General features: G+C 38.6%; 1 protein-coding gene across 1 annotated transcript; it reads left to right on the top strand.

The window, feature by feature from the left end:
- Nucleotides 1–8,029: 8,029 nt before the first annotated feature.
- Nucleotides 8,030–90,022, top strand: CD2AP (CD2 associated protein). The gene is made up of 18 exons (XM_087716730.1): nt 8,030–8,374; nt 27,628–27,788; nt 32,489–32,636; nt 35,596–35,696; nt 40,291–40,411; nt 43,922–44,103; nt 45,342–45,450; nt 46,437–46,531; nt 49,856–49,960; nt 51,751–51,787; nt 52,809–52,871; nt 54,289–54,448; nt 54,983–55,125; nt 80,030–80,145; nt 81,927–82,016; nt 83,117–83,298; nt 84,069–84,132; nt 86,909–90,022. Exons 1-18 carry the CDS (start codon nt 8,371–8,373, stop codon nt 86,948–86,950), a joined length of 1,923 nt encoding a protein of 640 aa, XP_087572856.1. The 5' UTR covers nt 8,030–8,370; the 3' UTR covers nt 86,951–90,022.
- Nucleotides 90,023–114,533: the final 24,511 nt, after the last annotated feature.

The raw sequence follows: 114,533 nt of genomic DNA, 5'->3' as shown, positions 1-114,533 counted from the left end.
GGAGAAAGTTGATGGGAAGCTCTAGTTTAAAAAAATGACATCAGGCAAATGAACATTTGCCTGATCTGTGACTGTTGAGCAATTGTCTCATGGCACCATAACTGCTGCACTAAGTAATGCGCCAGGATTTCCTTTTCTTTCATTTTTGTGACTAGAATTCTCTAAATGTGGAGCATCTCTTAAGATAAGAAGAGTGCAGTGTTATCAGATTTCACAGAAAGAATTACAGTGTCTCCCACAATATCAGGATTCCTCAACTTACGACCAGTTTCTTAACACCATTTGAAATTATGGTGCATCTGTCCCCCAAAAGCTACTTATGAGCCAGTACCGAAGGTACAACCAGTGCAACACATCCGTGATTGTTTGCTGTTATGAATGAAAGAAGAGACACTACAGTGCCATCTATCTCACCCCCATTTCCCCCTACTAGGTTACAATAGGCTTTTCCCTGTCACAGAGCCCATTTTCTCCCACACCAGGCTCACACCAGGTATGGGCCATTAGGACCCATACCTTCTTCACCTTTTTTTTGAAAAGTTTTTATTTTTAGACAAACATAAACAAACGAAACAAAAAACATAAAACCATCTTCCATTACAAACAGTGTGTCAATTGGTTACAAGGTTTCTGTGCATCCCTTCCATAGTCATCACTTACAATTCATATAAAATCACATATTATCAAATCATATATATATATATATATATATATATATATATATATATATATATATATATATATATGTGTGTGTGTGTGTGTGTGTGTGTGTGTGTGTGTGTGTGTGTGTGTGTGTGTGTGTGTGTGTGTGTGTGTGTGTTGTATTTGTGCTGATAAATAAATAAAGGGAGACTAGTATAGATCTATTTCAAGCTATTTAGCTCTCATCAGCTAGCCATACCCTTACTGGGATTCGAACCTGTGTAAGGGTATGGCTAGCTGATGAGAGCTAAATAGCTTGAAATAGATCTATACTAGTCTCCCTTTATTTATTTATCAGCACAAATACAACACAAAATGTAACAAAGGCAACAGTAAAAATATTGGGTTTCTGTCTGGATGGTCTCTTGTGACGAGCCGATGGACAGAGAATGGAAGTAGTGAACTTCCTCCCATATTTGGGCATACCGAGGGTTGTATCTCTCTCTCTCTCTCCCTTTCTCTCTCTCCCCCTCCCTCCCTCCCTCCCTATCTATCTATCTATCTATCTATCTATCTAGCTATCTAGCTATCTAGCTATCTAGCTATCTAGCTATCTAGCTATCTAGCTATCTAGCTATCTAGCTATCTAGCTATCTAGCTATCTAGCTATCTAGCTATCTAGCTATCTAGCTATCTAGCTATAGCTACAGCTACAGCTACAGCTACAGCTACAGCTACAGCTATCTATCTATCTATCTATCTATCTATCTATCTATCTATCTATCTATCTATCTATCATCTATCTATCTATATGTTGCATTTGTGCTGATAAATAAATAAATATACATACATACATACTATCACCCTTATTCTTCATTTTCCACAAGCCTTCATTTACACTATAGCAGTTCATTACAACAAATATCAAATATCTCTAATAGTAAAATATTTTTATGTTACATTTATATCATTCACTTGTTCTTATATTTACAACATTCTCTGGTAGCTTTCATTTCCATATTTTTTATCTAACCACAGATAAAATAAATCCCATATCCTATAAAATTGTTTATCTTCTTGTTCTCTAATTTTAAATGTCAATTTACTCATTTCAGCATATTCCATTATTTTATGAATAATTTCCTCCTGCATTGGTATTTTCTCATTTCTCCAATTTTTAGCAAATACAATTCTAGCTGCTTTTTGCACATTTACAATCAAATATTTCAGTTCTCTATTGTATGTTTCCAGTATGATTCCCAATAAAAAAATCTCTGATTTAAAGTCTATGTGTTTTTATCTCATTTTCTCCAACCAAGTATGGATTTTAGTCCAATATCTTTTAGCTTCTATGCAAGTCCACCACATACGGTAATATGAACCCGGTATCTGATGACATTTCCAACACTTTTCCAATTTGTTCTTGAACATTCTTGCTATTCTCGTCGGGGATAAATGCCACCTATAAAACATCTTATATAAATTTTCTTTATATGCTGTTGACATTGTCATTTTATAATTTTGAGACCACAATTTCTCCCAGTTCTCTAATTCAATCCCATGTCCAAAGTTTTCCCCCCAAGCTTTCATAGGTTCTTTAACTTGTTCTTCTAGCTTAACCTCTAATAAGTATCCATATAGTTTTTTAATTACCTTTTCATCAGTACTTGTCAAAATTTTGTCTAACTCAGTCATTTTATCATGGAAACCTTCCGCTTTATCATATCTAGACTGTATTTGCACATATGAAAACCAGTTCATCTTTATTCCTTCCTGTTTCAACTCTTGCATAGATTTAAGTTCACCTTCTGCATTCAATATTTCACCATGTCTAGCTGTTTGTTCCTTTTTATATATTATTGAATATGAAAATGCTTCAATAGTTGATAACCAGACTGGATTTTTAAAGTAATGTTGCCTTTTAATTTTCTCCCAATTTAATAGCAAAGCCTCCCATATATAATGTCTTCTGAAATACCCCTGCGTTTTAGTTCCCTTGTACCATAAGAAAGCGTGCCATCCCAACAACAAATCATGTCCTTCTACAGTCAATAATCTACAATTTTTTAATGTTATCCACTCCTTGACCCACATTAAGCTTGTTGCCTGATAGTATAATTCCCAGTTAGGCAGACCAAATCCTCCTCTTATTCTAGCATCTTGTAACAATTTTAATTTTATTCTTGCTTTCTTTGCCTACCAAATATATTTCAACACTATTTTATTTAAGTCGTCAAAGTAATTTTTCCCTAATCTGATTGAAATTGTCTGGAACATATATAAAATTCTGGGCAATATATTCATTTCAATTGTGGATATTCTCCCTATCATTGATAATTGTAAATTTTGCCATTTGTCAAGTTTGTCGCAATCTGTTTATGTTTATGGTAGTTGTTCTCTTTGAGTGCACTGCATCTTGTGGTTAAATATAACCCCAAATATTTAACCTTATTCGTGACTTGAATCTCCAAGGCTTCCGTCAATTCTTCCTTTTGTCTTGATGCTATATTCTTTGTCAAAATCTTCGTTTTATCTTTGTTTATTTTCAAACCTGCTACTTTTCCATATTCCTCTATTTTTTCTATCAATTTAGGTGCAGTTTCTAATGAATCCTCTAATGAATCCTCTAATGAAGACCAGGTCATCTGCAAATGCTTGCAATTTGTATTCTTCCTTTTAAATTTTCATTCCTTATATGTCTTTTTCTTCTCTAATATTTCTGTTTAAAACTTCTAATGTTAAGATGAATAACAAAGGGGATAGTACCTTCTTCACCTTTTGAAGAGCGGGCCTGCACTAGGCCGCCCAGGGTCTCCCCCATACAAAGCATCCCTTGTTCCACTTAATGGCCCACACATTCGTTCAAGGGCCACATCAGGGAGATCAGAGAGTAGAGATAGTAAAGCTAGGCCAACTTGTTTAACAGCTGTCATGACACATGACCATAATAGTCAGACTTCATTATGGTCATATGATAAGAATTATCTGTATGGCTTGGCTGGTAATTATTCTAATGAGATGATTTGCCATTTAGTTATCTAGCCAGGTGATATGGGACAAGCAATGTTTATTTAATATACCTTTCTAACCTGCTCTCTCATACAAGAGTTGGCAGCACCATCCTACAAAAGACTACCCTATCTCCCTGGATGCTGCCAGGCATCTCTACTGCCCCGGGTACAGAGATAAATGACCACTGGTCAAAACTTACTAAAAGTTTGTGTTTACAACTGCTAGTGGTCATCTGTACCTATTGAATTAAGTTTGGGTTGAGATTAATCACAAAACAAAAAATGGTGAGTAATGGAGTTTAAAATGGAATAGACATTGCACCAGTGGTGGGTTGCAGGTGGTACGCCCCGGTACGGGCGTACCAGAGCCATCCCGGAGCACCAGATACCGTTCCAGTACGGTGCTCCAGAGGGCCCGCCCGCCCGAGTCCTTACCTGTGTTTAAAGGCTTCTGCGCTTCTGGGCAGGCGCATGGTGCATACAGCACCTGCGCGATGCTCCGTGGAGCAGCTGGAGCATCACAGAGTGTTGTGGAGGCGCTATGACGCATGTGTGTGTTGCATTGTGCTGCACGCATCTATGAGGACGCCACCAGCCCCATTCCAACCATACTGTTTGGAATGGGATTTGCAACCCACCACTGCATTGCACAATCCCATTCTCTTGGCAGAAGAGATTTTAATCCAGTGGCATGAACAGATGTTATGGCTAGAGACCTCTTCTCTTTCAGTAGATGACCAGGATGTCTTCTGTTTTTCGCATTTCACAACATGTACTCAACTTGCCTTCTTGATGGTTGAACTGTTGATTGGTCTCCTCTGCTCAATCTATCTGGATAAATTTCACATTCTGGGACAGACAACCCCATAACTCCTTAAGCATCAAAATCCTGTCAGCTATCTTCACCTAGTTTGGCCTGTGTAGTAAGATGGTTTACTGGGGTGTGGCCACAGGTGAGAGCTAAGCACCAGATGGGGACCAAAGGTGATGAAGCAATGCTAAAAAGAAGATAGCAGGCCCACTCCACCAGAGGCACTACCTTTCCATGGACACACCATACATTCCAATATTCTATGAAACTGTTATAAATAATGTACTCCCAAAATATCAAATGTAGTATAAGAAAGTCCCAGATTTACAATGTATAATTAAATGTTTAGTCATGAGGATTTTTCTCCCAGAAAAGTCTTCAGAGTATTCATCCATCCATCCACATATGTACAATAGATATTTTTAAAATCCAATGAGCATGTTTTTAAAATATGTACAATACAGTAATGAGAGAAGTATTAATAATATAAAACCAAGGGCCAACAAATTAAGCTAATTAATTAAGAATAACCTATAACATGGATCTGTAAAGGTTCCCAGAGAAAGGGGGTTTCACAGCGCAATTGATGTTTCCAATGGCCAAGGAGATGTTTGACAGTGGCAGGATGACAGACAAAGCTGGGCACGTTCTACTATTTCCTCTGTACCTGAGCTCCAACATTTTCATTTAGCTTGAAAAGTGAGCAAGGAAGAGATTGGCTGAGCAAGAGAAGCTTAGGGATTTGCAAAAACCAGTTTGTTATCTATACATTTTGGAAAAATAAATGGTTCTTAATTTTTATTTAATAGGCATAAAAACACGCCTTATTCAGTTGGTTTGGGGAGCCCACAGAAAAGGCTAGGACTGCCCTAGAACTAGTGAAACTGGTTTTTTGCAGCCTTTATCTGCTAATCAAGTCATGGTTTGATTTACTGATTGTTTTTCTTTGGGTGTATCATGCTGGGCATGGCTCTTCTGCCAGCCTCATGATGAAATGGTTGTTTTTCCTTCACTGAAAGAGCTAGTCATTTACGTAATTGAATTTTTAGAATAGAATTCTTTATTGGCCAAGTGTGATTGGACACACAAGGAATTTGTCTTTGGTGCATATGCTATCAGTGTACACAAGAATAAAATACATTCATTAAAAATAAAAGATACAACACTCAGTGATAATCAGGGTTGCTAGAGGCCCCACAAATTGCTTTGCACCTGCCTCTTCATGACCACCTGAAGATTGTGAAGAGAAACACCTGAAGAACAGTGAGCAATGGCAAAACCTACTGTTTCTCTGCTTATTCCTTGAGATGTATGGGGGAGGGGAGAGCAATTTTATAGTTGTGAATATAGGTAGGATGGGCAGAAAAGGCCAAGAAAGTGAATTAGTGATGAAGTGATCATTTCTTCCCTCTCTCTGCCCTCCCAACAATTCTCTTGATCCTATGCAAATTGGAGAGTTCAACATTGGGGGGAAGGGTGCAATGACTAAGCTCATTTGTGCACATTTAAATATCTAAATAATTGCCAGTTTAACTGTAGAGAGAAATAGTGGGGTCAGTGATGCTCATCAAACAAGGTGAGGATTAGAACAAAGACACTTTTTGCTAATTAAAAGAAAGTAACTTTGCTAAAGGCACTCCAGGGACTAATCTGTTTGAGGAATTTTGGTTTAACCTCCATTATTTCTATACACTGCATATTTAGCCAGTGCCATGGTTTATGCACCATGCTAAAGATGATTTATTGATAGGATTTTCACACTAAACTCTAAATCATGGTTTACAATCCAAAATGACTCACGAAATATCTCTTTATGGTGTGAACCAGGATTTTGCATGTAATATATGATATTGGGGCATAAAGCAGTTAAATTTCATATTTTGAAAACTTACAAGAAAAATTACCGATCTCTCACTTTCATCCAAATAAATATTATATGCAAATCAAACTTTTATTAGAGCCATGGTGTTGCAGTAGTCAGAATGCAGTACTGCAGGCTAACTCACTGCTCATTCCAGAAGTTCAATTCTGAACGGTTCAAGGTTGACTTGGCCTTCCATCTTTCCTGTTGGTAAGATGAGAACCCAGATTGTTGGGGGCATTAAGCTGATTCTGTAAAACACTTAGGGCTCTAAAGCGCTATGAAGCTGCATATAAGTCTTATTGCTATTGCTATTAAGTGAAAATATGAGTGACATCAGATCTTATTCAGCTTGTTTCTTTGCAAAGAAGTCACTGAAATTTGATGGCATTTCTGTAATATAAACTATGTATGCAAATCATATACCTATACAGGCTGAGCACAAGGATTGGCAATTTTAACATTCTAGTGGTTTCTGGTTCTGTATCTCCTTTTTTTAGTCATTAACCTCATAAGATTTGCTGTAAAGGCAGCTCACTGTCTGCTTTCAGTCTCAGTTCCTCTATAGGTTGTTTTTAAAATTACAGAAAAGGCTGGCCTAATGCTTGGTTCCATACTTTTTCATTTGGGGCAAACGAGAGGGAGTCACAGTCCCAGGACATTTTGACCCCTACAGCAAAAGACAAAGGCTTCCTTGTATTCAATTTAGAAAAAGTGCCTGGATTGGCACATGCATTTCAGTTCAACACCTAAGCATTAGGATGAATTTCTTTATTCTTGTTAGGAAATAAAGGGTTTTTGAATAGAACATCTGGTGTATAGTATGTGCTTTCTTCTTAAATGGCTGGTTGTCACTTCCTGCTCTATGCCTGCTCCTGCCTTACTTTGCGTAATGATAGGCCCTACCTAGTCTTCTTGTTAATTCTTAAAATGGATGGCCTCGAAAAATCACAAACTGAAGAATGACAAGAGTAGGCAGGGATCCTGTTATTTATATGCCTGCCCAAAACAGTAACTTCCTGTATCTATCAATCCACAATAAAAGAACTCATAAGAGGGTTAATCCATTTTGTCTACTAAGCAAGCTTTAGTGCTGTTTTCTAAGCAAACAGGAAAGAGTTTGACGATAGGTTGGAGTTTTAGTTCCAACCAGCCCACCTTGGTTTTCAAAGAGACACTTCTTTCCCACCTCGGGCTACATCTTCCTTTTAACAGGAGAGGCTCCAGACTGTCTCTAGAATCTTTGCCCTGCAAATGATGTTACATCCCTTAGCCCTCATCCTCCCATGCAGGCGAGCCTATCTCATAAAACCCCTATGGAGGCTCTACCCCGTTTCCCATGCTGACGTTTCACTGGAGGATGTCTGTAGCAGCCTCTCAAAACAGACTCCTTTTGCCAGGCAGGGCTACGCTTTCCAAAGTTATGTTGAAGTTAATGTGCTGAAAGGCTGGGTACAAAATTAGGTTCAGCGGCGAATGGCCCTTGCACGTGCACTTCCTCCTCTTGCTCTCCATTTAATACCGAACGGGCTCCCGTGGAAAGGCCGGGACGCATCAAGCGCGCCAAGAACGGCCTCCTGTCCCTCCTCGCGGAGGCGGCACGGACTCACGGGCGGGAGGAGCAGCCGGCACAGCCCGCACCTGGCAACCGCAGGCAGCTGGCAGCGCTGCCCGCCGCTACGGGAGGGACAGGGAAGCGAGTCCGCCGAGGTCTCGCGGGATTTGTCGACCCCAGCCCGGCCCCCATTCCCGTATCTGGCGGGCGGGACGCAAGGAAGAGGAAGCACGAGCAGACCCCAAACAGACCGCCAGCCAGCGCTGCGGACGGCGCAGATTTGGCGGGCTGCTGTTGCTGCCGTCGCCGCCGCCGCCGCCACCACCACCACGGAGCGAGCCCGACTCCTCCTGCCCGAGTCGCGCCGTGCGAGTGCCGATGGGGAGCTGCCAAGTCCGGCCTGAGCTTGGCGGCTGCTAGAGCGCGAGGCCCGGGAGGCTGAGGAAGGAGCGGCGACGGCGGGGTTGCAGCCCAGTCGGGCTCGCACAGCATGGGTAAGGCGGGAGAGGAGGGAGCCTTCGCTGCATTACTCCGATGGAATGACCTTTAATTTCTGGCGTCTGGCGCCCCAGACGTCCGCCTCGTTTCCTCCTAGGAGCGGAGAACAAACGCCCCGCAAAGCGGTTCGCCCCTCCGTTCCTTCACCTCCGCAGCCCTTGCTCAGGACTGACCGGGGAGGGGGGTGGCGACGACTCACTACAGGAACCGTAAAATGTTACGCTGGTCTCTCCCCCCCCCCCCGCGTTGAGCGTTCTTGGCTGGTTTCGCCCTCTTCCTCCAAGCCAGACCCAAATAGGATGGGGATAGTGGCCTTTTTTGCGGTTCACCCCTCCTCCAGCATCAAAGGTTTCCACTAGTCCCTGAGCTCTAACGCTGGCGGAGTCGCATATTTTCTCATCCTGGAAGACTCCAGAGTATCAATTAGTCATAATTACGCGAACAGGTAGGATGCGGGACAGGAAGTTTGAATGGGCTTCCTCCCAAATTAAGGCTAGAAAACTGTGCTTGACTTCCTGGTTCTTCTAAACTTTTTCCTATATTTAGAAAGTTTGTAGGAACTTTTATATCCTACTGACTGCTATTGATTTTACTTACATTGGAAAGTGATGGGGAAGGAAACTCTCATTTACTCAGGTGAGCATGCTTTAATATTATGGCCTGGTTTTTGTTTTAGGTGAAGCATGTTTGGACTAGTGAAAATCTGTTGCTGTTTTGCAAGGCACTATGGTTTAGAGTCTCTAGATTTTTGTTGGATTACAGTTCAGACATTATGTACCTTTGCCTTACTTCTGTGCTGCACAGATCAGTGTTAATGATAAGTTGTGTGCCTGAGTATATTAAAAGACTGAAATGCTTTTATGTATTGGTTTTTTTTTGTATCTGTTTCTTTAAAATAAAGTGAAAGAGGATTGCTAAAATATTTCTGCAAGTCATATACAGCCTGAAATATGTGCTTCTCCAAAAACACTGTATAATCTAATTTATCCAGTGTGACTATTCCTGAGTATATGGTGTGTTGATTGTGAAAATAAATCTATTGCCAGAAATATAGCATCTGCCCTCTCTATACACTGTGTAAGTTGCTAAGTAATGCATACATTTCAAAATTGATAAAAACAAAAAGGATACACAATTGATACAAGAATATTAGATCTCTGGGAAGATCTGCAACAGACCAGATGGATTTGTAACTTTATTTTTATTTGTGGGAAATAAAATTATATGTAGATATTTTTTTCTGATGAAGAATGAAAGATACAATACATTTAAAGGAGAATCTGGATATTTTTTGAAAACAAAGTACTTGATTTATTGCTATATAACAAAAACCTTCAGTGTTATAATTGGAGGAAGTGGCAGTGGCTGCTAAAACCTAAATCCTGTTTTGGTTGTTAATTAGCAATTGCTTCAGGTCTACTTTAAAAGTTGTTTTCTCTGGAAAAATTGTGTAATGTTGCTTGATAATATTTCCTGAAGGGTTTTTTTTTACCAGTTAGGAATGACATATGGTTGGATATGGACTTTACTTTAAACGTGACTGTTTATAAATTGATATTGGTGAAGCAAAACCTAAAATTTTTATGATAAATGCTATAGATATTTGTTTAGTGCAACAGTAGTAGTATTAAATGCGTAAATGCTTCATAGTTACATGCTGTTTCTTGAAGTTTTTTCTTTGCATGCGAATGTACTCTTTTCTGTTTAATAATGCACACACATATTTTAGCTAATTTCTCATATATTCAGTATATTTATTGACAATTTATTGTATGTATTGTTTGCAAAGACAGCCGTTCCAATCCAAAAGTATTCATATGTAGGGCTGCCTAATGTTACAATGCATTTATGGCTAAGATACTTGGTTCAGCCAGATCCTCCATTGTGATCATTCTTGTAGAATGTCCTGTATAATTAGACGGAGTTGAATATATACAGTATGCTTCAGTACACCGAAAGGAAAACATTCTGTAAATACATACTGATGTGGAAGTGCTTTCAAAATGCACTTAAGCTTGTTTGGTCTCAAAATTAACTTATCCTGCCTTATTTGAAATTGAGTAACGCCTGGCTCTTACACTTTCTTCAGTATCTTAAATAGGATCATTATTTTGATAGAACACAAAATGAAAAACACTATTCATTTTACATAATATCTTGAAAGCCCTCCTGCTTACTCGTAGTGGCATGAATTGATGAATTTGATAAGAAAGATATCAGTACACTTAAACATAAAAGTTGAGGGAACAACAAGGTAAATCCTTTACCCTCCATGGCAAAGACTAGGGTAGATGGTTTGGGATAGTGGTGACCTATTTTTCTTTCAAGTATTAAGTATATTTATGTTTTACAATTATTGGTTTTAAGGAAGGAAGATGTGTTCACTGTAAGGTTACTTTATGTCATGGATCTTATCCAAAGCCACTCCTACAAAATTAACCCTAGTAGAATACATGTCTACTATTTTCATGAATTTTAACTGGAACCTTTCAGATGGCCATTCAACTCACTCTTTTCCAATGCTAGAACCAGGGTGGATAAAAATTGATGATTAAAAAAAATTAAAAAATGGATTTTTAAAAATTTAAATCAGATTTATTTTTATTTTTATCAAATTTATTTTAATAAAATGCTTTTGGAGTAAAAATCTATCTAAAGATAATTTTCTATTTAAGATACATTAATAATTTAATTTATTCAGCATGAAATGGAGCTTAGTTATGTAGCATGAGGCTGTATATTCTGCAATTTTGGGATTTTGGTGAGTTCACAACAGGTCAGAGAAGGAGCTGCTGTGGGACAGAGATGACTGTTGCTCTTTAAAAAATATGATTTAAATCAAGTCGATTTAAATCAAATCCATCCTTGCTAGAAACTCCTTAATGTTCATCAAATAATGATAAATTCCAGTCTACTGAATTCAACCTACTACTTAAGCCTGTCTAAATCTTTCTCTCTTCTCCCAGTTTTGAGTTTAGGGGTATTTTAAGAGCATGTTAATTTTTTTAGAGTTTTTACTAATTCAAACCTCTAAATGTATGCTAAGTAATGCTGATTTTTACTTTTTATAAAATCATTGAAATTTGATTTGGGTTTCTATGGGAAACTTTCACTTACAAAGGAAATTGGACCTATGAGCCGAGGTGGCGCAGTGGTTAGGGTGCAGTACTGCAGGCCAGTTAAGCTGACTGCTATCTGCAGTTCAGTGGTTCAAATCTCACCGGCTCAAGGTTAACTCAACCTTCCATCCTTCCGAGGTGGGTGAAATGAGGACCCAGACTGTGGGGGCAATATGCCGACTCTGTAAACCGCTTAGAGAGGGCTGAAAGCCCTATGAAGCGGTATATAAGTCTAACTGCTATTGCTATTGGTCCCCAATTGTTCCAAATGGTTTTTGCCCACTTTCACACTCCAGCTGCTACCACAATGAAGGGGTTGACTAGTGATTTTCTGAAGAAAAAGTTCCTCTCCTTTATTTACCTGTATGTCCTCCAGATTCCTGGAAATTCCAAACTTTAATTAGAAGACATAGGGAACAATAGTAGTCCTATGTTTTTCATATTTAAAAGGCATCAAACCCTGTTTTATTTCTATCAGAAGGGTGGACTACAGTATTTTACTATTGTAAATGACCCAGTAGTATTTCCCCTGTGGGGTTGTGGATTGGCAATCCTGTCATGAGAGTATGGCTAGCAGACTACATTATCAGTGCTAATAACTATCTTATTTATTAACATGTATACCAAAGTTCAGTCATATATGTATATATTAAATCAGTGTTTTTCAACCTTGGCAACTTGAAGATGTCCGGACTACAACTCCCAGAATTCCCCAGCCAGCATTCTCTGGCTGGGGACTTCTGGGAGTTGACGTCCGAACATCTTCAAGTTACCAAGGTTGAGAAACACTGTATTAAATATAAGATACAGTGATCGTGAAATAGAAGTTTAGAACACAAGGAGACAAAACACTGGATTTGCCAAATAGGTTAACTTCCTCTGAAAATGTCAAAAGGGGAGCCTGAAGAAAGGTATCCAGGAGAATGTTCGACAACTGTGGTATCACCAGTGTTTAGACTTGTTTTTTGCTATCTTCACAGAGAATGTCAGATTGGGTTTCTGATCTCAAAAATACAGACTAGTGCATATAGGCATCGGCTTAATAGGACATTATAGACAGTCCCAATTCAGTGTAGGCCACAAATAGGTTAACTACAGTTCCTGAACTATCTTTACAATTAGTTTCATTTATCATCATTAGCATTGAACAATTCCAGTGCTCAATTATGAATAATCATCAGAATTATTTCTGGGATTTTTTTTTAATCTAGCAAGTTCTGCAACCATGGTTATACTTTACAATGTTATAAAGTTCTGGTGATAGATAATTATTTAATTTTAATGAATTTTTGTCCCTAATCTTTCAGGTTTTCATGAAACCTTAGTATTCCATAGAACACTGTTTGAAAAAAATGGGTAAGGCCATGCCAGTTTCAGATTTCAGAGATGCGTTTATATTAGATAACATCGGTCACCCATTTAATGTTCATTGGCAGTGAAACTTGAAACTTAACATTATTATATTCAAATACAGCGTACAACAATGCAATTAAAAAAACCCTTCACATAGTAAGAAGGGGGAAGTGTACAAAACCAAGCACAATTATAGCCAAAATTCCCATAATAAATACTAAAAACCAGAAAAATAAAAATATGTACTAGTTGGGATATAAAATCCATATTGCTACTGTGCAGTTATTTTCCTTCTCCATCTGAGCAATATTTGGTGTTTGGCCTAAGTGGGATCCAGTTTCCACTGCCTGGATCAAGAGGATGAACAACATTGCAGCTCAGAAACAGCAAAAGGGTCAGAAGTAGAGTAAGAACTTCAGTATTTGGCTAATAATGGCTAATAATCCGATGTCAGGATTTTTCCTATAGTCTAAGCTTGTTGGGATCTTGTCATACACTTCCCTGCCATCTTATAGTTCAGAGGAATGTTTGTAAAACTTTAAAAAAAAATTTCTTCCCTATGTACATTCATTTCCTGCTTTTCCTGTTTCTGTGCATGTTTTTTATCTACTATTCTCCCATGTTTCTTTATCAGGGTAAAGCTCCCCTTTTAAGCTACCAAGTTAAGCATTCAGTTATGTGGTGTCTTCATCAGGAAACACAAAATAGAATAATATAAATTAGTAATAGTGAAAATAAGAATAGAATAGTGAGATGCCAGAATTTTAGAGCCTTATTTTAAATATTCTCATTCAAAGTTTTGAAGATTTTAATGTTTTTAAAAACATAAATAGTATCACAAAAGTAGTATCAGAAACTACCCTTGATATTTATTTAGTTTCTGAAGTTTGTAGAGAGTTGATCTAAAACAAGATCTTTAGGCATTACTACCTTTGCAATAATAATAACTGGCTTCCAAAAAAACATTAGCATGTACTTAATAACTGTATTTTGTGGGGAGAAAATTAGTATAAAAATGAATGGGTTCATTGATTTCAGTTGGAAAACAAGAAAGAGGAAAGTGTGATTTGGATTTGGCCATTTTTAGTATTAAATCAGGCTTTATCTGGGAAATATCCAAATGGAAAATGATTGACTTGAAACCAGAACCTTCGTTAGCTTTATTAGAAAATCAGGAAAAAAGAGCACTATTTCTGTTCCTATTCTTCTTGCATGCTTAGATTTTGGTTATATAGAGAAATGAAAATTCCATAAATTGGATGTAAATAAAGTTCTGGACAATATGCTTCTGGAAATATTAATATGGGCTGTGTTGGTCTTAGTCCTTGATACGTTCAAACAAATAGGTTAGGTTTAAATTATCCAGGAATTACTACCACAATTATTCCTTCTCTTTATGTGATATAGTATAAAATAGATGACATTTTTGTTCAGGTGTGGATGAGGATTTTACTTTAGGACCACTGTTGGATGATAATGATACAATTTTCTGTGTTTATGAAAAGTATCTTTTGTTGCAACCCAGTGATAATACTCTACTGTATTTTAACGTTGAATTGTAGTAGTTCAATTTTGACCAGTGACGTTTTCAACTTTAGAAACATCTAAGTGACCACTTCTTGATATAAAAAAGAGCAGATTTTATATTTGTTGTTATTATTTATAGTTGTACATTGCCCAAAATGGTTTTTTGACTGACTGACTGACAGACAGACAATATACATTAATTTGATAAATTTTAAAGAATGGAATAGGGAGCAGGAAGTGCCATTTATTTTAAACGGTAGGAAACTCTTAATAGCTTAACAAAAATTTCAGCAGATCTTAGGGCCATCATATTTATATAAAAGAGGAATGAGTAAATCATGTCTTTGGAGATGCAATGAGAATAATTCTTTATTAAAACATAAATTTTTGTTTTGTTCTAAGGATATAGTGTGTGAAAAGGTCCTGCATATTTTACAGTTTACAGTTTATGGTTTACAGTTTATGACATTTTTTGGATAGGCCATTGATTTTATGATATTTTATGCTAACTGCTATGCAAATATTGTTATATTTAAATAAATACTGGTGTTTTAAAGTGAAAAGCATAAGCTTTTTGCAATTTGGTGCTGTTTGGATGGGGATTGTGGATTTTCTTGCATGCTTACAATGTCTATAAAAACAGATTAACTGATGCATACCCAGTGGCAATTACTAAGGCCGATGCTAGTGTTTTGTTAACATTTTTATTGTTTGTGTCCCTGAAAAGGACTGTTTAGATAACCAAACATGGTTACTAATATGAAATTGGCCAGCCCTTATTGCTTACCACTAGGCAGCATCACTTCGGCATAGACTGTATAAGCCTTTGCACGTGATCTTTGGTGACAATGTGGTGCCAGGCTGCAATAATGGATTCAATCAGCTCCTGCTTGGTCTTCGGATGCTTCTTGCTTATTTCGTAACCAATCTTGGCCCACAAGTTCTCAATTGGGTTCAAATCTGGGCTCTGAGCTGACCAATTCAGGAGTCGAACACTATGCTTTTCATCCACTGCGGGATGGACTTGCTCGATGACAAGGAGCATTGTCATCCTGGAAGTAAAAGTCCTTCCCTACAAGTTGCTGAGCTGAAGGAAGCATGGTCTTTTCCAGGACTTCAACATACTGCTTGGAATCCATGATTCCCTGGACGATTTGTATTCGATCATACCAGAAGCAGCAATACAGTTCCAGATCATCACATGCAATGGATGCTTCACAGATAGATTCAGGCAGTATGGCCTAAATTCTTCAGCTGGAAATCTTCTGACATATTTATTGCACTGATTCCCAATCAAGTAGAAATTGCTCTCGTCACTGAAGATGACCTTGGCCCACTGTTCGTTGGTCCACTTGGCATATTTCTTGGCCCATGCACGTCAACGAGAGTGGTGAGCATCTGTGAGCCCTGCAGCCTTTGAGCCCTCTGGCAAGCAGTCTGCGACGCACTGTGCTGGTACACACTTTTACATCACATGTTTCACCCCAAATTCTTGTAATCTGAGGTGAGGTGAGCTTCCTGTCAGCCATCGAAATGTATTGCAGAGCCTAATCTTGCCGTTTTGTTGACTATCTTAGTCTTTCAGAGCGGAGCCTGTCATCAACTGAACCAGTTATTTGGTATTTTTCAACCACTCTGTTCACTGTGGTGCGATGGCATTTCACTCTCTTGGCTATTTCTGTACAGGAGTAACCCTCTTCATGAAGCACAATGATGCGATGCCACTGCTCAATACTGGTGAAAGCAAAGGCCTTCATCCTTTCCCGCAGGCAGAGCTAAATTAAATTTCTCGATGCTTTTCATGCCTATTTACAGTCGGAGAGTATGACAACATTGATTGGCTCATAGATTTAGCCTCTGTGCATTTTGATTGGTCAGCCAAAGCTCGCTGCTGATTGGCTACTTTCGATCCTAACATTCTCGAAAATTCAAGTTGTGTTTGTTTTAGTATATAAACTCACTCAAAACCTTAAAAGACTTTGGTTATATTAATAAAAAATATGCATCTCAATCCGACTACAGAAATTTTCATCAAAGTACTAATTTTGTATGGTTTCTATGAGTGAAAAATTGATTAAACGTGTAAATATAGCTTAAAACTGAAAGTGTGCAGGACTTTTTCACACAGCTGATGTTGACGGTTAAATATGTAGAGATGTCCAGACTTTTTTTTAACTATGTACTTATTACATGGAAATTAATGACTGGACAATGGAAATGGATTCTATGTTCTCTTCTTATTGTTAAGAAACTAGTCCTTCAAAATAGAAAATGTATGGCTTCAGTTACTGAATAAATAGAATACAACATGTTACTTGCCATTACTGCAAGGGTCTAAAATATAAACTCCTGGATAATATCTGTAGCATTCCAACATTAAATATATGAACATTAACTTTTTAATGGCAAAAATCTCAGATGTTTATAGTTTCATATATAAGGATGAAGAAATCACAATATTTTCATATTCTTTCACAAGATCTTATGCTATTTCAGGCATTTTATTATTTTTTGGATACCTAAGAGGAGTGATCTATGCACTGAAATCCTGCTAGATTCTGTGGTATTTGAAACATTGCATGTACATTTTCAAGCTCAACTTTGCATCCCCAAAGGGTAGAATATTAAGTTGTCACATAAATTTTATACCCAAGCAGAATAAATCATATACGGTCTTGTCTGTAGTCAATTGATTGACCATTGTTTCAAACTATAAACTACATCTCCTTTTTCAATATACTGCTGGATCTTATATATTACTAAATGTAGTCATCTCTTTGTCAGGCCTGCAGTCATATTCCTTTTCAGATATTTGGCCTGTCACACACACTATTATTTTACTATGTTGTTTCATTAGTGTATTAATTGGGAGGGGTAATAGTAAGGAGTAGAATCTGTTTTCAAAATAAAAAAATTCCTTCCTAGAAATCAAGGTCATTCTTTGTCTCTACACCTCTGCACTTGACTGGAACCAGATGGGTGGAAATGCCAGCGTGGCAGAGGAAGATTGGACCATGTGATGGATTTGTGGGTGTGGGGACAAGATCATGAACTTTCAACTGGGTGGAAACCCAGAAAACTTTCAGATTTGGGTTTCCACAGATGTACCAACATGTCTGTCTTATTAAATTGGAACTTTGATGAAAGTTATGTCTTGAGCTCTGATTTAATTCTGGATGATATTTGGAACACCGACACTCTTATTTATAATAAGTATTGATGTTTTTGTACAGTGATAAATCTTAAAAATAAAAAAAAGTTTGAACTGTTTTTTATTTGGGGGGGGGGGATTATTACTTTACTCCAGGAAAACTAAGTACAGTTTTGTTCCCTGGATGTAGCAAAAGTCATTTCCTTGTTGTCCTAGTATTGATAATTGGATCCATGTCTTAATTCTTTTTCTGGAGAAATCTGACATGCTAGATTGTAGGTAAGGTCTTGAAAAATTGGTGATAATTTTGCTTATAATGAATGCTGCTGTCATTCTAAGCAGGATTAGCCTTCCTGGCCAAACATAGCCAAATTGTGTTGTTGTGGGTGCTACAAATGTTTAATATGTTTAAGTAGCAATGAGTCTGGAATAATTTTGGGAGTAGTAGGGTAAGCACATGCCACCCTCGAGTGTTACTTGGCTATCTTACGATGCATATTTCAGGCTATTAATAATTTCAACAAGCAAATTATATACTTCAATTTATGTTGTGGAAATTTACTAGCTGATTCATAATTAAATAAACATATCAGCCTTAGGATACACATTAGAAGTATAAAAGGCTCACATATTATCTAGAGAGCAGTTCACACAGGGAACAGTGGAAATTGCTTCTGAGTAAATACAAATACTATGCATTACAGTATTAACAGTAATTTTGGAATAGGGTGGAGTGCAGTTTGAAAAAAAGAGATTGCCAGGCACTTTGTCAAGCAAGTTTCTTGGGCAATATTATTTCATATAATCTCAAAGGTGGCACTAACTGTTATGACAGAAATACCTTCACATTGTTGTATTACTGCCCATGAGAAAATAATCACTTCAATTAATGTAATTGAGAGGAATTTCCTTGCATCAAACTTTTATTTGTATACTTTTCTCTCTTTCAAGGATCATGGATTTGTTCTGGTTCTTGGTTTTAAATTATTATTAATGGTATCACTTCACATCTGTACCCATGCTGTTGCTTCCTACCCATGATTTCCGGACTTTGACTTAATCTAGATTGTTCCAATGGCATAATTTTATGAAAAATTCAAATTCAGTGTAATGGGACTTCAGCTCTATGAGATGGCTTTTCTACTAGATAATTCAAGTGAGTTTTATTTTGACATTTTACAAAATAGTATAACATAGTGCATATTAATTAAGTAAGAACACTTGAATACCAGTATTCCAGTGCATATTAATTAATATACCAGTGCATATTAATTAAGTAAGAACACTTGAATGCCAGTATTTAGATGCTTGACCATCTTTATGCCTATAACCAGATGTTGACTACTTTAGCATTAGTACTCTGTGTTACCATTCACGTTTTAGCAATAAACTTCGGTTGCTTTTTTAAAATTGCGTTTCTGTCTTAAGTATGAAAAATCCATATTTATATAAAATTCCTGGAATCTTCCCTTTTTCCTTTTTAACATTGCTTATTACTTGAACAGGAAACAGTGGCCTATGCAGTAAATGTTTATGGCCTTTTTTGTGGTAGAAAAATGGCAGATGCTCAAAGACAACTAAAATTAACTCTTTTGCTTATTGACTTCTATAGGCAGGATAGTTCTAAGGCTATGATTTGGAACAGAAGTACCTGCCGATGATAACTTTTGTTTTACTGCTGTACAAAGTTTATCTATAGAATTCAGTAGTGAAGTCTCATGTATATATGATAGAGTTGTAGTTTGCTTTCTTCCTGGCCTTTCTCTGTAAGCACAGGGTTGGGCTCTAAACTTGCACAGGGCAATATTTTGAAACCTTTTCCTACTGGCAAAAGTTACGTCAATAAGCCCACACCAGTGCTGTGGCTTTTTTCATTTCCTAAGACTTATATGCAATATACCTCATAACTAATATTTATATATAGGTTTTCTGTGCACTGATAGATTTTGAGCACATTCAAAAAAGCAGTACTAGAAAGACGGAGATCAGGGGCTAGAATAGATAACTTTAGGATCATTTGGAGGTGTTACAGCACAGGAGTTAATATTAAAAGATATTTTGTGATGTGATATTCAGCACCAGTATCATATAAAGGAAGCAATCATAGCATATCTTTCAGAACCTTTCCAACATTCAGAATACGGCTTTTAAAATAATATGGCAAATCAGTGACATGTGGTGAGCTTCATGGCTGGTGAGGCAAGCGCGAAAGCCCCGCGAAAGCCCTGGCGCCGCATCTGTCATAGACCGGGACATTAAAGTCCTGCCGCCGGGGCCCTGCCTCCACTTTAAAGCCATGCCTCAGCCGCCCGAGCAGCCTGGCTTCGCCGCCAGGCAGAGAGAAAGAAAAAAATGCAGCTCTTCTTTCCCTCCCTCCCTCACCCCACCCCATCCCCTTCCCAAAGACTGCAACTTTGCCCCTCGCACCACACAAAACCTTTCCTGCTCCAGATCTGGCCAAAACACCCCTCGCCCCTCCCCACTTGGTCGGAGAGCCAGGGAGAATTTGGAGAGACCCGCTCCAAAGTTTTCTAACGGGGAGTCTTTGGAAGATTTTTAAAGCAGAATTGGCGACCCTCGGGACTCTTCACTGAACGGGGAGCCACCAAACTGGCTTCTTCTGCCCATTGCTGCGCCTCATCCAAAGGCCATTAATAAACAGCCCATCTTCCGCACCTTGTCTTTTCTCCCGTCAAAAGCTGAGGAGGGGGGGGGAGCAGCAGCGGGACCCGGGACGCACGAGAAAAGCAGGCTGAGGGAGAGCAGTTGTTGGGCTGCAGCCATACCTTTAGAGTGAGAAAGCCGGGGTTATTCTGGAAGGCTTCCCAAGAGCGGTCCCGATCTGAGCTCCCGTAGAACCCTTTGAACAGGGGGCCATCTGGGGCCTTGGCTTAAGGTCCCGTCTTCATCCGCGCGCCCGGGTTAAAAAACAACAACAACACACACATAATAAAAACAAATTACAATTACTTACATTACGAATAATATTGAATTCCTCCCCCCTGCCCCCTCCCTCTGACCCACATACCTTCACCTGCGTGAAAAATGCAAGAATACAACATGTTAGCCAGGGCCAGGCAGGCTAGGATAGTTGCTGCTAGAGTCACCACGTGGATGACTCTGCTTAAATGTTTTAAAATGCCCTCTGCAGGAGGAGGTGAGAGAATCACGTGCCTCATTTGCATAAGGAATTTTTTGCTTTTTAACCCTTGCTTAACTCTTAAAAGGCGAAAAATTCCTTATGCAAAGGAGGCCCATAGTTCTCTTGCCTCCCCCTACAGTTACCACTAAGCAGACTCAGAGTCACTGTGACTTGGAGTCTGGCAGCAACTACCTTGACCTTTTTAATTATTTTAAAAATTCTTTCCTTTTCCTCATGAGACTGGTGAGGCCCCGCCTCCCTTGCCTCCAGTGACTGCATGTCCCTGTGTCAAATTCCTTCTAGATATATTATAATGCAGTGAAAGCTATTACAATAGTACACCTTTTTCTCAGTTAAAAAAAGTTTCCTAGAGCAATTCATAAACTTCAGAAATAAGATGGATAGAAAAAGATTTTATACAATAATTTACCTTTAACATATTTCCATAAAGCTAGGAATGTGCACAAATTATTAAGAACCAATGCTTTTTTCCCCTTGCATGACTTCTTCAATAGCAGATAGTGAATGGAGAGAGAGGCTTGATTTTTCAAGTATTTGTTAATACAATGGGAAGGATTTTAGCAGGGATTAGCAAGCTTTTCAAGCAGGAGCCTTTAATAATTTTGAAATAACTCAAAATACTTTGTTTAAAATACTATTTTTTAAAACATATTATTTTAGACAAAGAACTAATTTGGCCGAAATCTTAGAAGTAGTCACACAACAGAAACATTGCAAAATTTTGGCATTAAAAAATCTGTTTTCAAAAATTAGGTCAATGATTACTAGTGCCATCTAGTGATATTTCTAGCGAAATGTTTATGGCTTACAAAACTTGTTCATAGCGTTTGTAAATATAGCTAGTATTGGTTTGCTAATAAAGTTGAAGCAATTGAAATATAGTGATTGTTAGTGATGTCCAACACAAAAGAGAATATTTGAACTTTTTCCACTGACAAAAGAATCTCGGAAAGAAAGTTGAGAAAAAATATACAATTAAATTATTATTTAAATTGATGTCTTTTGTTGTACATGAAAAATATTTTTTTCCTATTCCCATGTTTATCTTAATTTAACAAGAAATTGCTTTCTTTAGATATTTGCAGAATAATGCTATTAATTTAGAACTTAATTATCAAGAAATAAAATCCATGCTGTTTTCAGAGATGCATCCCTAAATACGTAAAAGAATCTCAGGTTCCAGCTTGGCCCAAAGAGTTTAGGCCTGTGATATAAGTTCTTGAAGAGAATTGCCACACAATTTTAGTTTGGCATATTCACAATGAAAAAAGCTGATTTGTATTAAAGATTCAATTGGTGAAAATAACAAGTTTAACTAGGTCTCCCCCAATACTATAATCAGGGATCTACAAGTTATAATTCAATTTGATAGCAGTGTTCAGCAAATCAAGGGATTTTGGAATCCCATGATGATTATGCTACAGTGTTATATGTATTTATCAAATTGAAAACTCTGTAATTAAATTATTATGATAAATCAGGATTTTAGATATTTTTCTTTCATTTTCAGTCCATTTCACTATACAGGTAGTCCTCAACTTACCACCACTATTGAGCCCAAAATTTATGTTGCCAAGTAAGACTTTTTTAAAGTGAGTTTTTTTGCCCCATTTTATGACCTTTCTTTACCTGTCACATGATCTACTGCAACAGGCATAAACTTGAGTTTATGAAAAGTGGTCATGAATCATTTTTTCAAGTGCCACTGTAACTTTGAACTGTCACTAAATAAACTGTTGTAAGTTGAGGACTATCTGTGGTTCTTGGCTTACTAATTACAGTAGAGACCAGCAATTCCTCTATGCCAGGGGTAGTCATCCTTTTTATACGTACTGCCCACTTTTGTATTTCTGTTAGTAGTAAAATTTTCTAACCGCCCACCGGTTCCACAGTAATGGTGATTTTATGAAAACCCAATGAAAATATTTTAAAATAATGCTATGATTTTTTTTAAAAAGTCAATTAAATAAAAAAAAAAAGGAAAGTGCTTCAGTGTCAGACAAAACCCCTACCGCCCACCATGAAAGCTGGAACACCCACTAGTGGGCGGTAGGGACCAGGTTGACTACCACTGCTCTAGGCAATGCAGCCATAAGTAAAAATCACCTGAGCACCCTGATGTGTTCCATCAGTTCCAGCTGCTGTCATGAAGCAAATTGCCCATGGTATTAAGAATTAAACAATGTGACTAAAACTTCCTGTCAACTTCCCTATTGACGATGATTGTTGGAAGCAGGTTGCGAAGGTTACAGTAGCCAATCACTTAATATTTATAATTGTATATGCGCACTGGTTGTTCAGTGACTAAATTGCAGTGATGTGACCACAAGGATGCTTGCAATAACTGCAACTTCGAGGAAAGGTTGTAAGTCTTCCTTTTCAATGCCAGCATAACTTCAAACAGTTGCTATCTATATTCTAACCATAAAAGATTGGTTCTTTTGTTACTGTGAATTATTTCTGATTTTGATTCTTCTAATAGTGCAATGCTATGCATACATACCAAGGAGGAAATTTCACTCAATTCAGTGATTAGCTTCAATCTACGAGGAACGTTAAATTTGTTCAGCTATTTGAAATAGGAATTTTAAATTTTAGATTGGAATGTAGATACTGTTGTAGAGGAGTTTTGCTGGTGTGTATCTGTGAGTCCTTGTTGGCTCATGGCAACTGCCTGGAGAACTCCCTGCAGTTTTCTTGGCAAGATTTTTGAAAGTAGTTTGCCATTGCCTCTTTCCTAGGGATGAAAGAGAGAGTGACTGGACCTGATGTCACTTTGATGGTTTTGTGCCTAAGATGAGACCTGAACCGATGGTCTCCGGGTTTTTAGTTTGATGCCTTAACTACAACAAAGATGCTTTTTTCATAGACTCCAACTACAACACCAAATTGGCTCTCTTTAAACTGTTTATAATTCACCCTTTAGAGTATCCAGATAATTGAGGAAAGTAATCAAACATTGCTGAATTGTTTTCCTAACCTCTTGTTTCTGATATGTAAACAGTATGAATTTAGTCATTTTGAATGTTAAAACTGAAATTGGATTTATTTATTTAGTATATTTATAGGGCCGCCCAACTCACATAACATGATTTTGATTTTCCTTTCAAAGTTGCCAGGCCAGGATATATTATTAAGAAAGTCAAGATCGGCCTTTTATTTCTTCCTTCTTGGGGTTGTCCTTATAAAATTATTTATACTATACATTCTCTTGTAAAGTGATTGGTTTGGTCAGTTTGAACTTGAGTTATTCTGTTATAAATGAAATGAATACGCTCAAAGAAGCTTTAATGAGTTATCACTTCATTCATTCTTCATATCAGGAGGGCCTGCCTACATTGTAAACATCATGGTGATTGGTGTTTTTTCACTCAAAAATAACAAGATTAGATGCTCTTTAATACAAGTGTTTTATGATGAAGCATCTTAGAAAAGTGTGTTGGGTTTTGGCAATGGCTATCTTGATAAACAAATGATAAAAAGATGAAAAGCCAATATTTTCTTTTAAATATATACCTTTCCCTAAAATTAAAATTTCTTAAAATAGATGACAGAAAATGTCCCCTTTTTAGTATATTCAGTAAAAAAATCCAGTGAATAGTTGGGGTTGTTGAGTTGCTTGTGATCCCTGATGACTATATAAGAAAATTCCACTGTCAGTCTATAGCTCTTCCAAGAATATTTGTGTCCAAAAAACTATTTATCGTGTTTCCCTTCTTTTACTCCCAACAACATTGACAACCATAGTCATTTTTTCCAATCCATCTTTTTTTCTCACCACTTTGTAAAATTATATGGATTTCTGCTCATCACTTCAATGGAACAGTCAGCCATGGTCAAGGAAGGAATGATGGTTCCACCAAATCTATCAGAGTTCTATATCCTTTCTCTCATTTTTTCTCAGTGCTACTGTTTACAGATGTACATTAGCCCAGGTAAACCATTACATTAATTATCCTGAACTTCGTTGTTATTGAAGTATCCTTTCAAGGAAAGAGAAGTATCTCTGTATCCAGTGGTGGGTTTCAAATTTTTTTAGAACCTCCTGTAGGTGTGGCCTGTTTTGTGGGAGTGGCTTGGCAGTCATGTGACTGGGTGGGTGTGGCTTGGTCATATGACTGGGTGGGAGTGGCTTGGTGGGTCTTGTGACCGGGTTGGAGTGGCTTGACAGCCATGTGACCGGGTGGGAGTCGCCAACTTGCAAAATGTGGTGAAACTCACTTAACAACGCTCTTGCTTAACAACCAAAATGTTGGCTCAGAAACTGGCATTTGAAGCACGCAAGACTTAAAGCTGTCAAGTTACAAGACCCTTGCACCCCTAACCCTTTAGAAAAAAAACCCAGGGGTGTGTAAACTTGACAGCTTTAAGACTTGTGGACTTCAACTCCCAGAATTCCTACATACATACATACATGCATGCATGCATGCATACATGCATATGTATATGTATACGTATATGTATATATGCAATTTTTATGACTCACCAGCATCTGCATCTATAAATAAAAGTATGCCAATAAAATGTACATTCATTTCACTGCCTCCCATCTATGATCCAGCTAGAAGTATTCATCCATCTACGATTTTTTCCACATTTAAAATGACCTTCATTTTGACAATATTCATGTTACATTTAGCATAAAAGATAGGTAGTGGATATTGCATATCAAACATTTTGTATATCATTCCTCCTCCTCCTTCCTGCCCCCGTGCTTTGTTGGCAGCCACGCCTCCTAGGCAAGTTCAGGGAGGTCCTAGGAGGCTGGCCGCACCACACAAGCTACTGCCCGCGAGCGGCGATGAAACGGTTGGGGGAAGCGAGCGGGGGGGGGCAGGTGCTCCGTGATGAACCTCTTCTAATCGATTCGGTAGATTTGTAGAACCTCTTCTACCAAAGAGGTTAGAACTGGCAGAAACCCACCCCTGTCTGTATCTCTATACACTCCATCTCAATCTCTTTTATACGCCTGTAGCAGCATATTGCCAATTTTTATACTCCAGTCCAAGAAAAAAAACTATATTCATTTCTTTGCCTTAAACTTAATATTTAACATGTTACTTTTAATATATCAATGTTAATTTTAATAATGCTAAATGTTAATTTTAATTTTTGGATTTGAAATATTAACTTTTCTTTTTCACTTTTATTTTTATTTCCATAATGAACTCTTTTAGGACTTTTCTATTTTAACTAACAAAGTTGTCTATAAAAGTTTCAACCTCCAGGGTTTTTTTCAGTCCTTCAAATTTTATATTTGCTCTGTAATTTACAGATATGAGGACAATATTTATCTTTGTTTCGTTCTCAATCTCTAGATTTCATAGTTTTGTTCCATATTTGTTCACACAGAACTGTTAATGTCTAACTGTCTTCCCTTCTGCAGATTTAAGTAGATGAAGGGGCATTTTACCTGCACCTGGTGCTTTGGTATTTGATAAATGGTCTGTTATTTCCATTACAAGGTGCTTTGGTATCTTTCTTAACTTCATTTACCACCATGAGAATTCTTTCTTGACTACTCTTATGTAGCAAATGGTAATTTTTCTGGTAATTTCTCCCATCTTCTTAAAAGACCTCATTTTCTTTTTGTTTTGTTTTGTTACTTTTTTCTGTTAATTGATATTTTTGATTGAGGTACAGTAGCTTCCCCTATTCCTTATATAATTTTGAAAATTACTGTTCCGTCATTGTACATCCATCTTGCTATTGAAAGCATTTATCCTCCATCTTTCCTAAGGTATCATGATAACTTGCTATAAAAATCACATTAACCTTTTTTTTGATTTGGGGATTTTTTTCTCTCTTCAAACTTCATAGTGTTTCCTATGCCTCCCCTTGTTCCACAAATTCTCTTTCACATAAATTAAAAGTACCAAATCTGTTCCTCATGTCTGACTATATACCCTCTCTAAGTCAAATCTTCCAGGCATGTTTAGATTTTGAATTTTCTAAGTTATTTGACACCAATAAATTGTGGTCTGCTCTGCAATCTACACTGGACAGCATCTGGCTGACTTGATCAAATTTTTCTATTTTCTGTTTCCAATTACTTGATCCAACCGTGTCCATATAAGTAGTACCCAGTTCCAAAATAAGTAGAGCACCATATAAACACTGTTGGCATTAACAAAATCACAATAAATTAATTGTAAAAGGTAGCTTTACTTGGAACACTTCCATCCTGCAATAACACCTTTAACACCATCAGGTAACAACCTACTCAGGTCCTTAGGAAGGACTTGATAGGTGGGATAAAAATGCCAAATCCAGTCTAAACACTTGGCTGACTGTGTAACAAACCATAACAATAATAATAACTTGTTTCTGACAGCCAGACAATATTTACAGATTGTACCTATCTTCTGCTGCTTTGCCAGCTAATTAACAAGCAGTTTATGTGGGAATATATTAAAAAATTGATACAGTAACATTTTTAAATATTATGAATTTTAAAAAGCTATGATAGGGCTGAGATGAAATTTTACAGTCATTAAAAAAATCAAAAGGACTTCAAATGACTGAACTTATTTTGCTTATACCTGCTTGATTGCAATAGCATAAATTAAAGAATCCCTTCTTGAAATGTTAGGGTAACCAAGTTCTTTGGGAGGTTTTCAGCTGTCCCCAGGTTGTTCTATGTGTACACATAGCCACTTCATTTTATGGATGATCTTCGTATACCTGGTACCTGTATATGCACATGCAGTTTCAAAGCAGTCACGTGACTGCCAGAAGATAAGATTGTTTTAACATCAAGGAGTGCTTTACTGTGCTAATATACTTTGCAAAGTAACCTTACTGAATGCTTTGTGTAGCTCTTCTGAAAGCCCTGTATTCATTTTCACTTTATATTTTTTTTAAATGTAAATTAATTTTTTTTACATTGTTATAGGTTTTATTCAACTAAACTTACTTTTTCTTTCCTTTCCCCAGTTGAATATGTTGTGGAATATAATTATGATGCTGTACATGATGATGAGCTAACCATTCGAGTTGGGGAAACCATAAGGAATGTGAAAAAGCTTGAAGAGGAAGGATGGCTAGAAGGAGAACTAAATGGGAAAAGGGGCATGTTCCCTGATAACTTTGTTAAGGTAAGCATTCATTCTTCATTAAAGTTATTGATTAAGTTTATTTATTATATCTAAATTAAGAGCCATGGTGGTGCAATGGGTGCAATGCAGTACTGCAGGCTACTTCTGCTTACTGCCGGCAGCCAGCAGTTCAGCAGTTCGATTCTGAATGACTCAAAGTTGACTCAGCCTTCCATCCTTCTGAGGTCGGTAAAATGAGGACCCAGATTGTTGGGAACAATATGCTTACTCTGTAAACCACTTAGAGAGGGCTGTAAAGCACTGTGAAACGGTATATAAGTCTAAGTGCTATTGCTGTACTGGTGAGAATTTAGCTTGGAGATCAGAAATAATCAGAAAAGGGTTTTCGAAGAGTGGTGTAACATAGCACATTTACATAAGATATTTCAATGTGCTTTTTTTTTTTATCCTGCCTTTATTATTTTTATAAATAACTCAAGGCTGAACATACCTAATACTCCTTTCTCCTCCTATTTTCCATGGAGCAACAACCTTGTGAGGTGGGTTGGGCTGAGAAGTGAGTAACTGACCCAAAGTCATCTAGCTGGCTTTCATGCCTAAGGCAGGACTGATGGCATTTCCTTTTGTTAATATTTCTGTAGTGAGTAATCACTATATCCTTTCTAAATGTAGATGCTAGCTGTGCATTGAACTGAAAGTAGAATAGTAGGTATTCAATTCATGCTAATTTGATCACGATTAAAATAATGTCCTTGCCTTCAGTGGCCTTGTCTAGTCATGACCTTCCCATCCAAAATACTTAATGGAGTGCAGGAAATTGTGACATCAATATGTCCTGATGGGTAATAAAGAAAAGTAATAGGTTTTACTAGTGGATACTATTCCACTGATAGGCAAAAATCATTTTCAAAATTGATTTTCTGGAGCAAAACTAGAAATCTACCGAGATAGTTCCAAATGTTATTTATTTATCTTTTTGTAAAAATTCAAAAGTGTGGTGCTTCCATAATTTTAAGCCACGAAACATCACATGATTCAGGCTTCTTTGCACATATAGCATTCAAAATATGAACACAGTCACCCTGTTCACTAAAATATTGAAAGAGGAGTAACCAGGAGCAAACTACTCTATAATAATGTAATTATTCATTACATTACCTAAAAGTAATGGGATGAATAATTTAAAAACCAGTGATATTACAGCAAAAAAACCTCATATGCAAAATGATGATCATTTGTAGCTGGGGAGGGCTCAATTCTTAGTCATGCCTAAAAAACTTCTGAAGAAAGCCATGTCAGAATGCTGTTCCCTAGCAGAGAAGTGGCAGCAGAAAAGACCCTTGTTTTTCAGAGTGGGGACCAAACCTGAGCCCTCAGTTCTTAATCTCATTAGATGGGCAGAGTTGGTTCATCCCCAAATTGTCCTAATACATCCTTGATGAAACCAAGTAATTTAACCAAAATAGAACGTTGCAACCCCTTCCAAATTTCTAGCTGAAGAAATGTGAAGTTGGCATGCATTTGTGAATATGGATTTATGCTATTGCAGTACAACCTCTATTAACTGAGAAGGCAGATCCTCAGAGCTGCACAGAAACCCTTTTTTGTCCTTTTCCATCCTTGAGACAATAGAATGCATTTGTAGCACATGGCAAAACTGTGTCCGGAGCACTTGATCACGATGTATAGGAAGGTGCCCTTAGCATCCTCTGCAAGCCCCAACCTTGCCTATGTTTGCACATAATGGAAGCCATGATTTAGCAACTGCAGTGAATGGGTTACACAACACCTATAGGAAGGGTGGCAAATATAACTCCTTTTTTACTAATACGCGTTAAATAGCAGCACCAAAGAAGACTAAGCAAGCATTTTGGTTGAATTAACTTTAAAAAATATTTTAATACTTCTTTAATAATCCTTTTATATTCACAGATCCTAAACTCATAGGCATAAAAAATAAGAAATAGAAAGCATACCTCTAGGCTTCACAGGAAAAGAGATGTGAAAAGATCTGAGAAATATAAATAGCAGGTTCCTCACTGAGGATGGATGTTATTAATTTTGTAAAGTATTTTTGGAAAAGGATAATGGCCAGTACCATAAAGCTGCAGACAGATATTTTTCTTGGCGATTTGTACCACTGAGTACAAAGGGATAATAACTTTTGTGTGGCATGGAGGATTGTTGATCTTCCTTTACAGGTATAAATAGGTATCGCTACAAGCGTAGGCGAACCAGGAAATGTTTGCTTAGTTAATATTTGAACTTTGGCCACTGCAACAAGTAGGTAAAAAATTCTGCAACACATACACCTGGGTGTGTTGAAGCAAATATGTCTTTAGAGCCAGTAAGTTCTTTAAAAAAAAATCTTGCTAGAAGTTACTACCTAAACCTAGTTAAATCATGATGTTTTTATGTTTTAAACGATTTAGGGGATTATGTAATGTCACAGCATTGTCTAAAGGACTGCTTGTAAAAAATATATTATTTCAAGCTCAGACAGCTGTTTATTTTTCATAAACTTTATTTATTTGGATTTAGATAATGTCTTAATTGGGATATGGATTTAGACATTGCTTCCATTTTATGGGCTTTAATGAATTTAGCAAGGTAAAGTTAAGCTGCAGAATTTACTTATTGATTTCATTGTGCATTTCTTTTTTAACCTTGCTGAAAGGAGAAAACAAAGCAGGCAATTTTTAAGACGTTTTCAAATAAAAGTCAGGTCTTTTGGAAAAAACCCTGACCAACTCTTTAACTGTTGTTAAGGCTGAAACAAACAGAATGATTTATTTTCTATTGTATCCAGTTATTTAAATCAGCTTCCTTGTGGTAACTATGCTGGGAAACTCTTATTTTGGGTGAGGAATTTTTTATTGTATTGTTGGTAACTGAAATAATAATGTTATAATTTTTAAATTATTTTTATTCCTATAGTAGAGATTTTTTATCTCTTCCTGAGCTCTAATGGAGAAAGACATTGATGATGGGTTTGCTAGTATCCAATGCCAGCAAACCCAATTATCCAAAGTAATATAATCCATACTGTGAATAAGTGTTTTATATAGGTGATACTGGCAATTATGATGCAGTCCATAGATAACTGTATTAATTTACATTAATTTAAAATAACGTAGAGGAAATACTCAAATGTTTTCTGCTATCTGCACCAGGATAACCTTAAATTGTTACTAACCTGCTGTTCGCTATTTGCCAATGTAATGGTAGCTTCAATTTTTATAATCTGACTTGGATGTCATGTAAGGATATAAATAGTATACAGAAATGTATAGCTTGAGATGGGGGAAGCATTTCCTGTCAGGAAACCCAGATTGTATTATATAGCCAAAAGAGTAATGCAAAAATATTTGGAAAAGTACTTGCAAATGCTACAATCAGAACTGAGCATGTATTATTCAGTGACTAAGGAATATTGAATGAATAGTCCAAAAATGGAAAATTAGGAGGAAGTGGAACGGAATGCATTGGAAAGGAGTAGACTGGATTCATGCTCCTCCTGGCTAGTTAAGGATTCCAAGGAGATGCCATGTGAATGGTTCCAAGCAGTAGTCTCATTATGGGTGGGGGGTATTCTCCCTGCTTGAATGGGGGTAGTGGTGCACCCTTTTCTTAAGAGTCCATCCTTGAACCCAAGATCAGCGGATATTTTTTGTCCTCTCTCCAGTGTTTCATTTTGTGGAAAACCAGCAGGAAGTTTACTTGCCTAACAACTAGGACTCAGTTAATGGTGGCAACTGAGACTGAAAGCATTGCCATCATTAAGCGATGTAGTCAAACTTATGACTGCATCTCTTAATGATGGGAATTCCAGTGCCAATGCCAAGGACTGTTCTGTAATCACAATTCACGCCAAGCTGAGATAGCATTGGTGGTGTGTGCAGATGACTTCTGGAAAGGTTAGACTTGGGTTGGTACATCCATCCTGGCCTTTCTGGATCTCTCAGCATCACTATTTTCTAAGGTAAGGTTGGAGCCCAGCAAATATATGGGAGAGTGCTTTGGGTGGGGCAGGGCAAGGTTTAGTTTTTGCTGATAATATTATTGCCCCTTTTTGAGTGGTGCTATGGCCTAGAGGTGAAGATGCTCACCTTCCACTTGGAAGGTTGTATGTTCAATCCTAGGCAGTAACAGATGTTTTTCTATCAGAGCTCAAAGAGAAAATATCTGCTGCAAACTCCATGTAGACTTTGGGAAGGGCATCTGGCCAGTAAACATTCAGCATCTTTCAGTCGCTGTGACATCACCCTGATAAAAGGGATTACAAGGGTTGTAAAAGAAAATATTGTCCCTTTTTGTGCTTTATTGTTGTGAACTGCCTGGGGTTGTTGTTTAAAAGTCATGAAGCCATAATGGCATTTTAAACAAATAAAATAAAACATGTTCATAAACAAAACATTAATCCTTTTTTCGGGGGGATGTTAAAATAATATTCTAAGGTATATTATGCAAAAACAACACTCCTTTCAAAGAGGATGGTCTTTATGGATAAGTATTGTATAAGGGAATCTGAATGATTTTGGAATGTAGAGATATGTGAACTTAAAATCCTTGGCTAAATTGCTTCTGCTCAACCTTTCCAGGTGTGTGCCTGTCAAATGTGCTCATTTTTGCAATTTATATTTGTATGGCAGGAAAATGACACTAAACATATTACATTTATTTTCCTATGAACCAGACAGTTAACATGGGCAATTAATTTCCCATTATATATTTACCAGGAAATTAAAAGAGAAACTGACTCTAAAGAAGATGCTTTGCCAGTCAAAAGAGAGAGGCATGGAAATGTGGCCAACCTTGTTCAGCGTATGAGTACTTACGGGCTTCCAACTGGAGCATTCCAGCCTCAGGGTAAAGGCTTCAGAAGAAGTATGTATTGTAGTTGATTTCTCCAGTACGGTACTTTTTAAATTTTATCTCTCTCTCTCTCTCTCTCTCTCTCTATCTCTCTCTCTCTCTATCTCTATCTCTATCTCTATCTATCTATCTATCATCTATCTATCTCTATCTATCTATCTATCTCTATATATCTTATCTATCTATCTATATCTATCTATCTATATATATATATATTGTATTTTTGAATTGATCTCTTTATTCATAAAGTGGGAAATTTGAAAGCTCTATTTAGAGAAACCCTTTAAGTATGCATTAGTTGCAAAAAGAAACAAGTCAGAGTGACCTATCTATTCCTTTCCTGCTTTCTAGGGAAAAAACAAATGGGATGTCCTTTCTTACAGGGTACTCTGAACATTATCCTTTGCTAAGGGTAGGTTCTGGGTAGCAATAGCTGGAATATTAAACATTCCAGTCATCTGTATCTCTAATCCATTGGAATGATTTTTTAAAGAAATATAGTCTTTGGTGCTCTCTGAGCTTGGTTGTTGCTTGCAAAAATTTTATTATCCAGCTAGGTAACATCATCAGTACAAATGAGTGTGGATTTTGCTCCGTGTTAACTGTAATAGCTTGCTCTGTGTCAGCCCAAACCAAAAGATTATGCAGCGAGATCCAGTTGAGTCAAAACCTTCATTTGCTTAGATCTAATGGGCAGAATCTTGCCAAACTAAAACTATAATCTTTTAATCTACTAGACATATCTTGAGAGATTCTAGGAAGTGGTTACCTTCATTCCCTTCTCCCCTTCCTGCCTCATCCACCATAGGACTGTCGTAGTCATAGTCTCTTAATCTGGGTCTCTCTCGGATAAAGCTCTGTGTTTACTAAAACTCTTAATCTATTGATTCTCCAGTGCTCATTCCATCACACCTGCCAGTTTTGTTGGGAGTATGGTTTTCTTCTTGGTACTTCCTTGCTTCAAGTATTTTCTACTTGATTATTTGTCTATTGTTAATCCCTGTTTATTTATCAGGGTGTTGGCCACTGGAGAGGATATGTTCTGGGATATTTTTTGTTAGTTTTTTTTGGGGGGGGGGGTTAATTGCTCTTTTGAATAGTTTATCTCTACAGTATTAGGTAGATATTGATGGCTCATTTATCCGAGCTTCCAATAATTCCCTAGCATTTAGGGATTTAGCTTGGTCCAAAACACCTGCAGTTTCTGAGCTGTGGGTGTATCTATCCATGTATTGTGAGATTCAGCAGTTTTGATTGTGTCTTTTGATTGCTAGTTGATATTCATGGATTCACACTGCTAGTCTTCTGTCTGTCTGTCCTATACACAAGTAGTCCTTGTACTACCACAATTGGGATCAGAATTTTGGTCACTAAACTATGCAATCATTAAGTGAGTCATCACATGACTGGACCTGATTCTATGACATTTTATATGGTTGTTAAACAAATCACCATGGTTATTAAGTGAATTACGTGGTATTTAAAGAAATCACATTGTTATGTGACTCTGGCTTCCTCATTTGACTTGACTTGTTGGAAGCTGGCTAGGGAGGCTGCTAATTGCAGTCACGTGACTTTCCCCAGACACTGCAACTGTCATAAATACACAATGATTGCTGTGCACCCAAATTGCAATCACATCGTTGCAGGGGTGGTGTAAAAGTTGCAACTTTGAGGATGGAATGCCAGTCACGTTTTCCAAAGCTGTTATAATTCTGAACTATGTGAGGACTAACTATAGTAGCTCTTACAGCCCTTCTATGTATGTTGCAGATGACTCCCTGTTTCTTTTCTGAGGCTACTTTCTAAAAAAGGAACAAATATAAGAGGAAAAATATTCCAAAATTCATTTCCTGCGAGGCTCTCTTTAAGCTAAAATAAATTCATGAAATAGAGTTACTTCATGCATATCTAGTAATAAAGCAGACTGAGAGTTCAAATGAAATTACTTTGATAGACCTTAAATCACGATACAAGTTGATAGCTATACATTAGAAGATGGATTAAAGGTTTTTTTTTTGTCAGGACCAGTTTTATATTCTTAATTTTCTTGCATGTTAGATTCAAAATATTGTAGTTGTTAGTACAGAATGCAGTGCACTTTTAAGTTGGAGAAGTAGTATTGGAGTTTGGAACTAAAAGGCCCAGATACGAAAGAAAATTAGATCTAATAATTCAAATTAATTAACCACGATTTTCAAAATTTGTATTCATGTTGAATAATCCTAACTAATTTTTTTAAAAAGAAGAAAACCACATTTTCCAGCACTTTGTACCCAGTTTGCTGGCAAAGATTCTAAATTCCTGTGTTAAATTTGGGAGGATAGTGTGCTACAAATTTTGATTGATTGATTGATTGATTGATTGATTGCTTTTATTTATAGGCCGCCCTTTTCCCTGAGGGGACTCAGGGCGGCTTACAACCTATAGGGAGGGGATACACGTAATGACATGTACAGACAATACACAATTAAAAATAGAAGCAACATTCATTCATCATTCGGGTGGGGACGGATCCCAATCTTTAACCCCAGGCCTGGCAAGATAGCCAGATCTTAAGGGCTGTGTGGAAGGTCTGGAGGGTGGTGAGGGTACGACTCTCCACGGGGAGGTCGTTCCAAAGGGTCGGAGCTACTACTGAAAAGGCTCTCCTCCGTGTAGTTGCCAGTCGGCACTGGCTGGCAGATGGAACTCGGAGGAGGCCTAATCTGTGTGATCTAATCGGTCGCTGAGGAGGTAATTGGCAGGAGGCGGTCTCTCAAGTACCCAGATCCACTACCGTGAATTTTTTGGAATTTTATGCCAAAATATATGTATAATTTTAAAGGAATTACAAATCAATTTATTTCTTTTATAGAGCAATGAACGTTTTACATCTACTCTTATCATTTAAGTATCCTTAATAATAAACAATAGAATCTTGATGTTTTAATGAAACTTTATTTTGAATAACTTTTCTTATTATCAACAGGGTCCAAAAAGCGACCATGTAAAGTTCTGTTTGCATATACTCCTCAGAATGAGGATGAGTTAGAACTGAAAGTAGGTGACATTGTAGACGTGAATGAAGAGGTAAGCTATTTTAAAGAATTTTTGTGAAAAATTAAATCTGAAAGTCATAATTGAATTGAACTCTAGCAATGTCTGTTTGCTATTACAATTCCAAACTATCAAAAAGACAATGACTGAAGATTTCTATCTTACAGTTAAATAGACAATGATTATAGTCCTTATTTATGACATTGTATATGCTTGAAGGACTCTGAAAAATTGAAATAGGAAAGTTAGGTCTGATGGTGTTACTATACAGAGATTTACTGTAGTAATTAAAATACTGGAAATGAGAGGCTCATTAAAACTTATGCTTTTTAATAAAAAATGTATTACTCTAAAAAAGTGCCAATCACACTTCTGATTTTTGTCTGCCATTGACTAATATAGCTCTCCTTCTACAATTCTATTAAGATAGGGAGATCCAAATATCTATTTTGACCTGAACGGGGGTGTCAAATGGCACGGCAGTGTCACATGACATAACATGTTCCCCCCCCCTTCGCTAAATCAGGTGTGGGCGTGACCAGCGCATGAAGCATCCGGCCCACGGGCTGTGAGTTTGACATCCCTGATCTAGAAGTATCTCAGTTTAATTTAAAGAACCACATAAACCAAATTCAAGTTCATGCAGTAGTATAGAGTAAAAAAATAATTGTTTTAGCTATTTTCATTTCTGGCTTGCTTTCACTGTGAAAAAGATAAAGACTACAATCGACTCTATATAAATAGCTTGTTTACCAGCTGCTTGTGTGACTTCAGAATTACAGTGGAGCTGAAAAAAATAACTTTGTGACTAACCATCTTCAATGTGTTTGTCTTGGTCACGTATTTGCCATTATAGTTAGTATGCATTGTCCTGTGCCTGACCCATTTTGTTTTCTTTTTTCCCCCTCTGGCAGAGGGAAGAGATTGTTTAAAACAATTGATCTCTTCCTGAGCTGTTTTCCTCTGCAGTGCTTTTCCAAAAGGTGCTAACTGCAATTTAACAAGCTCTGCTTTGTTACCTTAATTATCTGGCTGCCAGCTGCTGCCTATAACTGACAATACATTAATAATTTTCACACCTTGGGCTTTTGTTTTCCTCCTAACCATGGGTACTTGAAGTCACAAATGCATTAGGCAGATAGCTGCTGCTAGCACATTCCTTTCCATGTGTATTCCCCATTGTGTGCCTGTTTACTCTCTTGTAATCCCTTCCTCTCCAGTAATATAAATACCAACATTAATTCCCTTCTTGCTAATTATCCCAGTGCTGATTTGAGCATTCCAAAGGGCAGGGAAGTAAGAAAAAAGAATGTAAGAAAGTAAGGAAAAAGGAAGTAAAATCATAAACACGGAAGCAGTCACATAATTTCTTCCTAATGACTGCATCACTTAGCCACTGAGTACCAGTGCCAATTGTGGTGACTAAATGAGGAGTACTTGTGTTGCAGATTTTTCAAAAGGACCATCCTCAGGAAAAACAAATGTGCTACATATCTTACAAACCATTGAAACAGTTCTCAGCCTTCTAAGAGTCAAAAAAATCATTCCCCAGCAGGGGGTTTCTCCTTCAGGCCCACTTAATGAGGATTTTGGGTTTTCCCCCAATCCATCCAGGGCCTCTATGGGATCCTCAGTCCACTCCATGGCTGAGGATTCCTTTGAGGATATGGATTCTGGAGCTGAGGAAGAGTCCTTGGCTCCTTCTGAGTTAGAACCTCCCCCTCCCCAGGGTCAGGAGGTACTGTTATCCAAGGCCATAGAGGATGTAATGGCTCGTGTCGTATCTTGTGGCATATCTGATGGCATGCAACAGCTGGCAGCCAAACTGCCAGTGGTAGCACCCGCCCCTACGGTCAGTGGCACAGCCAAGCCTAAGGCCCCTGTGGCTAGGGAAGCCTCTCCAATACCCACAGGAATCAGTGAAGTCTCTGACTTAGAGGAGGCCGAAATAGAGGCTCCAGTTCTCTCTGATGATGAGAACCCCATCACTGAGCAGGCCATTGGTCCAGGCTCTTCAATCCCGCCATGTTTAGGGCCATTCTCACCAAGGCTCGGGCAGCGGGGCCCCAGATGGGTCTTCCAGCCCTGGCAGCCAAAGCTCCTTCAGATCAGGGCACCAGCGAGACAGTTGGACCCCAGGACCTGGGCGCAGGCTTGTTTAAGGAGGTGCCTCCGCCTCTGGACTTAGTCCCAGCCCCCAGCTCTTCCTTGACATTATCCAACGGTAATGGGCCCAACCGGGATCCATGTCGAATCTCAGTGGGATGGACAGAAAGCTCTATACTATGGAGGTTTCCATGGAGGAGCTACTGAAGCTCCCCCAGGTGGATGACCCTATTGTGTCCCTTACCGCTCTGTCTTCCCTTCCTGCCGATCTGTTGGAAGGCCTTAAAGCTGAAGACAAGAGGGCAGAGTCAGCAGCTCACAAGACCCACCAGGCTACTGTCTGGGCCATGCAGGCTTTTTCGTCCTCTTCCTATTTTGGCAGGACAGCCCTGTTCTGGCTTCGGAAGTTGCTGGCAGGGCTTCTAGCGGGAGACACTAGAACCAGGCAGGACGTCAATAAGATCATTGCGGCTGTGGAGTACTCTGCTGACGCCTCACTAGCGGCCACAAGGTTTTTCTCTAGGGCCCTGGCCTCCAATGTCACCTCGAGGCTTCAACACTGGCAGGCTGATGTGAAGGCGAAGTGGAAGGTGGCTTCCGCTCCCTTCAAAGGGGGGAAACTCTTTGGGGAGGCCTTGGACCCATTCCTAATAGAGTCCAAGGATAAACGCAAGGTACTCCCCACGATTACCAAGAAGCAGGAGCGTAAGGGTCAGTCCTTTCGTAAGAATTCCTTTCGGAATACCGAGCCCTCTACCTCCTCCAGTGGCCTCAGTCGTTCACATGTTCCACCCCAGGACTGTTCCCAAGACAGGTCTTCCTTTAGGGATAGGGGCAGGCAACAAGGGAACAGCAAGCAATTCCGAGGGCGTTATTCTCACAGATCCTTTCGGAAGTCTAAGTGACCGTCACAGAGCTCCCCCCCATAGGCGGCCGTCTCCAACTCTATGCCGCCCAGTGGGAGGAGACCACGACGGACAGTTGGATCCGAAACACAGTCCGTCATAGGTTGACCCTGGAGTTCCTGTCCCTTCCCCAGAGAACCTTTATCCGCTGTCCCACCTGAGTGGCAGTCAGAGGCCCTTCTGAAGGGCAGTTGCTTCAGGGAACCAGAGCGCCTGATCATAACTACAGACACCAGCCTCTTTGGCTGGGGTGCTCACCTACGGACTCTGGTGGTTCAGGGCCGATGGTCGCAGGCGGAGCTCACCCACATCAATTGGCTAGAGCTTCGGGCGCCATTGCGCCATTTCCACAATCAGGTCAGGGACCACGATGTACTGATTTTGACCGACAACATCGCCGCCAAAGCCTACATCAATCATCAGGGCAGCATGCGGTCCTTGGCTCTTATGTCGGAAGCGGAGACTCTGGGTCGCTGGGCGGAGAGACATCTGGCCTCGATACAGGCGGATCACATTTCCAGCATGAACAACGTGACACCGGACTGGTTAAGCAGAACCACCATCCAAAAGTTGGAGTGGCGACTCCACACGAGGCTATTTCTCCAGCTGCCCCAGAAGTTCGGCCGCCCAGTCGTTGACCTGTTCGCCTCACCGACCAACGCGCACCTTCCCCGGTATTTCACCAAGTTCCACTGCCCCGGGGTGGAGGGCACAGACGCTCTTCGGTCCCGCTGGCCTCCAGGTTGACTGTATGCCTTCCCTCCTCTTCCCCTGATTCCTCCTGGAGGAGAGAGCGGAGGTGTTGCTTGTGGCTCCTCACTGGCCGAGGAGGACTTGGTTTGCCGACTGGTCAGCTTGTCGGTGTCCCGACCGTGGCGCATATCTCAGGAGCAGATCTCCCTCAGCCAGGGGGCTGTTCAACATCCGGAGCCTCAGTGGCTACAGTTGGCCGTCTGGCACTTGAGGGGGACCTCCTGAGGCTTCACAGTTCATCCGGACTATTCAGGCATTTAGGTGGCCTTCCACCATCAGAATTTATGAAGCGACTTGGTCGTCCTTTTCGCAATGGTGCCTGGGCCACGAGATCACTGCTTCCTCCGCTACCATACCACAATTTCTGGACTTTTTGCAGGACAGTTTGGACAAGGGTCTTGTGCCCAACACTCTCAGACGACAGGTGACCGTCTTGAGCACCATTCTGTCCACAGACTCTCAGCTACCACTTTCTAGACACCCCCAAGTTCGGGGCTCTCTAAAAGGGGCTTCCAACATCTGTCTGCCCACAGTCCACAGATACCCCACCTGGGACTTGACTATTGTTCTGCAGTCGCTTTCCGCAGCCTCCTTTGAGCCGTTGCGGATGGTGGATCTGCACCACCTGACCCTGAAGACTGCCTTTCTAGTTGCCATCACCTCGGCAATGATTTGTTCCTTGTCCAACATCACTATTCCTTGCCTCATATGGTCTGACCATTTATATATATGTACTAGTCCTACATATTCAATGTACTCCTGAATTCCTACATATCTCTGATGGTATTTTTGCTCTAATGGTGAGAACAGTGAGCATCTTTACTTTTCATGTTAGAGGTAATCAATATCATTTTTCTCCACAGGTGGAAGAAGGCTGGTGGAGTGGGACTTTAAATGGCAAGATGGGCCTTTTTCCTTCTAACTTTGTAAAAGAACTAGAGATAACAGATGATGGAGAAATACAAGAAAGCTTAGAAGACACAGGTAATAAAATGCAGGTGGATTAATTATCTGAATTTCTTTTTTGTCAATTTCAGGCTGGGGTTCAATACAAAGACCGCATTGGTCATATTTGCTGATGACCTGATGGAGTATTGGATGCATCCTTGCTCTCCTTGATCTTCTCAGTATCTTTTTATACTGTTGATCATAGTGTCCTTATGGACCAACTGCAGGGCTTAGAAGGTGAAGGCACTGTAATGTGGTGCTTCTCCTCCCTTTCTCAGCAGTCAGTTCCAGTTAATATTGATAGGAATAATAGAATCATAGGGCTGAAAGGCACCGTGGTGGCCTTCTAGTCCAACCAAGATGTTGCCCTCTGCCCCTCAACTATGGGATACCTTAAGAATCAATACTTTCTCCTTCTGTTTACCATTTACATGAAACTGCAGGGAGAGGTCATCTATTGTTGGAATGTGGTGCGTGTAATACTTTACTGGTTAGCCATTAGGTCATTAGGCAATACAAGATACAGAATAGTAATAAGATCATGTGTTAAAAAATAGAGTATAAGAGATAAGTAAAATGGAGTACTGCAGTGTGTTTCAAGGGGCTGCCCTTGAAGACCACTCAAAAGGTTCAACTTGTCCTGAATGCAGAAGTGCACACAGTATTGAGTGTTGGTAGGTTTGCCCACATTGCACCTCTATTGCATGAACTGCATTGATTTCCAGCTTCTTCCCGGGTACAATACAACATGATGGATATCACTTTTAAATAGCATGGAATCTGACTATTTGCAGGACAACTCTCTCTAAGAATATCTGCCAATATCTCCATATTAGATAGGAAAGGTACCCTCTAGGTTCCTTCTCTGAAATCCTGCCACTTAGTGGTATCTCAGAAATGTGCTTTTTCAATGGCTGCCCCGACTTTACGAACACATCCCCCCTCCATGATTTGACAGCCCCCACCTTTTTAATTTTTGGAAAACTATCAAAATATGGCCTTTTACCCAGGTGCTGAAGTAGAATAGAATACATAGACGAGATTAGAATAAAGCTAATTGGAATTGGCTGGAGGGCATCCTAAGGGTATGATTAAGGTTGTCGCTATTATTTTGACCATTTTATGGTTTTATGGTTATGTTTTATAGTAATTGAATATTATGTCTGTTGTGACTGGCCCAGATTTGTTTAAGATGAACAGCCATACAAATCCTTTATATAAATAAAAGAAAATGCAAATCATACTTCAATGCACCCATATAATTTAGCCCATTCACATCCGTCATCAATATGTGAAAGATATTTAGGTATATTTCTAGCTAGGCAAGTGAGTTTCAGTGTCCTGTCCCTGTACCTGACTGTCTGGATGGGGAAGAAGAAATCCAGGCTTCCTCATGCCAAGACTGAGTAGTTGTGAATTTTTCATTTTCCCAGATCTGGAGTCTTTCCTTCTTCAGACTTAAATAGACTTGCACTAGTGAACAACTTGGAGGGGTGTGTGTCTTGGACTCACATGTTTTTCTCAGAAAGCCAAGTTATTTGTGGGACTACCTATTTTCCACAGTTTTCTCAGTCTGGTTGAATTGATCTGCTCGGTCAGTTCTGTCTATTAGGACCCATACCTTCTTCATTGAAGCACCTGTCTTCTAAAATGCTATCCCCCACGTCCCAGCAATCCACATAGTTCCCATTTGGATGATGTTCTGGATGTGTTTAAAAACATGACCTTGGAGTAGGGTGCTTGTGGAGCCCCTGCTGGTTGTATTTCTTGGCTATAGAATATGGCTTGTTCAATGCATATAATTTTTTTAAAAAAATTCTATTTTTTAAGAGTACACTTCACAGAGTCATTCTGAAATTGGACAGTTCCAAACTACTATTAATCTAAATCAGTAATATGTAGTATCATTTATATGGAGTGCAGTTAAAGATTAGTTTTAGTTAATTGCATGTGGTGCTTAATTTCAAGCACATTTATTACTCCATCTAGAGATAGTTTGCTGAAAGCTAAACATATGTAAGTATTTGAAGAATTCGAATTTATATGAGGTTCCTCATTGTTTAGAAGCAAACTTGCACATTTTACTGTATAGTCCTACTGAGATCCAACTTTGTTTTGATCAACAGCCTCTCATGATAGTGTAATTGTCATTACATATTGCTACATTTGATTAAATATGTCAAGGATAGACTCATCTGTGTTTAGGCTATTCCTAGATTGTCTCCAAGCCACATTCCCGAAAAGGTTAATTGCTGTAATTAATATTTCCTCCATATCACATATAGCCTTGGGAAGGGAGAATCACATTTGGAGAAGAGAATCACATTGAAGTAAGGGCTATAACTTTATTCCCTTTGGGCTCTGGCTGTACCGACATATAAAATATGATCTGTCACCAGATTTAACTATGAAAATGAGATTTTAATTAACTTGTGTACCCCTTATTGAATGGCCTTAATGAAATGTATATGTATGATGTATTATAGTTATTGCCAAATAAGTATGTTTGTGTCATAATGTTAAGAATGTATGTATATGCTCATAGAAATATAGAAATATTTTAATGCTTCCATATCTTTAACCATATGATATTTGAATAGTATCTCTAATAGTATATTTTGTCTTAATTGATGTATACTATTAATACTCAGATTGAAGACATATCCAACCAAAGAGCAGAAAAATTCAAGTTATGGTGAAATTTTCTCTTCCTGTAATCTTTATCTGTTCACCCCAATCTAATGTTTCATTTCTTTACAGAAGTAAAAGGAGAAAGGTTACAGTCGTAAAAACATCATGCAATGGAACCTCAACAGTTAGATCTGTTGCAGTGCTGGAGATTAAGGGCATCCTTGTGAAAACACCCCCCCCCCCATTGTCTCAGAATAGATAATTTTTCATTCTCGTGCCTTGTGGAAGCTTTGGTTTCAAACATCAGGCCTCCCTGCACTTGCATGATGCTGCACCCTCTTCCCACCCTGTGGTTCTGCACGGCCTGCACTGGGCCTCCCTAGCTTCCATACCTCCTTCCCATTTAACAACCTGCACTTCTTGAGCTTTTACAATGAAAACTGGCACTGCCAGGATTGCTACTAAGGGATGTTGTCACCTGATGTGCTTTACAATCACATCATTTAGCAAAACAATCCCAGTCCTTATTGCCATCATACTACTATATACAACACAAAAGTAAAATCAAATGATTGAGGTAAAATATGAACATAACAAAGTCTCCATAATAATAATAAACTACAATAATGACACCCGTAAATGAGTTTGGTGAGGTGGTTAATACCCTGGGCTAGAAACTGGGAGACCAAAAATAAGAAGTTAAAGGTTTCAAATCTTCTAAAAAATAATTCATTTAGAATTCACCGACTTTCTTTGGAATGTACATATTATTAAGGTCAGAGTGTAAATGGACCTAATATTCCTGTAGAATTTACAAAATGATCCTGCATTGAAAATTCCAATGCTAACACATAGTTGGTCCTGTGTGGATGCTTAACATAAACATAAGTGCTAACCTAATTTTTCCATTTTTAGAATCTGTTTTTCATGGACCACAGTCTCCTGCAACCTCACCTGGGAATGGTAGTGAGTCTCCACTGATAGCACAACCAAAGAAAGTCAGAGGAGTTGGGTTTGGAGATATTTTCAAAGAAGGCTCAGTAAAACTTAAGCCAAGATTGTCTAGTAATGATTCAGAAGAAAAAAAGCAAGATAAGGTAATAGGCCTAAATGATACACAATTCAAAATGTAGAAATTGTATATGTTGTGATAAAAAGCTTGGTACTTTGTGCACTTATAAAAACAAGATTGTTTATTTTTTGAAGAATTTTATTCTGCCTCTTCTTAAGAGTTGCTGTTTCACAGGTAACATTATTCTGCAGGCATCAATCATCCCATTGATGCCTTTTACATTAAGCAGTTTACTGTATTCTTCAGATCTTTAAAATTCTATTCTTAAGTATAATTTGGGAAAATCTGAGAGTCAGTATGGTCTGTTTGACCAGTCCATCCTCAGCCACAGAAGCTCACTAACTTTGTCGCAGTCACTCTTAGCCCAAACCCTCTTGTAAATTGATATGGGATAAAGTCGGAGGTCACTGTGGATACCTACTTTTTCCCTGAGTTAATGGTGGGATACAATAAAAACAACAACCAGCTGCATAAAGTATCATTTGAAAACTTTATCCTAATTAAAAAGAGAAGGTTTCAAGAATATGGCAAGCTGCAGCAAAGAACACATCGGGAGTCAGGCAGCATACAAAAGCTTCCAAATGTTTGCTCATGTGTATACCAATGAAATAGCACATGAGCATGGCAGTAGAATTGGCAGGGGGGTGGGTAGGAGTCTTCCATAGTTTGCCAGGAGTAATTGTGGCTTTTAGTATAAGAATATTTGTAAAACAGACTTTAGAAGTCTTTCACAGGTAGTAGAGGTATTGTCCTATGTAATTTCCTTCCAGTTACATAAAGGGCTGTCCTGTCTTGTCTATTTTGTACGATTGCTTATATTTAACATTGCCCTCTTGTCATTAGATGAAGTTGTTGTTATTCTAGTAGTGTTGAAACTGTAATACGCATTAATAACACCTAATGAAAAAAACATGGAATGCTAATAAAGTTGAAACACATTAATGTGCTAAATTTGGAAAAGATGAGCTGATATCCAGAGAAATCTGAAGGCTGGCTCAGAAAATTGATTATATCTAGATAAAATATGCTTTGACTTGCAGCCTATTATTAGTCTTCCCAATAGATAATATTTTGATTTAGAAGCAGTATATATTTCATTGCAATTAAATGCATTGAAGATAAAAGAAATGTATTTTATTAACTTGTTGTTCTGTAAGATTTATAACTTGCAATTTATTTTTCCAAGATGATTCAGAGATCACAAATTAAAATACATTTGGCAATTGCCTAATTCTTGATTTTATCTCCTGTGTTCTCATGTAGCCATTACCTAATCTTCCATCTGGACCAAAAGTAACCTTACATCATGGCACAACAAAATCAGAAATGGCAACAGAAATAGCAAAAGCAGAAATGGAAAGCAAACAAAAACGTATGATTTTATATCTACTTCCTTTTAATTTTAAAATATTTAATATACAATATTTGATAAAAATTGATTTCTCAAAAGGCATATAATTTATTCCTGTCTTTATGATGAAAATATTCTTACAAGCTGAGTGAGGAATATGTATCCTAATATAATTTCCATTTGACTTTGCTATGTTTGATTAATGTAATCCTGCCACATTTCACCTTCACAGCTAAAATACCTTAAGCATGACAAGGCATGAAAGCAACTTCATTTTAGCGATGGTGAAGATGGTTGATAGCAATTTATTTCTATACTGCTTGTAAATATATAACATTCTGCTGCATAAGACTCCCAAGACTATTCTATTAGCTTGTGTAGCAAAAGTATAATCATAATTTTCCATTATAAATCTTGGTTAATCTGGTAGAATGTTAGATTCCCTTGACTTTGCTCTCCTTTTGTCTTTTCTGAACTGAGGACTTTAATAAATCATTTCAATAACTTAATTGCTGTTGCTCCTCAGCCGCTTCCTTGTCTTATTTCAGTTGCTCATGAAACGAGGGGAAGGTCAAATGCATACTCTTCCTATCTCTTCCTAATGATTTTGTGGAGTGATTCTTTATCTTTTACTAGCATAGCTTTTAAATAATTAATAGTAATGTGCCATATTTCATGGTAATGTAATACAAATTAAATACATAAAATATAGTAAATCCTTGACTAAAGTGATCATGAGTTGACTATGAATGCAGTGGGCAGAATCTTTCTGTGAATATCCATTACCATAATCTTATCAGTGATGTGTAAAATATGCATCCATAAAATCCATATACATAACATTCAATTCCCATATGCATATGGAAGCTCCCATTCAGCTTTAATCGACATTCCCTTTAAGTGTCACCTGAGCTCCACATTACTTATTATGAAATTTAGACATTTGTATTCAAGCAACAAACATTGGAATGTGCTCAATGTTCACAACTTTTATTCCTTCCTTTAAGCTAAAGAATACTGCAAAACTGTGTTTGCCTATGAAGGTACCCATGAAGATGAACTTAATTTTAAAGAAGGTGATATTATCCAAATAATAAGTAAGGTAAGTTATACTGGTTTACAAGCAGAAAGCCTCAGAAATAAAAGTAGCTTAATTTTACCAGCTTAATTGGGTCACTAATAAAGAGAAATTAAGTCCTGAGTATTAATTGGCTCCAATTTCTAAGAAACAGCTTCAGGTCAAAATTGCAGCAAAATAATTCAAAATATCGAGGTTCCATAACTTTTCTGCAAAATGTGATATAACAATGAGAATGGTGCGACACCTATTATTATAAATTTATCTTTTTATTGATACCAGTAACATAACTTTTCATTCATTTATTGGTTTTCCATGTAACATCTTCATGGTTTTTGTATGAAAAACTGGCAAGCTGTAACATCGGTTAAGCGACAAGGTTCCATCTTTATTCCATATCTAAACTGCACTTTTTGGCTTTTCTCCCTGGGGATATTCCACCAGTAATTGGCAAGGATGGACGGACTCCATTTTCCTTGGTATCTTTTCTCCATGCCTGTGATATCCTGAATCTCTCCCAATGCTCATCACTCACTGCCCCACAGTTCAAAGGGAAATAGTCTTAATGCGAGAGTAAGAAGGGAATTTTCAGTGACACGTTTGCATCAAGTGCTTTATAGGAAATTTTCCACATGTTTTTCATAGTCATCTGCCTTGCTGTTCTCAAAATGAAACCACTTCCATGTGGTACCATTTTCATTGTTCTACCATGCTTTGTTGAGAAGTTACGAGGTATCATGAACATTAGACACACCCTCCCTTGTAGGCAAATATACTCACCTGTGTATATAAATCTTTATTGTGAAATATCTTGAAAGCTTTAGCCAACCAGCACCTTTATCACCTGTTTTCTAATTCATTTTAATCAAAATATATTAAATTAACACATTTTATCTCACAGGTTGATAATTTTCCAAAATTTGTATAGTGTTATTTATATTTAAATATTAGTCCTCGACTTACAACCACAATTGGGTCCAGAATTTCTGTAGGAAGTCAGGGTAGTCATAAAAATGAGTCATGATATGTCAGACCCATTTTATGACCAGTTTACCATGGTTGTTAAGTGAATCTAGCCTCCCTAATGCATATTTTTTAATACAGGCAAGTACACTTGCCAGAAACTAGCTAAACAGGTTGCAGATCATGATCACATGATCACATGATGTTGCAACTGGCCAAAAATGCAAGCCTGTTGCTAAGTGCCAGCATTGTAATAACAAGACCATAGAAGTGGTGCAATGATCATAATTTTGAGTACTGGTCATAAAGCACTTTTTCTGCGGACTGGAACCTATCTAGAGCACTGTAGCTTGGATATAATAATACCTGAATTATTAAAAAAAGGGCAAGATGAATCCCAGGAATCAGTGACCAATCAGCCTTGTAAGATATTCCTATTAAATTTTATGTCAAGACAGTATTATACAAACTCGAAGACTGGGTAGAGACTTGCAAGATTATTTATAATGAACAAATAGATTTCAGGAAAGGTCAGAGCATGTTTGACAATTGTCAGGTTTTCTTTTTATCTTGCTTCTAAATATGAGAACAGTACTACAAAACATTTGAATGTAGCAAGTACTAATTTGACTGTGTACTTTGACTTAGTAGAAGTAGGTTATTGATGAAATTAGATAAGCATAGATAAGCATCTACTGTATCTGTTGCAGCAGTTCTTTTCAGTTATATTTACCAGAATGAAGGAGGTTTATATAGATTGCTGATTGAAGCAATATCAATAAAATAAGGAGTAAAGCAAAGCTGAGTCCTCACACCAATATTGTTTATTACTTACACATACATTTCATTTCCTCAAATGTCAGCTTCTCTAGGTTCTTAGAAAGTGTCTATTTTATCCCACACTGGTAATATACTCTCAATAACAAGAGTTGAATTGAAAGAATGTTTAAAAACCTAGGGTATTACAGGTAGTGCTCATTTAGTAATCACAATTTGGGACTGACAACACAGTTAAGCAAAGCAGTCACTAAGTGAAACTGCGCTTTCCTTTCCTTTACAGACCTGCAGAGGTCATAAATGTGAGCATTAATACTTTTTTCATCGTTGTCATAACTGAACAGTTGTCAAACAAGGGCTATCTGTATGGGCATATAAATGTATATTGATATATACAATGTGTGCATATATCTTTACCACCTGAACTGGTATGATATGTTCAATGGAGTATTCATACAGGCTGAATAGCCATCTCTCCAAATTGTTTTAGCAGTTCTACGCTGAACAGGAAATTTGACTACATGACCTTTGTGGTCTCTTCTAATTCCTATGATTTTACACGTAGTGAAAGAGTTCAAACACAATCCTTTATTGAACTAGAAATGATTATCAAAGGAAGTATTTGGTCAGCTGTTACATTTTAACATTTGAGAAGGAAAGGATCAAGTAGTAAGAAAGTTACTTAAAAGAATAAAGCATTGGCTTGGCATTAATTAAAGTGGGATGCCTTACAGCATAGTATCAATATTTGCCACACCTGTGATGAACATTTTATAGTGAAGCACACCAATATAAAATTAGGGGATAGTTTAAAACCATGATGGACTGATTCACATATCACTTAAGTCAAAAGAAAAAAAAACCAAGACAAATTCGGCCTTAGATTTGTAGGCAGGCAAAAGTATTCATTGTGTATTTCCACTATTCCTTGTTTATCCATTCTATGCATACATTTTAGATGAATTTCTGCAAGGATATGCTCATGGCAAAAAAAAAAAATCATTAGCACTATTCCAAACTGGTTTATAGTCCTAGATCAAATTCTTGCTTATTCTATGATCATATCTCACATTAAGTCTTAAAAACTAGCACATAATTAGTGGCTTAGTGTGATACGTGATTCCATTTCTAAAAAAACTACAACTTACTGTATTTTTCGGAGTATCAGACGCACCAGAGTATAAGATGCACCAAGGTTTTGAAGAGGCCAATTTTTTTAAAAAAAAGTTTTTGCACTCTGCAAACCTCCCAAAACGGCCCATTTTTCACGAAAATGGGTACGTTTTTTTTCAATATAGGGGCATGAATAGTCTTTAGGAGGCTTGTAGAGTTTTTTGTTCATTTCTTCCCTCTCCAGCCCCCAGGAGCTCTCTGAAAGCATCCTAAAAGCTATGAATGGCCATTGTGGTGAAGGGGGTGGGGTTTCAGGAGACAAAAAATGTTGTATTCAGTGTATAAGACGCATCCAGCTTTCAGCCTCTTTTTTGAGGGAAAATGGTGGGTCTTATACTCTGAAAAATATGGTAATGTAAGCTGGTGGGTAGATGATGAAACCTGAACATTTATTTGTTGTGTAAAATGAATATACATTTAGTAATTTTGTTTTAGGATACTGGGGAGGAAGGATGGTGGAGAGGCCTTCTTAATGGCAAAGAAGGAGTTTTTCCAGATAACTTTGCAGTTCAGATTCATGAATCTGATAAAGATTTTCCCGTAAGTACTTATTGCAGTTTTTAAAAAGTTTTAGCTTTTCTTTAAAAAGCTGATTTAATAACCAAGTAGTGTGTTTATAGATTCATATATATGGTGTCCCAGGCTTTTTTCCAAATTCAACATTCCATTTTCTTTGTTTAATTATTTTGGCCTTGCAATTGTTCTGTTAATATAGCATTGCCATAACAGTGGAGCTCTTTGGAGAAATCTTATTTGGGTGCCATAATGGTCCAGTCATTATCATGTGTCCTAGCCTTTCTCGTAGACCTGATATGAAGAGCAATGAAGTGATTTTGGAAGATTGGATTGAGACAAACACTATTGCTACCATGTTCAGCACTTCAAGTTCAGTCTCCAAAAATTGCTTCAGAATGTGCAGGGCCATGGATGCAACCCTTGTCTTCATCTTCTGAAAACAAATGCTCTTGATCTTAAATCATACATCTGCACCTTTTTGAGTTCATGTAAACAAATGCTACATTTGCACTCCCATCACTCTAAAGCTTCTTTTGGAAATGTGAACCCAAAATGATGCATACCTATAAGAAAGTTAGTATTTTCATTTTTGGCTCCAAGATATATTTTATTTTTAGTTCAAATAAAGATCCTGGCTTTGGTCCTAAAACCCTCAGCAAAATTAAACTTATAAAAATCTAAATTTTCTTCCTAGCATACTAGTAAGGCATATGTTATTCTTAAACTATGTGTTTGGGTTATCAGAAGGTGTGGTGACTAGGGATTATGGAAATCTTTCTAAAGCATACAGAACAATGTATATTTAAAGAATAAGAAAATGCAACTTGCACTAGTGACTAGAAATATTTGGGAAAGGTGTTATAATACACATTATATACTTGGAATTCTATGGATGACTTAACAAGCTTACAGAATGGATTCCTGAGCAAATTTTGACAGATATCTCAGAGACAGGTGGTAAAATAAAGGAATAAATGAAAAATAATTAAATCAGAGAGATGTTCAGGGTAATATCATCCAGAACCTGGTATCAAGAATAATACTAATTAAGTGTTTATAAGCAATCTAAAGTTAGAGATAAAGTTAGAGATATCAAATTGTTCAAAGTAGTAAAAAAAAGAATTGCTAAGTGCAAAATTTGTCTTCAAATTCTTGATCTTTTGATCAGTCTAACTCATTCAATTTCTTAATTGTATTTCACTAGCAAATTGTAGACAAGGCCCAGGAAATATTCTGAATGTTGTGTTACAGGTTTTTTTTTTTTAAAGTTCAGACTAGTTTCTAATAGTTATTTTAGATACAATTCAGTGAATTTGAAAAATTGGGTTCATTGTTGTTTTGTTCCCGGATGGCTACCAATTTTTTCGATTATCTTTGTATGTCTATTGCACATTTTTCTGGAAAGTGTAGCTAACAATAGTCACCTGTACATTAACCTTACCTTCACAAATACTCTCTTATTTCTAAATGAGTAGTAATAAAACTTCTGCTTAGGCAGAATAAAAGATTTCTGAGAAAGAAGTCTCCTTTGGCAAGATGGATGGCATACAATTTTGATAGATAAACAAATAACATAGAGGAGAAAGAGAATTAGTTGTTTATCCCCCCTGCCTTCTCTGCTTCCTCTTCTTTCTCAGCAATCATTTTCCTGATCATTTTCGAAAACTTTGGTTTGCCTAAGATTTGTAATCCTTGCACCAGTAACCTATAGACAGTACAATTAAGTTACTGAGTGTATCTGTTGTCTTCTGGGTCTTAATTCAAGAAAATACTTGGCATGAATATTAGTTACTTATATTTTGTCCTCTTTGCAGAAGCCAAAGAAGCCACCACCTCCTGCAAAAAGTCAAGGTATGTAAGATAGGGTTTTATTAGACCATAATTGCAAAAGAGAGTGTAATTGATTCAAAATTATTAATATATTATGAATGAAAAAAATATCTCAATCAGAATTGTTTTTTAAGATGTTGCCTATCAGTATGAGTGATGAAATGCATTGAAACATAGACAGTTTTCATTATTGGAAACAATGATGTGACTTCTTGTGAGCCATCACTTTCTGCTATACATACAGATGTTGAAGGTCTCAGTGCAGTTAACAAAACCCATGAAATGGGATTTCACCACAATATTCAAAGTAATAGTTGTATGGAAAATAAGATAATTGGTTCCCGTTCAAGAGAAATTGCCAGTTAAAAATTCTAACTATATTTTGTATGTTTATTAATGAAACACTATAACAGCAAAAGAGGGTGAACCCATACCCAAAGTACACGTGGTATCTCTTGTATTCTGCTGTAGTTCTTCAAAATGACCATTTTCTTTTCTGAGCTTTCCTCCAGTAGAAAACTTCCTCTTCTCCATTTTTGCACACACATCTCCAATCTCAATGGTAACTGCTCACGTGCTAGTCACAGCCTAGTATCATTTTATAAATCACAATCAAATTGTGCACTATTCAAACTCGCATTAATTGTGATTTACCTATACAATAATTTATATATATATATATATATATATATATATATATATATATATATATATATATATATATATATATGAATTCATGACTTCTATGAATACAAATGAGATAATCCTGAACGTACTTCCATTTGATAGTGTTTTAACTATTTTTTCCCATAGTTAAAAAATCTTTTTAATGATATATTCCATCATATAAATTTTAAAAGTCTACACCATAAAACAATTCTTGTTCTTAAGGAATAAAATTCCTGTGCCAGACAGCACTTCTAATTGGATTTCTAGTTCTGCCACATATTTGATAGGTGTACAATACATTTCAGTATTAATGATCATAGAGTAGTTTCTCTACTAAAGCAGTGTGATTTTTAATTATTGGCTCTATCTGCAGGTTCTAAGGCTGATCTTCTGCCTGTGGAGAAGAAGTTTCCTCATCTCAGGAATGAAGAAAAGGGTAAGATCAGGTTTATCCCCGATACTAAAAATATAAATGTTCAGGACTGTAGTTTAAAACAAAGCAACTTTAGTATAAATATAAGCCTATGATTCCGGTAGTTAAAAATAGCTAAATAAGCAAATGCATATAATATTTGTAGAATTTTAAAACTCTGTGTATCCCTGTTAGGAAGCACTAACTAAAAATACTGTTCAATGTAATATTAGGCATATGAAGATTAAAAATAAATAGTTTTTGTAAAACAGTCGAAAGTTGTGTCAAATTTATTTTGTTGGCAGTAAAAAGAAATTTAAACTCCATCCAAAATAGATTTTTAAAGAGTTTTTTTCCTACTTTTACTATTTTTATAAATAACTTGATATGGTGAACATATCTAATATTCCTTCCTCGTCCTATTTTCCCCTACAACAGTGTTTCCCAAACTTGGCAACTTGAAGATGTCCGGACTTCAATTCCCAGAATTCTGGGAGTTGAAGTCCGGACATCTTCAAGTTGCCAAGTTTGGGAAACACTGCCCTACAACAACAACCTTATGAGTTGAGCTGAGAGAGACTGGCCCAAAGCCATCCAGCCAGCTTTCATGCCAAAAGGAGGATTAGAACTCACAGCTTCCTAGTGCCTTAACCATTAGACCAAACTACCTCTCATACATTTTAAAGAATATAAATTCATGATTTTCTGCAAAAACTTTGCTAATAAATCCTGCAGCCGGGGAAAATCAATATTTTACAGACTTTATGAATACCATATTTTTTGGAATATAAGATGCACCGGAGTATAAAACTCACCAAGATTTTGAAGAGGCAAATTCAAATAAAAGTTTTTGGCACTCTGTAGACCTCCCAAAAATGAGCCGTTTTTCACGAAAACAGGGCTGGTTTTCTTTTCAAAAAAAGGACATGAATAGCCTTTAGGAGGCTTGTAGAGTGCTTCTGGGGGGTGAGATGGGAGCAAAAAATGAGCAAAAAATAGCCTGTTTTTCACTCATTTCTGCCTTCCCCAGCCCCCAGGAGCACTCTGCAAGGCTCCTAAAGCCTATGCACAGCCATTTTGGTGAAAGGGGCAGGGTTTGGGGAGGCAAAATATGCTGTAGTCAGTGTATAAGATGCACCCAGATTTTCAGCCTCTTTTTTGAGGGGAAAAGGTGTGTCTTATATTCTGAAAAATGCGGTAATATGCTGGATACCACTTGTATCCATTTAAAAAGAGTCTGTTGCAGCTGTATGAACCTGAGAAAGTAAACTAAAGGAAGCAAGATTCCTTAGTCTTAATTCAACTAAAGCTTATTTGAAATTGCTTCTAGAATGCAAATTGGGGTATTTGTTCAGAACTGCTTATGCCCATGGATGAAACTTTCATAAATCATTTCTACATTATTTTTATGGTAAACATTATTCTCTCATTCTGTTCCCAGATGAAAAACCAGTGTTGGATCAGAAGATATCTAAACCAGTGGCTCCCCAAGTACCACCAAAAAAACCTGTCCCTCCAAACAAGGCTAATAACATATTAAAAGCTGGGCTCTTGCTTTCAAAATGGCCAGATAAAACAGTTTTGCAACCACCAGTTTCCAAGTAAGTATCTTATTTTGCGCATGAAATTCTTTGATATGCCGTTTTGAAATTGCTGTGAGACAAAACTTGAACATGTTAAGAATTGCATATGTAACTATATTGCAAACAATTAATACATCCTTATTTACCTTTTATAAGCCTATCCTTCTAAAGAATCATTTTGAGGTTGGGAGAACATGCTGTAGGTTTTTACATGCACACTTGTTTTTGCCATCTCAATTTGTTTTCTTTATTGTTATTTTCTCAAGCACATAGAATGGTGAAATGTAACTTCTCTACTTTATTTCTCAAGGTTATGTTGAAACCATAAATTGCTGAGTATGTAAATCATAAGTTGTAGTAAACAGTTAGTTAAAAGAGAACTGAAGGAGGAAATCTCCATGTAAGAAGAGCGTCTCTGCATATATCTCAGCCTCTAACTCACAATTTGAAGAACTGGATTCTTGAAGAACTGATGTAATTTTTGTAAAAGCTTTTGTTATATGTTTTATTTTTCCTTAATTGCTGATAAAATTATTTAACTTTCAAACATAGGATAAATGGGGAAATTACATCCTGGAGACCAAAGTCCGAAATTGAGCCAGCAGTGAAACCAAAGATAGACTCTGAACAGTTACCATTGAAATCAAAATCAGTAGAGGTAGACTCAGCCGCACTACGGAACTTGAAAGAACCAGGTAAATTTGAAAAGTGTACATAATGAGTCTCAATTTTCTGCTACACAGTATTAGAATAAACCACAACAAAGAATAAACAACATCTTCAGAAAGGAATACTTTATTATCAGTGGATTCTGTTGTAGAAAAGCTCTGTGGTAGAGACATATAGGTATAAGTGTATCTGAAACTACTTCCCTTCATGGCCCTCAGAATCCCTTCATACTTTTTCTATACTTTTAGTGGTAAATTTAAAGAGGAAGTTGTCTTGCAGCAAAGCAGACAGCTCTAGTATTATTCTTTAATCATAAGAATGCTTCTGAGCTCCTTCTAGGATCCCTTAGGCCAGTGGTTCTCAACCTTCCTAATGCCGTGACCCTTTAATACAGTTCCTCATGTTGTGGTGACCCCCCAACCATAAAATTATTTTCGTTGCTACTTCATAACTGTAATTTTTCTACTGTTATGAATCATAATGTAAATATCTGATGTGCAGGATGTATTTTCATTATTACAAATTGAACATAATTAAAGCATAGTGATTAATCTGCCAATCTTGGTTTGGGAGGAGATCAGTCAGGCTGGGATTTTCCAGGATAAAATGACCTCCCTGCCTGCTTCCAGCAGTAGTTCATGGTTTACATGAGTTTCACTGTATTAAATTTACTTTTTTAAAATTCTGTTCCACCCACCCAGTTTTCTCTCTCTCTCTCTCTCTCTCTCTCTCTCTCTCTCTCTCTCTCTCTCTCTCTCTCTCTCTCTCTCTCTCTCTCTCTCTCTCTCTCTCTCTCTCTCTCTCTCTCTCTCTCTCTCTCTCTTTCTTTCTTTCTTTCTTTCTTTCTTTCCATTCCTCCCTCCCTCAATCGATTTAACACAGATTAAGAAGTTGCCCTTTAAATGGGATTTTAAACAGAGGCTTAAGCTACATCGAACTGTGCTTCCGTCCTGAGTAGAATTCCTTGGGATGGAAGGAATGGGTGGGCGGGGCCTGTCCTCCCCTCTGACCTCTCCTGCCAGCCCTTCCCGGGGGCCAAAAAGCCTGCGAGCTCAGTTTAGCCCACAGGACAGGACCGGCGGCGGGACGGCAAAGGCAGCGTCCAGGCTCAAGGTGGCTTTAATCCTGGCATGTGCCTGCTTGGGCGACAGCCCGTCCTGCCAGCTGAAGCGGGTGGCCCGACTGCCCTGCTGTTCTCCTTTTCTCTGGGCGCCTTCGAGTCCCTGTGCAGGCAGCTGGGTTGAAGCAGGATGTTCGTTGGAGCCGAGGTTTATCCGCCACCCAGAAGAACCCATCTCTCTCCCCCTTCAGCGCCTCGGCCTTACCCTGGCATGGAGACCGGGCGGGGGGGTGTCTGAGCCGGGAGGAGGCTGCTTCGCCACCTGGCACTCTTCATGCACTTGCCGCTTCAGGACATGCTCCTGACCATGGGGGACGCTGGTGGAGGTGGATAGTCTTAGGCGACCCCTGTGAACGAGTCAGGGTCGCGACCCACAGGTTGAGAACCGCTGCCTTAGGCATTGTTAGAAAATGGAAATAATGGATGGTTGCATCACAATGCATTACTTGGATACATACTCACCTACCTTGAAAAAGAGTGCTCTGAGGTTTGCCTTTTCATGAATTGATATCTTCTATCCACCATTGCTTCCACTCTTAATGGCAGATGTTTCTGACTTTTCAAAATTCCAGATGTTGTCCACCATCTCCAAATGTGGACTTTTTCTTGCTTGTGGCATAATAAATATTATTTTTTTAAAATACAGGAAGATTTTCCCTACCTCAGACTTTTGGAACTATTTAAAAATAGTTATTCAAATAGACTTTACAGGCTTCTGGAATTTGTTTGTTTCTTTGTTTATTAATTTATTTTGGAATTATTCCCATACTTGGAAAGCTGAAATGAGGTGCACTGTATAATGTTGAGAATGCTTATGCCCATTAAAAGTTAACAATTTCAAGTAGATAATGGGAAAAATGTTTTTGTATAATGCATTTTTTAAAAAAAAGAGAGTCCTTAGAATAAGCACTTTCACATTATAGAACTCATTCTGTTATTTTATTATGCTTCAACGGAGGTCTGAAGCATCTATTTTGTTGAAGTTCAATGCATATGAAATTTAAAAAGGAATAATTTACAATATCTTATATTTTTTAAAATAATTCACAGGTTTTTTATTACAATTATTTGATCTGATGTCAGAAAGGGTCTACAGAAGTGAGCAGAATAAATTAATATCTGATAAGCAAATTATGGGTTTAGTAGGAATAAACTGGGTTCTCATTCATATTAGCAAAGCAAAAATCAGAATACTGAAGCAAAGCACAAAACTTCTTTCATAGTTACTACATTATTAGTTATTAATTGGAATTGGTATTTCCTTCAGCATCTTTATTTTAATTAGAGCACAAGGTAGTATAGTAGTTAAGGTGCTGGACTAAGAGCAAAAAGGCCCAGTTTCTAGTTCTTCCTTAGTTGTAGAAGCTGACTCTGTGACTTTGGGCCACTTTCTCTCTCTCTCTCTCTCTCTCAGCCCTAGTGTAGATAAACTATTATGGAGTTTATCTCACTAGTGTAGGTTGGTAGATAGTTTTGTTATTTGGGCATGCAAATGTTCTTGATGTACCAAAGCTAGCTTTCCCTTTTATGCTTGGTTAGGGTAAAGAATGGGGACTAAAAATTTCCAAACTTCCAAGAACACAGAGGATTTCATTTAGGGTTGAAATTATGGGATATTTCTGACCATTGCCATTCAAGTGTTTGTCAGCCTGGTTGTGGATGTTTGCGTGAAAAGTTCACCTGAATCTCTCAGAGCAATCCAGGGAGATGTAAGCAACAGGTTTTGTTTCTATACTGTACATCTTTGTGTTCTAAAACCCCGTTTGCCAGGACAACAATAAAAAGGGTTTGTAGAGAATCATGCAAACAACTTCTTTCACTCCTTCATGAAACAGAACTTCAGTAATTACAGGGCAATAAATCAGGGCAATAAATCTTAAATAAATATGGTACATAATACATCTCTCTATATCTGTGCATTTATATTTCTAAGTATGTTTTCTTTAAACAAGAAATGATTTTCTTTAAAAATAAATCCCATAATTTCATGTACTCAGGGATACAGGTTTTTTTGCTCAGTTTATAAACTGAAATTGATTTGCCTTTTTAACCTCCTTTCCCCTCTCCCTTCCCCCATGTATTATATATATATGACCTTTTATCCTAGTGAAACAACTTTTTTAAAAGACAACCCTATAAAACTGCTGTTTAGATTACTAGAATATCACTTTGAAGGATTTGCTGCTATGTGTATGCATTATGTAGTGTCAATGACACACATCCTTTACTACTTTAGCAATAGTGCTGATGGCTTTAATATACTTTATACTTTAAATCTGATTTAATATTTGGAAAAATGAATACACACACATTATATTATTATATTATATTATATTATTATATTATATTGATCCAATTTGAATATGTACAAGGGACTGAAGTTTTATGAGTGCAATAGTGTAAATATTTATTAATTTTTCCACTAAATATTTCTGGTTTCTGACTTGCTCTACACCCGACTGGATTCCTCTCTTCTGTTCTGAACCCCAATAATGTCCTTTCCAACTGAGCTTAAGGCAAAATGTTCAGATAGTCCTCAATTTACAACAGTTGATTTAGTGACTATTCAAAGTTTCAACGGCACTGAAAAAAGTGACTTATGACCATTGCAGCATCTCCATAGTCAGGTGATCAAAATTAAAGTGCTTGGCAACTAACCCATATTTATGACAGTTGCAATGTCCTGGGGTCACGTGATCCCCTTTTGTGACCTTTTGATAAGCAAAATTAATGGGGGAACTAGATTCACTTAACAAGCATGTTGCTAATTTAACAACTGCAATGACTCATTTAGCAACTGTGACAAGAAGGGTCATAAAATGGGGCAAAACTCACTTAACAAATGTCTTATGCTTAGCAACATAAATTTTGGGCTCAATTGAAGTCAACTAAACCCCTGCTCCCCATTCCTGTCTGTGCCCATCAATGCCAGTGCCCCTCCCCAGCCAGGCCTACCTTAGCAGCAGTCATATCAAATCCCTCCCTCATCCTTCCTCTTTCCAGAATGGGGAAATCTCCAGCCAGTCCTACCTTGTCAGCAAGCATTCCAGAGTCATTTCCTTGTCCTTCACTTTCTGGCACTGCTGTTAAGAGATTTCAAATTTTGCCCTCACTTTTAACACAGCCAACAGCCATTCAGCCAATAGAGAACCAGGGCGAAAAGAACATGGGAAAAAGAGTGGGAATACAATCTCTCCTTGTGCCACACAACCTATGGGTTTCTGGGGAAGTGTCATTGGTATTGTGGCACTGAAGCGGCTACAACTTTCCCAGATTTCATTTCCATAGGAGTCATGTGTCTCAGCATTCTGTAAGTTAGCCCATGTCAGTTCCTTGGTTCAATAATTGTTGCCACGTACTTTCCAATTTTGCCCAATTGAAGGTTACAAATTTACAAACAGACATGAGAATGTTAGTAGTATTCATATACAGCATTTAAATACTTTAATCATTGGCAGGATAGAGGTATCAGTATCAGGCCTCAATGATCATATTACAGATAAAACCTTTAAACAGCTAAATCTGCTTTTATTAAAACCTATTATAAAACAGATAAATAAAAGTAGTTTTGCTTATCTGGCAGGATTTTTGTTGCTCTCCCTAATACCTGACCCAAGTAATAATTTGGGTCATGCAATTGAATAGTTCTTAATAATGGATTGCTATCAAATGTCAGTTGCTAGTTTCTTTCCTGCTATTTTCCCATTGTGCATTATAATGTGCTATTTGCTTTTCATTCTTAAACCTGTTATATAATCTTGCTCCATACTCTACAATACATCTTTGTAACTTTTATAAACATTTTGTTGATATTGTTAACATTTTAACTGCTTTTAATCCCTACTAATTAAGTCTTTAAGGCATTCCAATTAATAAATTATAAACGAGCCATGCTAGAATACTGTTGCATTCAGTAAACTAAATGGTACTATGCTATTTAGTTAAGTCCAACTTTTTAAAGTTGAAATAAATGTGAAATTACTCATACTTTAGTTCTTTATTTCTGTAAACTTTTGATATTGTTTGCATGCATGGAGCTCTGTTCAGTATTGTGGGACAGGACTTCAGTTTGCACAGTGAAATTTTCTATTTATGAGGAATCAAGAATCCATATTCTAGCAAAAAAGCTTCAATATGCTTTTAGAAGATGTATGTAATACTTTAATAAATAGAAATCAAGAATTGCTGTCATCTACCTCTTTATTCAGAGATAGCTGAATTTCAACACCTCTGAAAAAAGAGTGTCATGGATCCAGTCAGCCTCTGTGGTTAGAAAAGCACCCAGAACCAATTTGGCATATTTTAAAAGAAATATCATAGATTATTCCCATGAATAAAATTGAATGGATGTTGCTAAAATAAAAATGTCCTGATTATGTATTGAAGATAATGCTGCCATATTTTTCCTGCAAGATACGTTTTTTTTTTTCAAAATTTTTTCTAGATATTCGTCTCCTTGACTTTTCTTTCCAGATTTTGTTTCCTATCCTGTTTGCCATGTTTCCCTTCTTACGTGTCAGGAAATTACCCTCCCCTTCTCCATTTTGGTAAGAAACTTTCTATATAGCAATCCACATCCTTTGTTCCATATTAATTCTTGAACCTAAATTTCTATTCTTGGATATTAATAAATTATTTTTAAACTAATGTGTTTATGTTTTCAAGAATTTACACTAAACTGTATCAAATGAAAAATGTTATATTTGGATGATTTTATAACATTGTTGCATAAAAAGTAATCTTTTGTAATTAGTAGAATCCCTCTCTTTTTCCCATTTTGAGTTTGTTTGTATGGCTAAGGCCAAAGGGGGGCATGTGAGTAAGGCATTCTTTAGCTCTTCAGCATATGGTTAGTTGGTATAGTTACTAGGCAACTACTTCATTAAAACGCAAAATAAGATATGTAAGTGATTTTGAACTGGCAAGGAACAACAAAATCTAGCAGAAAGAGGAGATAAACTGTACGGTTATTGGGGCAAATTCATATTAAGCCTATAGGTAACAGTAAATTTGTGAAATTCTGCCTGCTGTATAATAGCTATTAATGGTTCAGTTTTTTGCATCTGTTATTTTGTAATATAACTTGCCTCATTAAATAAATTTATACTGTGTCAAGGTAAGATCAAAGGTAGTTGTTGACTTATAGCTAATTGTTCGATGCCTGTTCACGGTCACAGTGGCCTTGAAACAAATGCTTTACAGCCATAAAGCATTTTTTGACTGTTGCGAAACGTCCTGTCATGTATGGCTTTCAGGCATGCGACCATATTTTGGGTGCTTGCAGCCTGTTCTTATTTATGGCCAGCTACCAAACGCCCTGTGATCATGTGATTGCCATTTACAACCTTCTCTGCCAGTTTACCCAGAAAGTCATTGGTGAGGAAAGTTCAGAGAGTCAATGCAAACAGAAGGGACTTTGGATTTGAGATCTATTCCTCAGAGTGCTGAGGTATTTCCACTCCCCTCTATGCAGGAAGAGGAAATTCTTCCATGTGCTAGAGGAACAGACCTCTGAAAAACTAGCGATCACAAGCCATTCAGAATGCCTGCTTTCCCTAGCGTTTTCTCCTCTGGATGGGACAACTCTAGTGAATGCCAGTGTTTCCGCCCTTCCAGAAGGGAAATACTATCAGACAAATACTATTCTGAGCCTTTTAGAATGCTGACATTTGCTAGCGTTTTTACCAGATTTGTGTTCCATTCTTCTAGCATGCCAAAGAATTTCCCCTCCCTTGGCATGTTGGAGGAATGGACCACAATTTAATCTGGCAAAAATTGTTATTGTCTCACCGATAGGGTAGGCAGAGATCCTGGGTCTTCAGGATATGGTGTGAAGCCTGTGCCCTCTCCCCAGCACTCCATTTAACAACCCACTTAGTCACTTAACTACCACAACTGAGAGAGCTGGATTGTAGTTTAATGAAGCGAATGTATGGTGCCTCACTTAACTACTTTGCCCAATGACGGAGATTCCAGTTGAGGTTGTAAATTGAGGACTACCTGTATAGGATTTATTGTGCAATTATTCATGTGGTTGCAGTGATAAATAAGAAATGTAAAAATGATGTATTTGTGTCTAAAGCTGGAATGGCAGAAACTAGTGATGCCCAAGCTAGAGAGAATAATATATAACTATGATTCGGCTACCTCCCAAAGCACTCAAGATCCATTAACTTGGAAAGGTGACAAAAAAAAGGCTAGGATCTAAATTATGGAACATAGACATATGTAAAGGCAAATAAACTGTTGTATTACTTTATCTTTCTCTAATAGTAATAGTATATTCTAATAATTTAGATTAGTTAATAGTATAATCTAATCGTATTTGACATTCTTCAATCAAGTAAAGCTAATTACTGTATACAGTGGAGCAAAAAAGTATTTAGTCAGCCACCAATTGTGCAAGTTCGCCCACTTAAAAACATGAGAGAGGCCTGTAATTGACATCATAGGTAGACCTCAACTATGAGAGACAAAATGAGAAAACAAATCCAGACAATCACATTGTCTGATTTGGAAAGAATGTATTTGCAAATTATGGTGGAAAATAAGTATTTGGTCACCTACAAACAAGCAAGATTTCTGGCTCTCACAGACCCGTAACTTCTTCTTTAAGAGGCTCCTCTGTCCTCCACTCATTACCTGTATTAATGGCACCTGTTTGAACTTGTTAGCAGTATAAAAGACACCTGTCCACAACCTCAAACAGTCACACTCCAAACTCCACTATAGTGAAGATCAAAGAGCTGTCGAAGGACACCAGAAACAAAATTGTAGATCTTCACCAGGCTGGGAAAACTGAATCTGCAATAGGCAAGCAGCTTGGTGTGAAGAAATCAACTGTGGGAGCAATAATTAGAAAATGGAAGACATACAAGACCACTGATAATCTCCCTCGATTTGGGGCTCTACACAGGATCTCACCCCATGGTCAAAATGATCACAAGAACGGTGAGCAAAAGTCCCAGAACCACACGGGGGGACCTAGTGAATGACCTGCAGAGAGCTGGGACCAACGTAACAAAGGCTACCATCAGTAATACACTACGCCGCCAGGGATTCAGATCCTGCAGTGCCAGATGTGTCCCCCTGCTTAAGCCAGTACATGTCCGGGCCTGTCTGAAGTTTGCTAGAGAGCATTTGGATGAGGATTGGGAGAATGTCATATGGTCAGATGAAACCAAAGTAGAACTGTTTGGTAGAAACACAACTCATCGTGTTTGGAGGAGAAGGCTGAGTTGCATCCAAAGAACACCATACCTACTGTGAAGCATGGGGGTGGCAACATCATGCTTTGGGACTGTTTCTCTGCAAAGGGACCAGGATGACTGATCCGTGTACAGGAAAGAATGAATGGGGCCATGTATTGTGAGATTTTGAGTGCAAACCTCCTTGCATCAGCAAGGGCATTGAAGATGAAACGTGGCTGGGTCTGTTGTTCACAAAGCTCCCCTCGTCCGGGACTTAATTGTTGACGAGAGGGCAGACCTGGCATGTATTACTGAAACCTGGCTGGGCACAGAAGGAGGAGTCCCCCTTGTAGAGATGTGCCCAGAGGGATTTCAGGTGCTTCATCAGCCGAGAGCCCAGGGAAGGGGTGGCGGTGTGGCTATTGTAATCCGGGAGTCTCTGTTACCTCGTAGGGTCCCTGCTCCGGAGCTTGTCGGGTGTGAGTCTCTGCTGATAAAGTTGGACCTCAAGGGTCAAGTGGGTTTGCTGCTAACGTACCTGCCTCCCAACTGCGTTGCAGCATCCCTCCCCTCGCTCCTCGAGTCAGTAGCCGAGCTGGCAGTTGAGTTCCCCAGGCTTATAGTTCTGGGGGATTTCAACTTGCCATCGCTCGGTGAACGCTCTGATGGGGCGCAGGAGTTCATGGCCTCCATGACGGCCATGGGCTTGACCCAAGTAATTCGGGGCCCAACCCATGCAGCGGGTCACATGCTCGACCTCGTATTCCTCTCGGAGCAGTGGATGTGTGATCTTGGTCTGAGGGGTAATGAGATCATACCCCTGTCGTGGTCAGACCATTGCCTACTGAGGCTTGACTTCCGGAGGCCAAACCCCCACCGTAGGGAGGAGGAACCGACCAGGTGGTTCCGCCCCAGGCGACTTATGGACCCTTTGAGGTTCCAGACGGAGCTTGGGGTTATTCCTGATACCCTCGCCCACAGTTCGGCGGAGACTCTGGCTGCCGCCTGGTACTCGGCGGCGTCGGAGTCTCTCGACCGGATTGCGCCACTACGGCCCCTCCGGGTCAGTGGATCCCGGAGAGCTCCCTGGTTTACCGAGGAACTCCGGGAGAAGAAACGCCGGAGGAGATGCCTAGAGCACCAGTGGAGGTCCGATAGGTCCGAGGTAAACCGAGCACTCTTAACTACCTGCACCAAGGACTATGTCCGAGCATTAAGAACTGCAAAAAGATCATATATTTCTTCCTTGGTTGCGTCCGCCGAGTCACGCCCAGCCGCCCTGTTCAGGATAACCCGCTCCCTCCTTAATAGGAGGGATGCGGGAGACCCCTTGCAGGGTAGGGCTGAGGATTATGCTCAATTCTTGGCGGACAAAGTAGCTCGGTTGCGATCGGACTTGGACTCCACCGCAGTAGATCCAGCTGAGACACAGGAGGATCATTTGCCACATCAGTTCTGGGTTGAGTTCCAGGAAGTTGCCTCTGGGGATGTGGACAAGGCCATCCGAGCTGTAAGTGCCTCCACTTGTATTCTGGACCCGTGTCCCTCCTGGCTGGTGGCTAACAGCAGGGAGGTGACACATGGCTGGATCCAGGCGGTTGTCACCGCCTCTCTTCGGGAGGGGCACTTCCCCGCCGTACTCAAAACGGCGGTGGTGAGACCCCTCCTAAAGAAACCATCGTTAGATCCAGCCATCTTAAACAACTTTCGTCCTGTCTCCAACCTTCCCTTTATCGGGAAGGTTGTTGAGAAAGTGGTGGCCTTTCAGCTTCGACGGGCCTTGGAGGAAGCTAGCTATCTTGACCCCTTCCAGTCCGGCTTCAGACCTGGTTACAGCACAGAAACCGCTTTGGTCGCATTGACCGATGATCTCTGGAGGGCCAGAGATGGAGGCTATGCGTCCATCCTGGTTCTCCTTGACCTCTCAGCGGCTTTCGATACCATCGACCATGGTATCCTTCTGCGACGACTGCGGGAGGTGGGAGTGGGAGGCACTGTTTTGCGGTGGTTCTCCTCTTACCTCTCGGACAGGTCGCAGTCGGTGTTAGTGGGGGGGCAGAGATCGTCCCTGAGGCCCCTAACATGTGGAGTACCTCAGGGTTCGGTCCTATCCCCCCTACTATTTAACATATACATGAAACCGCTGGGCGAGATCATTCGGAGGCACGGGATAAAATACCATCAATATGCGGACGATACACAATTGTATCTGTCCGCCCCGTGCCAACTCAATGAAGCGGTGGACGTGATGAACCGGGGTCTGGAGGCCGTTAAGGACTGGATGAGTGCTAACAAACTGGTGCTCAACCCGGATAAGACCGAGTGGCTGTTGTGTTTCCCCCCCAATAATTTGGCTAATACACCAACGCTTAGGCTGGGGGGTCAAATTTTATACCCCTCAGATAGGGTCCGCAACTTAGGAGTCCTCCTGGATCCACAGCTGACTTTTGACCACCAGCTGTCAGCTGTGACCAGGGGGGCATTTGCCCAGGTTCGCCTGGTCCGCCAGTTGCGGCCCTACCTAGATCGGGGGGCCCTCACAACAGTCACTCGAGCCCTTGTGATCTCTAGACTGGAATACTGCAATGGGCTCTACATGGGGTTGCCCCTGAAGTGCATCCGGCGACTACAGCTAGTCCAAAATGCAGCCGCGCGAGTGATAGTGGGCGCACCTCGGTTCGCCCACGTTACACCTGTCCTCCGCGAGCTGCACTGGCTGCCTGTTGGTCTCCGGGTGCGCTTCAGGATAATGATGACCATCTTTAAAGCACTCCATGGTAGTGGATCTAGGTACTTGAGAGACCGCCTTCTGCCGATTACCTCCCTAAATCGACCAATCAGATCGCACAGACTGGGCCTCCTCCGAATTCCATCTGCCAGTCAATGTCGACTGGCGACCACACGGAGGAGAGCCTTTTCTGTTGCTGCCCCGACCCTATGGAACGAGCTCCCCATGGAGATCCGCACCCTCACCACGACCCAGACCTTCCGCGCAGCCCTCAAGATCTGGCTCTCCCAGCAGGCCTGGGGATAGGCTTCCAATTACCCGCCCGAGTGTTTGATTGCTGAATGAAAGCTGTGTTTTATTATTTTTCTTTTGTTCACAAAGTGTTTGTTTTGACCTTGCACTTCCCCTTCCCTGTGGTTGTAAGCCGCCCTGAGTCCCCTCAGGGAAAAGGGCGGCATATAAATCCCAATAAACCTAAACCTAAACCTAAACCTTTCAGCATGACAATGATCCCAAACACACCGCCCAGGCAATGAAGGAGTGGCTTCGTAAGAAGCATTTCAAGGTCCTGGAGTGGCCTAGCCAGTCTCCAGATCTCAACCCCATAGAAAACCTTTGGAGGGAGTTGAAAGTCCGTGTTGCTCAGCGACAGCCCCCTAAACATCACTGCTCTAGAGGAGATCTGCATGGAGGAATGGGCCAACATACCAGCAACAGTGTGCGCCAACTTTGTGAAGACTTACAGAAAACGTTTGACTTCTGTCATTGCCAACAAAGGATATATAACAAAGTATTGAGATGAACTTTTGATATTGACCACCATAATTTGCAAAAAAAAAATTTCCAAATCAGACAATGGGATAGTCTGCGTGTGTTTTCTCATGTTGTCTCTCATAGTTGAGGTCTACCTATGATGTCAATTACAGGCCTCTCTCATCTTTTTAAGTGGGCGAACTTGCACAATTGGTGACTGACTAAATACTTTTTTCCCCAAAATCTTGTTTGGGAACAAGATTTTGAAATCTTGTTCCCGTAACCTTTCACTAAGCAAAATGATGCATCATAGGACAACAATTTTTCAACCAAGATACTTCAAATGTTAACTTTCAGAATGTGTCCAAATTCCTGGACCCCTAACTCCCATGGAAGTGATATTTGGCCAATTTTATAAAACAAATTATGACATGAAAATTATCATAAAACAGTTTATGACATAATATAAAATGTCAGAAAACATTTCCTGTGCAGATGTTTGACAGTGGTATACAGTTCTACGTGGGCTATTTTCAAGGCAGACACATCTCTGAATATATGTATCTTGGAAGGCAGGACATTAGCAGTTCTTTCATTGTTGAAAGCATTGAGGAATCTGATAAGAAAATATCTCTGAAATGATAATCCAAGGAGGTCATTTGTTTAATAAGGGATTAAATGACTGGAAAGCTGAAATGTACTCTGAGCGCTGGTTTGAAGCCTGGCACCTGAGTTGATTTGAATGTATTTATTTATTTTATTAAGCATATTTGTATAGCTGCCCAACTCACACAGTGATTCCTTGTGGCAAACAGCATTTCATTTCATTTCATTTCATTTTATTAGGGTTTATAGGCCGCCCTTTTCCCTGAGGGGACTCAGGGCGGCTTACAATCACCAGGGAGGGGGAGCAAATCAAAATAAACAATATACAAACAAAATAAAGTAATAAAAACACAACTTGCATTCAACATTCAACACTCGGGTGGGGCAAATTAGAGACTTATCCCCAGGCCTGTTGGGAGAGCCAGATCTTGAGGGCTGCGCGGAAGGCCTGGACGGTGGTGAGGGTGCGTATCTCGACGGGGAGATCGTTCCACAGGGTTGGAGCTGCAACAGAAAAGGCTCTCCTCCGTGTAGTCGCCAGTCGACATTGACTGGCGGATGGGATTCGGAGGAGGCCCAGTCTGTGCGATCTTATCGGTCGGAGGGAGGTAATCGGCAGAAGGCGGTCTCTCAAGTACTCAGATCCACTACCATGAAGAAGCATTAAAAATACACAGTTGAAAAATCCACAATTTAAACCCCACCAGTCTATCCCAGGTTGGATATTTAGCTTTTGATTTTGATTTATTATTATTTTGACTATTTTGAAAATCTGATTTGATTTTCTGGCTTCCATATTCAAGGGCAATTGAATATGGCCTAACTCTAGATTCTGTTTTAAAGGGATTTTTATTAGGTTATATTTGGAAGATATTAAAATGCCTGCCCATTTTCCATTTTGGCAGAATGAGATGAAAATAGCAGAGGTAATATTCTTAACATGACAGCTCACTCAGGCTGAAGAGTTTCACTGCAGTATATATTTTTAAATGTTCTTCTTGTGTTTGTTTTAAAACAAAGGTAGCGCAGATGGAAAGGACAGCTCAGCAGCCTCAAGTCTTTGTGGTCATAAGCTTATACAGAGATTGTGCTAAAAGTTTTTTCTTTTCCATTCTAAAAATAAAAATTTTCTGGACTGGCAGATAGGCATGTTTTTTTTTGAGCAGAGTTCATTATCTTGATAAATGGCATTTTGCAAGTTTTTTGCATGTTGTAACTTCCAGGTTCCTTTTACCATCAGGCGTGGGGTATTTTCTTTAGACTTGGCAAGCATACCAATTTTGAGGGATGATGTAGGAAGATCAATAATCTTAGTGTGATACAAATTCCAGGTATAACTTTCTGTCAGTACTCTATGCTAGAGATTACACCAGTGATGGTGAACCTTTTGGCCTTGTCTTGTCAAAAATGCCTAATTTGACTGCTGGTGTGTCATGCACACACACACACACCCAAACAAAAGAGAAACAATTCTTTACACATTCATTTATTTTTTTAAAAAAACACAGTCCAATCATGTGTGTTGATTCACAGTATCTGCTACACACAACTTACCTTCAGGCAGTGTTTATTTTCTCTTGACAGATCCCGCAAGGCTACCCGAGGTAGCTCAGGTCACACAAGCCATTCTTTTTTTTTTATCTTATTTTTTTTTTCAACATTTTTTAAATTATCTTACATACCATTTTAAGTATACATTCACATAATTATTTTTCTTCTTTACATTTATCATTCTTATAAATTTTTATTCCATTTTATAGATTATATACATATACAGTTTGGGTTGCTTTGTTTACCATCCCTTCTTCCTGTTGTAACACCACCTTATTTTCCCTTTCTTTTCTCCCTCCCTCCTCTATTTTCCTCCTTCCTCCTCTCCTTTCCCTTCCTTCTTCCATTACCTTTCTCCTACTCCTACTCTTCCTCTTCCCCTACATACCCTCTCTCCTTCTCTTCTTCTCCCTTCCATCCTCTCCCTTACCTCTTTCTTCTTTCCCCCATCTTCCTTTCATTCTCTCCTCCTCTCCCTCTTTCTTTTCTATTATTATAGGTGTCTCTTTTGGGTCTCAGTTTATGTTTCCTTGGGATGGTATTTCAACAAACCCAAATATTATTGGTATCTTTTCTTGTTCCCTTACCTTCGCTAATCTATCCTAATTATATTTCCTCCCTCTTTGTATCTCTCTAGTATATATATACTTATGTATTTAATCTTTTCTTTTCTGTTTTCCCCTTCTTCCCCCTCCCTTTTTCCATAACAGTGCATCACCTGAGTTCTGTATCTTCTTCCTACTTTCTTTTCTAGTTGCCTTTCTATAGCCAACCATAAAATCTTCACCATATCTTGAAGTACTCCGATTCCTCTTTATCCTTTATTTTCATTGTCAACCTGTTCATCTCTGCATAATCTAGTATCTTTTTTTACTATCTCTTCATCTGTTGGTAGCTTATTTAAATTCCAATTTTGGGCAAATATGATTCTTGCTGCTGTAGTTACATGTATAATCGAATAGATATCCTCTTTCTTAAATTTCTCTGGGATAATACCTAGTAAAAATATCTCTGGTCTAAATTCTATTTCTTGTTGTAACATTTTCTTTAACCATACTCTTATCTTATATTCTTCTTTCTTGACCCTCATCCCTTTTACCTCTTTATTTTGTCGTTTTTACTCTATCCAAAAACTCTAGTGTCAGTATAAATAATAATGGGGATTTTGCTTTGCGGCCCCTGACCCAATGCGGATCCCGGGTAGCTCCCTGGTTTACCGAGGAGCTCCAGGAGATGAAACGCTGGAAAAGACACCAAGAGAGTGATTGGAGGGCCAGCCGGTCCGAATCCGACCGAACACTAGTAAGAATTCATATTAAATCCTACTTAGTGGTGATAAAAGTGGCAAAACAGCAACATTTTTCCGCTCTTATCGCGTCTGCAGATAACTGCCCAGCTGCCCTGTTTAAGGTGACCCGCTCCTTACTTAATCAAGGAACTGGGGAAGACCCCTTGCAGGGTAGGGCTGAGGAATTTGTTCAGTATCTTCAGGATAAAATCGCTCAGATTCAGACAGGCGTGGACTCTGACTGGGTAGATTCGGGCGAGTCAACAGGGATGAGTCTTGTGGAAACTATCTGGGATGAGTTTGACCCTGTGACTCCCGAGGGCATGGACAGGATTATGGGGAGACTCAGTGTTGCCACTTGTGTGCTGGACCCGTGTCCCTCTTGGTTAGTTTCAGCTTCCCAGGAGGTGACACGAGGCTGGCTCCAGGCGATTACCAACGTTGAGAGAGGGGTTCTTTCCCACTGTCCTGGCAGTGGTGAGGCCCCTCCTTAAGAAGCCTTCCCTGGACCAGCCTCTTTAGCCAACTATTGTCCGGTCTCCAACCTTCGCTTTGTAGCGAAGGTTGTTGAGAGCGTGGTAGCACGTCAGCTTCCCCAGTACCTTGATGGAGCTGCCTATCTGGAGTGACTGTGGTTCCTGTCATCCCGATTTGTGCATCTTGTTCCATCTTTGATGATAGGGGGAGAAATTTTAGCCCCCTCAGAGAGGGCCCGCAATCTGGGAGTCCTCCTGGATATGTGGCTTAGTTTAGAAGAACACCTGATGGCCGTGACCAGGGGGCCTTTTACCAGGTTCACCTGGTACACCAATTGTGTCCCTTCCTGGATCAGGATGCCCTGTGCACAGTCACTCACGCCCTCCTTTCTTGCCTGGACTAGTATAACGCTCTCTACATGGGGCTGCCTTTGAAGAGCACCCGGAGGCTTGAGTTGGTCCAGAATGTGGCTGCACGGGTTGTCATGGGTACCTAGGTGCTCCCATGTTACACCCCTTTTAGGCGGCCTGCACTGATTGCCGGTTGTTTTCTGGGTGCGATTCAAGGTGTTAATTATGATCTTTAAAGCGCTCCATGGCTTAGGCCCAGGGTACTTGCAAGACCACCTACTGCCACCAGTAGCTTCTCACCATCCAATATGATCCCACAGAGTTGGCCTCCTCAGGATGCCGTCGGCAGTGTCGGCTGGTGACCCCCAGGGGGAGAGCTTTCTTTGTGGGAGTGCCTTCCCTTTAGAATGAGATGCCCCCGGAGCTTCACATAATTCCCGACCTCTGGTCCTTCCGGCGCACCCTAAAAAGTTGGCTTTTCCAAGCAAGCCAGCCTGGCCTGAATAAAATAAATTATTAATTTTAATTGTTAATTTTAATTTAATTTCTAAATCTCATTGTAAATGTCTGTTGGGTTTTTTGGATATTCTATTTAATCTTTCTTTTAATTTTTGTAATATGTGTTTTTATGTTGTACGCCACCCTGAGTCCTTTGGGAGAAGGGCGGCATATGTCCAATAAACCTAAACCTAATGTATAGTGCTATTCTCTTTTTACTTTGGTCAGCCAGAGTTGTGTATAAATTACCTAGTTTACTTTCCTGGGTTTCTTTCTAATATGTACTTCCTGTAAGCATATAATGTCCAGTTTCAATTTCTCTAATTTGTTGAATATTCTTTTTCTTTTTATCGCCAAGTTTAGTCTGTTTATGTTTATTGAGATTACTTTTATTTCTTCCTCCATATCATTGGTTTAAAGGTTTTAGTTGATCTAGTCGTTCTTAGCTCCCTCTGCTCCTTTATCTCTTTGGCCCTTGCTCCTTCTCTTAACGCTTTCTCTTCCTGTTCTTTTTCCATTTTTCCTTGATCTTTTCCCTTAGCTTCCATTTGGCTCCCTCTTCTCTTACCAGCATTGCTTCCTGTGCTGCTATATGTTTCTCTTGTGTATCTAATCTGTGCCTTTGTTCTTGCCAGTTTACTAAGATCCCTTCTGGAACCAGCTATTTAAAACTCACACCTTTCTTAATCAGACTCAGTGGTATTCCTTTCTTATTTCCCTAACCTTCCTTGGGATTTGCTTCACTGCCACTATCTCTCTGGACTTGTATTTAATTGTGGTACTTCTTGTTGCTTGCAATACTTCATTTTTTAAAGTTTTTTTTAAATAAATCTTACATGTACCTCTCTGGGCAGGTTGTTTCCCACTTGTATGTACTCTAAATGTTTCGTCCATTCCACCTAAAATATATTCCTTACTCATATCTCTGACCTCTGAAAGTATTTCTGCAATCTTCTCTGCTAAATTCTGTCCTTTCTCCTCTTCAGTGTTCTGAAATCTTAGGTAGAATTTGGATCTTTCCATTTCCCAAAATATGGTGGATTCATCTTGCTTTCTATCAATTATTAGTAATCTATGATCCATATCCTCCACTTTTTTCTCTGTTATTTCTATTCTTTCTTCCACCTTCTGCAGTCTCTGTTTGTTTTCCCCCATCATTTCCTTGACTTCCTTCAGTTCATCTTCCACCTTGACCACTTTCTCTTCTACTTTGTTTATTTGCTCCTTCAGATCTGTGTGTATGGTTTACAACATACTTTTTAACTCCAAGGTAGCTTTATCTTGTTGCATTGTTGTGCCTGTTACTTTCTGTGTTGCTGAACTGGTGGTATAACTGTTGCAGGCACATATAATGTTATTTTCTTCATTTTGGAATTTGGTTCTGACATTGTTGTGACTGAGTTATAGTTGAATTTATAATCCAAAGGGTGAATTAATAAATTAATTGTAATCTTGAAGCCGTCCACAGCAACTCAAACATCAGCCTCCAATAAACCAACCCCTGTTCTTGGACCCAGTCTTCAGGTTCTTGCTGGAAAGCAGGGAAACAAGAAAAAAGAGGGTTGGTTAAAAAAAAGAGAAAAGACAAAAAAAAGGCACTCACCCCAACAAAAGAGACACACACCCCTCCACAAAATTAATTCCACAATGGTAATCCACACTTCATTGCAAAAAGAGAAGGGGAAGGGAAGAAAGAGCGAGGTGAGTAAAAAAGGGAAGAAAAGATAAAAAATTTGGGTAAGCAAAAAAGGACCCAAAATAGCCAAGTGGAAAAAAAAAAGAGAAAGAAAAATGAAAAAAAGAGCCTTTAGTATAAATTTTCTGGATTATCTAAGTTCTTCCAATAAAATGGAAAAAAGCAAAAGGAAAAAAAACACGCTGTCAGAAGGATGATGTAGCAAAAAAGTACAACACCCTGTTTACACAGCTGGTCTTAATTTCTTTCTTCCAGAGAGACTTTATCAGTGTTATTAGCAAAAAAGTCAAGGTCAATTCTTCTTAGCCAGCTTCCTTCGTTATTCAAGCAACTTTTATTTACCACTAGATGGCAATGCAGACAATGCAGAAAAGTAATTCATCCTATTTGTCTTTTAAATCTATAGCTCTGAAAGCAGAGAATCTGAAAATGTCCAAATAAAAAGTAAAATGTTGAAATATTCCAATTTGCTTTCTAGCTCTTACACAGTTAAACAATTCTCATTTCTTTTATTCTGTTAATGGCTCCGTCTGTCTGTTCGCTGCTAGTCCGAGGGTGGGAGAGCTTTCTAGCCCCCACTCCCCTCTGTTTCCTGCCGCTCTTTCTTTAAAAAGTTTTTAATCAGAGGTTAAAGTTAATTAGAGGAATGTTGTACTTCAAGCAATCTTATTATCTCACCCAGCCAGTCACTTTCCTGTTTTTCCAGGCTTGTTGCAGCCGGGCACCTCATATTAGGCTGCCTTCTTTGCTTTAGGTCCAGAGGCATTGCAAGCAATTTTGCAGGCGTTTTAGGGGAATTGCGGGTTCCCCTACCACACCCACTTGTGTCCCCCCTCTTCACTGCTCCCCCAGAGCAGCTATGGTTAATTACCACACAGCACAGCAAGGAGTCTGACGATTCTTCGGAGAGCACCCTGGAGAACATATCCTGTTGCTGAGATTCAGGCCACACACCCTTCAAGCCATTCATTCTTGAAGTGGCTTTGAAGAATGCTGTTCCATGCAGTCCTTGAAACTTGCATAACTTTCAGAGACTCCGGAGGCCATGCGAAAGCACATCCCATTCTCGTGCAGCTCCAAAAATCATGCAGGAATGGGTGTGCTTTTGAGAATAGTTGTTTTCAAGTGTTGTTGAAAAGTGGGGCGTCACTCAAAATGTTGTGGCATGTCACAGGTTTACTATCACTGGATTAGACAGAGATGGCCCATCTAACTTTACTATAGCAAGTGGTCAGAGTTGCTGATAGAACAGCTAGCGTGTGATTTCAGAAGCTCTCAAAATTGAGCGACCGCAACAGATGGAAGAGGCAGGCTTTGGAAGTGCAGGCTGGTATATCCAGAAGCAAAACACACAGCCTTTTATTGGACCATTGTAAATAGCCTAGTTGGGTCATCTGAAACATAAAAAAGACTCTGCTAAGTATAAAGAAGGCCCAAGTAGCACTATCATTCAGTGTCAGAGTGACAGGCCTTGGCAGCACAGAAACAGGCTGGTATCAGGAGAAAGGAGCTCTTAAAGTTAAATGGCTGATGTAGTAGAAGAAGCAGCTGCTGGTGGTGGTAGGCTAGCAACTTCTGAAGTAGTCCCAGTTAAGTGATTAAACCAGGTCAAAGATTGGTTTGATAGCAGGCTGATATTATTACAGAACTGTTCAAGTGAAGCAGTTGTACAGTGGAGAGAAGCTTTGGTAGAAATAGGCTGATGGGCATAGGAGGAACTGTAAATGATCCATGCATATGCCTTATTAGATTATTTTAGTAAGTAAAACTCAGCTGGGTGGCAGACCTGTAAAATTTATGGGCTAAAGGCCTTTCTTAACTTAAAGACAATAAATGTTTATTAACATTTCAATTGTTAAATTGTTAACCTAACTGTTCTTAAAAGTAATATACATAGGAGGTTTGTTCTGTTCTTAACTTTGTGCCTATTTACTCAGTATGGAGAACACGCTCCAAGCAAAAAGAACACAGAAAAAAAGTTTGACTCAAAGCTATACTGTTGAAACTTAAGTTCATATTCAGAGGGCAGAAAGAACTGACCAGAAAGAATAACATTGGCACCAAACTGCTTAATTAAAGTTAAATCTTATATCCAAATTAAGAGCGTTGAATAAAGTTGAAGCATGCTTCAGTGCCAATCAGTCTGTACAAAATATTGTCCTACATGTCCAATTAAAAAATAATTGTAAGAGTAATTACTGAACCAGTTTTGGTGCCAATATGTGGTAGGTTTTTGAATATTGATGTCCTTCTGAACACCATCTCAGTAGATGTTCACAAGCAACCATAGTCCTTCGACCTCTGGCTTAGACTGCTTAGTACTCCAAAGGGTTAGAGTAAGGATTTTTACCTAGTACTCCAAAGGGTCTCATTTCCTCACATAGACTATTAATATCCTCCCAACTTCTCCATATCCTCAACAAATTAAGTAGCAATGGAACTTGATTTGGTGCTTTGAATCCCAACCAGTCTTGAAGATAGAGGAATTTATTGCTGATTACTGTGGTCCTTGCCTCTCTTTCCTACTGCTCCTGATGGTTATATTAGCTGAGGAGGATTAGATATCAGGACTGTGTTTATCAAGATAAGCATAACCTTCTAACTCTAGCCCTAGCCAGTTTTGTAATCTTCTGTTTAGATTTTTGCAGAATGTTGAACATGGGGCTCCATTTAAAAATATTCTTGAAATTGTTTAACAGATTAACAGAGTTGGAAGGGGCCTTGTAGATCATCTAGTCCAACACCCACCCACCCACCCAAGCAGGAGGCCCTACACCATTTCTGACAAATGGCAGTCCAATCTCTTTTTGAAAGCCTCCAGTGATGAAGCTCCCACAACTTCTGAAGGCAAGCTGTTCCATTGGTTGATTGCTCTCACTGTCAGAACAGTTCTCTTTGATCAGATTCCATCCATTATTCCTTATATGGCCTTTGGGTGCCTTAGAAAATAACTTGACCCCTTCCTCTCTGTGGCAGCCTCTCAAATGTTGGAACGCTGTTATCATGTCTCCCCTGATCCTTCTCTTCACTAGACTAGGCATGCCCAATTGCTGTAACCATTCTTCATATGTTGTAGTCTCTAGTCCCCCTAATCATCCTGGTTGCTGTTCTCTGCACTTTTTCTAGAGTCTCAACATCTTTTTTATAGTGTGGTGACCAAAACTGGATGCAGTATTCTAGGTATGGTCTTAAGGCTTTATAGAGTGGTATTAGTACCTCACTTGATCTTGATTGTATCCCTCTGTTACTGCATTTTAGGATTGCATTGGCTTTTTTGGCTGCCGCCGCACACTACTAGCTCATATTTAACAGGTTGTCCACTTAGACTCCAAGATCCCTCTCACAGTTAATTGTATTAAACCTGGTTCACTCAGTCTATATGCGTACTTTTGGTTTTTCTTGCCTAAGTGAAAGATTTTACTTTTGTCTACATTAAATTTCATTTTATTAGATAGAGCCCAGGGTTCAAGTCTGTCAAGGTCCATCTGGATCTTGAGTTTATAATCTAGGATGTTAGCTAATCCTGCCATTTTAGTATCATCCTCAAATTTGGTAAGTTCCCCTTCTATTCCCTCATCTAAGTCATTTATGAAGGTATTAAAGAGTACTGGGCCTAAGATGGAGTCTTGTGGTACCCCACTGCTTATTTCCCTCTATGTAGACATAGACCCCTTAAGTATGATTTGTCAGCCAGTTATAAATCCTTCTGGTGGTGATGCTAACTATCTCACTTTTTTCTATCTTACCAAGAAGTAGATTGTGGTCTCCTTTGTTGAATGCCTTGCTGAAGTCTAAGTATATTATGTGTCAGCCTCTGTTTCGCTATTTGCTTTTGGCTGCCATTGAAATGGGGAGGGGGGGCTGGTATTTGGGAAAGGAAGTTTTAAGTACAGGAGAAATGGTAAAAAGGGAGTTTTGTTCTCACCATCTACTGCGCATGCTGGAGATAGTGATTGAGGTGGCCAAGGCATACCAACCTGACGATGCTTTTTGAAGATGGAGCTCACATGACACCTAAGGGATTTGCAGATTGGACTGTGGTATGGGCTTACCAGGGGAAGGGGGTTTGATCACATATTGATATGTATGGTTTCGCGCGCTTTTGCCTCAGATCTTGCTTTGCTTAGCTGCTATCTTTTCATAACCAGTAAAAGTACTCTTAATTCTGCAAAATGGAGTTAAGTGGTTTCTTTCTTGGTTGCTGAGGGAGGCTGGCCTGACATTATGTCTACAGTATTTCACTGGTCTACTAATTTAGTCACATTGTTGAAGAATGAAATAATATTTGTTTGGCATGATTTAACAAACTCATGCTGACTGATAGTTATTACTTTACTTGTTTTCTAGATGTTGTCAGATCTGTTTTTTTATTATCTTTTCCTGTATCTTCTTAGGTATTGATGTTAGGCTGATTGGTCTGTAGTTTCCTGGGTCTCTTTTTCTTCCTTTTTTGAAGATGGGAACCACATCAGCTCTTATCCAGTCCTCTGGTAGTTCCCCAGTGTTCCAGGATTTTTGGAAGATGTGGTACAGTGGTACTGAGATGACATCTTCTACCTCCTTTAGAACTCCGGGATGTAATCCATCAAGTCCTAGGGGTTTGCATTCATCAAGATCAGACAGGTCTCTCCATACTATTATTATTTTTTGCTTATTTTAACTTTTATTTCTAGTCTTTCTTTTACAGTTATGTTTTTGGTAGGTTAGGCTACAGTTTCTTTTTGCGTTTATTGTAGAATACAAATGCAAAATTAACCTGAATAGTTTGCTGGTAATATCTCTCCTGTCCCCGTAGATGAAGATGTTCTGATGAATGTTATTTAAGGAGGAGGTGCTGATGTGGAACTTCCTTACTGGAGCAGTCAGCCTGCAATCACATCAGTCTAATGATCTGGGGTTTTTTTTAGATTCTTTCTTATATTTTTTTCTGGTCCTTTTAAGATTGTAGAACTCATTTCCTACTTTGTTGTAGATCTTTGATATGAGATCTATATAATCTCTCCTGGGATTTTGTTTTATACAGTTAATAGTCTTAGTAAGTGGCCATAATATTTGTGCAAAGAAGATTTATCTTTTAATAGGCACTTCATTTCCTTTTTCATAATTATGAGGGCCCTCATTTCAATTAATCAAAATCACTTTTGATAAATCAAGTATCAAGAAATGAGAATTTTGTTTTAGCCATATTAGCCATTTGTACAATTGTGAAATAGAAATTTAAATAAATAATCAGTAAAGATAGTATTCACTTAGTGACTGCCCTTGACAGTGTATGTTCACAGTTACTGAAGTGCTGAAAAACTAATTCACAATCAATACCAGTATTTATGACCTTTACAACTTCTCTCTTTCCATCACGTGTTTGCCATTCCAGTTGGTTAGTATGCACAGTTGCAGTTACATGATTTTCATTTAGGAACCACTTTGCTTAACAACTGAGTTACTGGCCCCAGTTACAGTCACTAAATGAGAATTATAAGTACTCTAGGGTATCTCTACTCTCTTCTTGCTCCTGCTAGGAAAGAATGTATGAGAGACATAGTACTATGAAAAATCTGTTAGATGGGGGGAAATGATATATGAAATGATATATGAAAGTATATGAATGGAGATCAGTAATGTAACTAGCACTTTAGAGTAAGGAGATATTTTGAGTATAGACTTAGGTTACCGCTGTTCATTCAACAAGAGTTCAAATGGTGCTGAACAAGAGGAAATTATTACTGTTAGTATCCCTGTGGTCACATGATTGTGATCTGGGTGCTCCACCTGCCTCGCAATTGTTGAAGCAAGCTGCAGTCATATGATCACAATTTCTGAAGTTTCCTGCCAGCTATCCACAAACAAATTCAGTGGAGAAACCAGCAGAAAGTCAAAATGAGCAGAGTCACATGAGATCCTCACTTAATTAAGGCAACCAGGACAGAGATGGGTTCCTACCGGTTTGGACCGGTTTGGCTGAGTAGGTAGTAACTCAGCCAGCCACACCCCTTCTGCACATGCACAGAAGCAATTTTTTGTACTTTGCATACACGCTTAGCGCAAAGTGCATCCCTGAGCAAACCAGCAGTAACAGAAGCCGGAGCCCACCCCTGAACCAAGAGTGCCAAAAGTGCCACTGGTACATGACATAGCCATGTGATATCACACTTCACAGTACAATTGCATTGCTTAACAATGGCAGTTTTGGCCCAATTGCTGCCATAAGCCGAAGACTACATGTAATGTGAAATAAAGGATGTGTATAATTGGCTTGGGTGGGAGTAATTTTGATATGCTTAATAGAGATGTATGAACAGGATACAAATATTATAAATGAAGAGGTGTACATGATATTAATTTCCATAAAAAAGATATTTCAAGGTCATGTCCCGTAGTAGACATGTCACAAACCTGGAGCGTGGGAGATGGCTCAGTAACCTCTGTTCGAACTGCATGCTGTTTCGTTGTTTTAAGATCTATCCTTGCATTAGAAATTCATGAGTTTCTCTCCCACATTGTCATGCCTCTTCAACATTTTAAAGATGGCATATTCTTTTAACCCATTAATGCTCACTCCATTTCTTTTCCATGCTAGAATGTAGAGTATTCTTGGTAGCAATAACTCAAAGTAGATATGAGATGTTGAAATCTCCTGAGCTTTCATTGTGTTCTCTGCTTTCAATTTTTTTAGAACTTTTAAGTTTTGATGATCTATCACCTACCTCAGATAATTTATCACATCCCACTACAAATAGGCCAAAGATGCCTGGCAGAAGACTTCCTACTCGCTTCAATGGCAAGAATCCTGTGAGTACATGAACCACTTATATATAAATTACCCATCATAATAATTAAATTAACCCAAAACAGGTCCCTGCACACACTTTGGGGCCCAAGCCCAGCTCAAAGCCAGCAGCATTGGGACCATTCTGATCTCCAAAGGGAGAATATTCTAGAAAGTGAGTGCTATGGTAGAAAAGGCATGTCCTCTAGGCCCAGCAACTGGCATTCCTTAGCCAACAGGTCCCAAAGCATGACCATTCTGCCTGACTGGATTGGACAGGTAGAAACCTTTTGGGCAGAGAAGGATGGGTATTTGGCTTGCACCTGGAAAATAAAAAAAAAATACCAAGAGCGTTTATGGAGATTCTCAGTCATCCAGGTCATGGTTGTCCCAAAGATGCTTTTTCAAGAGACAACTGGACTTTTTGGTTGTTCTTTGAATTTGTTTTGCTTCTCATCCGAGAAGCTTCTTCAGCTCTGACTGGATGGTTGGGAATGATAGGATTTATACTCCTTGCAGACAGCTGGTCATTTGCATTCTTTTAGAGAGTTGTTGAGGCCACCTGGAGGTTTATCTGTGTCATCAGGGTCATCTGAGTGGTGCAAATGGGTGTGGAGCCTTCTTGGAACTGTTAAAAGGACTGCGTTATAAGACTGAAAATAGATAATGTCATATTCTTCCCCCTCTGTTGAGAAAGTGCTGTTCAATTTTGACATAAATGGCATCTTTAACCCCTTTTTCAAACTAATGGTCCTCTCTGTCCAAAATGTGGCCTTTTTGTCTTCAGTGGTCTGTGTCTTCTAAATGCAGATGAACTGTTGAATCTAGTCCTGATTGGTTTTTTCTCTTATGTTCTCCCTTGCATTTATGAAGTGGTTGTTTTGTTTTCCCAGTGGACAGATCTGTCTGGCTAACTGCATTATACTGTATATACCACGTCGCTCAGTGTGTGTGTGTCTGGGTGTTTTATCCTTGGGGTGCACAAGCTTCTTCCTTAGTGTATTCTTGGGTTTGAAGTGAGAACGTATGCTGGAGATTGTGTTGGCTGGAGATCTTCCTGAGCTTTTCCGATACTCTTGCAATGTATGGAATGAATATGTTGCTTTGTTTATTGCTCTGTTCGTTGTCTTCAAAGAAAAACCAGAAAGTCCAGTTGCCTCTTGAAAAAAGCACCTTTGGGACAACCATGACCCGGATGACTGAGAATCTCCATTGACATCTATAAATAAAATGTTCAAAGATCACATAAACAGACAGACAGGAAAATAGTCATTTACGTATGAATTTTGCTTGTGACACTCAAGTCACTTTACAATAAATATCCAAAGCATGTTAAAGTACTCCCACGCGAAAATCCTCCCTCCCCCAATCATTGCATCAAATCAAATCTAGTGAAAAAGAGAACATTATCCACCAAATGCCTGCTGAAATAAGATGGTGTCTTCTGGCTTCCAGGACACGAATGGGTTTGGGACATCACTCACTACATTCCAGGATACAATGCCTAGTAGTTCTCACTTGGGTAAAACTGTAATAGCATAATTTTTTGCAGATTGTGGAGTTCCCTGAAGCAGCAACCCCGATTGATCTCAGATCATGAATCACAAGGTGAAAAAGGTGGTTACTAAAGCATAGCTGGCTGTTTTGTAAAGAAATAGTTGCTAACCAACATCTTGAATTTTATTTAGGAATAAATTAAAATGTACCACATGATTCTATAAATGGGTATATGAAAAAGATTTTAGAGTAAATACACGTCTCAAAAACACTGATTTCTGTTTTATGTTTCCTTTCTTGGTTGAAGCCTACTGAGACTCAAAACCTAGAAAAAAATGTGAAAGTGCATAAGGAGGAAGAAGAAAGTGCCAAATTAAAATTATCTGAGTGTAAAAAGGTATGTTGACATTGTTTGTGTTTATCTGTACTAAGAAGTCAAAATGATTAGAATATCCTAACCATTTAGTAAGATACATTCTTACTGTAATATTTCAATGCAGTAGTTTTCAATCTTCACCACAAACTCCCTTTAAATACCTTTTGTGGCCACGGGCCACCAAGACTTAACTCAAGATTTAAATCGAAGCATTTCTTCAAGCCTTTGCAGAGCCCTTGTGATGACATCACAGTCTGTGGACCACAGATTGACAACCATTGTTCTAGTGCATTGGTACAGATTTAGCTTGAGTAATTATGGGTGGGAGATTATTAAAGTTAGATATTTTTTATGTCAAGCTGATGAAACAAAATAAATAGATACTATTATTGATTAAATAAAATATTATTATCTAGTTCAGTTGTGGGTAACATTGGAACAACAGCTTTTTGATTAGCTTTCCTCAAATTTCACATCTTTATCAAAGATATTTAAAAAACCATACAAATTTTGCTGCTGAATTTTCGGGATATGGTCTCAGGATGCTGGGCAGTATAAATGAGGTATTTGGGTATTCTGAGATTCCCAACCGACAGGTTGCCATATTCCCATCTTCTGATTATAACATATCATTTTTTTAAAATAAAAGAGACCACATGTTTATTCTTTATTCATGCAGCAGATTGCCAAAGAAGCTAAAATAATTTTGGCTTCCTTTGATATAGTCTTTCAATAGTTTTATTAATCATCAAAGTATTAGTCAAGCACCATCAGCTAATATTTTAAGCCATTATTCTATGTAAGAATATAGATTTTGCTAGTTCTTCAATAAATAGCTGTGGTGGCACAGTGGTTAGAATGCAGTATAGCAGGCTGACTGTCCATAGTCAGGAGTTTGATCCTGGCCGGTTCAAGGTTGACTCAGCCTTCCATTCTTCTGAGGTTGGTAAAATGAGGGCCCAGATTGTTGGGGAAAATATGCTGACTCTGTAAACCACCTAGAGAGGGTGGTAAAGCACTGTGGAGTGATATGTAAGTCTAAGTGCTATTGCTGTTGCTTGGTGAATAGATTTGACTGTATTCTTGCCATCCTCATTTAGATCGCTGTTCTTTTGTTTCAGCCATCAAAACTTACTTCAACAGTTCTGACTTCATTACCACGACCGAGTTCTATTGTAATAAATACTGGAGAAACGAAGCTTAGCCAGGAGACAGATGAAGGGGGAAAACATTCTTTAGAAGAACTAAGATCTCAGATCTTTGATCTCCTGTTGGCTATAGAAAGCTTGAAAAAAGAGCACGGGTAAGAGCTTTTCATTTTTTCCACAATGATTTTTTAAAGTGATTTAGGCATCATGAAGTCTTTCTGGTATTGTTGTACTATAGCACCCATTATCACATACACTCGGTCTTGTTGTCTAGGGTTCACAGGAATTCAACAGTTGGTGAACCATGTATTACAGTTCCTACTAAATAGATAGATGATAGGTAGGTAGGTAGGTAGGTAGGTAGGTAGGTAGGTAGGTAGGTAGGTAGATAGATAGATAGATAGATAGATAGATAGATAGATAGATAGATAGATAGATAGATGATAGATAGATAGATAGAAAAAACCTACTATATTTGTCATATTAATTCAATGTTTTTATAAATTTCCAGGATTAGTTTTTAAATGCTTTACAATGTGTTTGTTGATAAAGGGCTAGCTGAAACAACTTTACTTTGTTCATAAGTGAGAACTATGTATAATGAGTACTGCAACAGGAATAGCTGAGATTTTATTTTTGATTGCTGGTGTCATGTTTTATTGGATTATATATGAGTGCATACCAGAATATGATAAGATACTCAGATACTCATATCCTTGCTGGGTGAGGAGATTCTGCACTCAGATAAATATGCTCCTTCTGGTTCATAGAGGAAGTTTAAGGGGGTTGATACTGCTGTCAAGGTAAGCCATTCCTACTCTATTTGGGAGGTGCTTATCCGTTAAATTGAGATCTAACTAGTATATTGCACAAGCAATGTAAGGATGATTTTTCACTGCAATTTTTGTCTGTGCAAATTTTAAAGGAAACAACTGGAAAAACTGAAAGAAGACTTGGAGGAAGAAAAGCAGATGCGAAGTATCCTAGAGGTAAAATATTTAAATAGAAGTCCAACATTTCCCATCACTTTCAATAAAGTAATGCAAATTCTTAACAAGACCATAACAAAACAGCTATAGTAAAGTATACTTTGACTTTTTTAGGCATCTAATTTCAGGGAAAGGATGTATTTATTTATCTATTTATTTATTTTGACAATTTCCCTTCTATTCTCTTGAGATTTTCTGGGGTGATTTTAACCAATGAAATGGAAGCTCTTCTGAAGTACTATGAAAAGTAGCTGGTGATAAAATGCAAACATACAATTGGAGGAACAGCAAACTGCTATATACAGCCCCTGTTTATTGTGGCTATCAAATAATGATTCTTGATATACATGTAGTCCTTCACTTAAGATCCTAAATGAGCTCAAAAATATGGTTGTAAATCATGCCACTCATTAAGCAAGTCATGACCCACCTAATTTACAACATTTTTGCAGCTATTGCAAAGTGAACACAGCAGTTGTTAAGCAACTCATAGTTCTCAATGGCATATTTTGCTAGAAGGCAAAAGCAATCACCAATTTCCAACAAAAAACATAAATTAGGTTCACATGCCTATAGGATGTTGCAAACAACTATAAATGTGTGTTGGTTTCTGGGCACACAGAATGTGATCACATGAATGCAGGGGGGAGCAGATTTTGGAACTTTGAATGCCCGGAGAAGCAGATGTTGGAACTTGAAATGCTTGCTAAGTGACCAGTTGTTAAGCAAAGACTACCTATATTGTAATTGAATTTTGCCATTCAACTGTTCTTTTATTGAAACCTCAAATTCAGACTACTTGGTACATATTTGAATTTTCACTTTCATTGTGGCAAGATTGCAATTTTGGAGAAAATATTTTAAAGAAAAAATTGGTAAAAGACGAGGTAAATGTTAGATATTATTTCCAGCTTTACTATACCAATGACATCCAGTTTTAATTCATGTATTTAATCTCCATTTAATAAACTACTTTTATATATTTGTAGAAAATATAATTAGTGTTTTGTAGACTGTTAGTGATTGATCTTTTCCTGGCTTAGAATTTAAATAGAATTGAGTCTAATTAGTACTTGAATGCAAATTGACATAGAGCTGTCAAGGGTGCAGCTAAACAGAAACTTAAAAACACTTCCACATGTCTAAATAGTCACTTGCAGTTTAATCTTTAGAAAATCAAGATGTTTCAAAGATTCTAGGTAATCCACTCGTAGTTCCTATCAAAACTGCAGTCTTACAAGTTTGCATGAGGACAAATCCTCTCCTGTAAAATCTAGTATTGAAATTGAGGGCAAACTTAATTGTTTATAAAACTGAGATAATCAGACCCACAATTGAAAGCTAAGGGTAGAGAATAAAATGGCTACTTTAGATTTAAAATTTCATCTTTAATTGATATTTATTTCAGGCTAAATGTTTCCCAAAGAACAAATACTACATTGTACCATAGAAGACTGTGGTGTTAACTGAAAATTCTTAGTTGTTCAATTTTTTTTTGTCATTGTCATGCATTTCTAAGATATCCAACTCAAATATTTGGCAGACATTCAACTCAAACAATGGGTGTCTCTGGGCAGCACAGAACAAAAGTAAACAATAAAAAATAGGAGGAAAATGTATTATGTGTGTTTGTCACCCTTTAGTTATTTCTAAAAATAATAAAGGTGAAATAAAATAACCACAAAAACATATGTTAAAAAACAATGCAAAATGGTAACCGTAAAATAATAACTCAGCTAGACCCAAACACTTGGAGGAAAAGCCATGTTTTAACAATTTTTTAAAAGGCAAGTAGAGTTAGTGCCCATAATATATTGGAAGGGATTATTTCGGATCATAGGAGTAGTCACCAAAGAGATGAACTTCCTATGTCCCATAAGAGGACCGTGTTTAAGCGAGGGAACCTGGAGGGCTGATGTTTTGGGGAACAAGCAGTTCCCACAGATGTTCTGATCCTAAGCCAAATATGGTTTGAAAAGTCTTAATCAGCACCTTGAAAGACACCCGGATGCCTGCTGGGAGTCAGTGGAGCTAACACTGGGGTGGCATCCCATGGGCATCATGAGCTCCACCATAACTTTCTGGGCTGCACCATTTGGACTAAATTAAGGCTTCAGGTGGTCTTCAAAGGCATTCTCATTGCAGTTAAGAGATTACTAAAGCATGGGTGACTATAAGCAAGACTTGATACAGGATCAGGCACAACTGGTACACATTATGCAGTTCAGTATACAAGAATTGATAATGCTTTATTCTGTACAAATGTATAATCTCACCCAGTGGCTTCATGTAGGTATTAAAGAGGGGAGGGAGAGAGTAGAGCCATGAGGCACTTTGCAAAATACTCATTAGTAGCAAAGCCTTGAATCACTGAATCCAAACCTTCAGAACCATACATACTGGGATTCGGTTTCTTGAGATTCCTTGAATGAATTTGTTCTTGGTATCCATTTTTGCTTGTTTTCTGATGTGTTTTATTTATTTCGCCCTTTTATGGTATTTATGCCTTTATTACATCAATTGCCCAGAGTTGCTTTATATGAGATGGGCAGCCATCTAAATCTAAATAAATAAGTTACATGGTAGAAGCTGTTGTGGTGTTGCTGCTGCAGGAGACTGTCATGGCAGAGGATAACTTATCCCAGTAATAAATTTCTAGAATATAATAGAATGAAGAGCAATACTAAATTTAAAACACATTTGATGGGTTGTAAATGTGTATGAAATATGAAACATTCTCTATTTGATTAATGTTTATTATTTATATCATTCACAGGTGGAAATAGAAAAGCTCAAGAAAGCTCTTGTAACTACATGAAAGAGCCACATTCCGTTGATCCTTAATGTGCCAGGATTTCAGAATCAGAAATGAAATTGACTTTTTTAAACCTCAAGCCAGCGGATGATAGCATTCCATTAGAAAAAAAAATCTGAGTATAATCTTATTTATATTCTGTGAGCTATGAGGGAAAAAACGGATAGTTTTTTTGTTTGTTTCTTGCCAATATAGGAGAGGCCTTATTTCTTACTGTGCAGTATGGCAGGGTTTGCTTGAGAATACTACTGAATCTGTATAAAAGGGGAGTTCTTAGTATATTTTTATTGAATATACCCTAATTTTAAGAGATCTGTACTATAAATAAGGCAATATAACTTTGCAAATAAACTGTAAAATATATAGTATAGGAGAGAGGCAAATGGTATAGTTTTGTACATTTATTAGTCTTTTCACCATGCTAAAGGGAATATGACGTTAATCATATGCTGTTTTATTGTTCAGGTCTTTTGAGTTTGTTCTCACTATGAAACAGAAGGATCACCTATCTCTAGCACTATGATATTGTAATATTTCCTTAACTGAGAATCCAGAGTACAGTACTGTGGTTCTTGCATTATAGAATTTATAGAAAAGATTATAATTAGGACACATGGACACATAAACACATGAATTGATATAATCCTAAAATACGACATTTTTGCTAATTACTACAGAATGCGACATGTTAAATGTTCTCTTGAGTGTTTCATTTCTTTTTACAAATTATAACTCTAACACTACAATATTACGAGCTTTAAAATGCTTTGCACTAATAATTATTACATTTTAAAAACCTACATATAACAAAATATATAAAGCTACCAGTTTTCTAAATGCAGTCTTAAAATAAGGGTATATCATCTACATAGTTGTTAAAATATTCAGTAAATCAATAGTAAGTTTTTAGATAAACATTTGGCTTATGCTTTAGAATTCAAATTGAATTACTGTTTATTTTTAACAAGGTTTCTTTGAGTCATCTTGTTTAAGTTATTTCTACAGCCTAAAATCCCATTTATTTTCTGTAAAGAAGAAAAACTTCTTCATTGCTCTGTTCAAGCCAAAGATAAAAATATAATTCAGCCCTTTTTTCTTTTAGCATTGCTATCCTAAAAGAGGGGACTGTTTCATGAATGATTTTAGGCTTGACTAAGTGAGTGGAATGATTTGATGCTTATGTCCTGTTTTATATGGCTTTAATATTTTGTCTTATTTGGGTGTGAGCAAACCATGTTGGTATTTTTAACATAAAAAAATCTTAATTCTAATTGCAAACATAAATCATTGGATTAAAATTGGAAATGAAAATATGGGTGTGTAAAGTCATGATGCCTGCTTGCTTACTATACGGATACAGAGCTAATAACATATAACTAATATATCACTTAATGATCATCCTCTGTTGCCAATTTTCCTTAGTAATAGTAATAAATAATGTTCTCACATTATTAATTTTTAGCTCAAAGAGATTCCTTTCATACTAATTTATAAAGAGATTAATAATTCTTGGCTTAGTAGTCAAAATCACAATTTGTGGGTTTATTGGCCTCCTCATTTTGCAGAGAATTCAGAGGTGGGAGGCAGGTTTGGTCTTGAACAGATCATTTGCAAGTAATCCCCTGCAAAACTCAGTTAGGAGAAAGAGCAATAAGCCATCTTCTTCAACAAACATGGTGGATTGACAGAAAAAAAGTTGCCCATCCTCCAAGGTACCTAAAGTACCATCGTATATTGTTGCTGTTTTATCTAAAAAGTAGTTAGAAAAGCTTCCCCCACTTTTCTTTGTCATAGGAAAAACATGTTTTTTTTTATATTTCTGTGAATAGCAGCAGTTACACATTCTAGGTGTCTTTTCAAAATCAAAAATTTGCAGAATAGAAACTTAGAAACCACCTGCCTTTTCTCTCCTAATGTTCATTAAAGTATTATTTTCCCCCCAGTACAAGGTAGCTTTTTGATAGCACCTTCCACCCTGACTTTCTATTTTCTTTAACCTACACAAACACACACACACACACACACACACACACACACAGTGAGAAAGCATGGGGAATTTCAAAACGTGTCTTTGGGTTTACGAAAAAAACAAACCCAGTCAAAGCACCAGCAATGAGAGATAGTTCGTACTTTCTTGGGAACACTCCAGCATAGAGCAAAGCCGTCTTTTCTTTTTTCCCTACCCATCACAGAAGGAAGATTTTTTCCCCCTCTTGCAAGGTTTGTTTTTTTTTAAAGTTGCAAGGCTTTCTTCACCAAAAATTCACTTCTTCCTTCTGGTATCTTCTCCATTTTTCCTAGGATAAGAAAAGGAATGAGTTTCCCCTTCCCTTCATACTTTTGCAGAAGCAGAAATAATAAGTAAAAATTGTGCCTTAAAAAGAAATGCCTTACTTGCACTAGTCAAAACACAGTTCTATTCCTCCTCAAAGCTGTACTGAATTGTTCCACAAGTAGAGGTTTTGGTGCAGTACTGAAACTGGGCAGAGTGGAACAGCACACTCAGTAAGAGGAGATGGATGTATGATCTCTTAATTGTTCAAATTCATCCTAAATTAAACAAAATGGCCTTGAGTGTTGAAATTCGAGAAGGTTTTTTTTTCTGATTTCAGTTCCGTTACACCCTATCATGATTATGCAAACAAGAATTGTTTTTGATTTTTAAAAAGTCATTTATATACTCCTTATTTAGAACCTGAATGTGAAGCAGAATAGGTTACTGTAAAACAGTTTTTTTCTACTTTGAAGCTTATAGCAGATAAATTTAGGACAATCATGGAACTCAGAAGTGTTAATTATTATATTGTCTTCTTTCCTGTAGCAATAAATAACCAAGTGCAATGACTGATATAATAACAAATCCTAGAGATTGCCACTATGAAGGTTTTTTTTTTTTAAGTGATGGCTGTTTTCTCTAATGTCTGTCTTTATGCTCTGTGATGGGAAATGGGACTGGATGCAGACATTCCAAAGAATAAAATTTATTTCAAGCAGGAATCTTTACTGACTTGTTTACAGGTGCTGCAAAATTATGTATGTTATCAAAATGCCACAAATAAAATTATATGCTGTTAATGTGAAATGTATTTTTGTTTAAAAGCATTCAAACACCTTTTATGTCATTCATCTGTATTTGTGTACCGAGAAAAGGACATTTGTGTGATTACAAAACATATAATTCTATTTACATGTGAGAGATGAGAAAAATGAATTTTGTCACCATTGGTTTTCAGTATTTAATGTTTAAGATGTCAATGCAATATAGTGCAATCAATTTTTATTAGGTATAATAAGATAACATTATTTAATGATATCATAGTCTTGAATTCAAAACCAATGAATGGAAATATTAGGGAAATTTGGAAATCCAATTAGTATAAAATTGATGAGGTAAAAGCTGAATGCTTGGATATTCTTACTCATTGTGAAACAAAATAGAAATTAGACAACTGAGAAGGCGGAATTATTTCATTCCAAAATGCTAAATGATCTAGTTAATGACAGCACTTCCTCTCCAGAACCAAGATGCAATCAGTGGCACGGGCCTATGCTCAAAACAGTGCTTGGGTCTTTTTCTTTCTTTAGTGGAATATGTAACATTTTAAGAGAAAACTTTGTTAATTATAATAATTCCTCAATATTAAAGTATATTAACAAAATAGTAAAAGGGTGTCACTGCAAGTAGATTAACTGATATTTCTCTAAATCAGTTTAGCCCAGTGGTTCCCAAAGTGGGCAGTACTGCCCCCTGGGGGCGGTGGGATGACTTAGGGGGGCGCTAAGAGGCAAGGGGGGGAAGCAGATAAGGAGCCTACAACTTCAGCTGGCCAGCCTGCCATAAATGTCCATTTTTCGTTGATCTACTCAATACTACCACTGCTGCTTCTCGCTGCTGCTGCTGTCCACCGCGATGACTTAAGCAACAGCAGAATCGATCCTAACTACCAGTGGCCTCAACCACTGTCCAGCAAGAGGGGGGGGGAACATACAGAGAGCGTGCAACCGAGCAGAGGAGGGGGGTAGTCAAAACAATTAAATCGGAAGACACCGAGCCACTCCCATGCGGCGGCTAGGCACACACCGCTCAGGGATTCCCCCCCTCCAGACCGAGTGCCACAGCTTGGAACGTGCGTGCTCCCTGAGCCCGCCATAGACATGGGCTGCTCCCGTCCTCCCCGTCCTGTCGAATAGTTGCTTCTGGCCTCTTGCACACAGCACATTCCTTGGGGTAGCCAGTCAGTCGGCACATGCTCCATCAATCCACGCGCTGTGCGCCAAGGGCGGCAGTACCACGTTCCGCAGGCAGGGAGCCCTCTTTTCTGCGGGCACGCGAATGGTGATCCCGGGACAGGGATCCCCATATGTGGGTATGGCAACTAAAATCCTCCAGCAGCACAAAAAAGTGGGTGGTGGGTGGTGTTCCTTGTGTGGAAAGGGGGCAGCGGGACAATGGCCAAAGAGAATTTTGACGTGGGCGACGAAGCAAGTTTTGCATGAACTCCAGGGGTAAACTGGTAGGAAAGGGGCCGCTATTTTTAAGTGTCTTTTAAGACAAACCATAACCCAAAACTACTGAAAACTGGAGCCAGGAGTTAATGCCACTGAAAAGGCTGATACCATAATAGGAGAGGAGAGGAAAACAGTTCTGATGCTTTCAGAGCAGAGTGTTGAGAAACATTGCACTCTGCTACGTGACTTAAAACCAGACATTGGGAAACTGGTATCCCTTCATCAAGCCCATCCATTATATTAAGAATTTACTGAACAGTGAAGTAGTTACTAAATTTTACTGAGTTTACTAAGTTACTAGTTACTAAGATTCTTGATAAATAACTATCAGACTTTGAAAACCTGGTATTACTGGATCATGTTCAACAATTTTGTTGAATTAACATTAACTAAAAAGGTTTTTAAATTGGATTTTGAATAAATGTGCAATTGTTACAGTTTTGAATTTTACTGTTAATATCTTCCTTCCATTGTGCAAACTGCCCAGTGACATGATCCCACCAAGCCACGCCCACCAAGCCACGCCCACAGAACCGGTAGTAAAAAAATTGAATTCCACCACTAGGTGGGGGACACTGAGGATCAGTTTGTAGCACCAAGGAGGCGGTGGACTGAAAAAGTTTGGGAACCACTGATTTAGCCTGATCAACATATAGTGAGGAGCTAAGCCAGGGCTGTCAAACTGTCGGCCAATAGGCTGGATGCATCACACGCTGTCCACGCTCAAAAAGTCCCAATATGTCACTTGATGATGCCATGACGACATGAGTTTGACACTCTTGTACCAAGCAAACTAATTTTCTTAGCCTTGAGTAGTTTGGCTACATCTTGTCTCTCTTATCAAACTTAAAATCAAATTATGAATAATTAAAAGTTTTAAAAAGTTTCAGAATTGCTACTAAAAGCCATGTTCACAATGCCTTTGTCATTGCTCTTGTTTTCACTTAAGAGTTAAGACCAATCTGTATGAAAATGAGCCATGAAAATGAGCAATTACTTTCATTTTATGCTGCCACTTGTCACATTCTGTTAACTCTACACCTCTCTACTAGTTACTCTGATCAGTTTTATTTAAAACATTTTTTTGAGATTCAAACAATTCTACCATGTAAGAAGCCAGTACTCTAGTTGCCACTTTACCTAATAAACTAATCGGCATTAACTACATGCATGTACTAGATTTTATGAGTTGGTCATTGACCACAGTTTAAAAAGCAAATTTGTGGTTAGTATATCCCTAATCCCAATTTAGCCAAATAGAATTTCTTAGTTTCCTTTTAGGAATTGCTTTTTGCAAGGAAACATATCAAAACAGTTACTCTGTCTATTATGTTTGCAATATGAACAGATCAAAGGGTATCTGCTTGTGGAGAACATTGTTTAGCTTGCTCCCACTAACTCCCAAACCTGTTTGGTACAATAGTAAATGGTGATACAAACTAAAAAAAAAGAAAAAAATAAAGCAAATTAAAGATGTAAAAGAGAAAGAATAAACTCTCTTAAGAAAGCAACTTCCTATTCTCATCATAACAAGTGTAAACAATTTCGTTCTTTTTTCACCTTAACAGATTTTTTAAAAAAAACTCTTCATCCCATAATTCAACCATAAGGAAATTCAAGAAGTAATATCTTTTCCAATCCATCTATTAAGCAAAAAAGATTCAAACAAAGCTCTAAAATAATATTACCTAACAAACATAAGACTCATCATTCTATATCTTGACTCTTAACTAAGAAAATCCACATTTAAAAGGCATAAAATAGTCCCAGTATCCTAATATGAACCAAAGGCTGAAATTCAACATGACAAGGGGAACAATATAGCCTTTAAAGAGAGTAGGCTCATAAAGTTCTTTTAATTTAAATGAAAAGACAAGCCAATTTAGATGCTGCCAAACATGAATATGTTTAAAGGCTTTAACATTTTCCCCCTTCCATTCAATTGTGCCTAATTCTCGTCGTCTGCTTGAACAAGTTACTGCAATTTTAGGGACAGTTTTTCAGAATTTCACAACTACCCAACTGGCTTTATGCCTCAGGAAGAATTAGAACTAAGAACTCCCTGTTTCTAGCCTAATGCTTTAACCACTATACATAACTGGCTCTCCAAAACTCATATTAACCATGAACAAATCCAGTACACAACATTGTTCCAGTTCAGATGTCAGCAAGTCCAAAAAGAACCACCCAAAACAATATTTCCCAATTTCAACCCTGATTACTGATTACTTAACCCTGATTACTTTTTGCATAAAACAATCTTGCTCTTTAATCCATTCAGATGAATGTTGAGCCTTGTCCCAATTACTCTCTGGGATTGGCATTCTTATTTTGGTTTTTTAAAGCCTCGTCTGATTTTTTTTAATGTCTAATGACAAATTCTTGTTCACATTCTCAGATAGATTTTGTTGCAAATCTTTTTCTATAACAGTCTCATCTGGGAAATAGAATGTTGCTAAGAACAGACAACATAGCTGACATCAATGATTCAAGGTCCCAGTGCAATTCCTCAAAATGTCTTTGAACACCAAGTTGCTTATCTTGTTATTTCTCTTCTAGTGTCTCCAACATTGAAAATAACTTTGCCACAAAAATACAATTATTCTTTAGAATTTATTTCAAAGTATTAATATTCAAAATCAAATATTCCAACTTTTCAGATCCCTTAATCTGTTTAAAACTTTCTAAACATCTTGTTTTTTGCTGTTTATTTCATATTCTTTTTTTAAAATATATTTTTATTTTCAAAATAAGCATACAAATCCTCCTCCTTTAAATACTGTAGAAAGTGTATCAGTTGGTTACCAAAGGCTTTTGTGCATCTCTTCCACCGTCATCAAATATAATTCATATTAACTCCAATATCTTAACTCGGATATTTATTATATTACCATCATCATACCTCCACTTTTATTTGACTATGATTATTTAAACGTCCTTCATCATAAAATATACCAAGATTTAATACATAACCACATACTGGCATTTCATTTATTTATTTATAAAATCCTCCATTAACATTAAATCCTCATATCCTATTCTAGCTAAACATCCATAATATTTAATACCAAAATTTTCTAATCCTCCTTTCCAAATCCCTGTTTACCATTTACATCCAATTCCCTTATATTATACCCATACATGTATATAATTTATTATCATTATCCTTTCTTTATTTAACTATATCCTATATCATAACATTTCCCCCCCTAATAATTAAAACTTAGCTGTGTCTAATTTTGTTCTTTTTATTGTTATTGTTATTAATAACCTTTATATATAGTCCAAAAGTATTTCTAGGCTTCCCTTCACGGGTAACATTCAATATTCATATCCAATTATTACTTATCATAACACTAGACATTGTATACATTACTAACATTATCAGTTTTTATTTAACTATACCTATTGTCACTAAATTTAACTAAGTTTAGCTAGTTTTAAATTATACTCTTCCATCTATCAACCTGTATCTTTCCAATAGCAAAACAATCTAATGTCTTCTGCCAATTGTGGATCCAGTCCTCCAAACATCCTCTTGATCAAATCTGTATGGACTCCACTTAGAACCTCCTTGCTTGTAATATCAATCATGTAGTCTTGACGCCCTCTTTCTGTTTCCTTGTTCAGCTTGTCTTTAATTATCAGCAGTGTTATCAAATATTTTGCAAATAGTATTTCATAGTCCATAGATTCTTTAATGTTTTCTTCTTCTATGTCCTGTCCTTTGAAATAAATTTTCTCTCCATTTAATTCCTCTTTCAATATTCCATTCCTTTTTCAGAAATAAACCAATTGCCATGAATATCAACAGGTTTAATCTCTATATTCGTCTTCCATTTCAGTTTTTTGAATTTCAATCTCCTTATTTTGTATTTGAAAAACATCCTCAGTTTTTTCATCATATTTTATTGTTAAATGCTCCAAATATTCCAATTTTCTCTCAATTTTTTCCTCTGTATTTAATAATTTTTGCAGTTCTAAAAGTATTCCTTGCAAATTCAAAAACTCTGTGGACGCCATATTTATACGCAGTTATTATTTTTTTCTTAGAAGGTCAGCAAGATTAAAACATACATTCACAAGCTCTCTGTAAGCGAAAACAAACTTCAAAGGGACAGCTGTGGAATCTTATCAGATCTTAAGCCAAACAGCCAGGCAGTAAAACCTTGCAATGTTGAAGTCAAAACAATCAATCTGTAGCTTGCAGAAAGTCACAAAAAAATGTTAGAAGAAGAAAGCTTAACCCATCCATTTGAAAAGGGTTTGCTTAGATTCAATCCATGTAAATAGCATTTAAAAAGTAAGATAACCACTGTCCAGAACCATTACAAAGATCAAATTCGCCACTAAATTCTTCTATTCTTTAAGTTGGTTTTTAGGTTTTATAGGCAGTCCATTTTTTAAAAAACAATAAAAGTTTCTCACCAGCTGGAAACACTTTATCTTTCCACATCGTTCCGTTCTGAGGCCACCCTGACTTTGTCAGTTTTGACAAAAGACTGGAATTTTTATTACCGGCTCGAAGACTTTTTCTTGCTTCTTTTGGAGATTTTGCGATATCCCCGAGATCAGCAAGATGTAATCTTCCTATTCACCATCTCTTCAAGATGATTTAGGTCTGTTGGGACCCCCCAGTAATAAAAGTGTCGACTGCGATCTCAGAGCTTTGAGATCGCATGTCGTCTCGTCACAGCTTCGGCCCCGCCTGCTTATTTTATATTCTTAAAGCTTTTAAAGTAACTATTAAGAAATATTAAGGAATGAAGGCACTCATCTGTGTTTCCAGCCTTGTTATTTTGAAGGTCTCTAACCTTTTTAAAGTAATTAATAACCAATCTCTAATAGCTGATTAGCAGAAGTGTGAACTTATATTCCCTTGGTTCCTGGTTTGCTATCTTAAGATTTCATGGAAAGCTATTCTATGGAGCACAGCTCGTTTGAACCTGCATCTTCTGTTCGCCCAGAGTGGGTCAAACAAAGTGATCTGCTCATTCACCTGTCTGTTTTTAGTTGCAATTGTCAATTCCACTTACATGGATCTGTCTTCACGCCTCCATTCTTCTTCAGAAGTCATCTAGCCACTATATGTATCTTGTCTTTTTATGTACACAGAACATATGCACTAAAGACAAATTCCTTCTGTGTCCAATCACACTTGGCCAATAGAGAATTCTATTCTGTGCTATGCTATGTTATACTATTCTATTCTATTCTATTGTTTTGATGTCACACCCACATTTCACAATGCACAATTTCTTTGGATTTTCATTGACTGTTGATTGCATCCTATGATCTACCAGATCATAGTTCCACCAAGCAAGACTTTCAGGCTTATTTAAATAATCTTTTATACAAAGTATGGTTCCAAGCAGTTTTGCCTAGATTTAAATTTAGAGAATTCAGGCTTCATTTGATTCCGGTTTTCATCTTCTATCATGTTTGATCCTCCATTCACAGCACACTGGAGCTTCTTCGGTTCATTTGATCTAGACTTGATTCTATCATTATCCCACATTTCTTCTTCAGAGTATCAAAAATTAATCTGTCTAGCTGTATGGAACTTTAATGTATAGAACATTTTAAAAAAGATTTCTAGATTTATTTTTTACCCAGTTCAGTTGACTTCATAATGTTATCATATGTGTGAATACAATCGTCCTAATTCTATATGGATATTAAGTAGTGTAATGCAAATAAAACCTTGGCAACCTAGAATTGTTTTTGTGACAATGTTTTCCACAAATCTAGATAATTAATGGCAAATTGGGTCCTGTGCTACTAACAATGGATGAATGGAGTCTCAGTATTGCTTACTTGGAACAGACCAATTACATCTTTCCTTTATCTACTTATAGGAAATTGAAATCAATCTTCATCCTTATTATTTAGTGAAGCACTGAAAACTCACCCAAAATCATAATCTTAAATAAATCTGTCAGTTATCTATTTTTGGAAATAGCAACTTCCACATAATTCCTCTTTGCAATTCTCCTTTATCATTTGAAGTTGATTAAGACACTCCCTCCGGGGATGAAAACATAAAGGATGTTATCTCTTCCATAAAAGGTTACCACAATTTCAGCTGGCTGTGAAGATCCTCAGGCATCAATATATCCAATGAAATAAGCACCCCATAAAGCAAAAGCCTAACTTAACTATGAAGAGTACTGATAAGAAAAAATATCTCTAATTAACATTCTGCAATTTTCTTAGCACTTCCAAAATGCTGCCCTTAAGGCATAAACATGACTTTACTAATTTTGTCCATTTAACTTCTAGCTTTCCACAAAAAGCACATGTTATGGGTGTCTAATTGTGTCAAATCTGGTTGAAAGCCAGGACGCCAGGGTGTTATGATGAATTTCTCTAAATCACTGGAGTGCTTTTCAAGTGCAAATACATCTTACATTTTAAGCATGCTCAATTAAGAATCCCATCTCACTAGATATATATAGTTCTCAATATATCACGTACTGGGAACTGAATACACTGGCTACCACCATCATTTCCATTCCTTGTCTTGTCAAATGTTGATGGTAGGCATTTTCAAGAATGCATCTGAGTCCCCAAATAGTCCCCACAGAGAATAATAATGCTGGGATACTTTAGCCTCATCCTGGACATTGGTGCCTAGAAAATGCCCAGAAAATGAACAAAGGTAAGTAGAGGGAGTAGGAAGCATCCTGCAGGGGCAGGTGAGGATCTAAAGGAATGGCAGAAGGCATTCTGGTATTTTGCCCACATCTTCTACCTGTTGCTGCATCTAATTGCAAGTGTAAAGTTTCCTAAGATTATTGCAAATTAGTAAGTAGAATAGCAGGCCATTATAATGGAGGACTAGAAGACCTCCAGGGTCCCTTCCAACTCTGTTAGTCTGCTATTATGTCATTCCATCTGACAGTAGTTCACACATTGCATGAAGCCAAGGTTTGCTTTATCTAGGTTCTGTTGAATAAACTAGAATGGTTGGGCTTTAGCACAATATTAAATCAAACCAGGTTTACAGTCTAGTTGCTGAGTCCACATAATAATCTTAAAACAAATTAAACAAATTAAACAAATCCCAATAGTGCTTAATGCTGGAGTCCTCAGTGTGATGTCACCGGGACCAATTGGCGCCCCTTGGCACCCTCCAACTGCTGTACCCCATCTGACATTTTGCTTTATGATATCTCTCTCCAGCACTTATAAGTCTCAACATGTTCTCAAAATCCAGGTGTGCCCACTGAACAAAATAGTTGGAAATTCCTGAAGTAGAACAATCTGTGAAATGCATCAGCCTTAGCAATTATGTGGCAGAATCCAGGAACAGATCTGACCTCAGGGAGGCCTGAACATACTACCTATGTTCATAAAATAGACTTGACTCTTGGCCAACTTCAGCAGAACCACTGCTGGTTAATTCCAGATTTTTGTGTGTGTGATTTTTCACTTTCTTCTGTTCTGAATTACTGCAGTTGTTAAGTGAATCACACGGTTGTTAAGCAAATCCAGTTTCCCCATTGACTTTGCTTGGCAGAAACTGACTGGGAAGGTTGCAAGTGGTTGCAAGTTGCAAATGCTGTTCATGTACCTGGGATGCTGCAACCATTGTAAATACATAATGGCTGCCAAGCTCCTGACTTCTAATCACATGACCATGGGTACGTTGCAATGGTTGTAAGTGTGAGGACTGGTCATAAGTCACTTTCTTCAGGGCCATTGTAACTTCAAAATCACTAAGTGGTTAAGTCGAAGTGAGATATAGTGAGATATTTAGAGAGACAAACTGGTCTCTCAAGATATAATTTAAAATGTGACCCACATTATAATATTTTATCTTCTCAAATTCAGCTTAAAAATGTATTTTCTTAATGCATTTAATACATTAAAATTAAATTAATTTCCTTCTTCCCTGCAACAAAACAAAACAATTACACCTGGGGACGGTAGTCTAGTAAAATGATCATATACGTCTGCAGAAATGCCTAGATATACTATATACAACTTTGCAGGCAATATTAGGAATATTGTCATTCAGCACCACACAAATCTGAAGGTCCCATCAGTCAGGAAGCTGGAGATAATTTTAACAAAAGGAAATGATTATAAATTGTAAACTGCTCAAACATTATAAATACATTATAAATGTTTTTAGTCTTATCATATTCCCCAACAGTACCCAGAAAAGTTGTTCTTGCGCCCCTTTCCATTTAATCTGAAAGTTACTAATCCAATAAATACCATTGTATACTACTATTGTTTTCATACATTTGCGCAAACCAAAAACTGCTATTAAATCATGCCAACATTTTGAAACACTGTAACTATTTCCCAGTTTCAAATACCTTTCTTCCTCTTATATTACGGATTCTAAAATTGTGTACTTCCTACATTGGTATGTCTCCATTTAACCTTTTCACTGACAGATACTAGGAACACAGCCTTAAAGTGACACAACTGTGTTTGTTACCATTTTTAGTGAGCTGACAATTCAACTGGAATGAGGAAGTGAAATTATTACACCCCCCTCCCGTTTTAGCCCCCACTTGTCTTCTTTCCCAACCTACTGTATTTTCAGAGCTGTGGAAAGTCTGCTCTCATTTTGGTCTCCCTCCTCCTCCTCCTCCTCCTCCTCCTCCTCCTCCTCCTCCTCCTCCTCCTCCTCCTCCTCCTCCTCCTCCTCCTCCTCCTCCTCCTTGAATGATTTTTTTATATTTTTTGCCCTTAGACGCTTTATATTATATTTCCTAGTCTTTTCCCCTTATCTTTTCCTTTCATAGACCCAATTTAAACTTGAATCCCAGTCAAAATTCAATATTCCTTTTTCCTATAGACATATTGGAATGTAAATATATGGACTGGGACTCTGCATTAGCAGTCCAGTTATTACTGGTCTCATGGAAAGTCGACATCTGCAGACTATTCCTGTCAGGCCTGCAATTATATTCCTTTTAGAATTTTGGCCTGTCACACTTTCTCTTATTTCATTATGCTGTTTCTTTAATATAATTGATGGGAGGGGGGAAGAGACAGGAGTGAGATTGTGGAATGTATTGTTTTCATTCTTTACTAGAAGCCAGGGTCATCCTTTGTCTCCGTACCAGTACACCTGACCGGAAGCAGTTGGGTGTGGATGCCACAATGGAAGAAGAAGATTGGACCGTGTGATGGATTGTGGGTGTGGGGACAAGATCATGAACTTTTAACTGGGTGGAATTCTGATGTCATTTCCAGTATTGGGATTAACACAGATGTTCTAAGATGTCTGCTTTATTAAATTGGAACTTTAAGGATAGTTTTGCCTTTGATTCTGATTTAATTCTACATGATACTTGGAATGCTGACATTATCCCAATACTCTCTTCAAAATAAATCACCAGCACCCCTCCCTCACGGGGGGGCTGGTGAAGGTTGCTGTTTTCCCAATGCTGACTGACCCGGTAAGCGTAAAATATCAGCGAACAATTATGAGCAAGCCTTTTGAGATAAGAAGCTGAGATGAGATGCTTTTCTAAAAATCTTCAAAGATGAAGCAGTTTTCTCTTTTAAAAATTATTGCCGCTGGCAAGAAGCCCAGCCTGTGGGGGATGGAAAGAAGAGGAATGAAGGAGCTTATTCTCAATGCGGAGAAAGGATGGCCAGATGATCTGATGAATGGAGATCCCAGCCACCCTCAAGCAGTCAGCTCCAACGGCCTTCCCGGACCATTCCGGACAACTAAATGTGAGTGCATACTACCCCTCCTTCCCCCCAGCCAAGGCTTGGGAAAACCCCTGGAGTGGATAATTTCCTTCCTTCCAAATGGGGACAATTGAAATGACCCTATGCCCTGCAACTGAGTTGAAGATAGAATCCCTAGCAAGATGGGATTTTCAACCCAGCCAGCAAGAATGGATTTGGCCAGCATCTTTCACTTGCCAGCCACCAGAAATTGGGCTGCAGCTAGTGGATGAAGCACCACTAAATTGGATTTTCTTTGCAGAGTATGGATAGTTAAGATGCCAGTGGGCACCTCCTGGACCATCAGAATGGGAAAGTCCCCCAAGCCAGCAGAGGGGCCCTTGGGCCAGAAATCCTCCAAGTCAACAGAGGGGCCCTTGGTACATAACCCCCCCTAACCAGCCATCATTGGGTGAACTGCAACATGTGAATCAGGCATCCTCGGGATAGGTCTTAATCCCAGGTCATGGATGGAAGGGATTCCAATTGGTACCTGCCCTTCCTCAGCAGATGGCACCATGGCAGACAACTGGGCAGTGGCCAACCCAGGGATTGATCTCCCCACCGGTTCCAGTCTCCCCTGCAATGCCCCAAAAGATTCTTACCCAACCTTCCTACAGAGAAAAGTTCTCAACAATGGAAGAAGGGATCACCAAGGGGCAAGCTACAGAATGGATGGTGGAAAAATGCGATGAGGCGGTTCCTAAGTTTAGAGATGTAACTAGGTTCCTTTCCTTGGGGTCAATAAAATGCCAACGTTGCTGTCAACTTGGCCACAAAGCATCAGAATGCTTGGCTCCAGCCCCATTGCCACAAACACGCGCATCAACCGCCATGGCAGAAAAGAGAAGGTCCCAGATGCCACCACAAAAGAGTCATTTGGGCCAACAACCTCTAGAAGAGGACCCCCAACTTAAGGTGATGAAGAGTCCTACCAAGGGGGAGGCCTCGGAGGAGGAAAAGAGCAACCAACCTCTGGAAGAGGATCCCCAACTTAAGGTGACGTAGAGTCCTACGAAGGGGGAGGCTAGGAGGAGGAAAAGGGCCAACAACCTCTGTAAGAGGATCCCCAACTTAAGGGGAGGAAGAGTTCTACCAAGGGGAGGCCTCGGAGGAGGAAAAAAGCAAACACCCTCTGGAAGAGGATCCCCAACTTAAGGTGACAAAGAGTCCTACCAAGGGGAAGACCTCGGAGGAGGAAAATGTTGAAGATGACCCAATGGTGAATGCACCCATCTGCCCCTTCTCCCTCCAAGTCATCCTCCAAGTGCCTAAGCCGGGGTTGAAGGGGGAAGTTGAAGCAGTTGTGAGTACCAGTTGCGCTCGATGCTTAATCAGCACGTCGATTGTCAAGCAACTAGGCATAAGTACAAGACCTCTAGCCTGTCCCATTCAGGTTGAGCAGGTAGATGGAACTCTAATTGGAGGGGCCCAAACCACGCTAGTAAGTGACCTAGTAAAGTTACAAGTGGGCCGCCACTGCGAGCTTCTCAGATTCATTGTGGCTCCGGAGATGCCGGAAAAAATAATCTTGGGGCTTGCATGGCTTGACAAGTGGAAGCCCACGATAAAGTGGGAAGACGGTGGTAGGAAATTGATGATGGTGGTTGAGCCGCTACCACCGGTGAAGTAAAAGGGCCAGCCAGGGATGATTGAACCCAGGAGCCCAGAACCGTCAGCAGAGACAAAAACCCCAGCTGTCCAATAAGAATCCAAAAACTTGTTGGGGGATGTTTTGTCGAGAAAACCACAGCATGACAGTAATGGAAGCCAGGATAAGCTGATGACAGCTATGAAATTGGCTCTCCCAACAGACCAGTCTGGACTGCTACAACGAGTGGCCAGCCCTAACAGACCATGGGAAGAGGTCGCAATGGACTTCATCGTGCAACTCCCAGACAGCAGTGGAAACAGAGTAATCTGGACAGTTATGGACTTGGTTTCCAAGCAGGCACACTTCATCACTTGCTCAGAGTTGCCGTCCGCAAAGAAATTAGCAAAAATGTTTGTGAAACACATTTATCGTCTGCACAGATTGTCCAAGAGGATCATTTCAGACTGTGGAGTCCACTTCACACCCACGTTCTGGAGAGAAGTCCTGAGATCCATTGGGTCCACGCAAGAACTGAGCTCAGAGGTTCATCCCAGCATGAACTGCGCAGCAGAGAGAGCCAATGCGGTAGTGGAACAATACATCCGGTGTTTTGTGGACTATCAGCAAGACAACTGGTCAAACTTGCTACCCTTCGCCAAGGTGGCGTGCGGTTCACATTATTAACTCCTTTCCAGATTACCAGTGGCATGGAATTTGTTCCCATGCCTAAGCTGCCTAGAGGACCTCCCTCCTCCATGTCTTTGAATGAATGGATGGACATGCTAAAGAAAGGTTGGGAGAATACAAAGAAGGCTCTAGCAGATGCAACAGAAGCCTACCAGAAGCAAGCTGATAAACACTGCTCGTTCCAGAACCCCTTCCTTGTGGGGGACAAAGTTTTTGTGTCTACCAAATAAGATTAGGAATGCCTAGCAAGGAAGTTGGTCCAAAATTTCTAGGTCCATTCCCTATAGTGAAGATAGTTAACCCATTTACAGTTCAACTCAGTCTACCCAGAAGTCTAGGGAAATTTGGCCCAGAATTTTATTGTAGCTTGTTGAAACCAGTAAATGGATCTAGCCTAAGGGCATCCACCCAAGCTTTCTCTCCTCCTAAAGTGATAGAAGGGGAAACACAATCTGAGGTGGAAAAGATTGTAGACTCTAGTTTGAATAGAGGTCGCTTACAGTATTTAGTGCAATGGAAGGGATACCCTTTGTCTACATGGGTGAAAAAGTGGAGAAGTTAGTAGAACAATTCCACGAGAAGTTTCACGATAAGCCAAAGGGTCACCCAGGGGGGGAAGTAGGTGGTTAATTTTTTTATGTTAACTTTTATGTTATTCTCTTTTCAGGAAACGTTTTTCTTCTGAGGAAGAGGCCCCCTGTCAGGCCTGCAATTATATTCCTTTTAGAATTTTGACCTGTCACACTTTCTCTTATTTCATTATGTTGTTTCTTTAGTATAGTTGATGGGAGGGGGGAATAGACAGGAGTGAGATTGTGGAATGTATTGTTTTCATTCTTTACTAGAAGCCAAGGTCATCCTTTGTCTCCGCACCAGTACACCTGACCGGAAGCAGCTGGGTGTGGATGCCAGCATGGAAGAAGAAGATTGGATCATGTGATGGATTGTGGGTGTGTGGACAAGATCATGAACTTTTAACTGGGTGGAATTCTGATGTCATTTCCAGTATTGAGATTAACACAGATGTGCTAAGATGTCTGCTTTATTAAATTGGAACTTTAAGGATAGTTTTGCCTTTGATTCTGATTTAATTCTACATGATACTTGGAACGCTGACACTCACTGGTCTCATGGAAAGTCAACATCTGCAAACGATTACTACTACTACTACTATCTTTGTAGACTTTCAGGGTTTAATCCATTTGTGCTCAATGACCATTTTTATATAGTTTTTCTTGTTTTGAAAGAGAAAAATGAGTGGGAAAGAAAGAACTTTTTTAATGCACTTCCTGCTGATTACCACACAAAGCGTAGCTAGAGATGAATTACTTCTGTGTCTTAGTTCTTAGAGCAGGGGTGTCAAGCTTGATTTCATTGAGGGTCACATCAGGGTTGTGTTTGGCCTCGGTGTGTGTGTGTGAGATGGGGATGGGGGCCAGGGGGTGCATGGTCAGGTTATGTGTGGTCATCTCAACATCACTCATCTCGGGGGCAGCTGTGGTGGCCTGGGTGTGGCTGGGGGGATCCTAGCACATCCCCCCCGAGCTCAGTTTTTGCTAGCAGAGGCACTGCAGGCCGCACCTTCACTGTTCCCAGGATGGCCCTGGGGGCCAGATCTGAGCACCTTGTGAGCCTTGAGTTTGACACCCTTGTCTTAGAGAATAAACTAGGAAGAATGGGGACATTGCTTAGTTGTGCAACTATTTCTGGATGAGTAGATGGGTTAAAGCAGGGATTCTGAAAGTGCTTGACCCAATTACCTCTTTCCTCAGTCTGGAATAATATCATTAATATGATCCCCACGAAAAGAGAGCGAATACTGTTTTACACAATTGTCTCAGTATCAGGAGTCAACTGAATCCTCATCTTACAAACAAGTAATAGCAAATTGCTGCATTATCACCCAGGACAGGCCCTAAATATCCTACTCTAGTTCAAGTACTTCTAAGTTAAAAAGTCCAACTACAGGCAAGGTAGTGAGGGAACAAGAACCACTCTTTTGAAGAGGTTCCTAGTGACTATGGAGTTTCCCCAAGTGTAAAAGGGCCTTTACCACTTCCCAAATTTGCCAACTACATACTTCTCTGCTGGGTTGAGTAAAATAATCAAATTGTTCTTGAAAAGCTACAGGCTGTGGCTTGTGGTGTCTCTTAAAGACCACACATTTTAATTACAAAGTTCCAAACCATCTGAGGCTAGGACAGTTGAAAAACTACATCTTCCCATTTACAGCTTCCCCCCCCCCATAATTTCCTGTATTCCTCAGAAACTTGTAGTGTATGTCATGCTCTCCCCCCCAAGGGATCAGGTTGAGGAGGGTATAGGAAATTGAGGTTTGTGGAAGCAGCAAAATAATACACTTGTCTTTTATCTTTACTCTTCCAGAGGTTATTCATTAAGACATTGCAATTCTTCCAAGTGCCTTACACATTTTCTGATCTCAGGGGTACAATCACCACGTCGATCAATTTTAGAGCCCAGGAAGATGAAGTCCTTTACTATTTCTCATTGTCCAGCTGCATTCTGACCTGTGTGTTCTCTGCAGTTGTCTTTATCTTTGTTTTCTTCGTTAAGGTGCAGTCCAAAATTTTCATGTTCATCTTTGACTCTCAAGATTAGCCTTTCCAGATGTTCTATCATCTGCAAATTGGAGATTGTTGTATAAAAGTACACATATATAATGACATTGTATGCGTGCACATTAACCTGTTTCGATTTAACAGGCCTTTGGGACTAATGGAATTATACTCATGAAGCCTACCTCTCTTCCGGGTTACTTATCTTTCTCATGAGCCATCTAGTAAGAAAAGGAATATCGCATATGTAATTGTGTAATTCTGTAAAAACTTTACAGAGTTTATTTATCTCCTTAGTCAGGACATGCAGGTACACAAGAGGTACAGCAGGAACTGTACAGTATGGTATTTGACAGGCAGCCTAGGGAGTAGTCAACTCTCCAGCCCGTCCTCCAAATGGGCTCCCCTGTCTTCTGCTATAGCTCCCTGTAGTTGTTCCTTGGCTGCAGGGCTTCCATCAGCTTCTGTCTCAGGTCCCAAGATCTTCCTCTCCAAACTGTTGCCCAGTGTCTCCTCACAGACGGACTTTCAGCTGTTCCCATCACAGGGACTCAGCTGCCTATCCGCACCCTGCTATTCCTCGCCCAAAGCTTCCCGCTGGTCCACCTTCATCATTGCCCCAGTAGCTTTTATGTCACACAGTCGGAAAGGGGGCTAGTTGCAAATGCTTTCATTTCTGAGGGGTCCTTGGTGCTCTCTGAGCTTCCTTGTTTTCTTGCAGATGTTTCATTACCTAAGTTCAGAGAGCACCAAGGACCCCACATTTCAACCCTGAGCTACAAATATTCTCTTTTATTGGGCTTTTGTTTCTCTCCGATCTCAGCTCTCCCTCCGGACTTCTGCCTACCTCAGAATCAGGTCCTTTTACATGTTTCCGAGATAAGGCGCTCTATTTCAAATCAGTTCTTACACCATCTATCCCATTGCCTGGCGTTTGGGGCTTAATTAAACCCTAACTTGGCAGTCACCTTTTATAGGAAATCTTCCTGTCTCTTCCTCCCTCCAAGATATGCACCTCTGCTTGCTTATGAGGACGCTGCACCTGTAGGCCTGGGCATTTATCCAGCATACCTTTGCCATTGTGGCCTTATCCTCCTCTCCTTAAAACAAGCGGCTGCTTGAGTTACAGGAGCTGTCATCTCCATCCCTCATCCCCTTCCTACAGAAACTGCAAAAAAGAGAGGAAAAAACAAGAGAGGTTTATCCTAAATAGAAGAAATAAATGAAGCAACGAGGAGATGAGAAGGAAAAGGGGAAGAAAAGAGAAGCTGCCTTCCTTAGAGGAGACGCTGATGGTCTATAGGAGAAACGGAGAGCAGTTGCTACTGGTATTATTCTGCCCTGCTTCTCTGCCTCTCAGAACCAGTATATAACTGAGCCGCGCAGAAATCTTAGAAATAAGTAATTAAAATTAGCCTGTTTAACAATAAAGAATTTAAAAATGTTTGAAGAAGCAAGATTTAATATATAAGTTCCAAAGATTTTTCTGCTTTCCACAATAAAGCAATTGTTTTAGCACAGATTAGGCCTCCTCCGAATTCCATCCGCCGGCCAATGCCGATTGTCGACCACCCGGAGGAGGGCATTCTCTGTGGCTGCTCCGGCCCTCTGGAACGATCTCCCCGTGGAGATCCGGACCCTCACCACCCTTCAGGCTTTCCGCAAAGCCGTCAAGACCTGGCTGTTCCGACAGGCCTGGGGCTGATGAGTTCCCATCCCCACTCGAATTGTGTGGCTGTTGACTGTTTTTAAGTTGTTCCGTATTTTGTTTGCTTGCCTCTTGCTTTTTTCTGTATTATTCCCTTCCCTTTGGTTTGTTAGCCGCCCTGAGTCCCCCCGGGAATAGGGTGGCATACAAGTGTAATAAACCTTGAACCTTGAACCTTGAACCAATATTTCAATAGCTGCTCCCTTTAAACTGTGTTTCCATTCTGCAAATCCCATCTATCTGCTTTAGAGATGACCCGGGAACAGTTGTCTCCTGGAATTATAGCATATGGATTGCAATGCACTTCCAGGTTTCTTTGTATGTCAAAGAGCACATTTATCCATTAGGGATTCAATTTTATGGGTCTGTATACTCTCAGTCAGCAGTTTTAATCAAATGCATCTAAGCTGTTGCACATTAGCAGTTTTTGAGAATTAAGCAACAAGACTCAGAATTACAGAAGCAAGGGAGGGATGGGCTGTTTAGGGAGAGGGTTAAATGATTAATACAGTTATTCACAGATTTCTTCTTGTATAAATTTAGTTTGCACTTTACCAATGCAAGCCATAGGTGTTAAAAATGTGAAGTGTCTCAGTATACAAAGACAATTCTCTTAAAGCTAAAAATATGTACAAGTATTTCTCCTTAAATACTGGACAGTAAAAATGCTTGCAAAATTAATGGTGTTCAGTTAAAAGTTTGAGTTGCACTCTGACTTTGATAAAGCAGTTGGAAAGTCAACAGTCTCTTTGCATTCTCACATTCTTTATTTATTCCAGATCGCTTTGGAAGGTGCAAATGTAATGCAAACTGTCATTTCACTTCAGTGAACTTTTTCCTCTCATGACAGTATGCATTGGCCCCAGAGAATTTGAAAAACCGACTGGAGGATTTTGTGTGAAGTACTTCTTGTTTTGCAAGAGGCAATGGGAAAATATGCATCCTTTCCCATTCATATCTTTGGGTTTAGAAAATGCTATGTAACAGATGCTCTCTAGTTCGAAAATATAATACCAGTTGAGCAGAAAATCTTATCCTTGCATATTGTATATTTTTAAAAATATCTAATTCTCAGTGTGCAGACAAAAAAAAAGGAACTATTTTTCTACTATAACTTTCTTAAATTTCATTTGTCACATGCTTTTTAAAAAGAAATAGAGCTCTAAGAGAAAGAGAAAAGGAGAATTCAAAGTCTACTGGATATACTAAAAATATATGTACATTTGTTCTTAATTTGCTAAATGTACTTCCACACAAATTCTAAGATATGTTCACTTTGATAATCTTATGTCATGATTAATTAATTGCCTTAATAGACAAAAAGTTAATATCTTGCTCTGAACATTATTGAAATTGTGGTTATTGTGCTTTAATCACAGAAATCTAGTCATTAATGAAATAACGATGAAGAGTTTAAAGATTATATGTGTGCTTCTGATAATCTTAAAATGAGACTAATTCAGGAAAAAAATGTTTCATGTTTACCAGATGCCTAGAGAATGTTTTGAAAATGTTAGTTGTGTTTGTTATGTTGAAATTGTAAAATGATAGAGAGGACATAATATGGCTTGCCTTGTTACTCTCACATTTTTGGTTAGTATGCACAAATAGCTTCATATTTCAGAGAGAAGAATTATAATGTTTAAAGTTGTACTTGCAATTTTGGACATTTTATTAAAGACTTAAACTTATATATGAAGAACTATAAAAAAATAAACAATAGATACTTTTTTTAAAAAAAGCATTCAATTATTTCTTTGCCGTTTTTCTGTTGAGTAATTATCATTTTAAAACTTTTCCCAAACCTCTTCATGTCTTTTTAATTCCCAAGTCCCAAAATCATCAATTTGTTTTTCCTTCTGATGAAAGAAATGTCCTTCTGGGATCGGCTCCAAGTGGGGAAAAAGACACTGGAGACATGGAGGCTGCTTGGAAAGATGGTTTATTGTTGGACAGGGCCACATGGCTTGAGCCCTGAACAGAAAAGGTGATCACATGCTTCAATGTTGGTGGAGAAGAAGAGAAGGGCTGAAGGAGGGGCTTGCTAGGCTTTTTATAACCTGTTTAGTCCTACCTCTCTGTTTCCTGTTCTTGTGTAAGAAATGAATTCTGATTGGTTGTCAGACTCCCATAGGGCCATGCAGGGGCAACTCTCTGGGCTGTGTTTTGAATTCAGATTTAGCTGAGTTCTCAGATGCCATGTGGTCAGTTGAGTAAAGGGCCAATATTATCATGCCTTTACTCCCATCCTCCCTGGGGCTGCAGTGGAGAAGTCTTTATTATGTAAAAGGGACTAGCTTGGCCTTCTTAATACTCCATTAACAGTGGGGATGGGCAGGAAGCTACAGGCAACTATTCTGTCTTTTAAAACATGTTTCTTTCTTTTCATATCCAGAGAAATATTCTGCCTTTTCAATATTTCCTAGGATATTTCATTTTTCTGGGAGAGGGCTGGATGATAACTTCCCACACTTCTTTCAATGAAATGTAGTTACAGGTTTCCCAGCCTTTAAAAAAAAAAACCTGTCATTTTTCTCTCTGCTGAAACTTGTCAGCTCCAGCATTTTTGCAAGTCTAGTTAATTTTATAATCCAATCTTCTACTGTAGGCATCTCATTGTTTTTTCAACTTTACAATAATCTTGACATCATTACCATATACAATAAAATTTCCCATATTTATTTTCTAATCCCTTGTCCATAAAACTTAGTAGAAATAATTCTGGTTTTGTCATGATGTTAGTCCACCTCTTTTGCATCACTATATGGATTTGTACCCCCTTTTTTCTTTCTTTTTTTAGACATCCACACGGCTGTTTTCCATACCACTAAACAATAATGTCTATGGCAAAACACAAGGGAAAAGCTACTGCATCACCCTCTTGGGTTTCTTCATGTGGATTAGGTGTGACAAAGGATGTTACAATTTGACTCTCCTTGGGCTCCGGGAATAACTGGATAATCCCTCAAACAATGGGGTTTTTTTTTTTCTGTAGAAATGGGGCATTCCTTAGATTCCTAAGGAATCTAAGACTTTCAGAGATAAAATACCCCACTCCACCCCCATAAAGTGGCCCACTTTATGTCCTAGCTCAACTATTTAATTTAGGGCAATTTGTTATTTCTTGGCCTTAATAATGAGTTTGGTTTCCCTAATGCATTGGACCACCTGCATTAATGTTCCAGATATCGTTCTCTGATGGTTGAAAAGATAATCAGATCTTATTTTTTTTAAACCTTTCTCTTTATTTTCATTTTCATACACTCACATGTATACTGTACATAGCCAATGCCATACAGCATTAAACAATAATTGCATCAATTCCTCTTGTCAACAATGCCCCAGAAGATAGAAACCCAATATAACTCTTCCGCTCTCCATACACTTCCTTCTTCCATCACCCTCCAACTTTCTATCTTCCCTCCATCATCCCCCTCTACCCTACTTCCCCTCCCCCTCTACCACTCTTCTCTCCACATCTACTCCCCCCCTTCCTTCTCACCTTTCCCTCTCAACCTCTCTCCCATCCCTCTCTGCCCATCTTTCTTCTTTCCCACTCCTCCGCTCCTTGGTGTATTTCCGCTATATGTCAATATACTTGGCCTATCCTATTTTTAAAGAAAAGTTAAGAAAAAAACAGTATACATATGAAGTCACATTACATTGAGATCTAACACATCTTGTCTAACCTAATATATATCCATCCCTCCCCCCCCACCTCCTTCCCCCCCGACTTCCCAGAATCCGTACACAGTATAGATTTTTAACAAACACAGTCTAAAATATATTGAGAAGAAAAGAATAAGAAATTAATAACATCTCTACATTGAGCTTAGCTCCTTCATGCTAAGCTAGCTTTAAACAACTTAAATCATTCCTGGTCTTAAGCATAGGCTATCTGGAATTTCTTAGTCCCGTATTTATTTTGTATATAATCAATCCATTTTTTCCAGTCTCGTTTATATCTCTCATTTGAGTGGTCTTTAAAATATGCAGATATTTTAGCCATCTCGGCTAAATTTGTGACTTTCAATGTCCATTCTTGAATTGTAGGCAAGTCTTAATAATCAGATCTTATTAATATCACATAAGAAAGTCATTAAAATCCATTTGCCAGTCTTTTAAAGTTGTGAAAACATTCTGAAGATGGAGATAACTTGTGATGCATGACAGCAGCTGGTTTCTTTTCTTTTTCTACCAAGGGCTCTTTCCGTTACCTTTTTGTGGAGTCCAGGTAGAAATACAGTATCTGGCTGTCTTAGCTGCTCCACCACATCAGCAGTGGGATAAATAAACAGTAAGCCTGGCTCTGTTTTCTTAGATTCTCAATCGACCATGGAGAAAACTATTCTGCCCTACTCATCAAGCATAGCAACCAGAATGCCTGGGTAGACCCATGCACTCCTAGAGAATCAGTTCACTCCCACTCCCTGCATCTCCTCAGTTTTCTTTTTAAATACTTGTGTAGCTACGGGGCTGCTGAGTAGTCCTCCGTGTGCTCCATATCTGGAGATGACCAGATTTAATTTATTTCTTAGGCATACGGGCCACTTCATTTGTAGCTGATGCTGAGAACTCCACTTTTATAGTAGTGGTTAAAACAATATCAGAATCGTTTTAATAATCTCATTTGAATGTGATATGAAAGTAATATTATATATAAACTGCTTTCTAGGAGATCATCTCCACTTCAATCTCTGACCAGTCCTGCTGGACAGGCAGAGATATTGCTGGGAGCAGGCGATCTCAATGATAGCCAGGTCCTAAGCCAAAATTAATATATTCTATGGATACCTTAGCATATTTGCACTCCTGCTAGGGAGCCTCCTCCTGTATGAGTATCAAGGCAAGAAACAATGACATGTTTTCTATTCCAATCCACGGCAAAATCTCCAAAGGGTGTCTACTGCTGGTATTAAGCACCATCAAATATTAAGGCTTCAGGGTATTCATGAGCCAGGCTTCAGTCTGGATCTTAGGAACTCTATGTCATAATTCAGCTTTTCTACCTTTTCTTTAATGTGATAACAACACTTCCATACTGCTTGGACCTTGATAATCTGTATTGATCTGAGGAGCAACATCTGATTTCCTGGCTCAAATATGTTCTTATAAGGTGCTCTGTAATAGCCCTGAAAAATCCTCTACTCTTGGAGGATGTTCATCTCTCTATAAACAAATCAGGTCCAGGTCCCATTGGTGAAGGCATAACATTTGATGCGCCTTAGGAAGCATCCCTTTTCTGTCATTATGCCTTTCTTGTGGAATAGCCTTTTCCCTGGATAGGGACAGCCCTGATTCTGCTAGACTTCCAGAAGGCAGTTTTTCCTTCTCTTGTTCTATCATCTCACCTCAATTTTTAAAATCCTGTGGACAGTCTTTCTACTTTACCTTCCCTCACCTCCTGGGACATCTTTGCGTCACAGTATGCAAATCACAATGAAGCATTCATTCTACAATTAGCGCTAAGCATTGAAACAGGATTATTTTACAAAATTAGTGCAATTCAGTAATTGCATTCAAGAGACTTTATGCCAAACAGATGGACAAAATCAAAGAAAAGCATACTTATCTCCTCTGAGATAAAGCAAAGAGCAAACCTTTTAAAGTTTACTGTTTGCTTTTTGGAATAAAATTTATCCCAGGTTATTTTTAGGGCCTGGAAAAGAAAATCTCCCTTCCCAGCATTAAGAAACCCCAAAGAATCCATCCACCATTCAGAGGCCAAGGAAACCACTAGCATTTCACAGTATGTTACCAATGAGGCCCAGAAAATGCGAAACAAGGCAAGATCTTCCTCCTGCAAATCAACATCTAATACTCTATCAGCGCTGCTTCCAAGCTCTGCCTCTGGCTTTAAAAAGTGAGAGAATTCATTCATCTGCAACAAGCATTTAGCCTTTTTCATCTCTGACCAGAACCTCTGCGTGCCAGTTGCCAGTATGTTTCCGTGGGAATAGTAGTTTCATCCCTTGGGAAATAAAAGTTAATATTCCAAGCAGATGACAGATTAAACTGACATTTGGATTTGATTTAACAGCCATGTAGTTTTGTTGAAGTTGCATCAGTTGTTCAGCTGATTAGAAGCTAGCTGCACAAGTGGCCACTGGCCTTTATATATGAAGCTTTTTAGTCTATAAAACTAATGTACCATTGACTTTTAAAAAGTTATGCATTCAATCCTTATAAAAGGACTTGTAGCAGGCAAACTCTAGGACTGAATTAGTTTTTCCCAATGTGCTTGATGCCCAGCAGGTGCATTCTTACTGTCCCTTCTGGAAGATTTAATTGGCTCTTCAGAGATCTGGCAGATCCGATTTTCAGCTGCTCTCAGAGATAATCAACTCCATAAGTCAACTACCAGGATCTCAAGCAACTCCAGAAGAAGGAGAGAGTGAGGAGAGGGATGAGGCAATAAGCGGAGTGAAAACAGCAGGATGTCTCTGAAGAAGCCTTAAGATCGGATATTTCAACTGCTGGATCTGTCAGCACATCCAATGGCAAAGAATTCTTTCCTGGATATAATCAAGACTGAAAGAATTAATTCTAACCTGGAGATCAAAGGCAGAGCTTTGTAGGAAAGTGGCGTGCAGAGCTCCAAATCTAAGGTACATTTATATTCTTGCTTTTATCATTAAGAAAATATTGGATGATTATTAATACATGGAGTTTCTGTGGAAGTATATATGGATTTTGGCTACTGTGTGATTGAATTCTTTTTTAAGCCTTATTATTTGGGGAATATTCGGCTTGTTAAATGAATTCTTCATTGAAGGAAGATTTTTCCACAAACCTGCTAACATGTAA

The sequence above is a fragment of the Thamnophis sirtalis genome, unplaced genomic scaffold (genome assembly GCF_051295495.1).
Source record: "Thamnophis sirtalis isolate CommonGarterSnake01/CBP01778 unplaced genomic scaffold, rThaSir2_p1.2 scaffold_5, whole genome shotgun sequence".
Lineage (NCBI taxonomy): Eukaryota > Metazoa > Chordata > Lepidosauria > Squamata > Natricidae > Thamnophis > Thamnophis sirtalis.
The sequence above is the reverse complement of the archived record's forward strand: the minus strand, read 5'-3'. Positions and strand labels throughout refer to the sequence as shown.

Bases quoted from the DNA above. Each gene is read 5' to 3' on its own strand.
- CD2AP (XM_087716730.1), top strand. The intron at 55,126-80,029 runs GTAAATTTGAAA...CAATTTTTTTAG, and splicing joins ACGGAACTTGAAAGAACCAG to AACTTTTAAGTTTTGATGAT. The intron at 84,133-86,908 runs GTAAAATATTTA...TATCATTCACAG, and splicing joins AGATGCGAAGTATCCTAGAG to GTGGAAATAGAAAAGCTCAA.